Source organism: Mesoplodon mirus (genome assembly GCF_964341445.2).
Source record: "Mesoplodon mirus genome assembly, chromosome: 15".
NCBI lineage: Eukaryota > Metazoa > Chordata > Mammalia > Artiodactyla > Ziphiidae > Mesoplodon > Mesoplodon mirus.
In genome coordinates this window covers 35553723-35664851 of record NC_138991.1, presented here as the reverse complement: position 1 = coordinate 35664851, position 111129 = coordinate 35553723, and the positions used below count along the sequence as shown (strand labels likewise).

General features: G+C 56.2%; 3 protein-coding genes and 1 pseudogene across 10 annotated transcripts; all 4 read left to right on the top strand.

The window, feature by feature from the left end:
* Positions 1 to 7236: 7236 nt before the first annotated feature.
* DTX2 (deltex E3 ubiquitin ligase 2) lies at positions 7237 to 41464 on the top strand. 5 transcript variants are annotated; one of them, XM_082643788.1, is made up of 11 exons: positions 7237 to 7371; positions 8671 to 8726; positions 19916 to 20272; positions 22156 to 22792; positions 29169 to 29269; positions 34176 to 34316; positions 36722 to 36795; positions 37929 to 38087; positions 38776 to 38937; positions 40169 to 40258; positions 40907 to 41464. In XM_082643788.1, exons 3-11 carry the CDS (start codon positions 20005 to 20007, stop codon positions 41132 to 41134), a joined length of 1860 nt encoding a protein of 619 aa, XP_082499914.1. In that variant the 5' UTR covers positions 7237 to 7371; positions 8671 to 8726; positions 19916 to 20004; the 3' UTR covers positions 41135 to 41464. The 5 variants fall into 5 exon arrangements, with proteins under 5 accessions (XP_082499914.1, XP_082499913.1, XP_082499912.1 ...); XM_082643787.1 differs by having other exon boundaries at positions 8640 to 8726; XM_082643786.1 differs by having other exon boundaries at positions 8562 to 8726.
* Positions 41465 to 44247: 2783 nt separating this feature from the next.
* Positions 44248 to 50436, top strand: UPK3B (uroplakin 3B). The gene is made up of 6 exons (XM_082643422.1): positions 44248 to 44607; positions 44758 to 44907; positions 45178 to 45415; positions 46645 to 46724; positions 47516 to 47645; positions 48099 to 50436. The coding sequence occupies exons 1-6, from the start codon at positions 44526 to 44528 to the stop codon at positions 48256 to 48258; spliced, it is 840 nt and encodes a 279-aa protein (XP_082499548.1). The 5' UTR covers positions 44248 to 44525; the 3' UTR covers positions 48259 to 50436.
* Positions 50437 to 59558: 9122 nt separating this feature from the next.
* On the top strand, positions 59559 to 67170 carry LOC309816735 (uroplakin-3b-like protein 1; annotated as a pseudogene). The gene is made up of 8 exons (XR_014296213.1): positions 59559 to 59609; positions 60663 to 60830; positions 62531 to 62639; positions 64142 to 64293; positions 64463 to 64682; positions 65254 to 65330; positions 65622 to 65742; positions 66602 to 67170. The product of XR_014296213.1 is annotated as a uroplakin-3b-like protein 1 (transcript).
* A 16630-nt stretch (positions 67171 to 83800) lies between these two features.
* On the top strand, positions 83801 to 107515 carry RASA4B (RAS p21 protein activator 4B). 3 transcript variants are annotated; one of them, XM_082644566.1, is made up of 21 exons: positions 83801 to 83909; positions 89504 to 89560; positions 90843 to 90956; positions 91452 to 91513; positions 92635 to 92764; positions 94658 to 94739; positions 95325 to 95456; positions 95678 to 95769; positions 97082 to 97199; positions 97453 to 97603; positions 97920 to 97984; positions 98300 to 98412; positions 98663 to 98855; positions 99084 to 99221; positions 99811 to 99955; positions 100155 to 100324; positions 101980 to 102117; positions 103306 to 103441; positions 105222 to 105342; positions 106689 to 106753; positions 106856 to 107515. In XM_082644566.1, the coding sequence occupies exons 1-21, from the start codon at positions 83845 to 83847 to the stop codon at positions 106975 to 106977; spliced, it is 2409 nt and encodes an 802-aa protein (XP_082500692.1). In that variant the 5' UTR covers positions 83801 to 83844; the 3' UTR covers positions 106978 to 107515. The 3 variants fall into 3 exon arrangements, with proteins under 3 accessions (XP_082500692.1, XP_082500693.1, XP_082500694.1); XM_082644567.1 differs by lacking the exon at positions 101980 to 102117; XM_082644568.1 differs by lacking the exons at positions 83801 to 83909; positions 89504 to 89560; positions 90843 to 90956 and adding an exon at positions 91165 to 91335.
* The last annotated feature ends 3614 nt before the right edge of the window (positions 107516 to 111129 follow it).

Genomic DNA, 111129 nt, shown 5'->3' with positions numbered 1-111129 from the left:
CGGCAGCATTCCATCTAGCAAATAGAAAGGAGCTCCAAAGAGCTGTACAAAGTGAAAGCCTTTTATAGGCAGAAGGGGGCGGGAAAAGGAAGTTTCTAGCAAAGAGTGGATTGTTTCAGGCAAAGTCATCTTCCTATGGGGGACAGAAAGGGTCTATGGGACGAATTACTTCACTAGTGCTGGCCAGGTAATTCCAGATTGACTGGTTAAAGGTTACTTTCCTGGGAGAGGCTGAAACTGCAATTAGGTAATAAGTCTTGGTTTGCTGACATGCGGCTTAGCACAACTGACTCCATTTTGGGCCTGATCTCCGGTGGCCTCGGACTTGCAGCGGCTTGAAGCAGGGTTTCAGTTCCTGGCCAGTGATTGAGGTCGGGTCATGGCAGTGAGAGCACCAAATCCTAGCCACTAGACCAGTGGTCAGTGACAAGGCCCTGGCCCGTCAGCTGTGTAGAAATGAATTTCCACATAAAGACGGAAAGTAGTGAAGCAAGTAAAGTGTTTATTAGGAGAAAAAAGTGTACACGTGGATAGACACACGGGTGAGGTCAGAGAGAGAGTCACACACTCGTGGCAGTTTGAATCACTCTTATGGGGCATTTCTTCCAGGTTTCCTTTGACCAATCATGTTGCTTTACCTGGTTCTGAGTCCATATTTGGTATATCTCAGGGTCCTCCCCTGTGTGCGTGCGTATCTCTTAGCCAAGATGGATTCCAGCGAAGAGGTCTATGGGTAGTTGACATCACTTATTATGAGGCGGTGCCCCCTCCCTTTTTGACCTCCAAGGAGCCTTTCTGTGCATGTGTAGTCAGGGAGGTCTCCTTGACTTCAAGAATCAGGAATATGTCGTCTATTATCTCTTATCTGGTTAGGGCCCAGCCTCCTCCATCATCCTGCTTTTATGGAGTTTCTGTCCACAGGGGAGAAACTGTTCAGCTTGTGTCCCATCTATCTCCCGCCTCAGGCTTGTTGTCTTTTTTTTTTTTTTTTTTTTTTAACAGCAGAGTGCTAGAGCATTAATTTACAATAAGAACAATAACTGTGGGGTGGAGGCTAGAGGTCAAGTGGGATTGCTTAGATTTAAAACAAACTTCTCCAATGAACTAACTGTGAGTTCACATCAGTTATTTCAGACTGGCAGCAAGGGAACTAGCAAGAAGGACAAACCAGTTCATCAAATTTTCCTCCCAGGGACTGGGAATTATATAAGATGGTGCCTTCAGGTGAGACTGCTTCCCTCCTCAGGGCTGCAAAACCACTGCGCTTTTGTTGGCTGTGTAGGTCACACCTGGGTCCTGAGCGAGGCCATCGCCCAGAGATGCCAGGTGCTGTCAATTAATCAGAAATAATGAGCAAGGCAGCTGTGGCTTCTAATCAGACAAGCCCTCCAGAGTGTCAGATGGAGGCCCATTAGCTGAGGCACCAAGCAGCAAGATTCTGCCTTTCCAAGCAAAACATCAGAAAGTGCTCGAGTCCCTCAGCAGTGTCGCTTGGCTCTAATGTCTCGCCTTTTCCCAGGTTTAAGTTGATCTTTTCTTGCTCCAGGGTGAGGCAGGGGCTGGTTCCAAGTTTGGAACCTTTGGAAGCGGTAAACCCTGACACCTGGAGTGGAGTTGAAGAACTTTGTTTTTTAATCTAAGTTCCTTTGGCCACCACCACTCCGCCTTCTATGGCCACTTCTTTCCTGGGCCACATCATTCATTCTCAGTTGCTTGGGAGCCCTCAAGGCCTGTGGGTGGCACACATGCTAGCCTGTGAGACCTTAAAAAAAAAAAAAAAGTCTTACTGGGACTTTCTTGGTGGCACAGTGGCTAGGACTCTGTGCTCCCAATACAGGGGGCCCGGGTTCAATCCCTGGTCAGGGAACTAGATCCCACATGCATGCCGCAACTAAGAGTTCACGTGTCACAACTAAGGAACCTGCCTGCTGCAACTAAGACCCAGTGCAACCAAATAAATAAATATTTTTAAAAAAGGGCTTCCCTGGTGGCATAGTGGTTGAGAGTCCGCCTGCTGATGCAGGGGACATGGGTTGGTGCCCCGGTCCAGGAAGATCCCACATGCCGTGGAGTGGCTGGGCCCGTGAGCCATGGCCGCTGAGCCTGCGCGTCTGGAGCCTGTGCTCCGCAACGGGAGAGGCCACAACAGTGAGAGGCCCGTGTACCGCAAAAAAAAAAAAAGTTCTCAGCACAAGAAAAATTTAAAAATAAAGTCTTCCCTGGGCTCCCCTGGTGGCGCAGTGGTTGAGAGTCCACCTGCCGATGCAGGGGACACGGGTTGGTGCCCCGGTCCGGGAAGATCCCACATGCCGCGGAGTGGCTGGGCCCGTGAGCCATGGCCGCTGAGCTGGAGCCTGTGCTCCGCAACAGGAGAGGCCACAACAGTGAGAGGCCCGCATACTGCAGAAAAAAAAAAAAAAGTCTTCCCTTCCGGGCAGACGATTTAGGACAGAGCCTCTGCCTGGAATGTTTCAGCTCCCACAAGGCATACCTAACCTACTCTACTGTGTGTATGTGTTGGGGGGCATTCTCATATTTTTGTGATAGAAAAAATTAGCATGAATGCATACTAAATAAAATAAAAATCCTCAGCTCATCCCTTACCTTCTTGGAGCATGTTAGGTTTCCTCTCAGAAAATATCTATGCCTCCAAGCCTGTGTGTGCATTTAAAACACACACATGTATCCCAGTGTTCACTGTAGCACTATTTACAATAGCCAGGACAGGGACGCAACCTAAATGTCCATTGATTGAGGAATGGATAAAGAAGATGTGGTACATATACACAATGGAATATTACTGAGCCATAAAAAAGAATGAAATAATGCCATTTGCAGCAACATGGATGGACCTAGAGATTGTCATACTGAGTGAAGTAAGTCAGACAGAGAAAGACAAATATCATACGATATCTCTTATAATGTGGAATCTAAAAAAATGGTACAAATGGACTTATTTACAAAACACAGAGTCACAGATGTAGAAAACAAACTTATGGTTACCAAGGGGGAAGTGGGGGGAGGGATAAACCGGGAGATTGGGATTGGGAAAGTGGGATATATACACTACCATATATAAAATAGATAACTAATAAGGGCCTACTGTATAGCACAGGGAACTCTACTCAATACTCGGTAATGATCTACATGGGAAAAGAATCTAAAAAAGTGGATATATGTATATATATAACTGATTCACTTTGCTGTACACCTGAAACTAACACAACATTGTAAATCAACTATAGTCGAATGAAAATTAAAATGCACACACACACACACATACACACGCACACACGCACACACAAGTGCCCATTCTACTCTAACCCTCTGCTCTGAAAGTTCGTCTTTTACTTAACAATAGATCTTGGCTACCAGTTCCATCAGCACCTGTGGGTCTTCCTCATTCTTTCTACCTAGTGTTCCAGGGTTATTTAACCAGCCCCCGTTCTGCTATGTGTATTGGTTTAAAGTTCAGTTTGCAAGTGGCCAGTCCAGTTTCCCTCATTTCCAGCTTCCTGAGGGACATCCTGCTGCAGCCTCAGAACACAGCACACTCACTCTCTCCTGCCTAAAACTTCAAGGTCCCTGCCCCCCGTTCTCCCTCTCGCTGTTGTCCTATTTCGCTTCTTTTCACGACCGGAACTCTTTACTTTTCCCCAAATAAAAATAGTCTTTCTTTTCAGGTTATAAAAATGGAAACTATTCATTGGGACACAGTGAAATGCTACAGGAAAAGTACAAAGAAAGTGACTATCACCTGTTCCTCCCGACCTTTGAGTGTCACTGTGTTGGCTAGCGTCTTCCCAAGTGCACACAGCCACGGGCATCCTTACGTAAGTGGCATCATTCCACACGTGTGGATTTATCCTCTGCCAGCCCCTTCAATCTCCTCCTCCCATGTGTGGAACACAAAGATTGCTCTTGGAACAGCTGCCTATGCTTCCAGACTGCATTCCTAACCTCCATGGCCTCAGCTCCTGCCTCTCAGTGGAAGCCACTGTGCGGTCACTAATGGCCTTCCCGTCCCTAAGTCAGAAGTTTGGGACCTTTCTGGATGTCAGCTGGTTGACTGAAAAATGAGGGAGCCCAAGACTGGGAGGCAGGAGCCCTGGGTTCTGGGATGGGCTCCCCACCAGGGGACCAGCTGGTTGGCCCTCTCAGAGTGTCTGTCACCACTGAGCTCCCCCTTCGTGGAACCCTCCCCTTGGTTCTCTGCCATCATGCTCACCTGGTGTCCTCCAGTCCAGCCTGTTCCCCAGACACTTCTGCTTCTCATCTGTCCTTCAAAAGTCAGCATTCCTCAGCCCTGGACTGACCTTTGCGCCACTTCTGCAGTCTTCCCAGGTGATCTCAATTTCATCACCTGTGACTCCAAAATCCCCATCTCTAGCCCAGATCTCTCCAGAGCCTCATACCTGGCTGTTTGACCCCTCCCCCTACCTCACACTCAATGCGTGAGGTTGACTGGCTGACCTCCCCACTTTTCTAGCATGCTCTACCTAATGGGAGGACACTCCCATGCACCCAGTCTTCCAGACCGTGTCCTACTTCCTGCCCCTGTGGAACTTCTCCGCCTCAGCCTTCCCCCTGGCCTCCCACACTGGTTCTCAAACTTGAGCCCCTGAGACTTCCCCAGAGCTCCAACAGTCTGGGTTTAGAGGTCCTCCCCCCTCTAGAGCCTAGGTTCCAGAACCTTCCCAGCTAGCCTCTCACCATGTTCTATCCATTTGAGTGTCTACGTGTGTGTGCAGTGGGGTTTTGGACAAACACTCCAGTGTTTCATTGAGGAAAAAGGAAACACTTAAGAAAATATCTTTTGGGTGTTGAAAGGCTTTTCTAACGCTTCAGACCATTTCATCTGCATCCCCACCTTTCCTGCAGTGAGGCCAGCCATATGGGGGTGCTCAAGTCTGGAGTCAGACACTACCTCGATATAAAGACCAGCTCTCAGGGCTTCCCTGGTGGTTCAGTGGTTAAGAATCCGCCTGCCAATGTGGGGAACACGGGTTTGAGCCCTGGTCCGGGAAGATCCCACATGCTGCAGAGCAATTAAGCCCGTGCACCACAACTACTGAGGCTGCGCTCTAGAGTCCATGGGCCACAACTACTGAGCCCTCGTGCCACAACTACTGAAGCCTGCGCGCCTAGAGCCCGTGCTCTGCAACAAGAGAAGCCACCGCAATGAGAAGCCTGAGCACCGCAATGAAGAATAGCCCCCGCTCGCCGCAACTAGAGAAAGCCCGTGTGCAGCAACGAAGACCCAATGCAGCCAAAAATAAATAAATAAATAAATTTATTTAAAAAAAAAAACACCAGCTCTCAACTATGTGACCTTGGATACATTGCTTAAGCTCTGTGCCACAGTGTCCTCATCTTTTTATTTTTATTTTATTTATTTATTTTTTTTGGCTGTGCTGCATGGCATGTGGGATCTTAGTTCCCGGACCAGGGATCGAACCTGGGCCCCCTGCAGTGAAAGCTCAGAGTATTAACTACTGGACTTCCAGGGAAGTCCTCAGTGTCCTCATCTTTAAAATGGGAGTAATGAGGGAAGCACCTACTAGGTGATTTAGACATGTTGTTAATGATTATGGCTGAGAAAACTGAGGCTCTGAGAGAGGAAGGGAAGTGGTCCCATTCTAATCTGTAGCCACGGCAGGCATCTAGTATAAGTCACAGGTAAAACGCTACCCTTCATTTCTCAATGGAGAGCTGGCTCTGGGCATAATTAGAAGAACCTGACTTTGATGCCTCCCCAGACTCAAAGCCTACGTCCTCTAAGTCAGCTCTGGGTGGTAAGGGGAGCTGACCCAGCTCTTGTACCCAGCCTAGGGTACAAGAAACTGGGCCTGCTGCAGTTGTTCCTTCTCTTCCTTCACTAGCTTTTGGTGGGTTACTCCCCCTCTCTCCTCCTCTATAAAATGAAGTGTTTGAACTGAATGTTGGGGGAGGGCTCTTTCCCCATCTCCAGCAATCTGAATCTTCCTCATATCCCTGAAAAAGTATGAGTTTATGACATTAGATTATGTAAGGATATTCAACTAGAGTCCAAGATTCAGAGGACCCTGAATCCCCTGGAACTGTATGCAAAATGTATGTGTATACACATGTGTGAACACGTCTGAGCATTTTTCTGGGAATAGCTTTCTTTAGCTTTCTACAGGAGGTCTATGATCCCAAAAGATTAGTCACCAGTCTGGTTTAGGCCTCATCACCTTCGACCCGAATAACAACCTCCAGACTGGTCTCCCCACTCCTTTCTCTATCCTCCACCCGCCACAAGGGTATCCTTCTAAAATGCAATGCCTACCCTCATTCCCCTGCTTAATCTTCAGTTAACTCCAGTGGCCTAAATTTCTTGCATGACATATAGAGTCCATCATAATCTTACCCAGACATTTCCCCATATCCTGCCACACCCTAATCCATTTTCTCTGTCCTCACCCCATCCATGTACCCTCTCCCTTGGCCATACAGAACATTTCCCTGCTTCCTGAATGCGTCAGGCACTTTCACATCTCTCATCCTTTGCAAGGGATTCCCTGTATTCCATCTGACAAACCCCTACACAAGCTTCAAAATCCAATTCAGATGTCGCCTCCTTTGTGATGTCTTCCTGACCTCCCCCCCATCCCGCATTAGGCACCCCCTTCTATGCTCTCACTCCTTCATCACATTTATCCTACTAGATTGCAGGTGTGTGTTTTTTAAATTTAATTTTTATTATCTATCTATCTATCTATCTATCTATGGTTGCGTTGGGTCTTCGTTGCTGCACGCGGGCCTTCTCTAGTTGCGGTGAGCGGGGGCTACTCTTCATTGTGGTGCGCGGGCTTCTCATTGCGGTGGCTTCTTTTGCTGTGGAGCATGGGCTCTAGGCGTGCGGGCTTCAGTAGTTGTGGCACGCAGGCTCAGTAGCTGTGGTTCCCGGCCTCTGGAGCACAGGCTTAGTAGTTGTAGCGACGGCTTAGTTGCTCCGTGGCATGTGGGATCTTCCTGCACCGGGGCTCGTACCCGTGTCCCCTGCATTGGTAGGCGGATTCTTAACCACTGCGCAGGGGAGTCCTGTAGTTGTGTGTTTAAGTGTCTGTCTCCCCAACTAGATACGAAGCTCTCTTGGGATACATACCCCCTAAACAGGTGCACGTCGAGTTCGGCCCCGCTACCCGCTGTTCCGCTGGAACTACGTTTCCCAGAAGGCCCAGCGTCCTGGGCATGCGCACTGGGACGCAAGGAAGCGACGCTGTTTCACTCTGGCTGCCTCTTCGTTAGACCTGGGAGGCAGAGCCGGAGCCGTTCCCAGGCCCAGCGCGGGCTGCAGCCTGAGCCCGGCGGTGTCTTCCGCCTGCCCCCTCGCCCTCCTCAGCCTCGGTAAGAGGGGCGGACAGGCCACCTGCTCGTTGCCAGGGCTGGGGTCCCGGGGACGCGGGGGAGACCGAGCCGATCTGGGACCGGAAGGGGGCGGGCGTGGGCGTGAGGGAACGTTGGGCCGGGCCGGAGAAGAGCCCCGGGGTGACGGGGGAGGGGGGGGATTGTGGGGACCGGCCTTCGGGTAGATGTCCCGGAGGAGGGAGTTGGGGGAATCGAGAGACGCTGGGAGCTTAGGACCGGACCTGGTGGGAGGGTGAACGCCGGGGTGGAAGCCGAAGGGCTAGCAGGGGGAGGGGCGCAGACACAGAGTTTGGTCCGTCTGTGGGAGCGTACCCTTTCCCACAGGACTTGGAGGAGGCGGTGGTGATAATGTCACCGGCTGCCCTAGTTAGCGTTTGGGTTCCGCTGGGGTCTGCCTCCCGGTCGACGGCTCACTGGAGCCAGGGGCTGTACTTTAGGGGCGTTTGCCTCCTTAGTCTAACTCCTAACTCGCCTCATGTAGGGTCTGCCTTCCAGGAAGTGCCTATTTCCTGGGACCCTGGGTCACTTTCTTGGGGAGGGCATAATGTATATGCTGTGAAGAGGATTTAGGAGGCTTTTTCCCCCCGCCCTGAGACTACCCTTTCTCAGCCAGCTGCTGTCCCCCACACTGGTTCCTCTTCCCTAAGGGCCAGTAGCAGTGGAAATAGTTTGTGCAGAGACGCTTGGACCCTTAAGAAGCTCAAAATATTTCTGCATGCTATCCTGGCTCCTCTAGAGTTGTAGGAGGTGGTCTTTCGGGTAGCCAAAATCAGGCTTTACTTAAACCATCAGTATGACTATAACTAGGCTTCTTGTTCATTTGCCATTGGCCAAACTTTTTCCCTCTCTGGTGTGTTGATTTCCTGGATACCTACACTGCAGACTGGCTTACGAAGTCCTTTCAGGCCTTTCTGTGGAAGGGCTTAGTGTGTGTTTGTTTGTTTTGTGGTTTTTTTTTTGTTGTTGTTGTTGTTTTTAGCCATCCCTTTGGTTATTGAGTGGGCAGAGGGAGACTACTGTACCTTCTGCTCTGCCCAGGCTGTTGGAAAATAAATCTGGTGGTTTCCAGTCCCCAGCCACAGCACACAGGCCGGACATCTGTGTATTCGTTTCCACTAACTGCTGTTTCTCAATTTAAAACCTGATCATCTTCTTCCTTGTTGGCAAAGGTGCCTTGGAATTTGTGTTGCTGAGTCAGCAAGCCTTTCAGATTTGCCCGGTTTTTGTTGTTTGCATTTTATATCAAGATGGGAACTCAAACAAGTCATTCCTCCTAAGGATCTGGTATCTCCATCAAGAAGGCACAGTTTGTGCCAGCTCTCCAGAGAGAAAAGGTGAGAGCCATGGGGACTTTACATTGCTGCCTTCCCAATCTGGTTTTCAGTAGAGAAAGTGGGCACTGGGGAGGGTGGAATTTGAGGTCCCCAGGATGAAAGTGAGCCCTGGGAGTTGATTGTTGATTGCCAACTGTCTCAGATAAATTCAGGTGGCTTCCTGCCAGCAGCTTCTCCTGTTTAACCAGTCTTAGAAGATGCTTTCTGCCTTCAGACGCGCTTTATGGGATGCAGGACACGAGCCACGGTTTCTGCATTTGAACTGGAAATTTTAGTTTCTTTTGTTACTTGAACCTTTACTGGGTGCCTCCTTTTTGTCAAGCCCCATGCTCAGTGCTGGGGGGTACAGTGACCAGGCGCAAAAGCTCTGTCTTCCAGGAGCTCATTGTCTGGTGGAAAAGATAAACAAACCATAGACAGTGACAAGGTGTTGTCAGGGTGATACATGTTGAGGAGTGGATAATCACAGGGCGGAGCCCAGCCCACCCTTGCCCAGGAGGGAAGGTCCAGAAGCCTCCAGAAGATGATAGCTATGGTTGTGAAGAAGGAGTAGGACCCAGGAAGTAGCGGGCGGAGGCTGGCAGAGGAGTCAGTATACGCAAAGTCGTGAAGAAACCTGGCATGTCTGGGTCACTGTAAGCAGCTCAGTGTGGCTGAAGCGACAGCGTGTGGATGCGGGGCCGAGAAGCCTGGAAAGGTAGGCAGGGGGCTGAGCGGGGGCTTTTGTGGGTCATGCCAAGGCTCGGGAACAGAAGGATTTTAGTAGAATTCCAGGAAGGGCCTTTTTTTTTTTTTTTTTTTTTTTTTTTGCCGTGCCGCGCGGCTTGTGGGATGTTAGTTCCCCGAACAGGGATTGAACCTGAGCTCCCTGCATTGGAAGCTCGGAGTCTTAACCACTGGACCACCAGGGAAGTCCTAGGATGGGCATTTTATGAGTCATGGCTAGAAATGAGCCAGATGAGCACCCTGGCTAGAAAGCGTGGAATGGATTAGATTATTCTCTTTGTGACTGTTTCCGTACACGACTGCCAGCTTCTGGCAGGGGGAGGTAGACGGGGGTTTGCCCTCTGGCTGCTCTGGGTCTTGTGAAAGAGAGAGAACTGTAGAGGACAGACAGAATGCCGTGGAAGTTGGTAAGAGGGGATTTTTCTTTCAAGTGGGCACATCCCAGCATCCTGGAGGTGTTTAAATGGGGCCTTGAAAGTGTGGGTCAGCTGAGGATGGCTGGCCAAGTGGGTGGGATTCCGGGTAAAGTCGAGGCACAGAGTTGGGGAAACTGGCGGTATATGGGGTAGCAGCGCATCACTTACGCTCTTTAGGAGGGTTGGGGAGGGGAAGGTGTAGATGGAAGAGGGCACTGAAGAGAGATGCGCTGGCAGCTCCTGTCGATAGGAAGGGACCAGACCGTGATGGGCGTTCAGCGTCAGCCCAGGGAATGTGAACATTATTTCTAGAGCTCTAGGGGAGGTGCGGAAGAGAGAGGATCAGAACTGTATCGGGAAGCTCAACCTCGCACCTGTCTCTGGGGTGGACGAGGAGAGACAGGAGTTGGAGAAGCCAGTCGGCAGAGAGTGCTTGTCAAGGTGAGAGGCAGAAAGGTCCCAACCAGATGCTAGCAGTGGGGTCTGAGGAGGTGAGGAGAGGGCAAGCCAGGGCAGCCGCTGGGCTGTGGGGGTGAAGGCGGAGGAGGGCCAGCGCAGAGCCAGGGAATCCAGGAGGAGAGGGGCGTCAGCAAGGAAGGTGGGTTTGGCTTCAGACCTGTTGAAGGTACCGAAGAGGCCGGCGGGAACGGGGCCACGGGTGAGGGAGGAGCGTCCCTCATTCATTGCACACATGCTTAGGAAGTTGTGTGCCTGGGCTTGTGCTTGGCACTTGGAGTACAGAGAATTAAACAGTCCCTTCTGTGTGTTTGTTTTAATTTTCACCTCAGGTAAACAGAGAACTAGATTAATACACACTGATCGCCGTTCACGCCCGGCTTGCTTTCACTTGTTTCCGAAGTTATTTTTAATGTGTCGTAAGTTCCTGCATTTCAGCCATCCACAACAAAAGCCAGGATCTTGAAACAAAATACACATCCAATCATTTGATCTTTCTTCCCATTCCCATCCCGAGATAACCATTATCCCCTCACTTTCATTTTTATGTAGTTTGATGGTACCTGTGTATTCCTAAGGCACGTTAAAAAATATCGCTACAGTTTGTCCATAGTATTGCATGTCATCTGGTTCATTTATCTTGAATATTGAATAATATTCCATGGTGTAGACAAATCACAGTTTATGCGTCTGATCTTCCGTTGATGGGTACCTGCTTGTTTCCAGTTTTGCTGTCACGTGTGGACTGCTCTGAACATTTCTGTACACGTTTCCTGTTGCACATATGCAAGAGGTTTTCTTGGGTATGAGCTGAGGGGTGGTATTTTGCTGGGTCATAGGGTGAATAAATGTCCAACTTTCGCAGTTATTACTAGACTTTTTCTGAAGTGGTTGTAGGAGTTTTCACTCCACCAGCAGCAGAATGTAGGCCTTCCCCTTGCTCCACGCTCTTGCCAACACTTGATATAGGCTGACTTTTTTTTATTTCTGCCAGTGGAATGGGTATAAAATGGGATCTTTGGGATCTGATTTCTGTGTCCCTGAGCCCTGATGTCGAACATCTCTTCATAAGTTTATTGGCATGTGTGTTTCCTGTCAATTATATGTTCACTCTTTTGCAATTTTTCTGTGGGGTTCCAGGCGCTTTAAAAAGAAAATTGACTTGTAAGAGTTCTTTATATATCCTTGATATTAATCCTTCGTGCTTATTGTGAATATCTTTTTCCAGCTTTTAACTTTCTGCTTTCTTTGAGGCATGTTTTGTTGAACAACCATTCTTAATTTTAACACAGTGAAATGTATCTCTTCATGTATAGTCAGCGTTCTGTGCCTCGTTTGAAAAATCTTTTCCTGACCATAATCCTTGCCTTTTAGGAGTCCATGCCCTAGTGGAGGGGACAAGTAGATAATTGCACTCAGATGTCACATGGACATTGGTGGTTAGAAGAGGCCACTTCTCTGTGCAGGGCAGGAGTGGATGTAGGAAAGATTTCACTGGGCAGAGAGTCTCAGGCTGGGAATTAAGAATTGAGTAAGTGGACAGGTGGGATGGGTACTCTTGGTGGGGGGTGAGGGGCATGAAACAGCCTGGCTGGTTCTGGGCTCTCACTGGAGTTGCTGATGGCTGGAGCAGAGGGCTTAAAGGACTCAGGCAGGACATTGGAAGAAAGATCTGGATGCTCCGCGTGCATGGGATTATTGAAGCCATGGGAGCAGATGAGGGGGTCACAGGGGAGGGTGGAGAGAAGAGAGGTAGGCCAGGGCCCAGTTGCCTGATGCAAGGAAAGGTGTGGCTCTGGGAAGCAGGTTGGGCTTCCCTGGGGGTGGCCCTCACCACATGCTGCCTGCCGTGCTGTTGGATGCTGTATTTCACCCTCAGGTGTTGGGCAAAGACTGACATGTCTACAGAGGGCAAGCATGTCATAGGGGAGGCTGGCCAGAGGCATAAGGCACTCTCCCACTTTTCAATAGAGAAACGGGTTCTAAGAAGTATTTCTCAACTATAGGTCAGTGGGACCACAGTGAGGTCAGCAAACCGTGGCTCATGGGCCAAATCCAGCCCACAGCCTCTTTTTTTTTTTTTTGCGGTACGCAGGCCTCTGTTGTGGCCTCTCCTGTTGCGGAGCACGGCCCCAGATGCACAGGCTCAGCAGCCATGGCTCACGGGCCCAGCCGCTCCGCGGCATGTGGGATCTTCCCAGACCGGGGTACGAACCTGCGTCCCCTGCATCGGCAGGTGGACTCTCAACCACTGTGCCACCAGGGAAGCCCCACAGCCGCTTTCTGTTAATAAAGTTTTATTGGGACACAACCACGCCGGTTAGTTTATGTGTGGCCTTTGGCTGTTTTCACACTACAGTGGTGGAGTTGTGTAGTTGCAACAGACACCCAGTGTCCTACAAAGCCTAAAATATGTACCTTCCTGCCCTTCATAGGAAAAATTTGCCGGCTCTGCCCTGGGGAGTTGTGGTAACTGTGGTAACCTTGAGAATAGTACCAGCCACCACAATGGTGCAGCTCATCGTTGCTGGCTGCATAATGAATCTGGGTCAGGCCTGCAAATGTTGCCAGGTTTTCTGGTTTTCAAGAGAAGCTGGAAATCTGGATTTTTTTTTTTCTTAATGGTGGATATTCCAGTTTTTAAACATTGGCTCAATTTGTAAAAACTAAAAACTGTGTAGTAGGTCAAGCAGACATATCTGGCAGGCTGATTTGTCCACATCAGTTTATCCCTCTGCAAACTGATTTGGGTTTGCTTATACCTGTGGCTTCTCAGGCAAGCTGTTTATCTTTTGCCTCACTTTTCTCCTCTATAAAATGGAGATGATACCCTTTGCTCAGGAATGTGAGGATTAAATGAGAACACTGATAAGATACTTAGCACGGTGCCTGGTACATAGTAAGCTCTTGGTTGGTGGCCACTACTGTGATTATGGCCACTGTGCCTGCCACTGCTTCCGCTGCTCCCCCATTCTGGCCCCAGGGTAGGCTCTGACGACCCGTGGGGTGGTCAGGTTGCTCCTGGCAAAGAAGGAGCAGCAGGTTCTTGGTGCTGGTGGAGGAGGTTGCCCACTGGGGAACTGTTGGTCGCTGGGGCCTGCCCCCTGGCCACTGTGTGGCTTTCTGAACCCCATTTGGAACGTTCTGCTCTGACCTGCCCCTGGAGGGCCCTAGTCAGGCACCAGCCAGGAGAGGAGTTGTCATTTCCCCTCTAGCAGCCCCACGTGCAAGGGACAAATCATGTGTAGTTCCTTCCATCTCTCAGAAGCCTAGTCAGGTCTTGGTGGCACCGGCTTAAGCCATCTCGTTTCTAGACAAAAGCCCTACCTTGCAGCGCTCCCCTGTTGTAAAAGTTTGGGCACCTGGATGGTGTGTTTTTTGCACTTTCTTGGAACTCAGGGGTGGGGCATGTGTCTCTTGGCAAGGAGGTGCCGTGGTACTTTGACAGGCCTGTTAGTGAAACTCCAATGGGACAGGAGCAGCCGTCTGAAGTAATGATGGTAAGTAACAGTGGTGGGGTTTGTTTCATATTTACGATCTTTTGAAAGTGGTGGACATTGTAGCGATTTCTTTCTGAAAACAAAAGTAATAGTTTCCCACTTTAGAAAATGTGAAAAGTTCAGATATATAAGGAAGTTGAACAAAAGGTCTCTAATAGTTTCTGCACTCAAAGGCAGTTGTTAGCATTTTGGTACGTTTCTACTGAGTTTTCTCTCTGCTTCTCTTTTACCGAGTTAAAATAGTGCTGTGGGGAATATCTTTATGTTGAAGTTTTTCTCTCATCTCCTTTGATAGATTTTTTTTTTTTTTTTTTTTTTTTTTGCTGTACGCGGGCTTCTCACTGTTGTGGCCTCTCCCGTTGCGGAGCACAGGCTCCGGACGCGCAGGCTCAGCGGCCATGGTTCACAGGCCCAGCCGCTCCGCGGCATGTGGGATCTTCCCAGACCGGGGCACGAACCCGTGTCCCCTGCATCAGCAGGCGGACTCTCGACCACTGCGCCACCGGGGAAGCCCTTGATAGATTTTTTTAATGACTGTGTCAAAGCAGGTGAACATTTTTAAACCTCTTGATACATATTACCAAACTGTTTTCTGGAAAGGGTTTATCCATCCCAGAAGTATGACATCTCAGTGTACTCTCGCCAGCACTGAGTACTGAACTTATTTTTACTGCTTTGACAGGCAAAAAAAATAATAGGCCATTGTTTTAAATTTGTATTAAAAACAACATGTCTAGCAAAGTAGAACATTTCTTTGGTGTGTTTGTGTGCAGTATTCGACTTTCCCATCTCCGTGGGAAGGCTTTCTGACAGTGCCCGGGTGGCCGACTGCCCCATAACAAGTCTTTGAAGGTCATGCTCTGCTTACAGATCATGCGCACCGTGTCAGCTGGTGGGGTGTGGAGTTGCAGGCCCATGCTTCTTGGAAAGCACCCTAAAGAGACGCAGCATGGAAATAGGGTTTGAAGTCCACGCGGTCTCACTGGTCTTCAATCCGTGCCCCTCACAACGCCTCTGTCCCCCACAACAGCTTCCTGGACCTCTCAGGAAGTAGGAATGGAGGGCAGCCCTTGTGTCATTAAGAGCACCCCACTCTTCTGCGTTTTACATATCGATGGGCAGCGTACGGTCACATTTGGAAAAGGGTTCTGCTGCTTATAAGAGGCTGGAAAACCCATCCAACCGCCTGAGCAGTGGAGCCCAGGAAAGGGGAGGTGACTGTCCCAAGGTCACCGAGCATGGAGCCAAGGGTGAACTGCCCAGCTCAGGCTTGGGCCAGGCCACTCTGTATTTCGGTGGGCTTTGCGGGGAGGAAACGGGTCCCCACATGTTGGCAAATTGACAGTCGCCCAGTCTGGGCACCAGTTTAAAAACCACGCTCGGGGCCTTCTTCCTGGAGGCCGCAACTGTAAGGGGATCCATTTGTGTGGTTTCCCCTACCCGGAGGCCCATAATCAGGCAGGATGAGTTTCACTCAGATTCCTGCGTCAGCTCAGGTCTTGTTCTAAAGCTTTTGTAAATCCCCTAGGAATAGAAAGACTCTTGGACACATGCAACTTTTCTCCTTTGTGTGAAACCCCTCTCTGGTAGGACAGCAGCGTCCCTCTGTGCCTTGGAGCCGTGGGGCTGTGCACAGGCGTTTGTGGCTAAATCTGACAAGAGAATGCAAGAGAAGGCAGGATGGTTTTTCTCGTGGTCAAAGTTGTTGATCATTTTTTTTTCAAATTTATTTATTTTGGCTGTGTTGGGTCTTCATTGCTGATTGCTGCGCGCAGGCTTTCGCTAGTTGTGGTGAGCGGGGGCTACTCTTCGTTGTGGTGCGCGGGCTTCTCATTGCGGTGGCTTCTCTTGTTGCGGAGCACAGGCTCTAGGCGCGCGGGCTTCGGTAGTAGTGGCACGCGGGCTCAGTAGTTGTGGCTCGCGGGCTCTAGAGCGCAGGCTCAGTAGTCGTGGCGCACAGGCTCAGTTGCTCTGCGGCATGTGGGATCTTCCCGGGCCAGGGCTCGAACCCGTGTCCCCCGCATTGGCAGGCGGATTCTTAACCACTGCGCCACCAGGGAAGCCCTTGATACATATTTTAAAGATAACTTCGGTCCGATCATAATAAGTAATATGATCATTGTAGAACATTTGCCAGTACAGAAAGAGGTAAAGAATAAATATCCCGTAACTCCATCACTCCTAGTTAAACGTCAGAGTTGTTCCTTCCCACCTTTTAAAAATTAGCTTATATTAGAACCTGGTGTCACAGACTGGCCGTCTGACCTTGAGTAAATTCTTAATTGCTTTTGGCCTCGGTTCTCACATCTGTAAAATGGGGATAATCTTTACCTTCAAGGGCAGTTGAGGGTTGAGAGGGCTGGATGGCAAGAGCACCGGACAGAGTGCGTGCCACATAGTAGGTGCTCAGTAAATGGCACACTCGCCCGCTTGAGAGCATATAGTGTATATGGTTACATATCCGGTATTTTTAACTTGTCAACAGCATTATCCTAGGTATGAAAGCCTTTTATTTTATTTTTTTTTTGCGGTACATGGGCCTCTCACTGTTGTGGCCTCTCCTGTTGTGGAGCACAGGCTCTGGACGCGCAGGCTCAGCGGCCCTGGCTCACGGACCCAGCCGCTCCGCAGCATATGGGATCTTCCCGGACCGGGGCACGAACCCGTGTCCCCTGCATCGGCAGGCAGACTCTCAACCACTGCACCACCAGGGAAGCCCCTGAAAGCCTTTTAAAAACATTTTTCAAGACTCGTATTCCATCTTTGGGGTGTACCATAATTTATTTAAGAATTCCCTTATTCCATTATCATAAAGTGTTTAGGTTGCCCCCAGACTAAGGCTGTTTTCCCATGGACAATTAGAATAATAACAATTTTCATAATTAAGAATACCCTAAATAGCCCCATCATTATGAGCCGAAACAAATTAGGTTTTTGAACTGCAGCTTGGGGATGGCTGAGGCGGTAACAGAGAATGGGTGCATTGACACGGCCACTGCGTGTGCATGATTGCTGCGTTTGAGGGGAACATCAGTGGGCGTTCTGGGCATCACGCCAAATGTGCCTCAGGCCCCTGGAGCAGAAGGTGCTCCTCTCTTTCGGCGTGTGTGTTTTCGACCCTCTGGGATATTGGCCATTTGAAGAGCTGCAGCCCCAGCTTTGGGTCAGCTCCAGCTCTGCGCTCAGGGAGTTCCTGTTCTGGGGGGTGGTGAGAGGGGGACAGATACTGAAACCAATAAATGCAGTGTGTTTGGATAAATGGAGAATGCAGTGAGGACGCACAGGAGGATGGGGTCAGCACTTTCTGTTAAAGGTGTGGCTCAGAGCGGGGTGCTGTGGCTGAGTCTGGAAAGATGGGCATGTTTGCTGGGGGCTTAGGCGCAGAGAGGATGGAAGTCTGGACATGGGCACCAGCAGGATCAATGTCTGGGAGGTGGGAAATGGCTCCGAATGTTCTGGCACTTGCTAGAATTTGATGCAGATGGACGAAAGGTGGAGGCCTTGGTATTAGTGGGGACAGTGGCCGGTCATGGAGGGGCCGTGTGCTGTGTCTTTCTCATCTTTGGGTCTCTAGTACCCTGACAGGGCCTGGACCGTCGTGTGCCTGCGGTCTGTAGGCCCAACACGTTCATGAAGAGCTTAGCTGAAGTTCTCGAGTGTAGTTCTCAGGCTGTTTGGCAGAGTTCTCCGAGTTGGTTCATCTCGGGGTGTGTGGACATGCTGGAACATACCACGTGTGCTGGTACATGGGAGGCCCCTGCTGCCCGAGAGATGAGGGACGCCTGCCAGGAGGTGCCGGGGGAAAGTCTGGGCTCAGGAGTAATTGGCCCTGAAACCAGTCCTGTGATTTGTACCTGGATGTGGGTCCAGAGACCTCTAGTTGCAGGCGCTGAGCTAATAAGCTCGCCAGCTATCTCGAGGGCATCCCGGGTCTCATCCTCCAGGGCGGGATGTGTGCTTCTGTTGGAGCGGTTGGCAGCTCAGGGGCGGCCCTGGCCCCCCTATGCGTGCTCAGAGTTATTGCAGGCCTGACTCATCGCCTGTGTTCTCAGGTTGGGTAGCTCAGTGCTGCCCTGGGCCGCCACTCCTCACCCAGACTTGAGGGGTGGGAGGTGCTGGGTTGGAGGGGGGCAGGGAAAGGGAGGGAGGCCAAGATTTCCTGATATCGGCTGTGTGCCTGGCGCTGTCCTGGTGCTTTATACACACCTATTCATCTGAATCCCCTAGAAAAGCACTTAGAATAGAGGTTGATATGTCCACTTCCAAGCGAAATCGGGCTTGGAGGGCTTAGGTACCTTCACCAGGTGACACAGTGAGTAGAGTGCAGTGAGTACGCGGCGTGTGGACGCCAGAGCCCGCGCCTCTTCCCTGTCACGTGCTGCTCCAGCTCTGCCTGCCTTGTGGGGCAGGTGGTCTCGGCCTTCTCACTGAAACCCTGCCGGGGTGCAATCTCAGGGACACCAGCGAAAGCCCAGGCAGGGTCCCAGCCTCATTAGTGGCCATGTAAGTGAGTCACCAAAACCACCGGGGCCTCGGTTTTCTCGTCTGCAAAACAGGGACAAAATTCGATGACTGTACTTAAGGGGATTATGTGGGAGTCGGAGCAGATGATGTGACTGGGAACCCTGTTGGCACCAGGGCCCTATGTGGACATAACAGCTGAGGGTGCTCACAGCTTGAGACGCAGGCTCCTCTCTCCCTTCCTCCCCTCCCCCCACCGCTTTCCCTTTTCTCCCTCCCCCCTCTCTAAGCAAGTGGGGTGCTGAGAGGCTAGAGAGGGCTTAAGCATCCATAGGATTTTAATGTTTATCTAGGGCAGAGCCCAAGGTAGAGCTCATGCTGAGCTTTCCTCGCTAAGAAAATGGGCATTAGAGCCAGTTGATCTGGGTTTGCACTCTGTGCTACCACTTACCAGTGTATGTGTGACCTTCAATAAGACCTTGACTTCTTTGTTTTCCTGTCCATAAAGTGGGAGAAATACCGCCTTGTCAGTCTGTTTGGCCCCGTTCCTCTCTCACCCTAGGAGCTTCCACAGACCCCCTTTCTTCTTCAAACAGCTGCAGGCACATAGAATCTTCATCTGCCTCCATTCAGTCGTGCTTCGAGCTAATCCGTGTATAACACGTGCTACATGACACAGCCTGTGCTGGGGCTGGCGAGGTGGCTGTGGACAAGGCCGACTCGCTGGGTGTCTGCGTTCTGAGGGGGCAGAAAGACAGGGACCGCCATATGTGTATGTGGGCGTTCAGAGTTCTGGTCGGGGCCGTGGAGGGAGAAGTTCATGTGACGGATGGCCTGGGAAAACCCTGAGTGATGCAGCTGGGAGGGAGTGACTGGGAGAAGCGTGTCTTGGGAGATGGGTGTAAAGTCTTTGGATCTGACTGCCGGTCAGCAAGGCCCAGGCCCAGGGAGTGGGGTGCAGAGAGGCCAGAGAGGGAGGGCTTCAGCATCCATAGCATTTTAATGTCTATCTAGGATCTGCCCTCTGTGGTTAATGGTGCAGGAAACCAGGGCAGCCTGGTGACCTGGACAGAGCTAGGACCCACCCATGCTTAGAGTTGCAGCTCTGGCTGTCCTTGAGCCCCTGGTCCTTTCTGAGACATGGTTTTTTTCATCTGTAGCATAGCAGGTGTTAGTATGTGTCTCACAAACAAAACTGCTTTGGAAACCTGTGTGGCGTCCTCACAAAGCTATAAGGGGTCATGATGGCTTCAGTCCACAAAGGATTGGGGTGACTCATGAAAATACATATAGTATAAAAGGATACACTTAGTAGTTGGGCCAGAGGGAAATTATTGGTAAAAGGACAGAAGCAGGGCTGATGATTAGCACGCAGAATTCACCCACTGTGTCTTCCTGGACATTTGCAGAGGTAAGGAGGCTGCTTGATTGACTCCGAATTCTTCCTGGCTGCCTGAGCAAAGAGACAGGATTAGGTACTTGCCTTAGGTACAATTAGGTACGATGCCCTTAAGGTATTAGGGAAAAAAGTGACTGCGGAAAAGCATGATTCCCCCCCCCCCCCCGCACTGAGACTGACTCTGGCAGGACCACCGTGTGCGTCGGTAACTGCGTGTCTGTCTTGTTTCAGGTCTCCTGGAAGCGCTGGGCAATGAACCTGAGACTGCAGCCTAGAGTGGTCTGAAGCCGTTGGGGAGAACAGAGGGAGTCCTGGGGAAGATGGCCATGGCCCCAAGCCCTTCCCTGGCTCAGGTGTACACCAGCCCGGTGGCAGTGGCCGTGTGGGAATGGCAGGACGGGCTGGGCACCTGGCACCCCTACAGTGCCACTGTTTGCACCTACATCGAGCAGCAGTTTGTCCAGCAGAAGGGCCAGCGCTTCGGGCTGGGGAGCCTGGCCCACAGCATCCCCTTAGGCCAGGCTGACCCTTCACTGGCTCCTTATATCATCGACCTCCCCAGCTGGACGCAGTTCCGCCAGGACACTGGTAAGGCGCTTCCTGCCTCGAGTATGTGTCCAAGTGCCTGTTTCGGGCTGGGTGTCGTGCTAGGTGTTGGGGGTCACAGAATTGACTCTCAGCGCTATCCTGCCCCTGAAATGCACATGGTCAGAAGGCAGGTGCTGGGAGTGATAGCAATGTGAGATGTTCCTTAGTGGTACAGGGTGCCTTGGGAACACAGTGCAGAGGCCGTTCCAGCCCCTTTCCCCCTTGTCTCGCAAACCAGAAACGCCTGCTTCCGCCCGTAGAGATTCGAGGGTCTCACTGGCAGCAGGCAGGCAAGCAAGCCGGCCGGCGTGGGGGTGGCACACCATGCTAGTTAAGAGGGCCTGGTGATGTGTTCCAGCTCCTGTGTGATAGCTGTGTCACATGGGCAAGTTACTTCACTCTCCTGTGCACTCATGTTTCTTTCGCGTGTGTGTGTGTGTCTTTTGCTCAGTATTAGTGAGAATGGGGCCACCAACTTCCTCCCAGAGCTGTGCACTTTCCCTGTAAATCAGTGGTTTTCAGCTGGGGGCAACGTTTGGAGACATTTTTGATGGTCAGGACTGTGGGGTGGGGCGCTACCAGCATCTAGTGGGTAGAAGCCAGGGATGGTGCTAAACATCCTGCAATGTCCAGGACAGCCCCACAACAAAGAATTATTAGCCCAGAATGTCACTAGTGCCGAGCCTGAAGACTCTTGCTCTAATCCCTGTAGCAGCGTCCCCGAGGGTGTGAGGACTGAGGTTTCCAGGCAGTGGGTGCAGATAAAAGTCCCTGCCTTCATGATGTTTGCAGTCACTGAGAAAGGCAGTGCACAAGATAAATGATTCGTGAACTGTGTATGAGTTAGGTAGCAGTGAGTGTTTATCAGGGAATAAATGTGTAAAGCGCAGGGAGAGGTTGTTTTGAAGTTTGAGCTTGGGTGGCCTGGTCACCAGGAAGGGCTGGGGACAGATCAGGAGGGAGAGGCAGGTCATGCAGGGCTTTTCCATCCCTTGAGGGACTTCGACTTTTCTTCTGAAAGGAGGAACCCTGGGAAGATTTGGGCAGAGGAATGACGTAATCTGATTTGGGGGTTAAGAGAATCCCACTGGCTGCTGAGGTTGGGAGACCAGGTAGAAGGTAATTGCAGCGATCACCTTTTGACAAGTACTGTTGGAAGCATGGCCCAAATTGACTTTTTTCTTTCTCTCCTGAATCGTCAGGTTTGGTTTATTAATATAAGCTAACCACAGGTGTTTCCTAATAGTTGCTACCTGGGAAGTCCAAGGGAATCTAAGTACATCCACGTAAGAGAACTGTGTAACAGTTAATAAAGAGTTTTACAAAGTTTTAGAGACATAAGAAATACTTATGGCATAATACATGAAAACAGGAAAAAATTTCAGTATGATTGTCAGCTATACCTAAACATACATGCCTAGGAGACTAGATGGGAAGGAATATGTTACAATATACGTCGTGTGCTTTCCTCTTGGTGGTTGGATTATGGATGATTTAATTTTCTTCAGACATTTTGTTTTCAGTTTTTTAAGTCAGGCTACATAGGTTTCATCCTTAGGAATATTTTGAGCCACAGCTGGTCTTTGACCTAAGCGTCCAGCATCCCTCACTCCTGCTGAGAAGCACTGGTCCCTCTCTGCCACTTGATCCCTTTGATCCACAGTTTCTTTGCATAGAGAGAGCACTCTACCCTTCACCCCAAATTTGGAGAGAATAGTCAATGCCAGCCTTTAGGTCAGACAGCAGCATGACCATATATACACCGTGATCATGTTGTTTTATTTTGGTTGTAGGAAAAAAAGAATTTTTAAACTCCCTTTTTTTGGGAGGTGGTGAGTGGCTAGCAGATGAACTTTATATGTGCCACGCTCCTTTTAAAACAGGCACCATGCGGGCTGTGCGGAGGCACCTGTTTCCCCAGCACTCAGCCCCGGGCCGGGGCATCGTCTGGGAGTGGCTGAGTGACGACGGCTCCTGGACGGCGTATGAAGCCAGCGTCTGCGATTACCTGGAGCAGCAGGTGGCCAGGGGCGCCCAGCTCGTGGACTTGGCTGCCCTGGGGTACAACTACACCGTCAACTGCGCCACCCACACGCAGACCAACAAGACTTCCAGCTTCTGCCGGAGCGTGCGGCGCCAAGCAGGGCCCCCGTACCCAGTGACCACTGTCATCGCTCCGCCGGGCCACACGGGAGTGGCCTGCTCTTGCCATCAGTGCCTCGGCGGTGGCGCAGCCGGCCCCGTGTCAGGCCGCTACCGCCACTCCATGACCAACCTTCCCGCCTACGCAGTCCCCCAGCCACCCCACAGGACCGCCGTTGTTTTGGGGGCCCACCAGGCCTTTTCTCCATACAACAAGCCCTCACTCTCTGGGGCCAGGTCTGCGCCCAGGCTGAGCACCGCCAACTTCTGGGCTGGGGCGCTGCCCTCCGTGGGGAACCAGCCCCTCTACCGCTCCAGCCTCTCCCATCTGGGACCTCAGCACCAGCCCCAAGGACTGTCCGCTGCCGGCGCAGCCAGGTATCTTGTGTTACGCGGATGGTCGTTTTGTCCACCCGCATGCCTTGTCAGCGGGCTTGGGTTTCTGCTCTTCTTTAGCTGGGAAGACTCCCCCCAAATGTCTGCAGACTTGGCACGTGCCTCCTCGGCTGTCCCTGCTACGTCATCCCCTTTGCACGTGTCACGTGGTGCCGAGGTGCCACGCTGTCCACAGCCTTTTGTCCCGGGGAGCCTACCTGACTTCTGGCACTTGAGTGCTGGTAGTTGCCACATGGGTTAAAACCAGTGATTCATTGACCCAGGAGAATCAGGCTCTCTGAGCAGTTAAAGATTTTTTTGGCTGTGCCTGTGTGCCGCGTAGCTGGGGCTGGGTACCTGAGGACATTTCTCTGACTCCGTCTATGTGCCTGGCCCTGAAGTCACAGACATGGAAGGTTCAACCCTCTCCCTAAGCCCACGGTCTCATCCACAGAAGGCTGTGAGCCCAGTTTTGGTGCTTAAAAGTTGGTTGAGGAGAGAGCAAAGTGCTGAGCGTGTTGGGGGTGGCAGCAGGTGACATAGGGCAGCTGCTGTGCTGGTACAGTCCATGTCTCATAGGGCACCCTGAGAAAGATGATGAAATGGGCTCCGTCCAGACCAGGTGGCACTTTAAAGTGGGGAAACCCTTGAGTGGCCAGTGGTGGGTGCATCTGGGATGCTCAGAGACCTGTCACTGACCAGGGGCCTCATCATCGATTATTATTGAGGGTCTGGGGTCTGGAGAATATTTTGAGAACTCAGAGTGTTAGCGGGGATGGGGGCTGATTTCTGAGAGAGGGTGACCTGGTTGGGTGGTGACTGGATGTGTAGGCCTGTGGCTGCCCTGTTTCCCAGGGAGTCAGCCTCTTGGGGCCACGTCACCCAAGCCCGCCCACCGGCCCACCTGACCACAGGGAGGGCTGAAGCGTCCCAGTGTGGCTGAGACCTCCTTGGCAGCTTCTCAGGCCTCTAGTATTTCTTCTAGTTAGGTTTCAGAGGACCCTTCCAGCTTCGATAAGACAGTGACAGCTGTCACTCACCAAGCACATGTTATAGCCGGGCCCTGTTCAGCAGGCTATGTGGGTGATTTTGTGAATCCTCCCAATGGCCATGTGGTAGGGGGTATCCCCAGCTTACAGGGGAGAACATTGAGGCTGGCGAGGTTGGCAGCACAGCCAGGAAGTGGCAGAGCTGGGATCAAACCCAGGCCCCTTGTGGGGCATGTGGAGGGAGTTTTTTTTTTTTTGAAAAAAAATTTTTTTAATAATTTTTTTTTGTATTTTGGCCACGCCACGTGGCATGTGGGATGGTTCCCCGACCAGGGATCAAACCCGGGCCTCCACAGTGAAAGCGCTAAATCCTGACCACTAGGCCACCAGGGAACTCCCCACGTGAAGTTCTTGAAGCCATCTAAAAGGCAGAGTGAGAGGAAGGCAGAGGGCATCCTGAGGGGTGCGTGCAGAAGCCACCAGTACACAGAGGAGGGGATGGGCCCCCTGGGCCCGGGTGTCTTCCTGCGTGTCCTCCAGGAGTTGGGGCACGTGGATCTGAGATCTCTCTGGGAATTGGGAGCACAGGGAGGTATGGCCTGGGCCTTCTCTGTGGGCTTGCACAGAGACATAAGCAAGCTGGGCTCTGTGCCAGCCCAGTCCATCCCAGTGCTCTGTGAGGCCCCTCCCAGTATGTGAGTCAGTCTGTTTTAGAGAAAAACATGTCACATTTGCCAGCCCAGAAGGGTTATCAGCAAGGCTGGAGCTGCTTTTACGACTAGGTCGGCTTTGCCTAGCCTCTTGGGGCTTATGTTCTTACAAATTAACTGCGGCAAGTTTCTAGATGGTTCTAGAGCTGGGATTCTGAGATTGAGCCAGGCGACTTCATGGGCTTTGTTGCTTTCTTCTGGTATGGGGTGCCCATCAGTCTCCCCTGATATTTCTCTGGGGTCTCCCCTCCCCAGCCTGAGGGCCCAGGAGGCTACTGAGGTGGGTCCTGCCTGTGCCATCCAGGCGAGTTACAGAATGGAAGGCTGCCAGCCAGACGGCCTTACCTTTGCTGCTGAGCCGTGCATGTTGCTGCTTACCCTGCTGCGCTGGAGCTGGGCCGGCAGGTGAAACAGCCTCAGGGGCCTGCCGCCTGAAGGGGGTGTTCCCTTGACCTCCTGCAGCTCTTCAGGAGCTGGGAGGGGTGACATTCACTCGCAGGGGCCGGTGTTTTCCTGTCTAATTTGTAGTGTGGTTCTCTGCAGTTAACCCTTCTCTAATGGCTGTTGTAGAGCCAGAGGGGGTTTAATAAATCCCTGACCTCTTAACCCAGCAGGGCTGGAAGGATTTGAAAACACCTGGCACCTTAGTCTTCTAGCGGCTGTGATATAGTTCTCAAAGCCAAGTGAATGTCAGCAGCATCAGGTGAAGGTTACCGCGTGTGTGGAGGAGAAAGTGTTTACTGGTAGCTGCTGGGAAGGACATGTGAGTCAGTGAAATCAAAATTTGTGGAACCCATGTGGTTTTATTTTTTTCGTAACCCCCATAGTTTCAAATCACTTCTTGCTCAATCTGGGTAAAACCTTGGCTGACTGATTTGCCTGGTGCCCCAGGAGCCTTTCCGAGTAGGCAGTAATCCATCGAGAAGATACATGATTTGTCACTGAGCCGCTGGGTTTAAGTAAATTTCCTCGTAGCTGAAGTTTATCCCCTTAAGCACCAAAACTTCAGTGATGTTGGATGGAAAACTTTCCAAAATGTGTCACGCACCGATTGTTTAATAGAGGGTGTGCCGGCTGGTTTAGCATTCTGGTGACTTGGGGTGGTGATTAGGACCAGCCCTCTATTGCAGCTTTGGTGTGGCTAGGCCTTGGGGTGCTTTGTCCCTGCACTAACCCGGCCTAGGAAAATGGCTCTCAGTTTGCTTTCGTCAGCTCTGTTCTTGCTGCTGCTGCTCCCCCAGCCTCTGAAAGCACCCCACTCCCTCCCAGTATCGGCCAGGCTCTTCAGACTTGTGGGATTGGGGTCCTGGGTTCCAATGGGTCCTTGCCCCTGATTCGTTGTAGGCCCTCGGCTCCACTCTGTTCTCTTTTCTGCGTCTCCCTTTTCCTCTCTGAAGGTTACGGAATTGGGCGGGTCAGTTTCTGAAGTTTCCTTTTGCTCTGATAGGGCTGTGGTTTTCAGGATTTGGTGAGGGCCCTGCAGCTCTCCCGGAGCCGCCTGGCTCCGCTGAGACCTGGGAATCGTGGACATTTGGATCGTGCTGCAGATTGAGCCTCGCAGACACCCTGGGGGCCTTTGGGAATTACTCGCATCTTACAGAGAGAGAAAGTAAAGCTCAGAAAGGGGACTCGACGTGCACCAAGGCACCCAGCTTTTTTTTTTTTTTTTTTTTTTGTGCGGTACGCGGGCCTCTCACTGTTGTGGCCTCTCCCATTGCGGAGCACAGGCTCCGGACGCGCAGGCTCAGCGGCCATGGCTCACGGGCCCAGCCGCTCCGCAGCATGTGGGATCTTCCCGGACCGGGGCACGAACCCGTGTCCCCTGCATCGGCAGGCGGACTCTCGACCACTGCGCCACCAGGGAAGCCCAAGGCACCCAGCTTTTAAGTGCTGCGGGGGCTGGAAGGGGGTCGCCAGGCTCTACATCCTATGCTTCTTGTACTGCGCATGCTCAGAGGTTCCCCGGTGGGTGGCAGCCCGTGGGGAGCTGGAGGAAGGCTTTGTGTGCCTCACTGCCCAGCCTTCTAGCTCTGCCCCCTGTTTGGGACTGTCCAATCCTGTCTGTGGAGAAAACTAGAAATCTTCCTGTCTCGTGTTCCCAGCTCCACTTGGAAGCTCCTGGAGACGGTCCCAGACAGGCAAGGCAGGGAGAGCCTAGGAGGTAGAGCCGGGAGCCCAGCAGGCGGGAGGGGTGCATGAGGCAGGTGGGAGGGAACTCTCGGAAGGGCACTTCATGGGCATATGGTGCCCCCACATCGGGGAACATTCTGCCAGTCTGAGCCCTTTAGAGGACGGTGCAGGGAGATCAGCGACCTCTGAGGTTCTGTCCACCCCTGAGAGTCCCCATCTTGGGACCCTCTGGATCCTTTTACTGCTCTGTTCCTTCTGATCACAGCAGAGAAATGTATGGGGGAGGAGTTGGGGAAAGTCGCAGGGGAAGTGACAACATCGTGAGACCCCTAAGCAGATTGAACTTAGTCATGGTTCCTGGTCCCAGTTCCAGGGTGAGCTGCTCATGGGAAGCCTTTCTGCCTGTCTGCTTTCTGCTCTAGAACCGAGGCCTTCTCCCTCAGATACGTGCCTCTCACCAGCAAGGGAGGATCCCGCTTCTTGGACCCCTGCTGGGCCAGTGATGCCCAGCCCACTGAGTAGCCCAGTGCGGTGGCAGAGCCAGGCTTCGGCTTTCCAGCTTCCTGGTTATGGGCTCAAGCTTAGCGCTCCCTGTCGGGTTGGCTTGGGAGATGAAGGATGCCTCCAAGGGCTATATCTTCTCAGATTCTTTACTTCTAGAACCTGAGAATTGAAGAAGCAGGCTCAGGAAGGGGGTGGGGTGTGGCTTCAAATTAAACGGAGTTTAGGGGGGCCAAAACCTTAGCCCTAGTGTCCTGCATGCCTAGCCCCCCCACTCCCCCCGCATTATCAGAGTGTCCTGATACAGTTCCACTGTCCTCTTGGGGCTGAGGGTAGATAAGGGTGGCAGGAAGCATGGCCACACAGGTGGTTCTGTTTGGGGAGAATAGTCCAGAAATGAAAACCAGTACCAGCCAGTGTGAAATTTTCTGATTTGGATCAGAACCAGCAGCTCCCTATTGTGTCCACCAGTGGGACCCTTGACCCCAGGCCGGCAGTAGGGAAGGATCTGGGCAGCTTCCAGAAGCATTGGCCATAACCAGGTGGTTGCTGGTTTGCCGACCATCGTAAGGGTGGCACAGCAGACTGGAGGTGTCCATCGTTTCCTGAGCACCTTCCCAGCTCCTGGATTCAGGCTGGGCCCAGTGGAACAGAAAGGAACATGCCCAGGGCCTGTCCTTGGGGAGCTCCAGTGGAGGGACTGCGTGCAAGGGTTTCAAAACCCTTCCCGCTGCGTCACCTTGAACATGGACAGTGCTGGATTGGAGGACGCAGTCACCGGGAGGGGGAGGAGGTAGCAGGCATGGTGGGCCATCTACGCCAGCTGTCCCCAGGGCAGGGCTCCCTGAAACCATAATGGCGTGGATTTATTACTGTTTAAAAATATAACGGCTTAAAACCAAGTGAGAGACCTGGAATTAGTCACTGTGGGAGGCAAGACCTTCATTGAAAAAAAATTCCCTATATTTTGAACTAATTTGGGATTTACAGAAAAGTCACAGAAATGGTACAGAGTTTCCCCACCGCCCTTACTTGACTTCTCGCGTTAATGTCTTTCGTAAACATGGTGCGGTTCTCAGAACCAGAGAGAGGCTCACCACTGGTGCAGGACTGTTAGCTAAAGGCTTTTCCCGCTTTCATTGGTGTTTCCTCTGCTGTTGTCATTCTGTCCCACGATCCCACTTTGCGTCCAGTTGTCATTTCTCCTCCTCCACCTGTTCCTCCTCCTGTGGGTAAAACAGTTCCTCAGTCTTTCTTCATCTTCCATAACCTTGACCCTTTGGAAGAGTTACTTTTGTCGAATGGCCCTTAATTTGGGTTCGTCAGACGTTTTCTCATGATTGGCCTGAGGTTATGCCGTTTTGGCAGGGACCACAAAACGGGTGTTATTTCCTTCTCGGAGCGTCTTCTCTTGGGGTTCCTGATGTTGGTTGGTCCTGTTACTGGTGGTATTGGTCTGGACCACTCAGAGTGGTTTCTGCTGGACTTCCGCTCTGCGGGGAACCACAGAGCCCTCCTGATGAAGCTGGTGAGTTCATAATTCTTTTAGGTTTGTCTTCAGAGTCTCTGATTGTCCAGGAGAACGTTTTTTGACAGCCAAAGCTTCATTCTCGATACCTTGTAGAAAGATGAGGCTCATCCCCAGAAGTGTTCTTCAGTGTCACTGCCCCGCCCCTGCCTACTGTTCCTTCCCCTCCCCAAGGCCCAACTTGGAGTTTGACTTTTGTCGCTTGATTTTCACAGGGGAAGTGATGGCGGGCCGGCCTTTGACTTAGTATCAAGTATTCAGATTCTCTTTCTTGGTTAGTTTGGGTGTGAGAGGAGTGAACATCAGATCTCTTTGCTCCTCCTTCCAGATACTCTTCACCGGGATCTTTTCTTTAAAAAAAGAAAAAACCAGAAGCCCTCACTGCACAGAGGCAGCTGCGGGAAGTGAAACCACAAAGGGGCCTCAGCAGCACCCGTGTCTTCCTCACTCGGTGTTTCTCCGGCTCCTGTTTCTGCTAAGTCGGCTCCGCACATTAAGCTCTGCCCTCTCTTCTCCCCAAGTGCCTCCCTGCCCAGCGGTCCAGTGAGCAGCCCCAGGAGCGTCCCCGCCACGGTGCCTGTGCAGATGCCGAAGCCCAGCAGGGTCCAGCAAGCTCTCGCAGGTAGGCAGGCTGCTCCCTGGTCCAGGTTCCAGAACAGACTGTGTCTGGCAGGGCCAGGACTTGGGGGCAGGGGAGAATGCGTGGGGTAGGGGGAGGAGATTGTGGGGCAGGGGTCTTGTTACCCTGTGTGTTCTCATGGAAACCCAGAGAGGCTCCTTGGCGGGGCGGTGCCTTTTTTCAGTGATGGTGTATCCCCCAGCGGGTGAGCCTGGGTGCCTGTTCGTTTGTCTCGGTGTTGGGGTGGGCGGTGGGGGCGGGTCATGCCTGATGACGGTGGGTGCCCTGGTGTGGCCTTTCCCCACCTTTTACACTTTCACATCACCTTGAATTACGGTTCAGGAGTCACTTTTCTGTCCCGAAATGCTTTAGGCATTTCCCTAAAGGGGCCCCCTGGGGAACTCATAGAACTATTTTGGCTGGAGTTAACATTTTGAGTAAGTACTTTTGTGTCTCACTAGATCTTTTGTTAACCTTACACCTTTGAACTTTAAAAAAAATTGATTAATTAATTTATTTTGGCTGCATTGGGTCTTTGTTGCCGCGCGCAGGCTTTCTCTAGATGTGGTGAGCGGGGGCTACTCTTCGTTGTGGTGTGCGGGCTTCTCACTGCGGTGGCTTCTCTTGTTGCGGAGCATGGGCTCTAGGTGTGCGGGCTTCAGTAGCTGTGGCACGTGGGCTCAGTAGTTGTGGCTCGCGGGCTCTAGAGCACAGGCTCAGTAGTTGTGGTGCACGGGCTTAGTTGCTCCACGGCATGTGGGATCTTCCCGGACCAGGGCTCGAACCCGTGTCCCCTGCATTGGCAGGCAGATTCTTAACCACTGTGCCACCCGGGAAGCCCCAAACTGTTTTTTAAATTCCTCTTGCGGGTATTAGGAAGCCACTGAAAGTTATTTTTTAACTTATGGGAAATGTAAAATCGTACATGAAGATACACTGAGGAGTCTGGTGAGCCTCCATCATTTAAAGATGGAGGCAGAGGAGTGAGCTAACCAGACTGTGTGTTGGGTGAGTCACTGTGGTAGCACAGGGGGGGATTGGAGGGGACCAGGCCTAGAGGCAGGGAGACCCTGTGGACCTGGACTTCATGCCTCAGGTGGGCCAGCCACTGACTAGGGCCGTGGCAGTAGATGGAGGTAAGGGCTTCTGACTTGGTGGTTGGATTGGTTGTGAGAGGGGAGGAATAGAATGAGGCCTGGTGTACAGCTACCGACAGAGATAATAAATCATCATAATTAAGGAGGAAGGACGAGGGGTTTTGCATGTGTGGTAACTCATTTCATCCCAATAGCAACTCTATGGGGGAGGAACTTTGATTCCCATTTTATGTTTAAGGAAAGTGAGGCTCAGAGAACTCCGCAAACCTCCCAGGGCCAGCCAACCAGCGCTTGGCAGAGCTGGGATTCAGCCCCAGGCATTCTTGGCCTCAGAGTCTGGGCTCTTCGCTGTGAGGCGATGGGGCGATGGGTGGGGTGATGGCTGTGGCTGTCGACAGGCGGAGATGTTCCAGCGGCAGGGAGGTTTGGACGAGCAGTACAGAAGAGCAACGTGGGGTGGAGTGGGGCGGCCCGTGCCCCCCTGGGAGTGAGGTTACGGAGACCCGGTTGGATGCCGGGAAGAAGAGCCCTTGAAGGACATGGAAGGACCAGTCAGAGAGGCGGTAAGGATGGGAGAGTGGGGCCGGGAAAGCCCCAGGAGGGGAGGCTTTCAATCTCTCAGCTGCTCAGCCATCAGCCCTTTGCTGGGGCAGAGAGAACAGTGAGCAAAAATGTGATGACTAGGAAATCCCTGCCCAGTTTAGGTCTTCTCGTGGCATCCGACGCCACAGGTGATTCAGGCCTATGTGTGTGTGTGTGTGTGTGTGTGTGTGTGTGCGTGTGTGCGTGTGCGTGCGTGTGCGCATGCGTGTGGTGCTGGTCTTGTTGGAGAGAGGTTGTGGGGGAATGGGCCCAACCTGCACACGCCCAGCTCTGTTCAGCTCTGCGGTCACTGAGGCTTTAATACCAATGCCGTGATCACCTCTGCACACAGCTCAGAAGTGGTCTGGGTGCTGAGGAGCTCTCGAGGCTGGACCCTCTGCAGGCCACATCCTCTGTGTCCCCTGCCACCTGGGCTCTCACAGTGATCCTGGAGGCAGGCAGGTATTTTAATCTCCATTTACTTGTCAGGGAAACAGAGCCCAAAGGTTCAGGAACTGGGTCCCGGTGAGGACAGAGTAGATGAGCCGGTGGCCAGACGCCGCCCCGCCTGAACACGTGGCTCTGGCTCGTACCTGAAGCTGGGGCCACTGTGTGGGCCACCAGGGAACCAGGGATCCTGCGCCCACCCCCAAGAAGCAGGGTCTGGAGAGACCTCTCAGCTGGGCTGCAGTTACGGATTCGATTATGGATTTGGGAACGCGCTTGCCGCATTGAGGTGAGCACCTGGGCACAGGGGTCTGCAGGTAGGTCTCCAGCCCGCGGATGTACTGCGGAAGGGCTGCACGCCCCTCTCGCTGGTGGAGGATCCGTGTCAGCCAGGCGCCTCAGGTGATGGCTTTGCTGCCTGCGGCCCGGCCAGGGCCTCTCCTTCAAGGGGGTGGGGAGGAGTGGGCCTCCGAGGCCGGGGCCAGGCTCCCACCCTGTGAGGGAGGAGGAGTGTCTGCATTTTACGCTACCAAGACCTGCCCAAGACCGGTCAGCCGGTGGGGAGTGGTACTGGCCTTGAGCCCAGATTGGTAAGGCCAGGGCCAGCAGAGGGTAGGCTTGGACCTGAGCCCTGGTCACTAGACGAAAGGCCAAGGCTGGACATCAGAAAGGGGGTGTCTGCACATCTGCCCATGTGCAGGACCTGCCAGGGGCTCCAGCAGATCTAGACGAGAGCAGGAAAAGCCGTGGCTATCCGAGCTGTTATGGCAATTTGGGGGGGCTGTCCCTGAGCCCTTGCTATTGGGGAAGATGTGATGGCCCCTCTTGGTCCTCCCCCTCCCCCCCACTGCCCAGTCCTGTCCACTGGACGCTGCTTTTGTGAAGTGTTAGCTCTGGGGTGATTTTCACACTTTTTCACAAGAAGGCAGACCTGCAGGGCATGCGCTGCTTGTCTGTGGGCGTCTAAGTTAAGACTTAGCTGTCTGTGGCTTGAATTCAGAGGAGCAGGTCCTGCATTGAAAAGGGCAGGAGCGTTGTTCACGCTGGCCTCTTGCGGGGCTGACATGGTGGCCTCAGGGATGTCTGCTCCCCAGCAGGCAGGGACCGGGCACCTCTTGGAGCAGAGTGAAGGAGACAGAGTAGGAGGGGGACGTGGCTGTTTCAGATGGGCAGTCAGGGAGGGGCTGCCGGTCAGGGAGGGGCAGCCAGTGCAGAGGGGTCTGCTTGATGGGCGGGAACTGGTGCATGTTGGGGCAAGTACAGAGCTCCAGGGTTCTCCTAAGGAATTGTTCTCTTTTTTTTCCATCTATCTGCCCCCTGTGCCTGCTTGTCATTTGGCCCACCCGATGTTTAGTTCCAAGGGAACCCACACTTTGAGCCCAGGAACAACCTTGGGATGCTGGTGGCATCGAATTACCTGATGAGCGGGCACCCAGTGTCCAGCCTTGGTCTTCTGATGTGCACTCTGGTGTCTCCTGCGGAGTGGCCACCACAGCACACCCTGTGCTGCCCAGGCTGCTGGCCTCTGCTTCTGTCCCTGACTGGGCACATTTGCCCCATTGAGAGCCTTTGTTCTCTGGTGGAGGCCACAGTGGGGCCCAGTGGATCCCGAGGCCAGATCTCTCCTCACCGCTCTGGATCTCCTTGGAGTGGGCAACAGGTCCACCCGGCTTGTCCGCTGTGCCCAGACCCCTTGCCAGATTCTGAGCACCTAGAAAGCCCCCCTAAGGGAGGTGCCCGAGGGGAAGCTCAGAGCTCCCTTCCCTGGGGGAGGAGGTGCTTTTGAGCCTGACTAGGGATGGGGAGGATTGGGTAGAGGGTGCTGTGGACAGCAGGGTGGCTGAGAGTGTGGCAGGAACGGGGACTCCAGCGGGAGGACATGCTGTGTTCCAGGTCCTTGGGGAGCGCGGGTGAGGGTCTGGCTAGGATGCGTGTGGAGCGCCAGGCTGAGGAGTGAGGCATCCCTCCTGCAGGTATCAGGAAGGAGGGACAAGACTGGACAGTCCACTCGGCGCGGCTGCCTGCTGCGGCTCCCTCCCGCTGTGGGCTGCCCCTGTGCTCCCACCCAGGGCAAAGGGGACCAGAGAAGGAAGCCACGGCTTGGGACCTTAACTGCTCCAGAGGAGCGGTCACAGGGGCCATGGGGACGCCTCGGTGGGGGAGCAGGCCTGGGGCATCATTCCCTCCTGCCTGCCCCGGGGATGGCGCTGAAGGCACCTAGGCGGGCCAGGTGTGGCGTGCAAAACAGGCAGCGTCCCAGCGGGGGGGGCAAGGTGAGCAGGAGCCGAGGGGGCGCGGCCGACGGGGCGCAGGGGGAGGACCGTGAGCTCCAGCCCATCTGCGTTTCCATAGCTTGGCTGCGCCCTTCTGTGTCGCCCCTCTGCTCTCCTTCCTCATGCCTGGCACAGAGAGGTGCCCACCAGAACTGCTCAGGAGGCTTCCTGGGGCGGCATTCTGCCCTCTGCCCTCCCGAAGCAACAGACTCGCCCCCTGCATGCTCCAGGCACGGGCTGATGGGTTGCTTGTACAGACCCCTTTGGAGCTTGGGGCCAGGGCTCCCACCAGTCAGGCATTTCACTGGTTCCCGACCCAGAGCTTAGCCCTGCCGGCCCGGGTAGGCCCTGGCAGCCTCGAGCTGCCGGAGTCTCCGGGGAGATCGGCAGGTCCTGATGGCCGTTGACAGTGCCAGCTGGACACAGCCGGGGTTTGTGGAGGTCACATGCTGAACGACTCCTTCTAACGTTTCTCCCCTCTCTGCATGTCTGATCTCGCACCCCGTGTAGGCATGACGAGTATTCTGATGTCAGCCATTGGACTCCCTGTGTGTCTTAGCCGCGCACCCCAGCCCGCCAGCCCTCCCGCCTCCTGTCTGGCCTCTAAAAGTCACAGCTCAGTTAAGAGATTGAGGAAAATGTCCATGAAAGGTAGTTCCTGCTCACAAATACTCTCTGGCCTCTGCTAAGCCTCCTCCGAGTCTTGCTGCCTCTGACTCTTCTGCACCGATCACTCTTCTCTGACCACCACGGCCCTCCGCCGCTTCCTTCGAAGGGCCAGCCCATGTGGGGCTACTTCAGAGGGGTCCCCCGATGACCACTGCCCTGGCCGTCACACGGCCAGGGAGGAAGGGGTTTCAGAACCGTTGGAAGGTGCTGTGAGTTTTAATAAAACTCAGGTGGAGGGGCCTGTGGGTAGTAAGTTCTAAACCTGCCATTCCTAAAGCCGATGGTGGCTCTGCTTCCATCGTTGGGCCAGAGAAGTGTGACCGCTCCGGTGACCTTCAGGATGGTGTGAGAGGGAGCGTGGCTCTGGCTCCGCCAGTCCTGGGTTTCCAGCGCTCACGGGCTTTGTGAGCTCACACAAGCGTCCTGTTCATGAGCGGCGCGCCTCCTACATGGCAGGTTGTGGGAGGAATAGGAAGTAAAGAGCTCGGGAAGCACCTGGCACGTGGTACCAGTACTAGTACGGTGGTTGCTCTGATCCTGTTCACGCCTGTCTAACCCCCGCCCAACGGGGGAGGAGGGAGGCCAGGGATGGGCGGGGCTAACCCTGCCCAGCACCCCGCCCCCGGCCCACCCCCCCCACCCCACCCCCCGCCAGCAGTTGCTCCCGCCCTGCTCCCCCTCTTACTCTACCTCAGAGGCCAGCAGCTTCCCGAGGCACGGGTTTGCCCCAGGACAACAAGGCTCTCAGCAGACGCTCTGGCCTTCCTGGGCTCGGATGTCCCTTTCGTGGGGTAGGCGGTCACCTGGCTGGCCCCCTTTGAGAAAAGTGGCTCCTGGAGAGTTACCTCCAGTTCTGAAAGGCTGCCTGGGCACGGGCAGGCAGGAGAGGAAGGGATGCTGAGCCAGGCCTCACCGGAGGGATTCCAGGGTCCAGCTGGAGAGTGGCCTGTCCCTAGTCGGCGTGGCCTTCTAGACCAGGCTTTTCTGGAAGGCCTCCCCCCTCAATCAGAATAGAGTCCCAGCCAGCAGGATGGCCACCCGGTGCCGGTGGGGACTGTGCTTTTGCCTGGCTTTCTCCCCAGCGACCAGAGCCAGGGTCCTAGAAGTCTGTGTGTATGGGGGTGCATGTGCGTGTGTATGGGGTGCGTGGTCTTCCTTTGCCTCTAGCTGTTTTTCAGGTCATAGCAGCTGATGCCTTTACAGTGATCATGGCTTTGGTTGGTATTAGGTCCACTTTTTAGATGAGAGAACTGAGACTCAGAGGTGACCTGATTTGGTCCCAGCCCAAGAGCCAGAATCCAACCTGACATCACCAGGTCCCCGCCCCTCGGCTCCCCTCATAACTGTCACCTGGCCTTCTCTGGTCTAGAGGGAGCTCAGGCTTGTAAGTCTTTGCAGCCACAGGCAGATGGCCGTGAGCTTGGGCTCACACCAGAGCCCCTCTGGTCTCAGGGTCTAGGACCAGGAGCTCCCCCTGACCTTGAGGCAGGATGACAAGCCCTGCCGGGATTACGTTCCCCTGGCTGCCCTGGTCTCCCTGGTCCCTCCCCTCTGCTCCGCTTTGCTGTCCCTCTATGATTCTGCGGCTGCCTCTGCCTGGAGAACCCCTGCCATGCTGATTCTCTCTCTAGCTGGGGGCGTTTCTTCTCCTTGGGGTGGGGCCTCTTTGGTGCAGGGCCTCGCCTCCGGGCTTCCTGCACAGGTGCACACAGAGGAGTGGGAGGTTTCGGGAGGAGGGGGCGGGGACAGAACTGTGGGCAGCTTAGGAATCGAGGAGACACGTCACTGACACCCCACAGTCCAGGGAGAAGCCCAAGAAGACTGGTTTGCTGTGGCCGTGTGGCTGTCATCCGCAGTTGGTGTGCACACAGATGCCCCCATGGGGTAGGCACGCACTACACACTTGACTCAGAAAACAAACTTCTCTTACCGAGACTTTCTTACAAGAATGATGAAAGCTGAGTAAAATAACACGGCCAGAATGTGCTCCAGAGTATCTGTTTTAGAAGCTGCTGTTTGACTCTTCCACATGTCCTCTGAAGCCTGGGACAGGTTTCCTGAGTGAAGGTGTGCAGGGCCGTGGCCAAGGCCCCGTCGTGGCTCCTGAGGGCTGTGGCCAGCTGCTGTCTCTGTCCCTCTTCCGTCTCCTCCAGGGCTCCTGGGGCTGGGCCCCCAGCGGGTGGGCCGGGAAGGGCTCAGCCGGCAGAGCTGTGGAGCGTTCTGCGCCTGGCCCAGGTCTCTCCTCTCCTGCACGCTAACCTTCCTCTCTGAGCCGCCCTAACATCCCTCCCAGCAACTTGGACCGCTCCCTGTCGTCCTTTCTCTCTCGTTCCAGCGTCTCCAGTTCTTTCTCCTCGGGACACCACTTATGTTCTTCTCTCTTTTAGGAGGGCCTCCAAAGCCAGAGCCAGAGCAGGTGATAAAAAACTACACAGAGGAGCTGAAGACAGCCCTGGATGAGGTGCGTGTCACGGGAACCATGCTGCTTTTGGTTTTGTTTGGAAACGAGGGGTGGCTTAGACGAGCATGCCAGCCTGTCCCCTGCTGGAAGGTGCTTCCTGAGGAGCCTCTGGCCTCGTCCAGAGAGCCATCCTGCCCCCCTGGCTGTTGGGAGGGCCGGTCGGGGTTCCTGTGGTTAACCCAGCCTGCCAGACCCCCGTCACGGCTGCACCTGGACCTCTCTCTGCTCAGCCTCGCTTCGGGGCTACGGCACCACTTTTCTCCGATTTGAATGGAGAGTCCTGGAGAATCTGGAGGGGTGGGGTCAAGGTCATTCGTGCCAGCCCAGAGCCGAGGACTCTCTTGCCCCTTCCTCCTGCAAACTGAGTGCATAGGAAGCACCTGGTTGGTAAAGGTTTGGACAGAAACCTGAAAGTCATCCTCACGTCGGCCCCTCCCTCCAGCCTGCTCTGCCCTCCCCCTTCACAGCTGTCTGTCTGTCTGTCTCTGCCCTTGTGCTCACCCAGCACAGCTGGGCTGCTTTGCCCCCCCGCCACCCCCCTCCAAGCTGCCGTCTACACAGCCGACATGTGGCCATGATGACTTAGTACCCGCTGCTCACAGCCCCTCAGCCGGGCCCCCGACATGTAAGACGAAGCCCCAGCCCTGAATGTGGCCGTCAGGGCCTCCCGGGATCTGGTCCTCCCCAGACCTCGCCTTGTCTCCTGCACCCCGGTCGCCCCTTGCCCTGCAGGTGCACCGCCCCTCCTGGTGGAAATGCTGGCTCCCGCTTCAGAACGGTCTCTCTACCCGAGTGCCCGTTCCTGTGCTTGTGCGTCTGACAAGTTCCCTTTCCCTTGTAAAGCCCGGCGCTGAGGGCCCCTCCCGTACTTACCTCTCTGCCTGGCTGTTCCGGCCGCCGTCTCCGCCTGTGCTTCAGTTGTTACACAGGCCCCAGTACTTGGTGCCGCCTGCCGTCCCCTCTGCTGTGGTGACGGTGAGCCCTCTGTGCTCCCAGCCTCCAGAACAAACGGCTGTCAGATTCAGTTAGTCTGGGGTCAGGCACTTCAGCAGATGAAGGCGGGTCCTACAGGACTCGCCCCCTGTGGCACAGGGGCCGTGGGTGAGCGTTCCCCGCGTTGGGTCTCCCTCCAGGACTGCATCATCTGTATGGAGAAGCTGTCCATGGCGTCCGGCTACAGCGACGCGACCGACAGCAAGACCTTCGGGCCGGTGGCTGTGGGCCGCTTGGCCAAGTGCAGCCACACCTTCCACCTGCTCTGCCTGCTGGCTATGTACTGCAACGGGAACAAGGTACCCATGGCCCGCCGGGGCCAGCGGTGGGGGTCGGGGTCTCCTTCCCGCAGCCCGTCCCTGTCATGTTGCACTTAAGCAGGTGACTGGGGCTGCTGTGTGAGGGGCCCAGGGCCCGCTCGGAGGCAGCCTTGAGATGTCTGCAGCCCTGGCCCTGCAGCAGGATGGGACTGGGGGGTGGCAGGTGACGCTTGGCTGCCCTGCCTTTGGTGTAGTTTAGCCGGAGTGGACAGGTCAGGGGGATGGAGAGAACGAAGGCCCGTGGTGGGCCTTGGGGCCTGGCCTTTGCACAGTGTCCCCGTGCCATCGTGTACCAGCCAAGGTGCCAGCTTATCAGTCCATTGTTCACGGGGTTTTCTTTTTCATCTTAAACATGACTCGGCTGTGCAAGCTTTTGCTCATAAACCTCATTTTCTTACCTGATGCCAGTCTCTGGGTACCTTGTCCCTTTAATGAAAATTGCATGAGTTTCTGGGGTAAAACTTATCTTTCCAAGGAAGCTTCTGGAATCAAGTTTCTTTGCGAGGAGGCTGCCTGGGAGTTGGGCAATGCGCCTGGGACCCACTGTGTGACTCGGGGCCAAACCCGCGTCCCTGTGGGCCTCTTTGCCACCTAGCCAGCGGGGTGGCTGGTCTGGGTGCCCTCTCAGGGGCCCCAGCTCAGTCCACGGCATTCTGCCTTGTCCCAGGATGGAAGCTTGCAGTGTCCTTCCTGCAAAACCATCTATGGGGAGAAAACTGGAACCCAGCCCCGGGGGAAGATGGAGGTGTTCACGTTCCAGGTGTCCCTCCCCGGCCACGAGGACTGTGGGACAATCCTCATAGTCTACAACATTCCCCATGGCATTCAGGTAAGGGGCTGTGGCAGAAGAGGAGCCTCCTCGGCTCTTTCTGGAATCAGCCCTTCTCGGGTGCTGTCCTTTCTTTCCCGCCCCCTCCTAGCAGTCTGCACACCCCGGGTCACTGTGAAGGTGCCTAGGCTGCCAAGTCAGGCTACCAGCACCCAGGAGGCACTGGTGCTGGGGGCTAGAGCCAGCTCCTAGGGCTGTGGAAGCAAAGAGGTGGCCCTAGCCCTTTCCTGAGCCAGGGAGGGCTTCCTGGAGGCAGAGGCATCTTTGCTGGACTTGTACTGGGCGGAAGGCCAGCAAGCGTCTAAGCAGGAGGAGCGCTTTCATTGGGCCGCCGGCCGGCGAGCCCACAGGGGCAGAACACAGGGTGGGGGGCGCTGGCTGGCTTGGCTGCCCTTGAGGGGCCCGCTCAGTGGCCTGATCCAGGCCTGCGTGGGGCGTGCGGGGACAGGAACCCAAGTTCATTGGGGACCCAGATGGGAGCCCTGGCCCCGGAGGTCTCTGCCTTGGACCGGGGGGGTGGGGGGGATCTCAGAGCCTGGGCAGGTTGGGAAGATACTGCGTAGTGGGGGCCAGGAGTCTGACGGGATGTCACTCGGTTTTGTCTAATTAGGTGCTTCCCCTGGTTTCCCTCCAGTTCTCTGTGGCTCAAAGTGAAATTTAGAAACACTCCAGACAGCAGTAGAGCCAAAGAGCTGGAGGGGACTTTGGAGTTATACATGGCGTGTCACCATGTGGCCGAGAGCAGAGCAAGGGCCGTGTGCGGTTCCAGCCGCCAGCCTCTGTCCAGTCTGCTGCCACTGTCTCGGGCCCCACTCCGGCCACTTCTAGAGCGAGAGTGGAGAGGCTGTGTGCCCGAGTGAGGGTGTCAGGCGGCGGGCCCTGCCATCCGGTCCAGAGAGCCCCATGCCCAGAGGACCGCCAGCAAAGCAGGCGCTTCCGTCCCAGCCTCTAAGGGGTCCGGGCTCTTCGGGGAAGTGGAGGGAGTTAGCCGGAGTGTCTGACGCCAGGCTGAGCAGCCCGGGTTCAGGGAGGGCAGTCGTGGGTGGGTGCCGTGTTCACGGTGGGTCTTCAGAGCGAGATGTGAGATGGCAGTTGATTTGGTTGGTCACTTGAGCGCAGCAATAGCCCCACCTGGAAGGCGAAGGGGTGAGGCTGGGCGCCCGTGTCCGAGCACCTCTGCAGCCAGAGGGCCCCTCGGCTCCCACTCCCTGCGTCTGTGTGCCTCCTGCAGGGCCCGGAACACCCCAACCCTGGAAAGCCGTTCACCGCCAGAGGGTTTCCCCGCCAGTGCTACCTTCCGGACAACGCCCAGGGCCGCAAGGTGAAGACCCGGCTGACGCCCCTGGGAGTGGCCCCCCCTTCCCCCCCAGCTGGCAGCTCTGGGCCCAGCTGTCTGTGTACAGTGGGAGGCGGTGGGGTGGGGAGGGCCCAGCTCGGCGGCCACACCAGATCTGCCTCTGCTCACCTTACTGCGACAGGCAGAGGGGGACAAGGCCTGGGGGCCGGCTGGGGTGTGGGCCACCCCTTCCCGGGGACCTGCCGTGCATTAGGCGTCCCAGGTGCCCGGGGTCCAGGGAGAGACGAGCTGACCTCACAGGTGCTCCAGTGGGAGGACGGGATGGGGAGGCTCTGGGGCCGCTCTACCTGGGTGGGGGGTGGGGTGCGGACTGCAGAGCCACCTCTGCACTGAGACCTGAGTTGGGACTTGTCGGCTCTCCGAAGGCCGGGGAAGAGCATGCCAGGCAGAGAAGAGCCGGTGTGGTGGCTTTGGGGTGGGGACAGCTCCGAGGGTGTGAAGAGGCTTAGGGAGGTGAGGGGGTGTCGGGGTGGGTGTCTGCTCTCCAGGCCAGCCCCGGGAGCTGGGGTTTGTTCTAAGCACTTGTTCACGGCCACCTTCTTCCCCCCTCCCCACCATTCCCTCCCCTGCCCCTTCTTCCTGCCTCCCCACCATCCCCTCCCCCTTGGACAGGTCCTGGAGCTGCTGAAGGTGGCTTGGAAGAGGCGACTTATCTTCACAGTAGGGACATCCAGCACCACGGGGGAGACCGACACCGTGGTGTGGAACGAGATTCACCACAAGACAGAGATGGACCGCAACGTGACAGGCCATGGCTACCCCGACCCCAACTACCTGCAGAACGTGCTGGCCGAGCTGGCCGCCCAGGGGGTGACTGAGGACTCCCTGCAACAGCAGTGAGCTGGGGGCGCAGGCGTCCCCCACCCGGAGCCCAGGCTGCTCCTGCCTGCCTGTCCCCATCCCCCGGCCCCCCCAGGCCCGGGTCTGCGTGGGAACTGGGCGAGCCTGGGAGTCATACTTGTGAGGGCTTCGGATGCAGCTACCTCAGTGCGTGGGCCCCTCTGTCCTCGGTGGGCCGCGTTGGGCCCTCAGTGCTGGGGGCCCTGCAGGGGGTGAGGAGAGACTGCCTGCTGTGCCCCCAGCCAGGGGCAGGCCAGGGTCTGGGTCAGCTTCTCATACCTCAGATGTTCTGTTTGCAATAAATGCCCTATAGCCAAAGTCAGCGGGCCCTGGTGGGTTTGTCAGTGGAGGGGCTGCGTGTGTGTGTGTGTGTGTGTAAAATTGATGTGTGAAGGCCAGCACACACATGTCCTGCTGCGTCAGAACAGGAAGCGGCCTTACAGGCTGCCCATCCAACCCCCTAAATGAAGAAACCAAGGCTGCAGTGAGGCCAGGAGCCGGACGCTGACCTGAGCTGCCCCCTGGGCCCCACCCCAGTTCTCCTTGCAGGGCGCAGTCCAGCAGCTCTGCCAGGGCCCCTCCCGTCTCCTTCCCCAGGGTTCTGGCTTTCTAAGCACTGCTCACATGGGGCAGGTGCTGCTGTCTTCATTCTACAGGTGAGGAAACTGAGGTTCAAGGGTACAGTGAAAGCGGTAGAGCCGGGACTAGAATCCTGGACAGGATCGATCTGACCCCATCCTCAAAGTTCTCATCCTTCCCAACCTTCTTAGAAGGAGGATCCAATACTCGCAGGCTTGCTGTCTGCCTGGCGGGGGTGAGTGTGGCCTGGGGCTGAAGAGACACACACCGAGTAACGTAACATGGGGGAGGGGGTTTGCGGGAGGGGGTTTGCTTTCACAAGCCCTTCTCGTCTTAAGAAAACGACTGAAATTCTATGTTAGGACTCGCTGGTACAAAGATGAATATATGTTAGAGCATTTTCTTTCACCTAGAAGTTCCTTTTTTTTTTTTCTTTCTGATTTTAAAAGAAAGCATTTTTGTGGACCCTTAGCAGTATCGTGGCCCCTGGGCACTGTGCCCACTGCCTCGTGGAGAAGATGGCTGGGGAGGGCAGGGAGGCCTCCATGGAGAAGCTGGATCCCAATCCTGTTTGGTCCCACAGTGAGACTCGCTCCACTGCTGACAGGGCACAGGAGTTGGGTGGCCACCCGCGTGCCGCCCCCATGCTCGGCTCCCACCATTACCGCACAGTGAGAGTCAGAATCGGAGAAAATGTTCGCAAATCTTATGCCTGATAGGGGTCTCGTATCCAAAAAATATCAAGAACTCTTACAACTCAACAATAAAAAGACAGATCCCCAATTTTTTAAAAATGGGCAAAGGACTCGAATAGACTTTTCTCTGAAAAGGATACACAGATGGCTGACAAGCACATGGAAAATGCTCAATGTCATTAGGGAAACGCAAATCAAAACCACAAAGTGATACCACTTCATACCCATTAGGGTGGTTATTATAAAAAAAAAGCAGGGAATAAATATTGGTGAGGATGTGGAGAAATTGGAACCCTCATCCACAGCCTGTGGGAATGTAAAATGTAGCCACTTTGGAAAACAGCTGGGCAGTGCCTGAAAAAGCAGTTACCATATGACTCCACAATTAAAACTACCAGGTAAATATCCAAGAACTGAAAACATGTCCACGGTAACACTCATAATAGCCAAAAAGTGGGAGCAACCCAAATGTCCATCAGCTGATGCACGAATAAACAAAATGTGATGTATCCATGCAACGGAATGCTATTCAGCCAGAAAAAAGAATGAACTATTAACATACAACATGGATGAGCCTTGAAAACATTATGCCAAGTGAAAGAAGCCAGACAGAAAAGGATGCACTGTGTGATTCACTTTATATGAAATATCCAGAAGAGGCAAATCCAGAGAGACAGAAAGTAACTTAGTGGTTGTCAGGGGGAGGGGGAATTGGGAGTGACTGTTTTAATGGGTACAGTGTTTCCTTTTGGGGTGGTGAAAAGGTTCTGGAGTCTGGTGATTTATGGCCAGTGAAATTTAAGAGGAAGTCTACAGGGGCTTCTAGGAAAGCTTATGTTTTTCTGATAAAAGAGATAGATTGGATAACACCTCCCTGCTCCTCCCTTCTTCCTACTTTGATTGAGGATATGATGGCTGGAGCCACAGCAGCCATCTTGCTACAATGAGGAAAAGGCCAAGAGAATCTCAGAGACATTGACCTTATCACCATTTGACCAAGCCCATGCCAGCAGCTGTCCTCCTCCAGGATTCTTGTAAATAAAAATAAATCCCTCCTTGTTTAAGCAAAACACAAACAACCCCCCCAAAAAAACAGCCCCCAGAAAACAAAAACCACTGAACTGTACATTTTAAAAGGCATGGTATGTGAATTATATCTCAATTTTTAAAACACATATAGGGAATTCCCTGGCAGTCCAGTGGTTAGGACTCCACGCTTTCCCTGCCGAGGGCCTGGGTTCAGTCCCTGGTCGGTCAGGGAACTAAGATCCCACAGGCCATGTGGCACAACCAAAAAAAATAAATATTAAAAAATAAATAATTAAAAATTAAAAAATACATATATAGTGAGAACCCGTGGGAGTAATGTAAGTAGGGCAGGTGTCCCAAACCCCCAGGCCAAAGACCGGTACCTGTCTGTGGAAAAATTGTCTTCCATGAAACCAGTCCCTGGTGCCAAAAAGGTTGGGGACTGCTGAAGTAGGGGACTTGCCAGCTGTCAAGGGCTCTACAATCCTTTCTCTAAGTCCATGTGATTCCTTTGGACGAAGGAACTGGGGAGTGAGCGAGGATGTGGCCTTGTGGAGGAAGGGCAGGGTGCAGAGATGGCGCCAGGGGCGGTGATGGGGCTGGAGCCAGACAGGTTGGGGCTGCCCACTTCCTTCCCTGGGTGGGGATGGAAGGCCAGAGGGAGGCTCCTGGCACCTGGGGTGCAGGAATCTCTGGCATGTGGCCCTGAGCCCTGGTTTCCAGAGATCAGCCCTCCTCCCCAGGGCTGGGAGGCTGGGTGGGACCCAAATTCAGACATGGGCCTCTGGGGTGAGCTGGCCTGCATCTTGGGGGTCCAATGACCTCTCTCGCTCAGCTCCAGCGGCCCTGCTCCTGCCCTCCTAACTGGCCCTGGCCTGCCCCACACCAGAGCCCTGCCCAGCTCCCTCCCTGTGGTGGGCTGGGCTGGGAGGAGGAGTGAGGGTGCACTTACATTTTCAGGTCTTTCAAGCCCTCGGCCAGCGGGGCAGCCTGACTAACCAGCTCCTCCAGGCCAGGCCCGAGGTGTTGGGGGAGGGGGTGAGGCCGGAGCCCCAGGCTGTGGGTGTGTGGGTGCTCTGCAGGCCATCATGGGGCTCCCCTGGAGGCAGCTGCGCCCCTGGCTGCTGCACCTCGTGGTGCTGGTGTGCCCCCAGCCCTGCACGAGCCTGGGTGAGTGGGGGTCCCAGGATGGGTGCCCCTGGCCAGATCCAAGGGGCTGGGGCACCTGCCGGGACCCTGGGAGCCTGCCCCCTCCGATTGGGAGAGGCAGCCCCAGGGGCAGTGGGCCCTGGACCCTCACCCCTATCTCCACGGCCACAGAACTCATTCCCTACACACCGCGGATAACAACCTGGGACCTGGAAGGCAAGGTCACAGCCACCACGTTTTCCCTGGAGCAGCCGCGCTGTGTCCTGGAAGGGCATGCCAGTGCTGCCAGCACCGTCTGGCTGGTGGTGGCCTTCAGCAACGGTATGTCCTGGTGCAGGTCTGGGGCTGAGGAGAGCTGCAGGGGGCCCTGGGAACCCCTCACAACTGGGTGTGGATTGGGAGTTTGGGCTTTATCCAGAGGGCGCTCTGAGAGGTGACAAAGTCTCATGTGAGGCATGGCAGGCCAGGGCTGGAGGCCTTGGACCCAGCCAGGGGCTATGGCGAGGTCCCGAGGTCCCGAGGTCCCTAGGTCCCATCGTCCCGTCTGCTCCTCCCCTCCGGCCCCAATCTGTCTGTCCCTCACTCCTGCAGCCTCCAGGGACCTCCAGAACCCCCAGACACTGGCTGAGATCCCAGCCTCCCCGAGGCTGCTGACGGATGGCCACTACATGACGCTGCCCCTGACCCTGGATCAGCTACCCTGTGAGGACCCAGTGGGTGGCAGGGGGGGCGCCCCGGTGCTTAGGGTGGGCAATGACGCCAGCTGCCTTGCTGACCTCCAGCAGCCACGCTACTGCAACGCCCCCCTCCCCGGCCCTGGACCTTACAGGTGGGTCACCCAACCTGGACCTTGGGAGAGGGCTGTGCTGGGAGAGGAGGGGTTTTGGGGACCAGGACTGCCCCCCCCACCCCAGCCTCTCCCCAGGCCTCTGTCCTGGCCCGGCTCCTTCCCGGCTGCAGGTGGAGCAAGCCCCTCCCCTTCACAAACCTGGGTTTCTTCCTCTATGGGGTGCGACCAGCTGGGGGGGCAGACAGAATGTGGCCCTTCCAGGAGGCCCACGAGGAGGAAGTGGGCATCTCAGAGCCGGTGGGGTGGGGTGGGGGTTGGGGAGGAGTCTGCAGGCCCCATAACGGGGAAGGGGAATGCTGCAGGGCCCACCGTCCCTCCCACAGGTAGATCTGGCGGGAAACTAAGGCTGGGGCTGAGGGTGGAGCCGGGGTGGGAGAGCAGGTGTCAGACGAGGGGGACAAGACCAGAGGTCCTCAGGGAGACCAAGTGCGGCTGGGGGAACCGGCAGGGGGCGCAGGCAAGGCGGGGCGGGGCGTAGGCTCCACCCACGCCTCCCTCGCCCTCTCACCCAGCCCGGCCAGGTCCCCTCCCCCTTCCCCTGGCCACTCCCTGGCGCGGCCTCCAGTTATACCTGCCGCCCGCATCCCTAGCGGCCCCCGGAGCCGTCTCGTCAGTGCCAACCTTCCTCCGTTCCTCGCGGCTCGGAAACCTTCCAGAGCTCCGCCCCCCACCCGCGGACAAAGATACAACCGGGGCTTCGCACGGATCCCGGTGCCCCCCGAGCTCAGCCTGCCCCTTCCCGTGATCCAGGGCTCCGAATGCACCCTGATCACAGCCCTCCCTCCCTGGCCTTTGCCTGGAGTGCCCGCTCTTATAGAGGGGCCTTCCAAGGCCTCACAGACTCCTCACAGCCAGCAGTTCTCTGGGAGGCCAGGGCCCCCCAGCCCCATGCGCCCCGCTGAGCCACCCTGAGCCACCCTGCATGTGACACTTAGTAATCGGAGCCACCTAAACCAGATAGAGTGTCTGGAGAGCGACGGTTCAGATGGTTTGGGGCTGCTGGCAGAGGTCACTGTGGCCAGAGAGGTCTCCGGGGATCCTTAGAGCAGGGCCAGGCTTTGGCCGGTGCTGATGGGCCCCACCCTCCCCTATACATAGAAAGGCCCACAGCCTGGCCAGCCAGCAACAGCTGCCTGGGGCCTGGCCAAGGTGGGTGCCTCACCCAGGGCAGTCGAGGCTCGGAGCCTCACCCTTCCTCCTCTCCCCAGGGTGAAGTTCCTCCTGATAGACTCCAAGGGCTCACCCCAGGCCCAGACGAGGTGGTCCGACCCCATCAATCTCTGCCAAGGTAGTGCTGGGGGAGGGGCGCTCCGGCTCCAGTCTGCCCCGTGTGAACTGGCCGCCCTCTCCACCATGGTCGTGCTCAGCCGGCCCCTCCCCCTGCTGCTGTGGTACTGGGGGGCTCAGAGGCAGCCCCACCCCCACCCCAGCCCCATACAGAACCTCGTGCTGGAGGCTGGGGCACCAGGTCGACCCCATCAGCAGAGATACCGGCTCTGTCCACCCCGAAATGTTTGCCAACCCTCGGGTGCCCCGGGCCCCAGCCCCGTCATAGACAGAAGCAGTTGTCCCCTCCTTCAGGGAGCCAACCCTGTGCCCAGCACTGCCAGGTGGAGGAGAAGGGCCAGGGCAAGAAGGAGGCTGGAGTCGGTCAGGGACGTGGGTCCCGGGATAAGGAAACTGCACGTGAAAGGCTGGAGTGTCCCACATGTGGGCGCCCGGGAGATGGGCTGAGAGGCCGGGCTGGTGGTGGTGGTGGGTCTTGTCATGTGAGGGTCTTGAATGCCAGGCTCCAGGAGCAGGGCAGTCCTGAGCTCTGCTGCCACGCTTCCTGCCACAGGCGGGGCAGTGGGCAGGCACATTGCTGGGAACAGCCCAGAAGGTGAGACCAAGGCAGAGGCTGGAGCGATGGCTGGTGGTCCAGGCTGGCAGAGCACAGATGCCCAGCTGAGAGGGACAGATGGATGGGCTCAGGAGGCTGGCTGGGGATGTAAGGCAGTCAGCCTTGGGTGTGAGCATGGTGGGGAGGTGACCGCCCTGGGTTCCAGGGGCAGCCTCTGAGAGCCACTGTATGTGCAGGGAAGTCCCCAGGCTCCATTGACACGTGGCCAGGCCGGCGAAGTGGTGACATGATTGTCATCACCTCCATCCTCTCTTCTCTGGCTGGTCTCCTGCTCCTGGCCTTCCTGGCAGCCTCCAGCGTGCGCTTGTGAGTGGTGACACCCCCGAGGGCCCCTCTCTCACCCTGAACCCCTTCCCTCTCACTGGTCCCAGCACCTGGAAGCCCTCCATGAGCCCTGTGGTTCTGAGGTGGGCGGCGCCCCTTCCAGGGATGTGCAGGGAATTCCACCCCACTCCTGAATATCTCTCACCTGGGAGGTCAGGGAGGTGGTCCAGCAGGTTCAGAGAAGGGGTCACCTCGTTCTGCCTGGGCCCTTCTCCTCCCTGACCTTGTTTTCTCTCCAATGAGCCTTCTATCATTTCAGCGAATGGACACCCAGGTAGTCAGGGTGGCCACCTGGAGGAGGCACACCTCCAGCTGGTTCTACAAGGGAGGAAAGGGAGATCAGAGGCTGCAGGGGGAGGGCTCTGGGAGTGGGGAGCTCGGCAGCCCACTCCACCCAGCAGGGAGACAGCTGCGCCTCTTCCTCTCCCCAACCAGCTCCAGCCTGTGGTGGCCGGAGGAGGCCCCAGAGCAGCTGCGAACCGGCTCCTTCATGGGGAGGCGCTACATGACCCACCACATCCCACCCAGCGAGGCTGCCACGCTGCCCGTGGGCTGCGAGCCTGGCCTGGAACCCCTCCCCAGCCTCAGCCCCTAGCCTGGCCCATACAGCTGGGGCTGGGGCCGTGGGGGACCTGCACCCACGTGCCCCTCCCCCATCGCACCTCCCCACCCTGCCTGAAATCCATCCCACCACTAGCAGCCCTGCCTTGGGCTTTCCCAGTTCCCCCGCTCCAGGCAGTGAAGTTGCACTCAGGGGAGGGCTGTGGTCAGGCTGGGCATCCAGCCTCCACCGCCATCTGCCTCTGTTCTGCCTGCCTCGAGCAAGGCTGGAAGGTGATGTGGAGAGACCGCCCTGACAGGAAGCTTCCAGGCCCCAGGAGGAGGCCTGCAGGGGGCCTTGTCTGCCCTGTGCAGGGGGCTGGGCTGGGCCCATCCTGGGGTATATGAGGCCTCCCTCTGTCCCTCTGTCCCATCCACCAGCGGCTGGGGCTGCAGTGGAGCCTTTAGAGGTTCTTCCATTGTCCCTGGACGGGGGCCCTTTCTGAGGGTGGCACTCACCAGCTGTAAGGTCTGACAGTGTAGACACACGTTATGACTTTCCGGCCACCACTCCTAACCCCCTTGCACACGCAGATGGCTCACACACTTATCCACTCACTCTCACGCCACAAACATTTATTGAGCTCCTGCTGCATGCCCTGCACAGTGTCAGACACGGGCCTTCAGGCAGAGCCCGGTGCTGTTCTTGGGAGCTCACTCACTGCTCTGAGCCTCAGATGACCACGTGTCCTGATGTGACCTGTTACTATTGGGAGGCTATCACTCCCTCACATTGTCACATACCCTTGGGCTCACACTCCTCAGACGATCACCCCAATGGACTCTCTGAGGTCCGCGAGCCCCCATCACCCAGGAGGATACACTTAACTCAGCAGCGTCCGTCCCCCCGCCCACCCGCAAGGCCGGTCGTTCCCACTGTGGTCACAAGGGGGCGCCAGTTCACCGCAGCCGCAGGGTCCCGCGCGTGCGCACTCCTATGAACTGTGGCGAGTCCCGCCGCGTGACCCGATGTCGTAGAGCTACCGCCAATCAGGGGAGTCTCTGGAGGTCAGGGCTCCAGGTCCCACCTCGGCCAAGCCAGAGGGATGAGCAGTCACGCTCTCGCTTGAGGATCTACGATGTGTCGTCCAATCCGCACAGCCGCCACCGTTTTCTGGACGAAAAAACTGAGGCTCAGTACCCTCCCCGCCGCGCACTGTCCACCGTCACCGCACCTCGTGTCCCTGGACCCAATCCCAGCCCCTCTAGTCTGACCGCGGCTCCCAGCAGGCAGGCCCCCTGCGGAGGGTGCCCAGCGGTGGCCAGCGGGGGGCCCCTGCTTTTTGGAAATGAATAAATGGCAGTCTGGCTCCTCCATCCTAGCAGTGCCTGTGCTGGTTCTGGAAGAGGAGAATTTACACGCAGGGCCCAGCCTGGCCTTGCTCTGTCCAGCCTGGCCCCGACGCCAGACCCGGGGCTGCCCTGAGCCTATGCCCTTGATTGCCAGCCCTAACTATACATTGAGGGTGCCCCATCTCCTGACGGGCCCAGGGCAACCCACCCACAGTGGGGGGCAGGGCCAGGAAGCCTCCTACTAACGCAGGTGGATTTAGCAGTGCTCCCTCCCAGGCAAACACTTTAGGGGGGTCTACTTTGAAAACCCATGCCCCCCTGGTCCCTTGTGGTCTCTCTCCCACCCTGCCTGCATCCCCACCAGCCACAAGACCCGCTCTAGGTGCAGACAGAAGCAGATTCAGCTGCAGTCAGGGGCTCAGGCCCTGGTGTCCTCGGTGACACCTGGCCATGGGAACCAGCCCCTTCTGGCAGCCACTTTTGAAATTCTGCTGCTGTAGAGCCCAGGACCCCCTTAGATTCTTGGAATTGGAGGATGGTTAAAAGTGCCCTCCCCCGCAACAGCTACCCCCAGACGAGCCAGTCTCACACTGTCCTTCCCAGGCCTGGCTCCAACACCAGACAGGGAGGCCCTTGAGGCCCAGGATGCCCAGCTTGGGGCCTGCCCAGGAGGGATATGGTGGGGAGGAAGAGGGGTCCACTGGTGTTTGCTGAGTAAAAAAATGAACAAACCTGCCCAAAGCTGGAGGATCAGCCAGGAGCAGGAATTGCCCCAGGCTCTTTCTGTCCCAGGCTCCTTTTGTGGCTTGTTCTTAGTGCCAGAATCTGTGCGGGTCCCAGGAGCTGCGACATCCTGTGCATGCCTGGGGCTGCGCCTCACTTCTGAACAGCATCTTCGAACCCTCTGAGGACCTGCTGTCACCCCATCGGGGCCACTGGGGCTTAACCGTGGAGACAGGCTGTGAACAGACATTGCAACATGGTGAGTGAAGACTGGGCAGGGAGCCCAGGGGAGGCAACTGACCCCACCTGATGGTCAAGGGGTCTTCCTAGGGCTGAGATGAGTCTCAGGAGGCAAATGCAAGTCAGTCAAGTCAGAGGAAAGAAGGAGAGAGGAAGAGAGGGCGCGACTCAGGGAGATCAGGTGTAAATGGTCTTGCCCTGCGGTGGCACGGATGGTGCCTGGGACTGTGGTAGCAGGGGGCCAGGAGGCCAGTAAGAGGGAGGGTGACCTCCAGGCAGATGGAATCAGCCCTGACCCAGCTGGGGCAGATGAAGCAGGTTGGAAGGGAAGAGTTGGATTCTAGAAATATTTAGGAGGTGGCTGGAGGAATCAGGCACTTCTTAGACTTGGGGGATAAGCCAAAAGAAGAGGCTGTGCTTGGGGTTTTTTGTTTTTAATTAATTAATTAATTAATTAATTAATTAATTTTGGCTGTGTTGGGTCTTCGTTGCTGTGCCTAGGCTTTCTCTAGTTGGGACAGGCGGGGGCTACTCTGCGTTGCGGTGCGCGGGCTTCTCATTGCGGTGTCTTCTCTTGCTGCAGAGCACGGGCTTTAAGTGCGCGGGCTTCAGTAGTTGTGGCACTCGGGCTCAGTAATTGTGGCGCGTGGGCTTAGTCCCTCCGTGGCATATGGGATCTTCCTGGACCAGGGCTCGAACCCGTGTCGCTGGTGTTGGCAGGCGAATTCTTAACCACTGTGCCACCAAGGAAGTCCCTGTGCTTGGGTTTCTGATGTGGGGATGGGTATGAATGCAAAATGGGGCCCTTTATGTTCTAAAAGTGGTTCTATCACCCCAGCTTTAGAGCTGATCCCCAGAAAAGGGGGTTCTGGGAACGTCATTTTAGGTCAGTGAATCCACAAATACACTAACAAATTGTTTGTTTTTTAATTAATTAATTTTATTTGTTTATTGTTCTGCGGCATGTGGGATCATCCCAGACTAGGGCTCGAACCCGTGTCCCTGCGTTGGCAGGTGGATTCTTAACCACTGCGCCACCAGGGAAGTCCACAAATTGTTAATATTTTACAAAGATGGAAGCCAACCCTGGTCAGCGGGAGGCCACCCTGTGAGCCTGCCCAGCTGTGGGTGTGCTGCCCCAGGGCTGTGCTGACAGGCGTGCCCGGGCGCCACAGAGTCCACACAGAGAAGGGGTGGCTGGCGGGACCGGTCATCGCCAACACAGGCACCATCACGCTGGACCCCAGGGAGCCGTGCCAGGCAGGGCCTCTGCCACAGAGAGGGTCATGAGTCAGACACCAGCCCGGCGAGGGTCAGCTCGTGACAGCCTTGAGCGGGGTGCATAGTGAGAACTACATGGTGGAGAATTTTTCATTAAATGATGTATTGAATTTCCTCCAGGGCTGTATTTGGGGAAGTACCTCCAAATCCATTGGCCGGTAATATAATGGCTCAGTGGTTAAAAACAAGTTCATTGTTAAAAAGGAAAAAACAGCAATGGTTGTGGGGGCGATGACTCGCAAATGATTCATCAGGCCAGAAATCGAAGGAATCAGAATGACAGCAGGTGGAAACCAGGCAACCGGGCAGCAGCCCTCCCTCCCTCTCACCCTCTGGGTTCACTTTATTCCTCTGTATCTCTGAACCACCCGTTTCACTCCATCATCCCTGCAGTCCCCAGGCCAGCCACCCTGGTCTCTTGCCGGGGTGTCAGCAGCTGCCCCTTTGCTGGTCTCCCGGTACCAGCGTTCCTGATCCCCACCCCCATTCTCCTCCCAGCGTCCAGAGGGACCAGATTATACACCTAATGGTGTCACACCCTTGCTCACAAGTCTCAGAGGGATTTCCTGCTGCAAGAACAGAATCCAGATTCATCACCTCAGTCCTGAGGCCCCATGATCCATCCCTTGCTGCCTGAATTCATGCCACACACACCCTCCGTTAGCCTCCGTGCCACAGGGCCTTTGCACTTGCTTTTCCCTCAATGTAGACCATTCCTCCACTTCACTCCCCTTCCTCTAGATCATTCCTCAGCTTCACTGTTGCTTCTTCAAGGAAGCCCTTACTGACTCTCTCAGCTCTCCTAGAGCCGTCTTTTCTTTCTCGGCACATTTTCTTTCCATTTTTTAATTAGACATTTAAAACGGTGAGCTTTTGCGTCTCCTCCACTAAACTGTAAACTCCAGGAGGGCAGGGATCACGTCTGCTTTGCTCACCAGGGTACTCCTACAGCTAGCACAGTGCCCGGCTCCCAGTAGCTGCTTAATAAATATATTTTGCCTGAATGCTTTATAAAAGGCGTCTTCACACTGACCTCAGTCGGCTGGCCAGGGCACCTGCTTCTTTGTCTGGTGCGGGTGCATGACCGATGGGTACCCCGGCTGCCCAGGAGCCTGGCACGTCCCACCCTCTGGCTGCTGCAGTGGGAGGTGCAGACTCAGGCTCCGCCACAGGTGGGGTTCCTGGGTGGGGTGAGGGGGCCGAGTCCGTGCAGAGAAGAGACACCTTTTTGTGATTCTTACAAAGACATCATATGGCTAGCGCTGGCCGGGGGACATGGCAGCAAGAAAGCCATGTCCCCGACATAATACGGGTGTTGCAGGAGCTGGGCAGTCAGAATGGCAATCATCTCTCATGCCCAGGAAGGTGGCCAGTCCCCAGGCACTGGGGGGACATGAGGAGCACAGTTGCATTTCATGCTGGGAGCTTTTCAGAGCCTTGCTGGGATTTGTGATGAGCTGCCTTCTAGGAAGGGCCCCAGGGCCAGTGTCACAGCCTTAGGGGCTGTTCATTGCTGCCTCTTCAGGATGGCGACTCAAGAACCTTCTGCAGGGGCTTCCCTGGTGGTGCAGTGGTTGAGAGTCCGCCTGCCGATGCAGGGGACAAGGGTTCGTGCCCCGGTCCAGGAAGATCCCACATGCCGCGGAGCGGCTGGGCCCGTGAGCCATGGCCACTGAGCCTGCGCGTCCGGAGCCTGTGCTCCGCAACGGGAGAGGCCACAACAGTGAGAGGCCCGTGTACCACAAAAAAAAAAAAAAAAAAAAAAAAAAAAAAAAAAAAAAAAAAAAAAAGAACCTTCTGCAGAGCTTGGCCTCTCCCTACTGTCCGCAGGAGGAAGCTAGAGGGCGTAGAGGGCACGTCCAGCTCCTGGCCAGCCCAGCCCAGGAAGCCGCCAGCCCAGTGGTAGAGGGCAGGGTGGGCACCACCTTCTTGGGAGGGGCCAGCATGAAAACAGGAGCAGAGGGACACAGCCACACCTCACTGCTCACTCTGTAGCCTGGCCGCCCCACCCTGTCCCCACGGAGGTGGGGAGGAGAGGGGGAAGAGAGGCGTCGGAGTGGAAGAGGGAGGGGGCAGCTGCTGGGCAGGACAACAGACCCAGGGACCCAGCCCAGAGACCCTCCAGGCCACACAGAGGGCTCCGATCCAGTCCCTGTCCTTAGAGAGTGTCCCACTCACGGAGGGGCCGGGGGTTGGGGGGAGAGGGAGGCACACACTGTTATAGACAGAACCGTGTTCCTCACAATTCCTGTGTCAAAGCCCTAACCCCCAGTGCCTCAGAAGGTGACTGTATTTGGAGAGAGGGTCTTTCAAGAGGGAACGAAGTGAAGAGGTCATTAAGTAAGTTCTTGAGGGTGGGATGTAATCCAGTCTGACTGGTGTCCTTATAAGAAGAGATTGGGACACAGAGACACCAGGGATGCTGCAGGGGACAGACCATGTGAAGAGGCAGGCCGGGTGCCAGCCAAGGAGAGAGGCCCCAGAAGAAACCATCACTGCTGATGTGATCTTGGCCTTCCAGCATCCAGAACTGTGAGCAAGTGTTGTTTAAGCAGCCTGGTCTGGGGCACTTTAGCTGGAGCAGGCTAATCCACCCACCCACCGTCACGGTGTTGTGGACGTGAGCGGTGACGGAGGCGGAGTGCACAGGGCAGGGGTCAGTGATGAGAGCTGACGGGCAGCAGGAACAGCGTGTGCAGAGGCTTGGAGGCAGGAAGGGCCATCACGCTGGCCCCCTTGACCCAGCTTTCCGGGCCTCCTCCTCCCCTCCCTGTGGAGAAGCCAGCGGCCACTGCAGCCGCGTCTTGGCCCTCCTCTCTTTTCGGCCTCCACCACTGGTCCCAGCCTGGACACCCCTGACTCCTAGGGACAGAGCCCGGGAGTGAGACAGGAGCCCAGGGCTACCCCCACCCTTTATGCCTCATCTGCTGGATGAGCCTCGCAGGCAGCCCTGCCCACCTCCGCTGGCCTCAGTTTCCCCTCCCCTGTAAGATGAGTGATGCTCTCTAAGCAGTTTGGGCTCAGACACTCCAGTCCCCACCTCCCTGAAACCCCACTCCCTGTGGGTGACACAGGCTGGAGTAATCCACGGGAAGAATGTGTTGCCCTTGACAACCATTCTTCCTCCCCAGAGGGACAGAGAGGAATGTCCCATTAATCATCCTGGCCTCTCCCTCCCTGTCTTCAGCCCTCCACCCCCGCTCCCTGGTAGAAGTGGCCCAAAGTCTCCTCGAGTGTTTCATGGAAGCTCCGGGCTCAGCTTTGCCCTCCAATCCCTGTGCCTGGAGCCCTGTCCTTGTCTGAGCCCTGACTCCATGGGGCCAGGGCAATGGGAGAGCCCCCAGGGCAGGGGTGGGATGGGGCTTGGGGTAGGGGGATGGGCAGGAGGGGTGGGGGGGCTGAGTGTGGGCTCAGGTCATCAGACATCTCTGGGTGCCTCTTCTGCATAGGGTCCTCTGCAGGGCAGAGTTGGGGGCACAGACAAAACCAGGCACAGAAAGTACAGGGCAGGGAACAGGACCTGTGATGGGGAAAAAGGCAGTGGTGGGGCCCAAGGGGAGCATCTGGCCCAGCCTGGGGAGGTGTGGAGGCACCAGGGGGACTTCCTGGAGGAGGTGTCATCTGAGCTGGCGACTTCATTGAGGATGGAAGGGAGAAAGGTAGGCAATCAGGGAGGGGAGGAGGAGGCCTGGAAAACTGTGTCAAGGCATCACAGTAGGGCTCAGCTGGCTGGAATGAGGTGGGTGTGGAGCTGGGGGGTTGAGAGGGAGGAGGAGAGGCCTGGGGTAAGCGTGGAGGGCCCTGAACACCACCCGAGGAGCTGGTCCAAGGGAGGGGAAGCAGACTGGGTTTTGGGAAGGCCTTCAGTGGTCGGAGTGGAGTGAGTGGCAGGGAGAGGTGAGCCCTGGGCAGAGCAGGGAGGTTACCTGAGCTGGGCCTTGGGGGACAATGTCTCCATGAACGCCCCCTCACTGCTCCCTAGGTCAGACGTGGGCACACTGGGGGTGCCTGGTAGGGCTTGGGTTCCACCCTCTGTCCCCCAGTAGTACACTGCAGGCAGCGTACAGCCCTGGCTGGCCTCAGCCACTTGGGCTCCAGGGCAGAGGGCTTCCAAGCTTCAGAAAAACTAAAGCATGGTGGCTTCTTCTTGAGGGAGGCTTCTGTGCAGCCGGGGTTGGGGGCAGGGGGAATGAATTTAGAGAGGGTCCTCCTGCCACCATGCTTGTGTCTCCCCTGCACGACTGCAGCAGCTTCCTCACTGGGCGCTCCACAGCCCTTGCCCCCATCTATTGGGTTGAATAGTGTCCCCCCAAATTCATGTCTATCCGGAACCCATGAATGTACCTTTTTGGAAATAGAGTCTTTGCAGTTAAGGTGAGATCATCCTGGGTTAGGGTGAGCCCTAAACCCAATACAACCAGGGTCCCTCTAAAAAGAAGGAGATCTGGCCACAGAGACAGACACACAGAGAGGAGAACAGTGTGTGAAGATGGAGGCAGAGACTGGAGTCATGCCAGGGGGCATCAAGGAAGGCCACGGCCATGAGAAACTAGAAGATGAAAGGGAGGGTTCTTCCCCCAGAGACTTCAGAGGGAGCGTGGCCCTGTGACACCTTGATTTCAGACTTCTGGCCTCCAGAACCATGAGAGAATAATGTTGTTCTAAGTTACCCAGTTTGTGGTCCCTTATTACAGCAGCCCCAGGAGACCAGGAGACAAGTACACCCCCTCCTCGCCTCCCCCACCTCAGTCTGTTCCCCCCACAGCAGCCCGAGGCCTCCTAGCCACACCCTTCCTCTGCGCTAACCCTGCCGAGACTCACATCTCTCTGAAGGTCAAAGCCAGAGTCTGGACAGCGACCTGCACGGCCCCACAGCATCTGTGCTGTCCCCGGAGCTTGAGGACCTCACCTCCTACCCCTTCCCTCTCTCCCTAGTTAATCCCCCAACCACACTGACCCCAGCAAACCCACCGCCATCAAGATGCTCCCTCCTCAGGGCCTACGTGGATTGTTCCAAGGATGGGCACTGGTATTTGCACCTTTCCCTGTATGGATGCTGCACCTCCCATCAGGTGGCATCCCCTCCCCTCCCCTCCCCTTGAACCTGGGCTGTCCTGAGGCTGGCTCTGGTCATGGGCTGTGGCTGCAGTACTGCTGTCTGATGTTCAGGCCTTGCCCTTGAGAGGCCTGCCCGCTTCCGTTTTTTGCCTTCTTGGGATTCTTGCTGCCATGTAAAGAAACTGAGGGTGGACCACTGAATGATGAGTGGCCTCATGGAGAGGAAAAGGGTGGGGGCAGAGGAGGAGAGGAGGGGGAGGCCCAGCCAGCTCTCAGCTGCTCCAGCCACCCCAGACACGTGAGTGAAGCCAAGCTCCCAGCTGGGTGTAGCCATATGAGCGACTCCATTGATACCGTATGGAGCAGAAGAACCACCCAGCAGAGCCCCGTCTCCACCTACAGGATTTTGAGAGACGCTGAAGTGGTTATTGTTTTCATCCTCAGAGCTTTGGGGACATTGTTACAGAGCGATAGACAACTGTCCTGGGGCTTGTGCACCTGCTGCCGCCTCTGCCAGTAGAGCACTTTCTCAGGCTCTCCCATGGTTCTCCCTCTCCTGGTTCATTCAGGCTCTATTCATATGTCACCTTGTCAGGGTTCTGTGCTCTCCCTGCCTAAAAGAGCCCCCACCTTCCATAATTCTCACCTCCCAGCTTTTGCTTCCTTGAAGCCTGTATCACTACCAGACACTCCATTATACTTGAATGTGTTTATTTACTCTCTGTCCCTCCCAACCAGGATGTCAGATTGTTTTCTGTTCCCTGAGGTCCCCCAGAGCCTGGCACAGAGCAGGGGATCTATCATGGCCTGTTGGAGGAGTGCATAGATAAGTGTCCACCCTTTTCCCAGCCCTCGCTTCTCCTCTGGAGCTTCTGCCAGCAGCCCGTGCCCACAGTGGTCCTGGCACATAGCAGACCCTCAATAAACAGTGTGTCAGTTGCGCTGAATGCAACAACTAAAAAGGACTCAGAGTTCTGACCTTCGGCCACCCAGCATCCAGAGCAGGAAGGAATTGGTCCCAGGCTTGCATGGATCAAGGAAGAGCCACGGTGGCTGCCTCTTGGCCCTAAATTGTGAGATTTCACTCCAAGGAGGCACTCTACCAAAAGAGCTTTCTGGTTTATGATTCTGGGTTTACGATGCTTTAACTAAACAGGAGAGGTGGTGAGCTGCCTGTCATGAGGGGTGTACAAGCAGACTGGGAGGGGGCTGGACCACTGTGCAGTAGAAAGATTCGGGGCAGGTTGGAGTCAGTGGAATGTAGGGTCTTTTCCCCTTGAAATTAGCACAGACGGGTGTCTGTTAGGGTCTGGTGAGTGGCCCCGAGGTCAAGCTGGTGGCAGGGGAAGGGACGAGGTCACCTGCACTCTCCCTCTCTGCCTGAAATCCCAGGCTGCAGATCTGGTGTCTCACTCTGCTGGGGAGGGGGAGCCCAGAGCTTCTCCCTGTGCACCTCCTCGGGGCAAGGTGTGATGGTTGCCATGGAGCTGGGGCCTTGTGTGGTAACACAGGGCTAGGTGGGCCTTTGGGAGCATTACCTGGCTGCCCTGTGTGTGTGTGTGGGGGGCTGTTGTTCAGAATCCCACCCTGTCCCATGAGTCACCCCAAAGGTACACAGCCTGGTAGGTCCTTGGGAATAGACTATTCCCCAGGGCTTGGGGAATAGTCACCACCACCCCCAGCCCTTCCTGGCCCCTCTGGGCATCCTGGTCCCACTCTCTTCACACGAGGCCACATGCAGCAGCCCTGGTTGAATGCAGGACCAGGAGGGACTCCTCAGGCCCTGTGGGTCTGGGAAGGAGCCCTCATACCTGGGCCTGGGGGGACAAACGGAGCCAGCTGGGGCCCTAAGTGGGCTGTGGGTATGGACACCCCTGTTACCCATGGGAACTTGTCCCAGATCAAGCTGAGAGGGGACACTGAGGGTTGCCTGCATCTGTGGTGTGTGATTGAAAATAGCATTAAAAAAAAAAAAAAAGCATTTCAAATCAGTAGGGAAAGGACTGATTTTTCAGTATTTTAGGGTTTTTTCAGTATTGGGGTTTTTTTTTGGAGGCTTCGTTAAGTAGGCATGATTGATTAACCCATTGGCCCTTGATGATTAATCTAACCTCCAGCCCCTCTTGCCTTCCCAGAGGTAGCGGGGGTGCAGCTGTAAGTTGTAGCCCTCTAATCACTGGCTGGTTCCCCTGGCAACCAGCCGCCCCCTTCCTGTGGTTATCTAGGGGACTTCCAAAATCACCACATCAACATAAACTCAGGTGTGGTCGAAGGGGGCTTGTTATAAAAAACAAAAAACACGCATTTCACCTTTATCACTCTGGAGCTATTTCAGGGAATAAAGGATGCTCCTTTAGGAGCTGTGGGCTGCGTACCACAGACAAAGACTATAATATACATCAGAATAGCCATAGGTAACTGATACAAGGGTGCATACCAAACTAAGGAGACTGGATGCCTGGGCGGGAGTGGGGGGCAGGAGTGGGATAGAGATGGACACGGAGAGAAAAAATTAAAAAATAAAAGCAGGACCTTGTGCAGAGCAGTAATGAAGGGTGCCACAAAAACTGAGAAGGAAACGTAATCCTTTGCTCCTGCAAGGCCTCCCAATTAAACACAGATGAAAAGGGGAAAGAGAGAGAGTCCTGCCTGGGTATTAGAAGACCGAGGGTTGATTTCCAGCCCTGCCACTGACCGACCATGGGGCTGAGAAAGTTCCTCTCCCTGTGGGGGCCTGGTTTTCTCATCTGTGTAATGAGATTAATAATCGTGCCTGCCTTGCCCGCTTCTGGGGATCTGAGATGAGTCGATGGGCAAGAATGTACTTTCAGAAGGATGAAGCTCTTCCCATGTTATGATGTCTGTTTTCAACTGCCTTTCAAAAGACAAAAAGAGGGGAAAAAAGTAAGTCTATATACTTATCAATATACATTATATTACAAAATATATGTGTATTATAAGTATATATTATATATACATATGTTTTGTAAGTATACTATATTTACATATAAGTATATGTATTATATATACATATATGTATATATTATATATACATATAAGTATATATTGTATAGAGAGAGTAACATTGTGTGTGTGTATATATATAGTAAATATATATATATATGGGAGGGAGAGGCTTGAGAGCAAATATAGCAAAATGTTTACAGTTGTTGAATCTGGGTGAAGGCTATATGTATGGGCATTCTTTGTACTATATATTTTCAACTTTCCTAGGTGTGACCATTTCTTTTTTTTAATTTATTTATTTTGGGCTGCGTTGGGTCTTCATTGCTGCGCATGGGCTTTCTCTAGTTGCGGCAAGCAGGGGCTACTCTTCCTTTCAGTGCGCCGGCTTCTCATTGCGGTGGCTTCTCTTGTTGCAGAACACGGGCTCTAGGCACATGGGCTTCAGTAGTTGTGGCACGCAGGCTCAGTAGTTGTGGCTCGTGGGCTCTGGAGTGCAGGCTCAGTAGTTGTGGCACACGGACATAGTTGCTCCACGGCATGTGGGATCTTCCCGGACCAGGGCTCGAACCATGTCCCCTGCATTGGCAGGCGGATTCTTAACCACTGCGCCACCAGGGAAGGCCAGGTGTGACCATTTCTGTAATAACAGGCTGGCGAGATAAAGATGCCTTTCCAGGGCTGGGTCTGACCGGGATTTGCCGGCTGGGCCCCAGCTGGACCTGCTCTCTTCCACATCTGGGTCCAGGAGCACTGGTCCCGCTCTCTCAGAGGCCCACACATCTGCTTAAAGTTCTACCTGTGTGACCTCCGTGTCCCGTGACTAAACGTTGATCACAGGATGACCTGCATCTCAAGCCCATCCAGGTAACCGCCAGCACGCTGAAGTGGCTGCTTTGTGGACGGCCCTGTGCCAGCCCCTGCGAGCTCACCCCCTCCTCCCTGCCACCCCGTGAGGAAGGAGGGGCGGTTCCTGCCTTGAGGAGCTTCCAGCGGGAGGAGGGCCAGGTGTGCACAGGGATGCACTTGATATAACAATACATTTTATTGCAATGATTATAAGATGGAGGCACATGCCAGGTGCTGGGAGGACATTAGGGGAGGCACCAAAGCCAACCAGGGGACAGTTTCTAGTGGTGCCAGACCCTGGGGTAGATAGGACTGAAGGACAAGAGTTTTCTGGGTACTTACTGCAAGGCAGCGAGGGCCCTCCAGGAAGAGCCTGGCCTGCGCCACCTGAGAGGTGAGAAGCCTTAGAAGCGGGGTCCCAGCGGCCTTTGGTTTTATTGTGTTTGTTTGTTTGTTTGTTTTTAAATAGTTATTTATTTATTTATTTTGTGGTTGCACTGGGCACACGGGATCTTTTTTGTTGCAATGTGCGGGCTCTTCGATGCAGTGCACGTGGGATCTTAGTTCCCCTGCATTGCAAGGCGGATTCTTAACCACTGGACCACCAGGGAAGTTCCTCAGTGGCCTTTTGGTTGAGGCTCTCCAGGCGCACACCCGAACTCCCCCGACCTTGTCTGCCTTCCCGAGTTTTTCGCTCTGCTTTTGGCCCCCAGTTCCTTTGGGGCTGAGTTAATCACTGGTGAAATACAGTAATGTTCAATCTTGAAAAGTCTGGAACTAGCTCGTCCGAGTAAAGAGTTGGTCACAAAAAACCTACTAGGTAATTACATAGTGTGGGTAGGAATATTTTCCTTTTGCGAAGTTCACTGCAATAAACAATTTGCACAGTTTAAGTATATTGAGAAAGGAAGATAATGCAGGTGGGCTGGTAATCAAATAGATTATATATTTGATTATATAGAGATATAAATTAAATGTGTTTTAATAACTAAAGAATATTTATAATTAATTGTTTAAAAAAATTTTTAAGTGCTCCCCAAAGGAGTTTGAGTTTTAGGAGGGTGGCTCCAGTCAGGTATGGAGCTGGGCCGGCAGGGGTGGGGGCTGGTGCTTGGGGCAGGGGACCACCCTGAGGGTCTGCTGCTCCAGTCCAGGTGAGAGGTGGTCGGTACATGCTCTGCCCGCCGGCCCTGGGCCCCATCCGGGCACCTTCTGTCTCGAGGAGGGATTGCCCTGCTCTGGCAGTGGCCAGAGATGGAGGAAGGAGAGAGGGCAGGTCACCTGGATAAGGAGAGGAGGGAGGGTGAGGTTGGGGAACCCCCTTCCGGGGCCAGGCGGTAGGGGGACAGCAGGGAGGGAGTGCCCCTAGGCTTGCCTTGGGGGTGATGCTCCAGTTCTGGGTCTGGCCCGGCTGGCTGGGTGATCTTGGACAAGCCCCTTTCTCCACTCTATGCCTCGTCTGAGAAATGAGGATAACTGCCTTCTGCAGAGGGGGGCCGTGGGGGGCCGTGGTCGCCAGGTTGGGGGACCGTTTGGATGAGGAGATTCCACAAGGCGCGGCAGGGCTGTCCCTGGGGCTGCCTGGACCCCAGGGCTGGCTCCTCTTTCCGTGGCCCCTCCCTAGCCAGGCCCTCCTGGATCGGGGGGTGGGGGGGTGCAGTTTTCCTTTTCAGGCCCCTCCCTTGCAATGCCAAATCCTTGGGGCCAGCAGATTCAGCCCCTAAGCCTGTCCAACCAGTTGTCTTGTGGGAGGGGCATGTGGGAGGGGCAGCAGGAGGTGCCAGAAGCAGCCTCCCCCAGCCCAGCACGCACAACGGAGCCTCTGGGGCTCTGGATGCTGCAGACAGACCCTCGGACAGACAGACAGTTGGACGCTTGGCCTGGCCGTGAGGCTCAGGGGGGGACAGTCTTCTCTTCTGATGGCACTGTTGCTGCTGCTGACCTGCCTCCATCCGGGGATGAGTCTGGGTGAGAGAGGGTCGGGCAGGACAGGGGTGCCCACTATGCTTCAGGCTTCAGGAAGAGAGACCCCACCTCCCCTGGCCGCCTCCTGAGCCCCGAGTCTGGGGACTGGGTCCCAGGTGGGTCAGGGGAGACAGCCCACCAGAAGAGGTCACAAGACAGACACCTGTCCCCCTACCCCCCGCCCCAAGATCGGGAGCAAGGAATGCGTCCTCCCTCTATCTGGGCTTCTCATCTCTGTGCCTCCTGAGCCCCATTCTCACCAAATGGCTCCCTCCTTCCCCTCCTTCCCCTCCTCCCCGGCCCCAAGGAGAGGTTTAAAGAAGTCTTCAAGGGTAACACTTACCCCAAAAGAAGCTCTCCAAGGGGGTCTACAGGCATTGTTCACTGTCAGGCTCTCAAACTGGAGAGACTTAGAGATGCAGCCCCCATGCCCCCATCTCTGCTGCTCCATGTCTTTCCTCTCTTTTAAGCAAATATTAAGTACCTGCTGTATGCCGTGTTCCCTGGGCCTCAGCATTAGAGCCAGGAGCTCTGAGAGAGGAGGGTTCTAGCCCTGAACCCTTGGGGTTGAGCTGAATTAAATGGAAATGAATTGCATTGAACTGAACTGAAAGAGGGAGAGGGTTCTGGAGACTTCCATAAAGCCCACCTCATCTTTCTTCTGCTCTCCAGTATCTGGGGCTGAGGGACACCTCAGGGGGCCTGGAGAGGAGTTAGGGGTTCTGAGCCCTCCAGGCAGAGCAGCAAGACTAGACAGGGCTGTGAGGGGCTGTGAGTGGCTGAGAGGGGGACAAGTTCTCTAAGGGGAGGGAGCCTTGGGGTGGGGTGGGAGGTGCAGAGTGCTGGGTGGGGAGGAGAGGCCGCCCTAGGATCTGAGCCAGGACACTTCCTCGAGGCCCACCACTGGGCCTAGGGTCTTCCCGTGTCACCCCCCGCCCCACCCCCCGACACCAAGCCATTCATTCCTCTCATCAAGCAAACCAACCTGGACTGTGTGCATGGAGCTGGGGGGGGACTTGAGAGCTGGGTAAACTGAGGCCTGCAGAGTGTCAGAGCTCAAGGTCACTGGGCTCTGTCAAGAGCCCAGCCTAGGGTTTGGGCTTGGGCTCAGGCTCCCCCAAATCTGAGTGTCACCCCAGCAAGACCTAAGATGCCTCCCCCAGAAGAACTGTGCATGCAGCTGGGGAAGGGTCTCCTGTGCCTCCACCTGTCCTCCTGCCCCAGGCCCTGCCCATCACTGAGACCCCGGTGATGCAGGGGGGCAAGGCCTCCCCCGACCTCCGACGGTGCCCACCCCTAATAGGCTCCCAAGGCAGGGGCCAGGGGCTGGACACGGAAGTGCCAAGGAGCAATCCTGGTTAACACCTGACCAGAGCTCCCAGGAAAAGCCCTAACTCCTCCCACTGACGGGGGCTTCCAGGTCCATGAGCCCGTCCCCCCAAGACGAGGCACTGGGGACTTGGTCATGCTGTTGAGCCTCTTCTCTCTGCCCGCACCGGCCCCAGAGCGCATCAGCTACGCGCCCCAGCTCTCAAGCGCCACCCTGGCAGGGAGACTTACCAGTCCACCTTCACACTGGAGCAGCCGCGGGGCCAGTTCAGTCACCTTAACATCGCCGACTTTGATGCCATCTGGCTGGTGTTGGCCCACAGCAATGGTGGGTGCTGCCGGGGAAGGCCTCACTTTCCCCTCTGTGAAATGGGCAGGCGGGCCTGAAGGGAGCAGGGGTAGGTGCTGCCGGGGATGTGGCCAGAGGCTGTCTGGCCTGGCGGGATGGGGTAGAGCCCATGCATCCCCCACCTTCTGACCCTCGGTGCCACCCTCAGCCACCCAGAGCTTCACTGCCCCACAGAGGGTGGAGGACACCCCAGTCCCTGCCAACTTGCCCCAGAGGGGCTACTATGTCACACTGAGGGCCAACTGAGCACCCTACCCAGGCGACCAGCCCGGCAACGAGCTCCGGGTCCTCCGTGTCGCCAACGATACCCGCTGCTCCCCGATGACAAGGGGCTGCCACCACCCCCTGCCGGGCCCGGGCCCCTACCGGTGAGCGGCCAGCCCCGCACTGGGGTGGGAGGGCTCCTGCCTGTGTCCAGACCTGAGCCTGGGTGGCTCCCAGCTGAGTGCCTGGGTTCCTGGCTCCAGTTCTGCCATTAGGAGGAGGGGGCTGGGGCCCGGGAGTCCACGGTGACTTCTTCCGTCTTCTTGAGCAGAGGGCCCCCAACTTGAGCCCCCGCCCCCATGGGCCATGTGGACCATGTGGGTGGAGTCTCCCCATCCAGGCAGAGTGGTGGGCCCTGGCCCCATCTCTCCTCATTCAGGCCTTGATTCACTGATGTTCTGTGCTGAGGCATCTAGTCCGCTCCACACACATTTCCCAAGAGAGGACCCTAAGGGTCCCAGAGAAGGCAAGGGATGCACCCAAGGCCACACAGCTGAGACATCCCAGTCACAGCTGTGATGGAGCCCCTTCCGGTGGACTCTAAGACCGTGCTTTTAGCTCTAGGCTGTTCCCCCCAGGCCCTGGGAGTCAGGGGGACAGACTGACAGGCACCAGGGTTGGATGGTTTCAGGTCCTGGGGACCCCCCCATCCCCAATGCTGGGTCTCCTGTTCAGAGTGAAATTTCTGGTGGTGAGAGACAGGGGACCCATGGCTGAGACAGAGTGGTCCAGTGAGACCCGCCTGCAGCAAGGTATGGGGCCAGGTGTGCAGGTCAAACTCTAGGGCTGGGGGCCCAGGGACCTGGGGGCTCCTGAGGACTGGGTGGGGTGGGGAGGAATGGCCCAGCCCCCAGTCAGTCAGAGCCACCATTACCATCCTGCTGTCTGCAGGTGCCCCTCCCCAGGCCGCCTGCATGCCCCGCCCACCTTGGGCTGCTGTGAGGGGTGGTTGGTCTGGAGCCTGTTCCAGGTCCCCCTTCTCAGGTCAGATCTCTTTCCTCCCTTCTCACCCCACCTGCCTGTGGGCCCCCTCACACCCTCAGCTGAGGCACTCCAGGCTGCCCCAGGGCCCCAGAGCGTGGACACCGTGGTCATCGTTGCCATCCTGTCGGTCCTGCTGGCCATCCTCCTCACCGCCCGCCTCACCCTGCTCATCTACACCTGGTAAGTGGACAGGGTCGGGACTGCCCTGGGAAGGGTGGAGTCCCTCTCCTGGGCCACCTCTATCCCTTCCCCACGCCCCGGCCCAGGCCCCCAGCCCAGGCCCCCAGCCCAGCTTGTTCTGCTGGAAGGGTTTTCCCTTAAGGCGGAACAGGGCTAACAATTATTGATCAAGGGATCCCCAAGGTTCTAGAACCTCTAGGTGGGGGTGGGGTGTGCATTAACCCCTCCCTCTCTTGTCCCTCTGCCTGACACCTGATGAGGGGTTGGGGGGGTGGGTGGGGCCACATTTTCTGAGTGCTCACCATCTGCCCCCTGGTGGCAAGAGCTGGAATTGCGAGTGGGAGCGTAGAGCAGATGCTCCAGGTGGAAGACATCCAGGTGGCGGTGAATTGCTTTTAATCTAAGTGCTGAGCTTTGACTTGAGCGCTCAAGGCTTCATCTGGGGCCTGGTGGGGAGGGGGTGTCCACCAGGCTTCCTGGAGGAAAGGGACATCTGGTCTCCGACGAGGATTTGGAGAGGAGGGGGAGGGAAGCAGGCGGGGAGGGTCTGGGGGCAGAAGAGTTGCCAGGAAGGCCTGGGCCTTGATTCCCAGCTGAGGAAATGGGCTGTATGCTGAAGGCCAGAGAGAGCCAGTGGCCAGATGTGATCAGGGGAAACAGGCAGATGGTGTTTTAGGGGCATCCTGGGTGTGGGGAGTGGGGGAGGGGAGCGTTGCCGTGGGGTGATGACAAAGGGCAGGGAGACAGAGATGGATTTGTGAGGTTTAGAGGACTAGCGCCCCAACCTCTAGGCAGTAGCCTTCGGATTTCCATGAGGCCCTATATTCTTCATTCTCTCCATCTCTCCCCCCCCCCCCAGCTACGACACCTGTGGGAGCACGTCCATCTCTGGCCCAGGGGAGCTGGCGTGCATGAGAAGATAGAACACCCACCACATATCAGCCCTTCAGCCGAGGGGGGCTCCTGAGAGGCTCCAGGGAGCCCCCATCTGCCCCTCTGCCTTGCCCCCAGTCCAGGCTGCAGAGCATGGGCTGGGGGCTCGCCCTGCTGCTTCAGAGCCCTGGGAGAGAGTGTTTCCAAATAAGGAAGGCGGGGAGGCTGTCCTTAGTCCAAAGCTTGGGCCTGTCCCTGTCAGAAATAAATGCCCCCATTATTGGGGACAGCCCCCTGAATGGCTGTGTCATTGTACACCTGGGCAGTCTCCCTGCATCCCTGTCCCCAGCTCCTCTTGGGAGGATACAGTAACCGGGGGTGAAGCCCAGGGTCCTAGGCCAGCTGAGCCATTGGGGCAGGGCAAGCCTCTCTTCTGGCCTCAATGGCCCTGTCTGTAAAGTGAGGATGATTCCAGTGGTCCCACTGGGCCCGATGAGGCTAAACCAAGGAGGTGATCATGTTCACCCGCCCTACGTGTCTGGCACTTGCTGCCATCCCCCCCCCGCCCCCCACCTCCTCTTCTTCTTCTGTTTTTAAATATTTATTTATTTATTTATTTGGCTGCACCATGTCTCAGTTGCGGCACACGGGATCTTCGTTGCCGCGTGCGGGCTTAGTTGCTGCATGCGGGATCTAGTTCCCGCATGCGGGATCTAGTTCCCTGACCCAGGATCCAACCGGGGCTCCCTGCATTGGGAGCGCCAAGTCTTAACCACCGGACCACCAGGGAAGTTCCCCCGCCTCCCCCTTTGTGGTCTCCTTCCATCTGGCCTCTCCTCCTGGATGGAGGACTTAGAGCTTCTAGGCTTCACCCCAACCTCTGTGCTCACTCCGGGGTGGGGGGCGTGGAAGTGCGTGAGAAGCTGCAGCTCCTGGAGATGCCTGGGCTCAGACTCGGGCCCCAAACCTAATGCAGGGCACCAAGCACCCGTCATCATCCACTCCACTCCAGGCCAGGCCCCCCTGGGGCCAAGATGACCCAGCAAGTTTCTGTCCTCAGGTCACCCACCGCTGTGTGGGAGAGGAGGGGAAACCAGCCAGCATAAGGGATGGAGGGAGTGCAGAGGTTTGAGGGCCGGAGGAGGCTTCCTGAGCAGGCAGTGGCCTTGGAGGAGGGGCCGCACTGTGACAGGTGGACCCGGGAAGGGGACCCAGGCAGGAGCAGCGGCTTGTACAAAGGCCTGGAAACCACGGTGACTGCTGGGTGGGCAGGTTGGGGACAGCTGGAGGGTGGGGTGAGGGACCGCAGGGAGACCAAGGGATGCCCCTTGCTACGTGAAGGGCCTCACCCCCTGGGGCATGGGGCAGGGAAGGAGGGCTCTGGCTGCATGCCCAGGTGCCTGTGTCTGGGTGGTGCAAATGGCCCTAATGGGTTTATTAAGCTGGTGCACACACATCTGGCTCTTGCTGTGGAGGAAATGGTCACATGACCAGCCCGGGAGGGGCAGGGAGGGGAGGGGGGCACACAGAATTCCAGCCTCTGCCCAGCTAAGCCTTGATCTCTCCACAGCCTTTCCAGAGCAGCCATGAGCCCCGACCCTGGGGCTGGGTGACCTTGGACAGATCACTTACCCTCTCTGGGCCTGTTTTCCCCTTAATGTAAAAGCGAAGGTTGAACTGGGTAACTCTAAGGCCCTGCACTCCACCAGCACCCAGTATGGGTCGGACACTGGCAGGAAACAGATGGCACACTGTCTAATGGGGCAATTGAAAGCATTTACAAAGGTGTGGGCAGCACACCTGGTCCCTGGGGACCCAGGGCACCGATGGGGCCATAAGCACTCCTGTCCCTGAAAGGCTGGTGGCGTTTCCAGAGCCAGTGAGCAGGAACCATGGGCAAGGGTCTGCCTGGCAGGAGCAGGGGGCTGTAGGTAGAGGGAGCCGGGGGACTAAATACCCCGGCCTTTCTCCTCTGGCCTTCTGATCATGTGCTGACCACACCTAACCAGAAGCAGGAGGGTGGGGGGTCTGGACGGTGTGGTCCATGTGCCAGCTGGACCTGGGTCCAGAGCAGGACAGAGAGGGGCCAAGAATGGCCTTACAGGGTACTATGATCTGTTTTTTACTCACAGCACTTCTGACACCAAATGGGGTTTTTCTGTTTGTTTTTTATTTTTATTTTGGCCATGCCAAAATAAAATCTGTTCAACTTGGTTACAAATAGCTTATTCCCATGACCCCCTCCTCAGATTCCATAATTTACTAGAACGGCTCACAAAACTCGGGAAAACAGTTCACTTACTATTACTAGATTATTATAAGGGATACAACTCAGGAACAGCCAACTAGAAGAGATGCACAGGGTGAGGTATGGGGGGAGGGGCGCTGAGCTTCCACGCCCTCTCTGGGTGCACCACCTCCCAGCACCTCTGTGTGTTCATCCACCCAGAAGTTCTCCAAACCCCATTGTCTAGGGTCTTTATGGAGGTTCCATGACCTAGGCACAATTGATTAAATCATTGGCCACTGATGATTGAACCAACCCCAGTGCCCTCCCTGGAGGTTGCTTAGGAGGAGTGGGGGGATAGGGCTGAAAGTTCCAGCCCTTTAGTCATATGGTTGGTTCCATCCTAAAGCTCTCTAGGGGGAATTCCCTGGTGGTCCAGTGGTTAGGACGCCACACTTTCACTGCCAAGGGCTCGGGTTCGATCCCTAGTCAGGGAACTAAGATCCTGCAAGCTGCGTGGGGCAGCCAAAAAATTAAAAAAAAAAAAAGCTATCCAGGGGCCCACCCAGAGTCACCTTATTAGCATAAACTCAGGCATGGTTGAAAGGGGCTCCCCTTATGGATAACAGAAGATGCTCCTCTCACACCAGCACTCAGAAAATTCCAAGGGTTTTAAGAGCTCTGTGCCAGAAAACGGGACAAAGACCAAACGTGTATTGCTTATTATGTCACAACATCACAGAGGGGGCACAGGCCGCCTTTGTGCTGATCCTGTGGAATCAGATCTTTCCCTACCTTTGTGGGCTCCAGACTAGAGAAAGGGGCCACAGAGTCCTGTCCCAGGCGGGGGGCTGCCTGAGGCCAGGGCTGGGCGTGCAGAGGGGGCTCTGCAGGAGCTGACCCCTGAGTTGTGGAGGACAGCAATCCTGGCTGCCTCTGACCAGATATCCCAGAGGGCCTTCAGGCCACCACGTTACCCCACAGCCAAACCTAGAGCTGCCTCCGGCCCCAAAACCCCTCCTGGTTCCCTGGCCCTCCAGCCCCTGAGCTGAGTTCTGGAGATGACCCCAATCAACCTCTGTCCCAGACCACAGGCCCCCACGGGGGACATGCACCACTTTCTGTGACAGGCACAGCCTGGCCACAAAGTTTAAGCCAGCTCCCTGGGACATGCCCAGTGCTGAGCTCAGAGCCCAGCCTGGGGCTGGTGGGATGCCCCACCCTCAACCAACCCAGGCTCCCCGTGGAACCTCAGCTGTGCCTGGCCTTGCTTCCCTGGGCTCTTCTGGGGCCTGGGAGTCCAGGACTGGCTGGAACGGAAGGCCTGAGCCAGGGTGGCTGGCCCCATAGAGCTGCTGATGGCGATCCCTATGGAGCAGAGAGGGTGCCTCGGCTCCGGAGCCGTGTCATGGGACCTGCTCTCAGGGAGAGCTGTGCAGAGCAGTGCCCCGGAGCTGCCAGGGCCCTAGGAGGGTCCATATCCGGGCCCCAGCCCTGGCATCCTGTCTGACCCTCCTCAATTTTCTCATCCATGAAAAGGATGGAAGAGATGAGTGGTAGGGTCCTCAGGTCACTCAGTCCCTCCGTGTTCATTCATTCACTCATTCATTCATTCCCACACTCGGGACAGTCACTGACTTCAGTGCTGGCCCTCAAGGACTGCATCAGTGAGAGGTAGACTTGCACAGAGATAGCAAGGGGGCCATCATGGGATGGAGATCGCTGACACTGCTGCCGGGGGCAGGGCCTGGTGGGGTGACACACCACAGCGTGCGGCACATCAACCCACTCAGCCCTCCAGCTCTCAGGCGCACAAGCCTGAGGAAAACAGACTCAGGGACGATGGCCTTGAGCCATGAAGTGGCACCACATGTCACCTGATAAATGGACAAATAGATCGGGGCAGAGGACCTGCTGTATCCCGCTGCCTTTCTGCCCGTTTTTCTGGCGCTCTCTCTCTCTCTCTGTATCCTCCCCTCTTATGTTTCTCTGCCTCTGACTACAATCTTTTGTCTCTGTTTTTAACTCTGACAAGCCATGGGAACTCTCTCACTCCCTGGGGGGAAGCTGTCTGAGCTGAGAGGTGGACACAACCGTTTTGCAATAAACACAAGATAAAATCAGAAAACTGGCTCCTGTTCCAGGTTTGGGCTCAGTAGGGGAAAAGGGCAAAAATGAAGCAGAAGGACGAGGGAGAAAGACTGTGTGTCAGGGATGGGGACCGTTCACAGCCCATCACCCCAACCGGCAGGTACAGAGGGGTCACCCCGGGCCCCTCCCCCAATGCCCTTTGCAGCCTCCAGGCTCCCCATCTCCATGCCCTGGCTCCTCTCCAGACACCTGGTTGTCCCCTGAGGCAGGAGCCCAGGTGGCCCCAGTGGACTGTTCTGCCCCCCCTTCCCCACAAGTGTGTGTATGCACCCCCTCTTTGACATGGATCTGGGGCTCTCCTGGGAATGCTGGCTCACACAGAAGAGTCTGAAGACCTAGGCGGCGCTGGCAGCAGGCAGGCAGGAGGGGCTATGAGGCCCGGGAGAGGAAGGAATCAGCTCATCTGGAGTCTGGGGGGTGGGCTGCTTCTGGGTCCGAGCCCATCAGCCTAAGCTCCCTGGGGGACATTTCCACCTGGGACACAAAGATGCAAGGGTGTGACCTGAGAGAAGGGTGTCTCCAGGGTCCTAGCCACCCTGTTGGGAGGCCCCTCCCAGGAGGACAGTCCAGGCAGAGGGCGTGGCCTCCACCACCCTCCCAGGACCCATCGGTTAACCCCAGGCCTAGGTGCAGGCTGCTCGCTGGTGGCCCTGGGGACTTTCAGGGTTGCTGGGAATGTGGTGTTGCGGGAGCCAGGAGCCGTGTTGCTTGCTAGGCGGGTTTGAGCTGCCCAGAGTCAGGCCCGAGGTTCCGGTGTCATCCTGATGACTCACAAACGCTCTTCCTTTTGCCCTCCTGCTGCTGTTCCCACCTCCCGGACCCTTCACCTGGAGCCCAAATCCTCCTGGATCCTTCAAGCCCAGCTCAAATGTCGCCTTCTCCTTGTGGCCACCTGTGACTTCTTCCACAACAAGTTTTTTTCCCCTCTGAATCTCAAGGACTCCAGTAATATCTCCTGGCTGCCCATGAGGCTGCCTCTCCATCCATCCCTCATGGGATGAAGGGACTGAGAGAGACAGATGGGGGGAGCAGCGAGAACAGAGACCGGGATACTCAGACCCCCCCTTCCTCAATCCCTGCACCCCACCCAGTCACTCCAGCCCAAGAGAGCGAAGGCCACGTGCAGAGGACACAGTGACTCAGGAGGGGCTGATCCTTGTCCAGCACCTACTGGGCACCAGGAACGGGTCTGAACAATTCACGTACATGAACCCCCAAATCCTTGGGGCAATCCCATGGTTAACCTCATTTTACAGATGAAGAAATGGGGGTTGTGGTAGGTGCCACCAGGGTAGAAAACACAGGATGGGAATCCAGCTGGGGTGGAGCGGGAGGGGTCTCAGAACTCCGCTGGAGGGGAGCAGAGGGGGCTGCAGGGCCCCTGGGGGGAAGGCAGGGGTGGTCAGCTCCCCAACCCTGCCTCTGATCTGGGCAGCAGCCAGGGTGGTCCCCCGTCCTCCTCCCCACCCCACCCCCAGCTTCCTCAGTGGGAGGATAAGGCCGGGCATTTCCACTTCTTTCTGGAAGGTTCCGGAGGTTAATGAGGGTAAAACACGCAACACCACTCAGGGGGATGAAGTTCTGGGAAGAGAGGAACCTGGATCTGGGCTGAGGGCCAAGGGCAGGGTGGGAGACAGCACCTCTTCTCACGGAGCCTGACCGCCCGCTGTCCCAGGGCCACAGCTAGGCCCTTCTGCCCAGCCACCAGGCCCCTGAGGAGTCTCTGAGAATGTCAGAGACATTGACCGGAGGCCTTCTCTGCCTCGACAGGGCAGGAGACCCCTTCTCTTCCCACCGTGGACCTACTCCGGCCTGGGCTGTTTGGGAAGTGGACTCCTGGGGCCTGGGGAAAGTGACCGATATGGCTGTGGTTGTCTGCAGCTGGGCTGCTTTGCATCTAAGGCGCAGTTGGCGGGGTGAAGGGAAGAGCAGGTTCTCAATGCCACCTGGACCCCGGAGGGACGCCAAGCCCACAGCAAAGCCCCAAGGAGTTAAAAGCTGCAGGCAGACTGGACCTCGAGCCTATACCTCCAGGCTCAGTCCCCAAGGTGGAGACATTTATCTCAGGCTGTTCTCTCCCATCCCACCTTTCTGTGCATCCCCGGCTGCCTGTCATCCTGCCTGGGCTGCATGCTGGGCACTAGGGACAGGAAGAGCTTGACCACAGCCCCCTGTCCTATGGGAACAAGGTGGCCAAAACAGAGGGATAGACCCCAAGTAGGCAGTCCCGAAGTGCCATGGGAAGCATTCCAGCCTGCAGGAAGAAAGTTCTGTGCCCTCTTAGGGGAGAGGGCTCTCTCCTTGCTGACCAAGCCAGTGGCCCCTTCCGCTGTGAAAGGGGCCCCTGGGCCCACAGGGATGGCAGGAGTGAGGTCAGGACAGCTGTCCAGCTCTCCCAAATAAGACCAAAGGATTTAGAGTTTCTGCTATTGGGCGGTGCAACACAGTGGGTCCACTGCGGAGAGAGTGGGGACAGGTGTGACATGCCCACAGAGGGACAGCAAGAACTTACCTGCTTAGGACTCAGTGTTCTCATGTCCCCCTAGGACCCAGCAGTTCTGCTCATGGTATTTCCTCTATAGAGAGAAACTTGCGCTCTCGTCCAGCAGAAGTCATATCCAAGAATGCTCATGGCAGCCATATTCATAACAGGCCCAAAGTGGACACAGTACAGAGGTCCGTCCATAGGCAAAGGGCATTGTGGGAGCTCCATCCACACTGTGGAATGCTATTCAGCAATGATGAAGTGTGGAGAGTTGACCCAGGCAACCACGTGGGTGACTGTCCTGGACTTTATTACACTGAGTGAAGCCTGATGCAGAGGAATCTGCACTGTGTGATCCCATCCGTAGGGAGATCAGAACCAGACAAGACTAACCAGAGGTGATCAAGCTGGGGTAGAGGTTGTCCCTGGACTGGGGCACGAGAAAGTATGCTGGAGGCTGCATATGTTCTAGATCTCCATCTGGGTGATGGTTACCCAGGTGTATACCTGTGTAAAAATCCATCAAGCTGTTCACTTAAGATGTGTCCTTTTGGGCTTCCCTGGTGGCACAGTGGTTAAGAATCCGCCTGCCAATGCAGGGGACACAGGTTCAAGCCCTGGTCCAGGAAGATCCCACATGCCGTGGAGCAACTAAGCCTGTGCGCCACAACTACTGAGCCTGTGCCCTAGAGCCCGTGCACCACAACTACTGAAGCCCGTGCGCCTAGAGCCCAAGCTCCGCAACAAGAGAAGCCACTGCAGTGAGAAGCCCGTGCACCGCAACAAAGAGTAGCCCCCACTTGCCACAACTGGAGAAAGCCCTTGCACGCAGCAACGAAGACCCGATGCAGCCAAAAAAAAATTTTTTTTTAAATGTGCGTTTTACTGTAAGAAAAGGAGTCCATGTTTATTCAGCAAGTATCTGTCACTGTGTGCCACTGTGGCCACAGCAGGGGACAGAGGCCTCTGCCCCTGGGGAGCTTGGGGGGTGGGGAGCTATCTGCTGCCTTGGGAGGCCTGGTCCTTCTGTACTGAGCACACCGTCAGCCTGGCTGTCCCTCACTCAGGCACAGGCCAGAGAGACATGGGTGGAGACCAGCAGGGGACGGAGGGGACAGTCACACAGAAGGTCCCAGGGATGCTAGGAGGGACAATGGAGGTCCTGTTGAGGGCGGGTAGGGCAGGGGGACCCCGGTGAGCTGAGGGCTAAAGGGCGCCCAGAGGCCAGGGTCCCAAGTGCCCAGGTAATAGGAAAGGACCTTGTATTCTATTACAAGTTAATCACTAAAGAGATGTTGCCTATATGCTTATATTATACATAATGGCCCATCTCTGGGAACCCTGCCTCCTAGGTAATGAGCGTTAAGCTAAAATACCTTTGATTAGCTCACGGGGAACATCCTGACCAGGCCCACCTGTGGATGACTGCAGGAAGGAAGAAATTAACACATCCCCTCCGGAGTCTGGCCGGAACCAGGACTTCACCTCCTTCCCTTTTAGTATAAAAGAAGCCTGATGGTCTTCCCTGGTGGCGCAGTGGTTGGGAGTCCACCTGCCAATGCAGGGTATGCGGGTTCATGCCCCAGTCCGGGAAGATCCCACATGCCGCGGAGCGGCTGGGCCCATGAGCCATGGCCGCTGAGTCTGCGCATCCGGAGCCTGTGCTCCGCAACGGGAGAGGCCACAACAGTGAGAGGCCCGTGTACCGCAAAAAAAAAAAAAAAAAGAAGCCTGATTTCTAACTTGGGGAAGATGGTGCTTTGGGACTCGAGTCTACCATCTTCTCAGTCTGCTGGCTTTTGGAATAAAGTCGCTATTCCTTGCCCCAGCAACTCATCTCTTGATTTAATGGCCTGCCCTGCAGTGAGCAGTACGGGCTCGGACTCGGTAACACCCACCGAGCACCAAAGCTGTGAAAGTGGAGAAGCTGACCTGGTGGCGTGGAGAGCCCTTTGAGCAGGGGTGAAGAGTGTGCTGGAGCCCTCCAGGAGCTGCCTCCCCATCCCATCCCACCCCACTCCGCCAGCCATCTCCCCCCCCACCCCACCGCCTCACTGTGGCTCCAAGGCTCCTGGTGTCTGTCAGCCCAGCCAGGGCCTGTCCAGAGCTGGAGCAGGGAGGCGGTGGCGCCAGAAGCCACGACAAGTTTATGTTCTGGCTCCTGCTGTGCTGGCCCCATGCGGAGTCCCCTGTCCTGCCCACAGTCATGCTTCTCGCCTGGGAGCTGGCTGAGGCTCAGCCAGGGTTCTGGAGTTCAGGGTCTCCTCAGAATCACGCCGTGGCCCCCAGCCCTGGGCCATCTCTGCTCAGGGGGTGCCCTGAGAGCTGTGCCTGGCCCCATTGCCCCCACCTCCCAGCCCCAACCCTGCTCCTTCAAGTCCAGCCTGGTGCCACCTCTTCCAAGAAGTCCACTCAGAACACGTCTACCCTCCATGGAAAGGGGGTGCCCTTGGTTGCTCCGAGAGGCTGGGGCAGAGATCTGGGCCCAAGACTCTGGATTCCCAACCCTCATCTTTCAAAACCCAGGACTCTTGGTTTTCCACTTGCCTTGCCTCATTTTTCCGCTTTGGGAAGGGGCACTTTTCACCCACAGGGGCTGAGGCTGAGGGGCGTAAGTGACTGCAGCTCTGGGGAGGCCTCAGAGAAAGGGGACCTCTGAGCTCCTCCTGGCAGCCCTGCTCAGCCACTGTTGGGAACCCCATGCCCACAGGGCACCTCAGGGACACCGGTCAGCAGCTGTGTGCCTGCCCTGCCCACCTAGGCTTCAGCCCAAGACCACTCTGGGCCACCTTGGGTTGCCCCGAGGGACCTGCAGTCCGGCCCCGCACAAGGGGTCCCTGGGGAGAACTGGCAGGGAGCAACATTCCACTTCGCTCTGCCCCCAGCGCAGTCAGGGTCTAGAACTTTCCTTCTGTCTCTGTATTTTCTCTTTCTGACTTCCTGTCTGTTTCTCTGCTTCTGTTTTTCTCCACTTGTTTCTCTGTCTTTTTCTCTGTCCTCCCAGGGAGATTGGAGGCCATGCTAGGAGTGGGTGACTTTGCCAAAATGCCTTTGCAGCAACTTGTCTACAAAGCAGACATAACACCAGCCCTTTGTCCCGGAGTTGTGGTGAGGATCAAGGACCATGAGGCACAGCCCGCACATAGTAGGGGCTCGGTCTGTGGCTTCCCCGTCCATAAAAGGAGGATGATGGGAACGGCCCCTGGCTCCCGTGAGGACTAGTGAGAGGATGTTCCTGAAGTTCTCAGCACAGAAAAGTGCCTCTGCTGACATCAGCGAGCTCTACTCATAGCCATGCTATGAGGTGCCCCACTACCATTGCCCCACTTTACAGATTAGGCAAATGAGGCTCAGAAAGGCTGAGTTACTTGCCCACAGTCACACAGCAGGTCTTATTGTAGTAGTGTAGCCAGGATTTGAACTCCGTGGTCTGGCTCCAGGGTCCACGTGCTTTACTGTGGGCCTTGGTTTTAAACTTGTATTTAATGCTCTCTGACTAAATGGGGCAGGCCGGGGTGTCGAGATTGGCCTGGCAGGGGGAAGCTGGGAACAGAACCTGACCGGCCTGTGAATGACTCTCAGCCGGCCCCCTCCAGGCATCTCACAACTGGCCGGTCTAGACCTCTTGGCACACCGCTGTCACTCACTCGGCCTGGAGCCTGCCAGGCAGGGCTCCCCGTGGCCCTGGGCTCAGTCTAGAGCTCTGCACTCAGCCTCTGTGGGTCCATAGCTGGGCCCCTCTGACCCCTGTGTGTGGGGGTGCCCTTGCCCCCCCTCAGCACCTGCACCCAGCTCCCTCCCCCGGCCCTGCTCCTCTCTGTGATCCACTTTCTCTGGCTTCCTCTCTAACTTACAGCAATGCCTGCGCTGCCCTATTCTCCTGGGTCCTGTCTCCTCCCAGAAGTCCTCTCTTGGGTCCCGGCTGAGACTTGGCATTGGGGAGGGGGGAGGACAGAAGGGCGGCATGAGGAGGCCTTTCCTCTGGGCAGGGACCCTGAGGGCAAGGGGCCTCCAGCTCATTACAATCCTTGAAGTCTGGGGAAGGGGAAGGGCACTGGCTCCAAAATACAAAAAAAAAAAAAAAAAAAAACCCACAAATTTTAAAATAGTAAATATTTACTTAAATTTCTTCTAAATGTCAGCTTCCTCCATTGTTAAATTTAGCATTTTAGGACATGTCACTGTGCTTGGAAACAATTTGTAGGTCACATTACATTCTCTCACTTTGGAAGAATCCTCAAGATTCCTAAGAATGCACGATGTTTGTGGAGAAATCAAGGCCAGCAGCAAATCAAATGAGCTCCTGGAATCCAAAGATCTTCCAAAGCTAAACTATACAATTATTTTCAAATATTTTTACAGCCACAGAAATGCATATAAAGTTGGGGCATATGTGCATTTTTTTTTATTGTGGTGAAAAAGAAAACAAAAAACATGTAACATAAAATGTATCACCTTAACCATTTCGAGGGGCACAGCTCAGTACTGCTAAGTACGTTCATATTGCTGTGCAACCAGTCTTCCGAAGTTTATCATCTTGCAAAACAGAAACTCTATACCCATTAAACGACAACCCCCCATTCTCTCTCCCTGAGGCTCGAACCCTGGCAACCACCGTTCTACTTTCTATTTCTGAGTCTGACTGCACCAGACATCACATATCAGTAAAATTTATAGCATTTGTCTTTTGTGACTGGTTTATTTCACTTAGCATAATGTCCCCAAGGTTCATCCCTGTTGTAGCAGGTGTCCGGATTTCTTCCTTTTTTTTTTTTTTTGCAGTACACGGGCCTCTCACTGCTGTGGCCTCTCCTGCCGCGGAGCACAGGCTCCGGACGCGCAGGCTCAGCAGCCATGGCTCATGGGCCCAGCCGCTCCATGGCATGTGGGATCTTCCCGGACCGGGGCACGAACCCACGTCCCCTGTATCGGCAGGCGGACTCTCAACCACTACGCCACCAGGGAAGCCCTGGATTTCTTCCTTTTTAAAGGCTGAATTATATACTGCTGTATGTGTATAGACCACATTATCTTTATCCATTTATCCATCAGTGGACACTTAGATGGCTTCTACCTCTTGACTACTGTGAAAAAAAAGCTGCAAAGAACAAGGGTGTGAAAACCCCTGTTTTCATTTCTTTTGGAAATATACCCAGAAGTAGGATTGCTGAATTATATGATAATCCTATTTTTAATCTTTTGAGGAACATGGTATGGGTGCCTTTTTAAAATTTTATTTTCCAGTTTTACTGAGATATCATTGACACTCAACATTTGTTGTCGGTTAATGATTTGATATAGGTATGGACTGGGAAATGACCACCACAATAGCTTACATCCATCACCACATATAGTTGCAAGTTTTTTCTTGTGAGGAGAACTTTTAAGATCTACTCTCTTTGCAACTTTCAAACATACAACACAGCATAGTCACTGTACATCACCTCCCCAGGACTTATTTATCTTATAACTGGAAGTTTGTACCTTTGGACCACCCCTCATTTCCCCACACACACACCCCATTGGGTGCATTTTAAAATGTTTCTTGGGGTGTGGAGTGGAGCCCTGGCTAATGCAGCTCCAAAAATAGTCCTGTGTGATGGGCAAGGCATGCAGTACACAAGCTCAGGAGATCCAGAAATAAAATTTTAATTTCCTATCATCACTCAATGTAATCTTGATCAGACCCTCACTTCTCATCTCAGCCAATTCGGATCCGACCCCCTCCCTGGGGTAGCACCCAGGGGGCTCACCTTTGTCTAAGCCTCTTTCTGCATTCCTGGCAGAGGCTGGAGGGGCAGCTGGTCCTCCCAGCCCTTCCAAGTCTCCTCTGATGCTCAAAAACCCAGACTCTGCAATTCAAACACTTTTTTTCTTTCTGCACTACTGATTTGCCGTGAATTTCATAGACATGCTTCGAAACTCAAGAGCTGCCTCCTGTCCTGTGCCAGGAGCACTAAGACTTTCACGAGGCTTAGGCACTTTTGCTAGCGTGGGTCAAGATCTTAAAACTTATATTTTACGACCACTTTGGTATAGAGATGGATGCAATCCAGGCTGGATTCATTGTTACAGATTCATTCCTATTCATTCTTCCTTCTGATTCTAAAAGAAGTTGAAACATTTTATAGGTCCCTAAAAACATGTGGGCAGGGATACTCGATTCAAATGACATGGGTTAGGGGCACAGGAAGTTCAGGGTGGGAAGGAGACCCACATGCTAACATCTCAAAATGTCAACCCACTGAATTTGCAGCACCCAAGTCCATCCACATCACTCTTCTTCTCCAAACCCTGCCCAGCAGAACATGCGAGCTCCCTCCCAGCAGTCAAGACCCTTCGTTGGCTGGTTCTCATCTGCCCTTGCAGGCTCAGGTACCATAGGCCTCTGACACCTCCCTCTTGGATGTTTCCAGAACACCCCAGCCTTCATCAATTCCCACACCTTTGCTCAGGCTGCCCCCTCCACTGGGAGCATCCCCTTCCCAGCTGGACCACATCATGCACACCTGTGCATCCTTTGAAAGCCAGCTCAAATGTTACTTCCTCTTTGAATTTCCTGGGCCCCCTCCCTCCTCTGTATTCCTCATTCATTTCTCTGCTGTAGCACTTACCTGCGCTTTGATGTCCATCTCTTTCCTTTGACTGTGAACCCCTTGAGGGCAGTTGGTTTTCCCATGGATCCCCAGCATCCAGCACCAGTCCTTGAATGCTGACTACATAAGCAGATGACTGACCGACTCAATGAATGAATGAATGAATGAGGGAAATAGGAAATGACAGCAGTGGTCCACTTAGGAAAGGGATCCCCTCTGTAGCCCCCCCATAGATGGAGGGTCTGGACTGATGGTGGAGCCAGGCTGAGCTCCCCTCCCCGTCCCACCCTCTGACTCACTCCCTCCCCAGAGACTGGTTTCTGGGAAAGTGCTGGAAGCTCGGCTGCCTCCCTGGCTGAATCCTCTGTGTAGACCCCATTCTGCCCCAAGAGTCCCTGTGCTCAGAGGCTGTGCTCTGAGGACACTGGGCCAGGAACCGGGCAGTGCAGAGGAAAGGGCCTCGCGTGTCAGTGGGGATGGGGTCAGGGTGGGCAGCAGCCTGAGGCCCTCCCGGCAGCCCCCACGGAGCCTCCTCCCTTTCTTCTGAAGTGGAGTGATGCAGGATGCCGGGCACCACGGGAACCACCAGGAAAAAAGGGATGACAGCACCTTCTCACAGGTTGTCATGAGAACCAAATGGGAAAACCGGGGGTGCCCAGAGTCCAGGTGGCATCTAGTGGGTGCTAAAGGGATGTCATCTGGGGTGCAGCATGGAGAAGTTCAAGACCCTGTCACCCTTTGGGATGCCCAGCACCTGAACCCCCTTCCTCTGTCCAGGGCCTTCCTCCCTTCCCCCACCCCATCTTCGGAGGCAGGCCCTTCCCAGCACAGATGCTGACAGTGCTGCCCCAGCTTTCCCAGCTTCGTGGGGATGCAGGGGGTGCGGCTGGTAACAGTTGTGTTGGCAGCACCTGGCGTCCAGAGTTGGCATGAGATGAGGGGTCTGGCCAGGGCGTCAGTGGGGGTGTCCGCACCAAGCCGCTTCTGGCGTGTGATTTGGGGCGTCGTCCCTGGCTGGGTGTGGCCTTTGGGCCTGGTTCTCTGGCTCTCCCAGAGAATCCATGACACACTCAATAGCCTCTAATGAACCCCTTTCTATTTAAATTAGTCCGAACTGGTTTCTGTTGTTTCAAAACAGAAATCTGGGAAGTGTGGCCCCCCAAAGCTAAGGGGATTGTGAGTAGCATCATTAAAGATCTAGTGCCCAGGGCTTCCCTGGTGGCGCAGTGGTTGAGAGTCCGCCTGCCAATGCAGGGGACACGGGTTCGTGCCCTGGTCCGGGAAGATCCCACATGCCGCGGAGCGGCTGGGCCCGTGAGCCATGGCCACTGAGCCTGCGCGTCCGGAGCCTGTGCTCTGCAACGGGAGAGGCCACAACAGTGAGAGGCCCGCGTACAGCAAAAAAACAAAAAAAGATCTGGTGCCCAGAGAAGGGTGGGTTTGATCTGTTCATGTCTGCTCTGTGAAGCAAGAGCACAGAAGGGAGGCCCAGCTCCACTCTGGAAGCTATACTCCAGAGGGGCTTGTGACAAACTGGAGGTTTCTGGGGGACAATGACCAGGTCAGCGTGGGTCTAGACGTCATAGTGGGGGAAGGGAGCCTGGCTTGGAGCTGAGTAGGCTGAAGGCTCTGGGGAGAACAGCCCATGGTGGTGGGGAGTGAGCCCCAAATTTACCAAGAAGCCAACAAACTTCTTCTCACTTCCCAGGGGGCCTCGCCCAAACCCAGGGATGGGGGCACATGCCTGAAGGATGAACAGGCAGAGGGGGCAAATCTCAGTAGCTGAGGATGACTGATAAGGGCCTTGATAAACCACCTGAAAAAATAGCCCTAAGTACACTGAGAAACCATTATTTTCCTACTGATCACTTAGCCAAAGGTCACAGATTGATAATTAGCGTGCTAGCGAGGACACAGGGGAGCTGGAACTCTCCTGTATGTTGATGGCTGTGTACACTGAAACCACCATTGCAGCAGGAAATTTGGCACATCCTACAGAAGTCCCGCCCACACGTGTCTTCTGACCTAGGGATTCCAATTCTAGGAATTTACCTTTGGTTACATTTGCTCATGTGCAAAATGACGTGTGAGCCATGCTATTGTTCGGTGAAAGCAAATGATGGCGGCAACCTGCTCATCCACTCACAGGGGACATCAAAGAGATGATGGATGGTACCTCCACACAACAGAAAACTGGGTAAGCGGCAAAGAGAACAAGTGTGTTTTTTGTGTACAGATATGCATGTCTCTCCAAGATAAAATAAGTGAAACTCTCCGTGTAACCACTAAGCTACTATTTGTGTATGAAAGAAGAAAAAAAAAACCCACATGTCTGCTGATGCACTGTAGGCAGAGACTGTGTCCAGAAGGGATCAGGAATAGTGGCTGCCTCAGGGGAGTGGAAGTGGCTGGGAGAGAAGAGAGAATGACTTTTCACTGAAGGCATTGTAAACCTTCAATACCTTTTGAATTTGGAAAAGCATGCATGTAGTGTATAAATAACAAAATAGGAAAAGAAAACAAAATGTGACAGGAAATAGAACCTGCTAGGCACCCCGACATGAAGTGTGTCCTGGGTGTTTTGGGCAGGTGTCACTGCTCCCTCTTTGCAGGTGATGAAATGGAACCAGCTCGGAGAGGTTCAGGGAGCCACCCAGAGTCACCCAGCAAGAGAGTAGTGGGGCTGGGGCTAAGTCTGCAGTCATGCTTGGGGCAATACCTTCACTGGGAGCCAGCTGCCCAGGGCCAGTTGTTGCTGTGCCAGCCCCGGACTGTGACCTCTAGATCTGGGAAGGGGGACAATTCTAGAAACTCAGCTCTAGACACCGAGTCTGGGAGAAAGATCGTGAGCCCTGTGGAAAGGCCCTCAGTCACAGAGTTCTGGGGAAGCCAGGCCTAGCCCTGCCAGGGGACAGCTGTGTGACCTCCAGCAAGGAATTTCCCCTCTGTGAACCTGAGCGCCTCATCCAGGTTCCCACTGAGGGGATGTAAAAGCCGTAAATGAGGTGACGACTGAGAAAGCTCCCTCCTCGCAAGCAGGTTCACCCAAATAATCCAGGTCTTTCAGACTGGCCCCCGCACCTCTGGATCCCCCAAATCTCTGAGCTGTCCTGCTTCACCTCCTTCTGGGTCCACGCAACTCTAACACAAACATTCCTATTGTTTACTAAGTTCATCCGATTATTCATCCATTCAGTTTACACCTTTGCAGGGACTCCAAGCTTCAGCCTCGGGTGGCCAGGGCTATCCTCCTCTCACGACCCCACCCGCGCATCCCCGCACTTGCTCGCGCCTCCCAGATCACACTCGGGCCCACAGCCCTTGAGCGCCTGGGTACAGGCACTCGGACCACGCCCGCCGCCCACAAGGACCGGTGGCGCAAGTCACTGGGGGCCCTACGGCTCCACTAGACTAGACGGGCGCCCATCGCCCCTCAGCTCCAGCCTGCGCTCCCCAACCCCTCAGCGCGGGCCCCTCCCCTAAACCGCCCCAGGTGCCCAATGAGCGCCGCGGCCCGGGTCGGCCCCGCCCACCCTGGGGAGCCCCGGCGTCCGATTGGTCCGCCCGGGCGCTGTGTCCTCCCTCCTCATATGGGGCGGTGGCGGGGTGAATGAAGTAGGAGCGATTCCTCCGCCCCCGCGCTTACCTACCAGGCCCAGAGGGGCCCGCCCCCCCCGCGCCCAGTCCAGCGCCCGCCCGACCGCCGGCCGCTGCATTGGACCCTGGCGTCCGGCTCCCCTGGTGCCAGGACTCCGCGTCGCGGACCCACGATGGCCAAGCGCAGCTCGCTGTTCATCCGCATCGTGGAGGGGAAGAACCTGCCCGCCAAGGACATGTGAGAACGGCCGGAGGAGGGAAACCCAACTTTCCGGGGAGGGGCGCCGCCCCTTATGCCTGCCTGACCTTTCTGGGGTCCACACGGCCCGCTCACAAGTAGAGCAGTGGTGAGGGTGTGGCGAGTGTGGCTGCAGTGGGAGACTGGCAGGGAAATGGGGACAGTGAGATTTGCTGCGAGCACCGGACAGGGAGTGACAGGGAGGGGCCGGGGTCTGGGGAGGCGCGGGGATCTGTAAGGGGCCTTAGTGAACAGGGAGGGAGAGAACGGCCGCTCAAGAGGGGAAGGGGCTTTGATAGCACAGGAGCTGGGCGTGGGGGTGACATCGAAAAGGAGTTGTCTCCATGCACTGCCGGCGGGGGGTGGGGGGAGCGGGGTGTGGCTGGAGGGTGTGGGGTGCCCCCCTAGAAACGAGGGGTCTTCCTCAGTAGTTCTGGAACCCTTAGTACCTGGGAGTGCACGGGAAACACCATGGGGCCCAGGGGCTGTCCTGGGGCTTCCTGCTGTGCATTTGGGAAGGGAGGGGCTGGCCTGAAGGGTGGACCTTAGGTCAGGAGGCTGGGACCGGTGCAGGATGGGGTAGCTGGGTAGCAGCTGCTCTTGTACCCTCGGCTTTACCTGAGCCATTGCCTTTAATCCTCACAACCACCCAGCAAGGTCGTTCTCACCATTCCATTTTACAGATGTGGAAACCGAGACTCAGAGACGTGAAATGTTGGCTCCAAGTGGCGGAGCAAGGTCTTGAGTCTAGGGCTCCTAACAAGCACTGACACCTAGGACCTTCCCTGGCCCCTGGCCAGATTTGAGGAGGTTTCCGAAGCCCCTGTCCCACCCTCCTCAATAGGTGCCAGAGCTGAGCAGTCCGATCCTATCACTGGCTCCCTTGCATGAGCCTTAGGCAGCTCACTGTCCCCAAAGCCTCAGTTTCCCTGCTGTAAACTGGAGGTGGGAATCCCTCTCAGATAAGAGCAGTGGAGAGTACAAAGCTTGAGGGGCCTGGCTGCCTAGAGGAGGGGGCGGGGGCGGGGGTGCCCGGAGGCAGCATACGGTCCAAAGTCTGGCAGCCTCCCCACCCCCGGGCTCCTCAGAGGGCTCCCGGATGCAGAGAGGTGGTGGACTGGGGAGTGGGGTGCAGGAGGACGGGGCAAGGGCATCTCCCTCACGCGCACAGTGGCCCCTGTGAGTTTCCCAGCACCTTCAGCGCCATGAGCAGTTCCAGTTCAAGGCCCCCTGGGCCTGAGGAGGCCAGGCTCAGCAGTTGCCATGGCAATGGGTGAGGGAGGGTGCTGGGCGGGCTGTCTCAAGGTGGGTTTCGCTGCGTGGGGGGGGTGTTGGGGCGGGAGCTGGGAATGTGGTCTCTCAGGTGGGAAGGCAGATGAGCTCTGAGAAGGGTCTCGGCCTCCAGGCCCAGCCTCTAAGCGCCCCCCACGCGGGCACTGGTATCTAGGTCAGCTTGGCCTCCTCTGGCTGGTGGTGCCTGGGAGGAGCAGCCCCTCCATCTGTTGCCTCCCTCCCCATCCCTGCAGCGCTGGCCCTAGTGCTTGACTCTAGGCTTTCCCCAGCCTAGGGCGGTGAAATTGTGGACTCTGCCTACCTGGGAGCCATAGTGCCCCGTTCCAGCCCTGCCTCTGCACAGCTGAGGGACCCCACCAGGTGCCTCCATCCCCAGGGGAGGGGCCACCAAGTTCTGAGGGTTCTGCCTCCAGAATCTCTTTCCTTGCCCTGCCCTCCTGCCTCCCCACCTCCCCCTACCTCCTTTCCTCTGCCTTCCGCATGGAGGCTGGTGTGCGCAGGTCTGACCCGTCAACCATCTCTTAAATCCAGCTGTGAACCTCCGCCACCTCAGCCCCTCACATTTGGGCTACTGGCCTTCACAGCCCTGCTTTTGCACATGTGTGAGTCTTCTGCCTTCAAGGACTCCCCTTCAGGGTTCACTGGAAAACTCCTATTCACCCTTTAGGACCTCTTCCAAACTCCTACTCCTCTTCAGGACTTTCCCTGGTGCCCTTGGGCAGTGTTCCTTGCCCCTTTCCCATGCCTTCCGGCACTTCGGGTCAGCTGGAGTTAAGACGAAGCCCTTGGTGGCAATTGCTTCTTCGTGGGCTGCCTGCACCACGTGACTCTAAGGGCAGGAACCATGACTCATTCGTCTTGGCATGCCAGGTCCCTTAAGGGGCGCCTGGTCCACAGTAGGGGAGATTCAGGTGTGTCCAGGACCTTCCCATTTAATCCTCTTATTAACCCTATAAAGTAGGTATGCTCCATTTGTAGATGGGGAAACCGAGGCTCAGGATGGGGAAGTCCTTTTCCAAGGCCACATAGCCAGTAGGGGGAGAAGTCAGGATTCAAACCCAGTCTGCTGCTGACAGGCCAACCTAGCTGGACCCAGGTTGCAAGCTTGCCGGGGGGCCTCAGTGGGGACCGAGACTCGCAAATGCCACGCAGAGCCTTTGTCTCAGGCACGGCAAGGGTTTGGAGATCACAGGAGACCCTCCCCAAGTGCTGGAGGCACAGGGGGTGGTGAGCCTGCCCCACTGGACCTCATCAGCCCCAGCTTGTCTCCCGAGCAGCATCCCTTCCAGCTGGGACTTGCATGCTTCTGAGGATGGGGAGTTCACTTTCATCCATGGTGACCCATCTTGACTGAGACAGTTCTGGGGAAGGGCATCATCACACAGTGACCACCTGCCTCCCGGCCACTTCCACTCACGGGTTTTTAGTCCGCTTAAGGGCACAGAGCACAGCTGTGCACCCTATCACCAACAGCTTCCAGAGCCCACCTGTTTCTGTCATGCTTCCTCCCATCCTTGGGTGCCTGGGTCAGCCATACAGGAGCTGAGTCTTATGGTGACCAGTGACCCCCTGGCTCCCACGCCCTGTGGCCCTGGGGACAGGACCGGGACTATTTCGGGGTTTACCCTGATCCTCCCCATTCCACAGCCTGGAAACTGCCAAGGCCCTAAATATAGAGGCCCCACAAGGAGCCAGGCTGGGCCAGCAGCGGCAGTGAGTGGCTTGGAGAAAGAGAAGTGGGAGAGGGGCCTAGCCCAAGGGCCTCATCAGGGCAGAAGGCCCAAGTCCCAGCAGCTGACCAGGGGCCACAATTGGGCTCAGGTCCTTAAATCTGGCCTCAGCCCACTCTTGACACTGCCCCCTTCCACCCCTCTGATCCAGCCACCCAGCTCATGGCTGCCCTGCACACTAGGTCTGTTCCTGCCCGCAGGCCTTTGCCCACCCCAGTGACCCCGCCTGCAACAGGAGCCCTAAACCTCACTGTTCAGTAGGGATTCATTCGTAGAGCTGAGCAGTGGGCAGTGCTGGGCTTACAGGGAAAAGCAAGAGATTCCTCACCCCTGGGGCTGCCAGGAGGCCCCAGACCAGGAGGCAGAGGAGGCCTTGTGGTGGGGGGCAGCCACTGAGGTCTCAGCCCACCCTGACCTCTCCCTCCTTGCTCCAAGTTACCCATGCAGCTCCTGGGCCCGGCCATCCAGCCCAGCTCCCACGGCCCTGATTGCTTGAGGCCCGGAGTCCCCTGGCTTTGAGGCGGTGGGATGCAAGCTGGGATGTTCCCAAGGGGCTCTCTGGAGGACAGGGCTCTTGAATGATGGAGGACAGGGTTACAGACGGAAGGAGGAGGAATCTAGGGCAGTGCTAACCTTTACTAAACACCTCCCACGGGCTGGGCCTCACATGATGCCAGGGACCCAGGGAACCTACCCTGTGAGCTGGCATTACAGGTCCCACTCTACGGGGAGGGGGGGACCAAGTCTTAGGAGACATTTCCCATCAGTGTCAGGAGAACCTTTGGAGATGTTTGTCTTCAGTAGCTTCCTCTGCCGGAAGATCCCTTTTTTTTTTGAGTTTGACTACTTTATTTTATTTTATTTTATTTTTTACATCTTTATTGGAGTATAATTGCTTTACAATGGTGTGTTAGTTTCTGCTTTATAACAAAGTGAATCAGTTACACATATACATATGTTCCCATATTTCTTGCGTCTCCCACCCTCCCACCCCTCCAGGCGGTCACAAAGCACCGAGCTGATCTCCCTGTGCTATGCGGCTGCTTCCCACTAGCTATCTACCTTACGTTTGGTAGTGTATATATGTCCATGCCTCTCTCTCGCTTTGTCACGGCTTACCCTTCCCCCTCCCCGTATCCTCAAGTCCATTCGATGATAGACACTTAGGTTGTTTCCATCTCCGGGCTATTGTAAATAGGGCTGCAATGAACATTTTGGTACATGACTCTTTTTGAATTATGGTTTTCTCTGGGTATATGCCCAGTAGTGGGATTCCTGGGTCATATGGTAGTTCTATTTTTAGTTTTTTAAGGAACCTCCATACTGTTCTCCATAGTGGCTGTACCAATTCACATTCCCACCAACAGTGCAAGAGTGTTCCCTTTTCTCCACACCCTCTCCAGCATTTATTGTTTCTAGATTTTTTGATGATGGCCATTCTGACTGGTGTGAGATGATATCTCATTGTAGTTTTGATTTGCATTTCTCTAATGAGTAAAGATGTTGAGCATTCTTTCATGTGTTTGTTGGCAGTCTGTATATCTTCTGTGGAGAAATGTCTATTTAGGTCTTCTGCCCATTTTTGGATTGGGTTGTTTGTTTTTTGTTATTGAGCTGCATGAGCTGCTTATAAACTTTGAGAAGGGAAGCTGGGCTTGGAATTCCCCAACCTCCAACATGCAAATACACTTCCTTTTTATGGATGCCAGGCCTGAAGGGCACTTCTGAAGACAGGCCGCCCCCGCTTCTTGCCCAGTAGTGGCCCTGGGCCTGGCTGGGGCTGCCCTCAACCCCAGGAATCAATTCCCCACCAACAGAGACAGGAGGAACCAAGCTGTCCTGGGTTGCCTGGCCCATTCGTTCTTTTCCAGATGGCTGGGAGCTTGAGGCTGATGGTTTTATTCGTTCATTCATTCATTCATCCAACAAACACTCACGGGACCCCGTCTTGTGCCAAGCCCTGTCAACACAGAAGTGGTCCCCACTCTCAGGTAGCTCAGAGACAGGTAGGGGAGGCAGCTGATGACAGTACATCACTAGCAGCGCTGGGACGGGGTGGCGGTGGGGTGGCAGGGGAGCCCTTACTCCGGGCCTCTGGGACAGGAGAGGGCTCTTAGTGAAGGGGACTGAGGAGGGGTCTTGGGAGGAGTGGGAAGGCAGTCCAGGCGGGAGGCACAGGAGGAACCAAGTCTGAGCGGAGAGAGTGAGGGGCTGACTTGGTTGAGGGTAGGCTTTTGTGACTGTTGTTTCTGTCTTCCCTGGCTGGGCCGGGGCGGGGGTGGGCGGCTGTGGGAGCCGGCAGGAAGGAGAAGCACCCTTTCCCGAGCTGGAGAAGCAGCGGGCAGGGGAGCCTTGGTGCACGATCCTGCCTTTGCCTCACCAGCCCCCTCCCAGACGGAGGGTGGAGGTATACTTTCCTGCCTGAGGAATCTTTGGGTCCCAGCCCAGGACCTGGTGCCTCAGCCTTGACCGTCTTTTTCCTGAGGTCACTGGGAGCCCCTGGAGGAGGAAGGGGGGGTGCCCAAGGCCGGCCGCCCCATCAGTCAGCCCCTCCCCGCCCGTCTCTTGCAGCACGGGCAGCAGCGACCCCTACTGCATCGTGAAGGTGGACAACGAGCCCATCATAAGGTACTGCCCTCGCCCCGCCCCCACCTGAGGGTGAGTGAGATGGGCTGCCCCCGGCCCGTTCCAACTCACACATCTGGTGTGTGTGTGCGTGTGTGTTGTGTGTGAGATTTGCGTGGAGATTTACGTGGCGGGGGCTTGGAGCATCTGATTCCCTGGAGCCCATCAGGCCCTAACCGCCTGCTAGGAGGTAAGAAAGACCCACTAGTCTTGCTAATTACTGACCTTAACGCCCACGGAGGGATTATCTCCCGTGGGCTGGGTGCTCAGCCAAGGGCCTCTCACCGACCCTGTTGCTCTTTACAACCCGCAGAAGGGACAGATGATGATGACTAGTTACAACAGCTGTCACTTAGGGAATGTGGTCTCTGCCAGGCCCTGTGAGAAACCTTTTCCAGCCCGTTTAATACTTGCAGTGAGCTCCGTACAATAGCGTCACATCCTGTTTACAGAAGAACTAACTTGCCCAGAAGGGCCACTTCCCCTGGGCATCCCTTTCTCCATGGGCTCCATGATTCTGGCAGGGTCTTTGCTGTTTGGTCCCCTCTCTCACCCAGGCCTTTGCCTCAAAGTTCACGGCCAAAGCCGCTCAGCTCTTCTGCCCATCTGGGTGTCCACTGCTGATTGATAGCCAAGGCTGCCAGACTCACAGTTCTTCTCACTGCAAACGCCTTTTTCCAGATTCTCTCCTGAGCACGGACACCATGAGGGGGGAGACATGCGTGCTCTGATTGTCTCAATGACAGACAGAGAAACCAAGGCCCCAGGGTTCAAGTGGCCTGTCCAAGAACTGGTTGGGATGAAGGTGATCCCCTGAGCCTTCATCTGGGTCCTTGGGGAGTTTCAGCTTCCCCACATCCACATACCCTGCTGAGCCCTATGTGTTGAAGGTTCTGTGCTGGGGGGTTCGGCCAGAACTGGGTGAGGCTTTGCCCATACAGGACCTCTGTGGGTCAGGACCCAGACCTTGGCTCTCAGGGCCCCCAGGAGGACTCTCTGTCTCCAGAGTCAACTTGGCCATCCCCCTGCCAAATGTTTCCCCAAATGGAAAATGACCTGATAGACGCAGCCTGTGCCCCACCCAGGGCAGAGAGGAAGGTCAGGAGGGAATGATTGGTGATGGATGGTGGGTCCGGGACAGGGAGAATCATCACCTAGCAGAGCAGTTTTTCCCAGGAATGGAGGCAGATGTGGGGAAAGGTGGGCTCAAGCCACACAGCCCCGCCTTGTCCCAGCCCGGGGCCTGTGGGCGGCCCAGGCAAGTGCTGAGGGTCCTCTCTTGCAGGACAGCCACTGTGTGGAAGACCCTGTGCCCCTTCTGGGGCGAGGAGTATCAGGTACACCTGCTGCCCACCTTCCACTCGGTGGCTTTCTACGTCATGGACGAGGATGCCCTCAGGTGGGTGGAACCCCAGTCCTCAACTGGGGCCCAGACCCCACCACTTGTCCCTCTCTGGCCCATTTCACTGCTGGCACTGCTAGTCACGGCATCCTCTTTACAGCCTGGAGGGAGGGGTAGCCCGGGGGGATCTGGAAGGTGCAGGGTTTGGATGTGCGGTGTCTGTGTATGTGTGTGTGGATTCATTGTGCTCTCACCACATCACGCGTGTGCACATGCACTGGGCTGTGTGTGCACGGGGCTGCAAGCTAGGAAACAGGCCCCGGAGAGAAGAGCTTGGCATGTTTGTGGGCATGCGTGTCAGTCCACGTGCGGAAACATAGCCCATGCCCATGAGAGGGCCTACAGAAGGGTCACAGGTCCGGCTCCGTGGGCTCCGGTAAGTGACTGGTGTGTTAGTTTCCCTGCTCCCGACAGGGGCCCCCGACCTGCGTGGGAGGGTCCTGGGCTCCGCACCGAGCCCCGCCCAGCTCTGTCTCCCTCTCCACCCTCCAGCCGGGACGACGTCATCGGGAAGGTCTGCCTTACCAGGGACACCCTGGCTACTCACCCTAAGGGTAAGATCCCGGGGGGGAGCCCACTCCTGCTTCTCCTCCCCTGGCCTCCCTCCCCTGGCCCCCGACTTGTCTGCCCAGTCCCCGGCCCATCCTCCACTCTGAGACCCTTCTTCTGGGCTCCTTCAGGCCCCCATGCTCAGGAAAAGCCATTTCTACCCTCCCCAGAAGGGCCGGTGGCCCTCTCCAACTCCTGCACCCCGGCCTCTGTGCCCCATTCTGCCCCCGCCCTCAGTTGGGACCACATCCCCCCCAGGGCAAAGAGGGGTTGCTAGTGGTGGGACCTGAGGCCTCTGCAGGCAGAGGAAGGGGCCTCTTTATGATGTGAGGCCAAGGTGTGGGAACCCCTCCTCCCAATCTGGCTGGCTCTGTACCCCACGGGGTCCCCTCAGCCTGGGTCCTAGTGTCCTAAGTCTGAGGGGGTTGGCCTGGAGCGGGGCTAGGCTGGAAAGCGCCTTGGAGGATTCTGGGGGTGCTGACGTTGTTTGCACAGGTCAGCCCTGCCCCAGCCTCACCGTGTGACCTGGTGCTGCCTCCTCTGGACTGAGGCCCCATCTGCCAGTGAAGGTTCAGACCAGGAGCTCTGAGGTGCTTCAGGCTCTGCTGGCCGGAGCCCCTGTGACTCTCAGGGGGCCTTCCCGGCACACACCTGCTCCGGTCTGTGAGGCTGGGGCAGGCCTGGGGGCAGGGGCGTCTGCTGACTCACGGAGCCTCTTGGCCCCTGCCAGGCCTGAGGCCTGTCCTGCCTGTGGCCCCAATGATGCCATTCCCTCGTCGCACACCTGTCTGGGCTTAGGCCTTCCTCCCAGCACCCCTGGGTGAGAGCCACTCTCCCCCTGTTTTGAGATGAGGAAACTGAGGCAGAGAGGCCGGTCCCAGGATGGGTCAGGGTCAGGGCCACCAAACGCAGCGTGGCCCAAGAGTGAGGACTTGGACTTTGACCCAGGCTCTTTTAACCACTGTTGTTCAGCTTCTGAACCTCAGTTTCCCCATCTGTCACTGGGGACAGCGGCCCTGCCTCGCGGGAGCTTGAGAGGCTTCCGAGGGGACTGTGCAGGGGCCCGTGGTGCCTGGAGGGGCTGAGAGAGAAGGGCCAGGGCCCTGGCTGAGCCGCGGCCCCTCAGGTTTCAGTGGATGGGCCCATCTGACGGAGGTCGACCCTGATGAGGAGGTGCAGGGCGAGATCCACCTGCGGCTGGAAGTGGTGCCGGGGACCCAGGCCTGCCGGCTGCGCTGCTCTGTGCTGGAGGCCAGGTGAGCCCTGGGAGACTAGGCAGTGGGCCTCACAAAACTAGAGAAACCCACTGTGGATGCTGGGCCTCCTCTCCCCCCGAGTCCACCTCCTGACCCCGTGCCTCCTCCCTGGGCACACAGGGGCGGCTTCTCTGACCTGAAGACATTTCCCAGGTGACCCCGCTCAGGAGGCTGTGTCTCTTAGGGGAAGGGATGATGTTCTAATGCCGGAAATTCAGGCATTCTAGAGTAGTGGGGGTGATGGGGGACAGGAGACCCTGAACCCTGATCATAGAGCCCCAGTGCCAAGACTGGGCTTCCCCTGGCTTTAACTTCAATGTGAACTTGGCCCGACTTGTGAGATGGGTGGGGGTCCTCTGTGGGGTGGGGGGGTGGAAGGAGTTGCTGAAAACCTCCAGATGGGAGGGGCGGGGTTCTCTCCAGGAGCGACAGTGACTTGGATGGGAAGATGGGCCTGTCACCTGAGACAGGGAATCCCCCACCCCTAGCAGGGTATTTTTAGCTGCAGGCCCCACTCCCACCTGGGCCTGAGTGTGAGTCACACACACTCCATGAGAAGCCAGACCTTCCTGTCTGGCTCCAACTCAACTCCGCCGGCTGCTTGCCTGGCTCTGGGGTGGCAGCAGGCAGTGGCCCCCAGCCTCTGCCTGCGTCCCTTGGAGGCACACTCTGGCGGGCCGGTACCTGTGGAGGAGCCGCGGGGTGGCTGGCCACTCTGGGAGGAAGACCTCCCTCCTGAACATGAGGCCTGTGGCTCCCCTGGCTTTATTTTCTGTCCTGGGGCCGGTACGTGGAAGAGGCACGGCCAGCTGGGAAAGGCTTGGCCTTGGGCAGAATCACAGTCACGTCCCTCACGCTTTGTCATCCTCGCGGGCCATCCACGCCTCTGCTCACCCACTTCCTCCTTCCTCAGCCTCGCCCGGGCCGGACTCTCTGTAACCCGCATACTCACACGCTCACGCACACACGCACACACGCACACACGTGCACACACGCTGCCTAGACTGTTGGGGACACGATGGCTGGGCCAGCCCGGCCTCCTCTTAGCAAGTGCCTGGGTGGGAGTGGGGGGCAGTGGTCGGTCAGCCCTCTGTCTGGCATGTGAGGGGACTCGTCCCCCAGGCTCCTTGGCTCCAATGCCTGTAAGGAGCTGCCTTTGTGGCAGAAACAGACAAAACATTTCCTCCTCATCTTTTTGGGCAGATTCTCAAGGCCAAACTCTGGAATTTTATTGGACAGTTCTGAGGAGGAAAGAAAAGCAGTCACGAGAGGCATAAAATGGAAAAGACGGAAAAGAGCAGAAAATAATATTTCCAGGGAAGGGAACAGGGCTGGGCTTTGTGGTTCTTCCAGAGGGTTCTAAGCTGGGGGCACCGCGGCCAGCCTTGGGCTTCGTAAAGGACCATCTGTGGAGAGAGGGCAGGATGGTGGTCGGGGCTGCTCACCAAGGCCTCCCTCAAGTAGGGGGGATATTGCGGGGACAGGCCTTCTAGAAGCCCATCACCTCAATTCAAGGGATTATCTTCTCCATTTTACTGATGCGGAAACCGAGGCTCAGGGAGGTGGCCCTTGCCCTGGAAAGGGGGAGGGGGAGGGGGGCGCCCCTGGCCCGGGCTGTCCCACGGCTGAGCTTGCCTTGCCTGCCCCGCCCGCCAGAGGAGGTGCAGCGGCCGACCTGCAGTGGCCGAGTCAGAAGGAGCCTTGGAGGACGCCCCCACCCCAAGGGTCCATGGGGTGACCGCGGTGTGAATGGCTGGAAAGCTGACAGCCACCCAGCTGGCCAGGCCCAGGACGAGCCCAGGCCTTTCCAGCCCGGCGTGGGGTTACCCCACAGTGGTGGGGTGTTAGCCCAGGGGACGCTTGGTGACAAGTGGATGCTGTCCTTCCTCGCAGGGACCTAGCCCCCAAGGACCGGAATGGTGCATCTGACCCCTTTGTCAGAGTGCGCTACAACGGCCGGACGCAGGAGACCTCGGTGAGGAGGCTGGGGGACCGGGAAGGGGCAAGGGGTTTTTCACCATCACCTGGGAGGTCAGGTTGGGCCTGCAGTCTTACAGAGGAGGCTCAGAAAAGTGGGGCCACCTCTCCGAGAGTGCACAGTGGGTCTGAGCCCTTCTGGTGCCAGCTCCTGTGGCCTCAGCTGCCTTTCCCTCCTGGCCCAGATGGGCCGAGACAGCCCACCTGCGGTTAATCTGCAAAGTCCAACAGCTGCCCATGCGACTTTTCTCACCTCTGGGGAACAGCCAGGGTGGTGAGCTCAGTCCTGGCGGGGAGGGTGTTGAGACCTGGGTTCTCAGTGCAACCTGCTACCATTTTGTTGTGTGGCCTTGGACAAGTGCCTTACCCACTCTGGACCTCAATTTCCCCACTTGAGAACCAAGTAGGGGTTTGGACAGGAAGTTTTTACCTCTGCTATTTCGGGGCCTCTGCCTGGACCGAGGAGAGGAAGCTGCCTCAGGGCCCCTGCGGGGAAGGTGCGGTGTGTGGGGGGTCTGTCATTGGCTGGGCCTGGGGAGCCGCATGGCGTCAGCCCCGCCCCCACTGACCCCTTTCTGGGCAGATCGTGAAGAAGTCACGCTACCCACGCTGGAACGAGACGTTTGAATTCGAGCTGGAAGAGGGGGCGGCGGAGGCGCTGTGCGTGGAGGCCTGGGACTGGGACCTTGTCAGCCGCAATGACTTCTTGGGCAAAGTGAGCACCCTGCCCCTTCAGGCCACACCCGCCCGGCCTCCCTCCCGGCCATCCTGTCCGGCCATCCCCAGGAGGCCCGGGACTCCCCAGAGCCGCCACTGGTGCTCAGGGACCCTCGGAAGGTACCCCCTCTTAAAAGAACAGTAGTTGGCAAGGAAGAGACCTGAGGATCCCAGCCCCAGGATGCCCCCCGACCCATAACGCCTCTGACCCACCCCCAGGTGGTGTTCAATGTCCAGAGACTCCTGGCGGCCCAGCAGGAGGAGGGCTGGTTCCGGCTGCAGCCCGACCCGTCCAAGAGTCGGCGGGAAGAGTGAGTGCCTGTGGCTCGGTGGCAGGGTTGGCAGGGCTGGTGGGCTCTGGGCCCTGGGAGGCAGAGCGTTGGCGCCAGCAGGGAGACAGGTATGCTGGTCAGGGGTGGGTGATGCCGCCCCGGGTTTCTTGTGGCCCTCGCCCACCAGGCCAGCATCCTTCTCCATCTGGCCGGATCCCACCTCTTCCCCCTTTCTCACGGTCCTGGACTCAGCCCTGTCCTCAGAGCTCCAAGGCAGTACACGTCTCCTGCGTTCTGTCTTCTGGCAGATTCTAGAACAAGCCTTCAGATACTTTCCCTTTAAGGGTTTCTCTGCAGACCTTAGACCAGTGTTCAAGTCCCCAAGGCTCTGAGTCAGTGTCCCTGAGCCATAGCTCCTCCCAATTTTCCAGGAAAAGGATTACCAGATAAAATACAAGATATTCAGTAAAACTGAATTTCAGATAAAACTTGAATAATTTTTTAGTGTATGTCCATCCAATATCTGAGACAAACATATTAAAAATACTCAATTTATCTGATTGTCTTGTATTTTTATTTTGGTAAATCTGGCAGCCCTATCAAGGAAGCCCTCTGGCCTCTTTGCCCACTACTTAGCCCGGAAGTGGCGGACCAGCAGTGTCCCCCACCTCGGATGCTTCAGCCCTGTCTCTCCACAGGAGGCCCCAGACCCCTCCATCCCCACCCTCAACAGGGCAGGGGCTGGGCACACGCCTGTGTCCAGCTCCAAGGCATTTCCACAGAACCAGCCACGGCGGACTTGATGGCCTCTAGAAGCCACGTGTCACTTAGCCGTGCTGTGCTGCGGGCAGCAGGGGGCCGTAGAGACTGTCAAGCCTTGGTCATCGGCCTCCCCTAGAAGGGTCAGAGCAAGGGAGCTTGGAAGTTAGGTCTAATGTGGCAAGGTGCTTACCCTGTTCGAGCCTCAGTTTCCCCTGGCAGGTTGTTTTGAAGCTTGGGGATTTGATTTGCTTCCAGTGTAAAATATATACATGCGGGAGCTATTCTCTGGGAGTTGACAGGCTCAAGGCTGGGGAGTCCACATGGGTGAAGCCTGGAGTCCACAGGAGTATAGAGGTGGCGGGGAGCCAGGCCTTGAAGACGGATAGAGCTCCTCTGAGGATGGAGGCAGGAAAAGCTTTCCAAACAGAGAGAACAGCCCGGGCAAAAAATGGGAGAGGAGGCAGTGCAGGGAACCAAGGTGGAGGGCACGTGTGGAGAGACCGCAGGAAAAACGGAGGCAGTGGGGAAGGGGGCATGGCCCCGGGCAGCCTGGGTCCCTGGTGGAGAGGTCACAGGCTGCCCATTCCAGGGGCAACCTGGGCTCCTTGCAGCTGGAGGTGCGGCTGCGGGACGAGATGGTGCTGCCCTCCGGCTGCTACCAGCCCCTGGTGCAGCTGCTCTGCCGTGAGGTGAAGCTGGGCACCCAGGTGAGGGGGCCCCTGGGGGAAGGTGGGAGGGTCCAGGGACAGTAGGTGTGTCCTCCCTGTCCTTCTAAACCCGCTCTGAAGAGCAGAGACCTGAGCTGTCAGGATGGTAAGGAACCAGCCAGTGCCCAGGGCCCCTCCGTCCCTTGGGAAAGTGCCCCCCCCCTTCCCCATGGTCCTCTGTGGTCCTCAGAGTGAAGGGTTTGGCTTTCCCTGTGCGTCCTGCAGCCCCACCTCTCCTTGCTGCCTCCCGCAGAGCCCAGGGCAGCTGATCCTACTCATCGAGGAGACGACAAGCACGGAATGCCGCCAGGACGTGGCCACCACCCTGCTCAAGCTCTTCCTGGGGCAGGGACTGGCCAAAGACTTCCTGGACCTGCTTTTTCAGCTGGAGCTGGGTCGCACCAGTGAGGCTTGGGAGGGAGTGGCCCGTCTGAGGGCATGGTGGGGGACGAGAGCCCAGGACTCCAGGGATGCTGGGAGGAGAGAAACCTCAAAGTCCTCCTGTAGGAGGCTGATGGGTCCGATTAAGGAGGGAGAAGGGTCAGATTAGGAGGCAAAGGAAAGAGCAAAAGGCAGAGGTGGGGTGCTGGGTTGGGAGGTGGCCAGGAGGCTCGTTACTGAGCAATCAGCACAGAGCCCCCAGCCCCAAGGTCCTCCATCCTCCTCCCCAAAGCCTTGTCCCTCTGCCAACCCCCTACCCATGGGAACCTCTGCTCGTAGGTGAGGCCAACACCCTGTTTCGGAGCAATTCTCTGGCCTCCAAGTCCATGGAGTCTTTTCTGAAGGTGAGTTTGCATAGTATATTGTCTTTGTTTTATAGATGAGGAGACTGAGGTTCAGAGAGGCTAAGAGACAGAGTTGAAACTTCAACTTGACTCTTCTGTCTCCCGTCCAGGGCCCTTTAAGGATAAGAATTTCATTCACTCATTCATTCATTCATTCATTCATGTAGCTGCAGTTTGTTGAGCCGCCTTGCCCTGTGTGCCTGGCTCTATACTGGGTGGATAGATGCCCGAGGTGGCTGGGAGGCCAGCTGCGAGGAAGATGGCGGGCAGCAGGAGGTGGGAGACGGGACCAATGCGGCTCGCGGTTGCCCCCAGGTGGCTGGAATGCGGTATCTGCACGGCGTCCTGGGCCCCATCATTGACAGGGTGTTTGAGGAGAAGAAGTACGTGGAGCTGGACCCCAGCAAGGTGGAGGTCAAGGATGTAGGGTAAGGCCAGGGGTGATCCCTGAAGGCGCGGTGGGCGGGCGGGGGGGGGTCAGGCCCTTTCTTCAAGTGTGTGTTTAGTGCTCTTTCTGCCTGGTCTACCTTTCGTCTGCACTGCCCACCTGGGCGTGGTCTCTGTGTCCCTGTCTTGGCTGATGTCTTTCTACGCCTGTGTCTCCGGGTACCCCTGTCCGAGTCTTGAGTGCAAGTGCTGACCTCGACCTTTCTGCGGGTCTGCCCCGGGCTCACTCAGGTGCTCCGGGCTGCACCGCCCGCAGACTGAAGCTGAGGTGCTGGAGCAGAGCGCGCAGACGCTGCGCGCCCACTTGGGGGCGCTGTTGAGCTCGCTCAGTCGCTCGGTTCGCGCATGCCCCGCCGTGGTCCGCGCCACCTTCCGCCAGCTCTTCCGGCGCGTGCGCGAGCGCTTCCCCAGCGCCCAGGACGAGGTGCGCCCGCTGCCGGTGGGGCTGGGCGGAGGGGAGAAAGTGGGGGGAAAAGAAGTGGTGCAGCCTCAAGATGTGGTAGGAAGGGCCTGATGGTTAGAAGCCGAGGGCGGGGCCGGGGCCGGGGGTGGGAAGGTGATGCGGAGAGGTGGGGACAGCGCCAAAGGGAAAGGGGCTGTCAGAGCTCAGGCCTAGGGGAGTCCAGCCCCCAACGCTCGCTCACCCCTCCAGAACGTGCCCTTCATCGCCGTCACCAGCTTCCTGTGCCTGCGCTTCATCTCTCCTGCCATCATGGCACCCAAGCTCTTCCACCTGCGGGAGCGGCACGCGGACGCCCGCACCAGCCGCACCCTGCTTCTGTTGGCCAAGGTCCGGGGCTGTGGACGCTGGCGGGAGGTGCCCAGCTGGCCACTGAATAGGGATCCTTGCCTGGACTGCCGTGTGTTCCCCACTGGCGCCAGAAAAGCCTTGTGGCAGGCCACCGGTACCCTCATGTGGCACTGCACTTCAGTTTACAGAGCTTTCTCATGGTCACCCAGTCTCATGGATAAGGGAACAGGTCCACAGGAGGAGGTCGCCCAAGGCCTCACAGCCTGTCAGGGGTGAATTGGAGTCTTCTAACCCCCAGATCTACTCACTCCCAGGCTGCACTTATGTGTTTGGCACGAGGTTGGGGCCAGGGTACCCAGTGGAACAGAATCTGTTGTTAAATCTGCAGAGGAAGGTCACTAGGTTGGGCCCAAGTGGTCTCAACTGTAAGTCCCCGAAAGGTCTCAAGCTGTGATCCGTTTACCCCTGACCCCCAGTGGGGATAGAGTAGGCCCGTGAGTAGAGCCTGTGCCATCTCAACCTCCATGTTTACAGTGGGAGTAGTACAGACTGGGTGGGGGTGGGGGGAACGGCAGTGGCCCGGCCTCTGACCCAGCAGAGCCTGGCCTTTCTTGCTGTCAACCCCCAGGCGGTCCAGAACGTGGGCAACATGGACACACCAGCTTCCAGGGCTAAGGAGGCTTGGATGGAACCGCTGCAGCCCACGGTGCGCCAGGGTGTGGCCCAGCTGAAGGACTTCATCACCAAATTGGTAGACATCCAGGAGAAAGATGGTGAGCGCTTCCCGGTGCGGCCCCGCCCTCACCTGCCGATCACGTTTGCCCCGCCCCATGGCCTCGCCCCCTTCAGTGCCTCTCGCAGCTCCACCCACAACCTGCTGTTGAAGTTTGCTCCGCCCCTGGCCCCGCCCTCAGTCCGCCCCTCCTTCCCCTCCAGGGGGCTCACTTGTCGCCTTCCCTCCCTGGCCTACAGAGCTGGACCTACTTCGGGCCCTGAGCTTGCAGGCGCCGCTGGTGAAGGAGGGGCCACTCTTCATACACAGGACCAAGGGCAAGGGCCCCCTCATGTCCTCCTCCTTTAAGAAGCTCCACTTCTCCCTCACCACGGAGGCCCTCAGCTTTGCCAAGACACCCAGCTCCAAGGTGGGTAAGGAAGAATGAGGGCAAGTAGGGCTCTGAGGGGTTATAACACCCTGGAGGCACCTATCTCTTCCTCGGAGCCCATCCCACGGTCCACCGGGGTCAGAGAAGAAAGCCAGGCAGATGCAGGCTCCTGGTGTCAGCCACAAGGTCACTTAAGACCCATGAGAAAGAAGGTCCTCTGTTCAGGGGGTCCTGGTGTGGGCAGCGGCTGCAGTGTCTAGCCCTGGCTTCTAGGTCAGGTGCATGAGGAAGATGGGGCACTGGGAGCTCAGGGAAGCAGAGAGGGGCTGAGAGGCGTCCTGGGTTCCTGCCCTGTGCACCTAGGGGAAGTGTGTCAGCCTCTCTTAGCCTTGGTGTCTTGGCCTGTAAATTGGAGATAATGGTCCCTACTTACCAGGTTGTTGAGGATTAGATGAGATGAGCTCTCTAAGGGTCCAGAGCCTGGCACAGAGCAGGATCTAGACCAATGGTATTACTGAAAACACTATATCCCCTGGGCTGGCCTCTCCTGAGCACTTTGCTCCCAAAAAGGGCTGAGCACATATTTCCTGAATGGACCTGTTGACCCCCTAGCAGGGCCAACCTAACCCCCAGTCAGCCAGGATCTGGGGGATGGTCTCCAGGGATGCCCAACCAGTGCAGTTTGGGGTGGGGGCAGAGGGAGTGAAGGAGCTCAGGTGACCCCTCAACCCAGGCCTCCCACTTTCCAGCTTCTTTCACTCTGGGCAGCTGCCCGGCCCTCGGGTTCCCTGGGCAAAGCCTGGCTATCCACCCTGCTCTGGGCCCCTTTCCGCTCCTTGGCACGGAGCTGTGCCATCCTCTGGGCATCCCCGTGTATCTCCCTGTGCAGCACCGCCCGCACAACTGCCTCCTTTCTGCCTCTTCTCCAGCAGACACCCCAGTACGTGCAGCACATCCTCCTCTGGGCTGTCCCTTCTATCCTTTGGGAAGCCCCACCCAGAGACGGCTCAGACATGGGTCCTCAGGGCTCCCCTCCAGGTTTCCCCACTCCTCCCAAGAGATGGCACTGCCCCTCTCTGCTTGTCTCTGAGGCCAGCAGGGGTGGTGAGCTTGGATGCCTGAGGGCCGTGGGGACTGGTCATTCGGATGCTGAAGGGCCCTGGTGAGTTCCAGAAGCAAGGAGATCAGCATCTGGGCGCTGGCAGCGTAGATTCAGCTTTAGCAGTTTGGGAGTCCCTCAGGGTCATGGATGTTTTAGGTCCAGAGCTTCTGTCTGTCCCATTTGTATCTCATCAAATTCGATGACGGCAGGAGTGGGGCAGGGTCTGGGAGGTGGGATGTGACTTTTAGGGCCTGGGAGAACAAAGGTGAGTTGGGAAAATAACTGCAAAGGCACAGGGCCTGGTCCACAGCAGTCAGTGCTTTCCAGCCCCGGAAAGCTGGGTTTCCTGGCACTTTGCTAAAGCTCAGACCTCCTAGGACTGCTGGGAGCCCACAGAGGCCAGGCACATCTGTCTGCGCTCTGTCCTCGCTGAGGTCACTCTCAGAGTAAGCTCCTGGAAGGGTAGGCACTCTGGATCCCCAACACCAACCCCTGATGCTGCAGAAGGGGAGACTGAGGCCCAGAGATAGGAAGTGGAGTGACCCTGGCTAGGACCCTGAGCCTCCTTTCCCCTGTTCCCCCTCTCCCCCAGAAAAGCACCCTCATCAAGCTTGCCCACATCCGGGCAGCAGAAAAGGTGGAGGAGAAGAGCTTCGGCAGCTCCCATGTCATGCAGGTCATCTACACGGACGACGTGGGCAGGTCCCAGACCGCCTACCTGCAGTGCAAGGTGTGGGCCATGCCGAGGGGGCACCTGCAAATAGGGGTACTGTGGGAGAATGCCTGGGTGGGCTGGAATGAGGATCGAGTGAGCCTCCCACCCCCTTGTCGGCTGCATCAGGCACAGCAGGGGTGTGAAATCTGATGTGAGTGCGGCGTGTGTGTCTCCTGGGGTCTGGGTGCCTGGGAGACCGTGCCCATGTCTCTGCATGGCCTTGCTTTGGCACCCACACGTAGGTCTGGGTGTGGTCCGGTGCGTGAACTGGTGTGTCCCCATGTCTTGAAGCTTTACATTGTGCATGTTTTTGGAAACTGTATTTCCAAGTATCTGAGTTGCTGCTTGTGTGTTTCTGTGTGTGTGTGTGTGTGTGTGTGTATCTACACATAACAATCACACACTTATGCGAGTGTGTGGCTCTGGGTGCGCACTCTCAAGTCCCTTTCTCCTCTGTTCACGTATTAATCCATTCATTCACTCATTCATTCATTCATTCATCTAAAAAATATATATTGAGCACCTTCTGGGTTCCAGGCACTATTCTAAGTGGTGAGGTTACAGCGGCAGACAAAACAGCGGCCTTGCCCTCGTGGAGCTTCCATCCCAGGGGAGAAGATAGACCCATAAATAAATATTTAAAATGTCAAACGGGAACCAGTGGAGACTGAGAGAGACAGGGAGGGGACAGCGTGAGGGTGCAGCAGGAGCGGTGCTCAGGGAGGGCCTCTGACAGGCAGCATTTGAGCGGGGACACTGAGCAGGAGGAAGGTGAAGCGGGAGGGGGCGTGCTTTGTCCCCCGGAGTGACTGTCCTGGGCGCAGGGGTGGGAGGTCACAGACCCATCCCACGGGCCCCACCTCTAAGGACTCCCTGTTGGGTCAGAGTCTAGAGCCACAGGGAAAAAATGGTAATGGCAGAGCCACCACCACCACATACACTTGGCAGGTTGTGGACTGCCCAAGGGCATGGCCAAGGGGGCCAGTGGTGGCTGGAATCCAGCCCACGCTCTGCTCACCAAGCCATGTGCCGGGTGCGGGCTGCATCCGTCTGGAGAAAGGGCAGCCTTTCCTAGTTCACTCAGAGCTGCCGAGTGGGCTAGCAGGGACTGTGTGGTCCTGAGAGATAGGGCAGCTTCAAGGATGGAGAGCTTCCCGGAGGAGGTGACCTCTCATCAGTGCCCGCCCCCCATGCCCCCTGTAGTGTGTGAACGAGCTGAACCAGTGGCTATCTGCACTGCGGAAGGTCAGCATCAACAACACCGGCCTGCTAGGCTCCTACCACCCTGGAGTCTTCCGTGGGGACAAGTGGAGCTGCTGCCACCAGAGGGACAAGACAGGTGGGATGAAGGCCAGGGCCCCATGGCACTGCGTCTGTCCCCGACAGGCCCCTGGAGCCCCGCCTCGCTGGCCTGGTGGGGAGCTACCTGGGCACCTGTGGGCACTCACCTGAGGCCAACCAGGCCCCGCAGGTGCTCTGGGCAGAAAGGGTTCCGTAACCAGGTGGTTTGGGAAATGCCACTTGACGTGTGTGATGCATGTGGGTACCTCAGAGCCTCTGGAGGAGGCCTGAAAATGAGTTAGAATGAGTACTTCCCAAATTCCTTTGCCAGGGACCACTTTTCTGGCCCAGTGAATGAGCTTCTTGCAGAACCAGTGTTCCAAGGAACACACTTTAGGAATTCCTTGCTAATGAGGGCTGAAGACAAACCCCTAATTTGCATATTTCCACACTGGCAGCCCGATACTGGAGCTGTGAGTTGGGGGCACCCTGGGCCTTGGGCACTGGAGGGATGGCAGAGAGAAGCTTCTAGAACTTTCAGTGATGATGGAAATGGTGTGTATCTATACTGTCCACTACTGCGCATGTGCCAGCCCTGAACGTGTGGTTATTGAGCACTTGTGATGTAGCCAGTGCAGCCGAGGAACTGAGTTTTGAATTTATTTTAATTTCAATTAATTTTAATATGAATGGCCTCATGTGGCTAGTGGCTACCTCTTGGACAGTAAAGTTCTAGAATGCTCAAGATCTTCCTTCCTTATCCCTACCTGCTTTACAAAATTTTTTTTTTAAATAAATTTATTTTAGGCTGCGTCGGGTCTTCGTTGCTGCACGCAGGCTTTTTCTAGCTGCGGCGAGCTCTTCGTTGTGTTGCTCGGGCTTCTCACTGCGGTGGCTCCTCTTATTGTGGAGCACGGGCTCTAGGTGTGCGGGCTTCAGTAGTTGTGGCATGCGGTCTCAGTAGTTGTGGCGCACGGGCTTCGTTGCCCCATGGCATGTGGGAGCTTCCTGGACCAGGGCTTGATCCTGTGTCCCCTGCATTGGCAGGCGGATTCTTAACCACTGTGCCACCAGGGAAGTCCCCTTTGCTTTACAAAATTCTCGCTCCCCAGTCACAGAGAAGACTCAGCACTTGGAGCCCCTGGCCTGCAGGCCAGGCCGACCCTCGAGCCTGGTGGGCTCCAGGCCCTCGGAAGCTGGCCCACCTGCTGTAGCCCAGCCCTGGATTTGAGGTTGAGCAGTGGCAGCTTGTTACGAGGGCGTCCCTGGCTGGTTGGCCTGACCTGCAGCCTCTGGCTGTAACCTTGTGACAGTAACCCTTGTCATTGGTGCAGTGGGGCTCCCCAGGGCGCTACGAGTCAGGGCTGGGCAGCCGTATTTTGTGGAGCAGGAAACCAAGGCTTAGCAAATGCAGGTGTCTCTGCCAAGGTTGTAAAGCATCATGTGGCAGGGCGGGCTCATTCCAAGGCACAAAACCCCGCCTCCCCTCACCATGATCTTACAGTTCCAGGCTGCTCCCTGCTTCCTTCCAGGCAGGAATCTTCCAGAAAGTAGTCCAGCTCCCTAAGTTGTATTCTGCACAACTCCCATGTCCTGCAGTCACGGCTCAGGAGCTGAACCCGAAAGAGATGAGGGGCTGTCCCCTGGAAGTGTGGGGAGCCACAGGCAGGCCCTGGGCCAGACTTCCTGGCTGTGCCCCCAGCCCAGCTCCACCCTAGGGGCCCCCTGAGTGCGTCCCTTGCCCTCTCTAGGCCTCGGTTTCCCCATCTGCATTCCAGGAAGTTGGACATAAGTGCTCACAGTGCCTGCCTGTAACTCTGTCCTCTCTCTGCCCCCAGATCTGGGTTGCGACAAGACGCGGTCCCGGGTGACCCTGCAGGAGTGGAATGACCCTCTCGACCATGACCTGGAGGCTCAGCTCATCTACCGGCACCTGCTGGGTGTAGAGGCCACACTGCGGTGAGGAGGCCTGTGCAGGGGCAGCGAGTCCCACGCAGCAGAGCCTGGGCAGCCCCAGGGGATGTGCCAGGCCGGGGCTGGAGCCGGGATCTGGGTTCAGGGCCCCTCCGCAGTGGCTGGTCTCTTCCCTTGTAACCCGGCTCTGCACCTTCCTGCCTATGGCAGCCACACCTGGGAGGGCACCTGGATCTCTGCAGCATGAGGCTGGCTCATCTTAGGATGAAGGTCCCAAGAGCTATGGAAGCCCAGGGTCAGGCTGTAGCTGCTCCGTGCCCCCCGGCTGACCCAGCCCCCTCATCTGCCGAGCCCTCCCTTGGTGCCCTCAGAGCACCAGGATTGCCCTCAGCCAACTCGCTTTATTCAGTGGTTCTCAGCCCTGGCTCCAGCTTAGAAAACACAGAACGCTTTTTAAAAACAGGATGCTTGGGCCCTACCCCACTGACTCACAACCTCTGGTTGGGGGGGGTTCAGCACGGGGATATTTTAAAGCAATCCATCACTTCCTAAGAGCACTGCTTCCCTGAGTCTGTTCAAAAGGGGGCAGTTTTCTCTCCCACACCCCTGCCCCCAGGGCCTAGAGGGGTGCCGGGCATCCTCCGTGCTTCCTCACCAACTCTTCTAGGGTTTATCTTCTGTGGCTACTGTAGCACATTATCATACACTTGGTGGCTTAAACAACACAGGTTTATCCTCTTACAGTAAAAGTGGAATAAGCACATGAGCAGAGGGGTAAGGGATCAGACGGACCCCCTAGGGCCTAGAAGGCAACTGAGGAGGAGGAGTTTGATCTATTTTATCCAAAATAGATCAGGGAGATGGTCAAAGGGCTGAGCCAGTAGAATTCCTAAATAAGGAGCTTCAAGCACAGGGTCCGCAAGGCTGCTCACCATCCCTCCGTGTAAGCGCACAGGATTGTATCTGAGCGACCCGGGGACCTTTGGTGAACCCCGGGTAGGAGCCGTGCTTAAAATGTCCCTGTCTCCTGTTCCCATAAGAATGAAACTCATTCCATGACCAGGTAACACTAGGGGATTTTCAGGCCCCGCTTGAATATCTCCCCAAGGGCCCTCTGAAACGGAAGTGACACGGTTCAAGCTTGGTTTCCCAAGTGCCTTCCTTTGATCCACCTTTGCCGAGGTGGAGGATGAGGGGGGACCAGAGGAGGAGGCTGGACAGGGGGAAGCGGGAGGTGACCAGGGGCCGAGACCTGGGTCTACATTTCTTCCTGTACATTGAAACAGCCCCCTACCCCTAGGAGCCCCCTTCAGCTCAGGAGGCCCACTCTGGGTCACCCAGCCTTCTGGGCGAGGGCACCAGAAGCCCTCACATCCTGTCCTCACCCACAGGGAGAAGCACCGACAGCTGAGTGCGGGCCCAGAGGCAGGCCCTGTGCTCACGGGCCCCGGAGGAGGTAGGTGCTTCCCACCTGAGCCCCCTTCCAGGGATGGTGGGTGGGGCCTTCCAGACAGGTGCGACCCTGCCTGCTCTGCCCTCATCCCATGTCTGCCTCCAGCCCCCGAGGACCCACTGGCCCAGCTCCTCCAGGTACTGCGGGACCTCCAGGAGGCCCATAGGTCCAGCCCAGCTGCCTCCCCACCCTTGGAGCCCAGCCGCGTCCTGGAGCTGCAGACGTGAGGCCGCCCCACACATCGCGCTGAGCCCCGCCAGGTGCTGGGAGATGCCCGTGCACTCTCAGCTTTTCACCTCAGTCCCTCTCGTTGGGGTGCACGGCCTGGGTCTCTCCTGGGCTGAGTGAGCTGGGGGAGCCAGGGGCCCAAGGAGCCCAGGGGCTCCAGAAATCCAGAGCTGATATGGCTTTGGCCCGTCGTCACCCACCTGACATCTCCAGGGGACTTCGGGGGCTCCTGCTCCTCTGTGAGGCCTGACTGCTCCCCGCCAGCCCCACAGCCATCGCTGCCACTAGCCCAGACTCCCCAGGGTCCCTCCTCTCCTGCCCAGGGAGGACCCAGCCAGAAACCCCCCCTAGGGTGGTCCACACCCAGATGGACTGATGCTTCTTGGACCCAAAGAGGCAGGAGGGAACATGGGGCCCAGGAGACCAGGCCTGGACCTCAGCACCCCCTTTGCTCCCGGCCACCACCACCCCTGCTCCCCTCATGGCCACAGCTGTGCTCCCCGGGAGAGCATCGCGATGCTCTGTTGCCGACAATAAACCTACTGTGACTGTGGAGGCTCTGAGATCTCGTGATGGGGGTCAGCTGCTGGTGGGGGTGGCCAAGCACGGGGTCGCCAGCACAGTCTCTGTGCGTCCCCACTGCCCCTTCTCTGTTTCCTCCCCATCCTGGGGACTTCCTTTCTCCTCCCACTTGCTGTCCCTGCCACACCCCTGGGTCCCACTCATCTGTCTCCCACAAGCTGCAGAGCCTGATGTGTCTCACCAGCTGGCCCCTCCTGGCAGCCCCCAAACAGGCCCTTCCTCCAAATGTCCTGAAGACTGCAAGTGGGGGCAGGTTCAGAACCTCAAACCACATGGCCTGGCCCTGGCAGTGGCCCTTATGCTAACGCCCTTGTCCCAAGCAAGGCTTCCTCTGGTCATCACCTCCCCGCTCTCCTCCGAATCCATCCCTAGGTACACAGTAACTTTCAACATAATTAACAAAACAGGGAAGGGACAGGGTCTTCCAGCATGTTCTTAAAACTCTCATTCAACCAAGCTCAGAGCCTCACCTGTGAATCCCAGACCTGGGACAGTCCCCAAGGGCCCAGGTCACAGGCAGAACCCTTAACCCAGCTGACTAGCCGGAGTCTGGGGCAGGACCATCTGGGCAGGCTGCATGCTGGATTCTTTGAGGGATAGCATAGAAAAGCAAAGGGGGCTGCAGATGCAAGGGGCTGCCCCGCTCCCCTATACCCCATGGCTTTGGGGGCCATATCGACCTTTTCTCCTGGTCACAGCCTTGACAGCCCACCAACCCAATCCCTTGGATGTTCACCACTTCTTGGTCATGATGCTACCATCCTATGGGCCTCATGAGCCTCTTCACAGGGCTAGGCATCCCCTCACCCTTCCTGGCCCAGGGCTCAGGTCCAGGGTGACTGAGCCTGCTCCCCCCTGACCCCATCACCAACCGCTGCTTCTCTGGCTACTTCCTTAGGGCCTCATACCAATCCTCCTGCCTGTTGGATCTTCTTGGGTTTCAAGGACCTCATGGTCAGGAAGTATGGACCCTGGGTCTCCTGACCCCCAAGGCAGGGAGGGAAGGGGAAAGAGAGGTGTACAGTTGGGTGTGCACTTACACGGGCTGCAGCAAGCAGAACTATGGATTTTAACTGCACACATGCAGCCGCCCACTGGCAACACCCACCACCCTTTCCTCCAGTGGATCTCGATGTGGGCATGGCCACTGCAGCCAGAGGGGCATTCAAATGGGTGCCTGGCTCCGCCCCCAACCTCTCCTGTGGGTACCAACACCCCTAGGTTCTCCTCGCAGGTTCCGGGCAGAGCTACCTACAACCCAGGATGCCACATTCTTTTTGGAGCCACCTGGAAAAAGGAGAGGGACAGAAGAGACTCCTGCCTGCCCTCAGTACAGGCAGGTACTGGAGGTCACCCCCTCCACCTGCCCAGGGATTCCACACCACCACTCCCCCAGGATCGCCAGGCCAGTTATTCATCTGCGGCTGGGGCAGATGCCCCAGATGTCTTGAGGGTCTGATTGGGCCCTCAGAGGCCTACAGCCCAGGAGGCTGGCATTCAGTACAGGGCAGGCACCCCGGGAAGCCCTGAGCGGGCCCGGCTCACATAGTATGTGCCTTTTTCACCCTTTGGGCCCATCTCATAGGAAATCTGGGCAAGTTCCCGCCAACCTTCTCTTGGGAAATTCTTGTCAAAGTAGAATTTTCAAATATACTTTAAAAAATGACTCATAAAAATGAAACTGTGCACCTCACATTGGGACTTGAACCCACATGTCGGGACTTCAACCTGGCCAAAACCCAGATTGGACTTGAACCCACACGGCTGGGACTTTGACCCTGCCAAGACCCACAGTCTTCCAACTGAGATCACACACCTGGTTTCAGGACTTAATGACGCTCAGGTTCTTGATGTTTCATCTCAGAAAGAATTCGGTGAGAGACAAAGTGATAAGTAAGAAGTGGATTTATTTAGAGAGAAACACACTCCACAGACAGAGTGTGGGCCATCTCAGAAGGTGAGAAAGGCACCAGGGTATGGGGTTGTCAGTTTTTATAGGAATGGGTGATTTCATAGGCTAATGGGTGGGGGGAGTATTCCAGCTATTTTAAGAAGGGGCGGGGATTTCCAGGAGTTGGGCCACTGCCCACTTTTTGATCTTTATGGTTGGTCTTGGAACTGTCATGGCGCCTGTAGGTGTGTCATTTAGCTTGCTGATGTGAGCATATACTGAGGTTCAAGGTCTAGTGGAAAAAGTCGACTTGTCCGCCATCTTGGACCCATTGGGTTCTAATCAGTTTATATCATGTACTTGGGCTATGTCATTCTTTCAAAGGTTGTGCCCTGCCTCCTTCCCTCCTGTTTCAAAAATATAGAATGGGGCTTCCCTGGTACACTGTTCCCTGGCACAGTGGTTAAGAATCCACCTGCCAATGCAGGGGACACGGGTTCGAGCCCTGGTCTGGGAAGATTGCACATGCCGCAGAGCAACTAAGCCCATGCACCACAACTACTCAGCCTGCGCTCTGGAGCCCATGTTCCACAACAAGAGAAGCCACCATAATGAGATGCCCAAGCACCGCAATGAGGAGCAGCCCCCACTCGCCGCAACTAGAGAAAGCCCGTGCGCAGCAACAAAGACCCAATGCAGCCAAAAGTAATAAATAAATAAATAATAAATTTATTTTAGAAAATGTATAGGCTATGAACACGTATCAGAGATTCATTACACTCCAAGGAGGAAATGAATGTTTGGCAAAGCTGGTTCATAGACTATTTTGAGAGTCTGGGTAATGTTGGAATAAGTTTGTGATACTGGATACAAAACTGGTTGATGGAATTATCTTCTCTATGGGATGGAAACCTACAAGTTAATAAGTAACTTCAATGTCTGGGCTCTAATTGAATAATATCAAAGTCAAACACAGGGGGCTTCCCTGGTGGCACAGTGGTTAAGAATCCACCTGCCAATGCAGAGTACGTGGGTTCAATCCCTGGTCAGGGAAGATCCCACATGCTGCGGAGCAGCTAAGCCCGTGAGCCACAACTACTGAGCCTGCGCTCTAGAGCCCATGAGCCACAACTACTGAAGCCCGCGTGCCTAGAGCCTGTGCTGCACAAGAGAGGCCACTGCAGTGAGAGGCCCGCGCATTGCAATGAAGAGTAGCCCCCGTTCGCCACAACCAGAGAAAGCCCGCGCAGCAACGAAGACCCAACGCAGCCAAAAATAAGTAAATAAAAAATGAAAAGAAATAAATTCTTAAAAAAAAAAAAAGTCAAACACAGGTCCATTCCCCAAGATTAGGGATTGGCAAACTTTTTTGGCAAAGGCCCAGGCATGCAGGTTTTGGTTACCATTACTCTTGTAGCACAAAAGCAGCCACAGGCAATGAGGAAACCAATGGGCATGGCATATTCCAATGCAACTTTAAATACAAAAACAGGTGACAGGCTTGATTTGGTCCCGGAGCCCTCACGTTTTGACGATCTCTGCCCTAGATATTTATTTATTTGTTTTTTTCTAAAACCCCTGCTTTCTTTTTTTTTAAATGTATTCTTTTTTAAAATTTGTATTTATTCATTTTATTTATTTTTGGCTGCGTTGGGTCTTCGTTGCTGTGTGCGGACTT

What these genes read in the sequence shown, in the direction of transcription:
- DTX2 (XM_082643785.1), top strand. Translation starts at nt 20,005, where the DNA reads ATGGCCATGGCCCCAAGCCCTTCCCTGGCTCAGGTGTACACCAGCCCG. An exon ending in GGTCCAGCAAGCTCTCGCAG is followed by an intron (nt 29,270 to 34,175) that starts GTAGGCAGGCTG and finishes CACCCCGTGTAG; the next exon opens with GCATGACGAGTATTCTGATG. An exon ending in TGAAGACAGCCCTGGATGAG is followed by an intron (nt 36,796 to 37,928) that starts GTGCGTGTCACG and finishes GTCTCCCTCCAG; the next exon opens with GACTGCATCATCTGTATGGA.
- RASA4B (XM_082644566.1), top strand. Translation starts at nt 83,845, where the DNA reads ATGGCCAAGCGCAGCTCGCTGTTCATCCGCATCGTGGAGGGGAAGAAC. An exon ending in CCTGGCTACTCACCCTAAGG is followed by an intron (nt 91,514 to 92,634) that starts GTAAGATCCCGG and finishes GCGGCCCCTCAG; the next exon opens with GTTTCAGTGGATGGGCCCAT. An exon ending in GTGGAGGTCAAGGATGTAGG is followed by an intron (nt 98,413 to 98,662) that starts GTAAGGCCAGGG and finishes GGGCTCACTCAG; the next exon opens with GTGCTCCGGGCTGCACCGCC.
- UPK3B (XM_082643422.1), top strand. Translation starts at nt 44,526, where the DNA reads ATGGGGCTCCCCTGGAGGCAGCTGCGCCCCTGGCTGCTGCACCTCGTG. An exon ending in CCAGCCCTGCACGAGCCTGG is followed by an intron (nt 44,608 to 44,757) that starts GTGAGTGGGGGT and finishes CCACGGCCACAG; the next exon opens with AACTCATTCCCTACACACCG. An exon ending in GCAGCCTCCAGCGTGCGCTT is followed by an intron (nt 47,646 to 48,098) that starts GTGAGTGGTGAC and finishes CTCCCCAACCAG; the next exon opens with CTCCAGCCTGTGGTGGCCGG.